Raw genomic sequence first — 144,179 nt, forward strand, 5'->3', positions numbered from 1 at the left:
ACACCAGGGAACTCCTTGGAGCTGGCTTTGGTGTGCTCAGTCCCTTGCTGAGGTGGGCAGTAGCAGGCGTACTGTCTAGGGAACGGCCGCTCCGCTTTTGCACCCTGCTCCCTCTTCTGCTGTGCTGGTGGCTCTGTGCGACCACCGCCTCTTCCTCCGAACTACATAGGTCACTCGCATGACCTTAATTCCATGTGGGGTCGAGGACCTCATCGTCCTCCACATAATCTTCCACACAGTCTTTAGCCCTCCTTGTCAGTCTGCACACTTTCGAAAGTCCCAGCAGTTGGTACCTGTGTTTCGTCATCATCCGAGACGTGCTGTGATGGTCCTCCCATGTACTCATCTTGAAACATAAGTGGTTGGGCATCGGTGCACTCAATCTTTTCCACTTCTTGGGCTGGGATAGGTGGATGGCCCTTAGGAAACCCTGCTAACAGAGTCATCAAAATGCAGAAGAGACTGCTGCATGACTTGGGGCTCAGACTGCTTGGCTGATTTGCAAGGGGGTGAGGTGAAAGACTGATGGACATCGGCTGCAGGTGCCAACTCTGATCTTTCAGCAGGAGACTGGGTGGGAGACAATGTGAAGGAACTGGAGGCACTGTCAGCAACCCAATCTACTATCGCCTTTACTTGTTCTGGCCTCACCATTCGTAGAGCCGCATTCGGCACGACCAAATACCGCTGCAGCTTCTGTCGCCTACTCGCACCTGAGGAAGGGGTTTCACTTGTGCGTGTAGCTGGCACAGATCGACCACGTACTCTCCCTGCAACAGGAGCTCCACCAGCAGCACCATGACCTGGGCCACATCCCTTATTTGACGCTCTCCTCATATTTCTCAAATTTAGGATCTTGCCCTAAATGGGTGTTTAATTAATAGCAGAATAGAACGACATATGTAAAGGTTGTATCTCACACGTACAGATGCAGACTAGGCTGAAATTAAAGTTTTTTGCCCAAAAAGGGTGTTTTATTAATAGAAGCATATAACCACAGTATCTAAAGTGTGTATCTCACACGTACAGATCCAGACTAGGCCGCAATTAACGTTTTTTGCCCAAAATGGTTGTTTTTCCAATATCTGAATAGAACCACAGTATCTAAGTGTGTATCTCACAATGACATATGCAGCAAAGGCTAAAAATTTTATTTTTTGCCCAAAATGGCTGTATTTCAAATAACAGAATAGAACCATAGTATGTAAAGGGTGTATCTCACACGTACAGATGTAGACTAGGCCGCAATGAAATTTTTTTGCCAAAAATTGGTGTTTGTGTAATAACAGAATATGACAGCAGTATATAACCCTTGAATTTCACACGTGCTGATGCAGCAAGGGCTGTAAAATTGTGTATTTTGCCCAAAAAGGGTGTTTTATTTAATAGAAGAATATAACCACAGTATCTAAAGTGTGTATCTCACACGTACAGATCCAGACTAGGCTGCAATTAAAGTTTTTTGCCCAAAATGGTTGTTTTTCAAATAACTGAATAGAACCACAGTGTCTAATAACAGAATATGACAGCAGTATATAAACCTTGAATTTCACACGTGCTGATGCAGCAAGGGATGTAAAATTGTGTATTTTGCCCAAAAAGGGTGTTTTTAAAAACCCAGAAAATTATAGCTGTATTTCTAGCTTAAATTGCCCACTGACTAATCCTGCAAAGGCACCAGATGTTGGATATTGCAAAAAATTGTTTTTTCAAAGCCAGAAAATTATTGAAGTTTGTTTTTAACAATCACAGATGCAGCAAGGGCTGCAATATTAAGTATTTTGCAAATAAATTGTGTTTTTTATAACAGAATATGAAAGCTGTATATAACGCTTGCATTTCACACGTGCAGATGCAGCAAGGGCTGTAAAATTGTGTATTTTGCCCAAAAAGGGTGTTTTCAAAAACCCTGAAAATTCTTTTTTTCTAGCTTAAATTGCACACTGACTAATCCTGCAAAGGGACCAGATGTTGGATATTGACAAAAATGGGTACTTTTTCAAAGCCAAATTATTATTGCAGCATTTCAAGCTTGGATTTGAATGTCACAAAAGCAAAGATGCAGTGCTGGTGAACTGAGCATGCATAAAATGGCCGCCACCGCCCCCCTAACTAACAGAAGGATAAAAGTAGTTTTTCTCTGGCACCGGGCTCAGGGCAGGGTACAAAGATTGTGCACTGCACCCACACAACTATATCTATGTAAAATCGCTGAGTTCAATTGGAGTTCTGATAACAGATTCTGTCCTATTCTCTCCCTCACAGCAGCAGCAGCATCCTCTCCCTACACTAAGCACAGCAGAGTGACATGCAGCGCTATGTGACTCCAGCTTATATAGAGGCTGGGTCACATGCTGCACTGGCCAATCACAGCCATGCCATTAGTAGGCATGGCTGTGATGGCTTCTAAGGTCACACAGTTAAACGCTTGTTGATTGGCTGCTCTGCAGCCTTTCAAAAAACGCTAAGAAATCGCCGAACACCGAACCCGAACTTTTACTGAAATGTTCAGGTTCAGGTCCGGGGTCCAAAAATCCTAAAATTCGGTACGGACAGTTCGCTCAGCCCTATTCATATTGAATTAGGTAATTTCAGGGACAGGATCAATCCCAAGACAAGACCATTTATGGCACTGTCGGTACCATGTATCGCATTTTTCATTATTGTTCTCCATATATTTACACCTTTTTACTAGCATTTACAGTTTTGATCATGTATGACTATTTTTCAGGATGCAACTTATGGATAGAGTTGAGCGAACCCGGACCTGAACCCGAACATTTATGTAAAAGTTCGGGTTCGGTGTTCGGTGCTTTCTTGGCGCTTTTTGAAAGGCTGCACAGCAGCCAATCAACAAGCGTCATACTACTTGCCCCAAAAGGCAATCACAGCCATGCCTACTATTGGCATGGCTGTGATTGGCCAACTGCAGCATGTGACCCAGCCTCTATTTAAGCTGGAGTCACGTAGCGCCGCCCGTCACTCTGCTCGGATTAGTATAGGGAGAGGCTGCAGCTGCTGTGAGGGAGAGATCAGGGAGAAATCTTATCAAGAACTGCTTTTTTTACTCAGCGATCTACAGCAAATGTGTTTTGTGGGTGCAGTGCACAATTTTTTTAAGCCTGCCCTGAGCCAACTACTGCTGAAAACAAACTTTTTTTACTTCAGTTTGTCAATATCAATACATAATCGGCAGCCATATTATGCAATGATAGTGCACTAGCACAGGCTATCTGCATGTCTGCAAGTCCAGAAATACAGCTTTTTGCTTACTGGGGTTAAAAAATAACTTTTTTTCATATAGTGCACATGTAGGATTAGACGTGCATAAGTGACTGTCACATTTAGGCCAGAAATACGGCTTTTTGGTTACTGGGGTGAAAAAAGCCTCTGATATATTGCACATCTGGGATTAGACGTGCATAAGTGACTGTCACATTTAGGCCAGAAATATATATTTCTGCTTACTGGGGTGAAAAAACCCTCTGATATACTGCACATCTGGGATTAGACGTGCATAAGTGACTGTCACATTTGGGCCAGAAATACATCTTTGTGCTTACTGGGGTGAAAAAACCCTCTGATATACTGCACATCTGGGATTAGACATGCATAAGTGACTGTCACATATAGGCCAGAAATACATCTTTTTGCTTACTGGGGTGAAAAAACCCTCTAATAAACTGCACATCTGAGATAAGACGTGCATAAGTGACTGTCAAATTTAGGCCAGAAATACGGCTTTTTGGTTACTGGGGTGAAAAAACCCTCTGATATACTGCACATCTGGGATTAGACGTGCATAAGTGACTGTCACATTTAGGCCAGAAATAAGGCTTTGTGCTTACTGGGGTGAAAAAACCCTCTGATATACTGCACATCTGGGATTAGACATGCATAAGTGACTGTCACATTTAGGCCAGAAATACGGCTTTTTGGTTACTGGGGTGAAAAAACCCTCTGATATATACTGCACATCTGGGATTAGACGTGCATAAGTGACTGTCACATTTAGACCAGAAATACGACTTTGTGCTTACTGGGGTGAAAAAACCCTCTGATATACTGCACATCTGGGATTAGACGTGCATAAGTTACTGTGCAATTTAGGCCACAAATACCGCTGTCATATAGAGTTAAAAAAAATAAAAAAGTGTAATACCCTACATCAGGGTTTTTATTGCCGGTTAATTATTTTTAACAGACTTAACCACTTTTTACTTTGCTTTGGGAACGCTAACTATGATGTAAACATCTAATAAGGGACGCGGTCGTGGTGTTGGTGGAGCCTCTGGTGCAGGGAGAGGACGTGGCCATTCTGCCACAGCTACACGTCCTAATGAAACTACTACCTCAGGTCCCAGTAGCGGCCAGAATCGACAGCGATATTTGATCGGGCCTAATACCGTTCTAAGGATGGTAAGGTCTGAGCAAGTACAGGTGCTAGTCAATTGTGTGTCCAACATTGGATCCAGCACGTTCCCATTATCTCCCACCCAGTCTTCTGCAGAAAGCGCACAGGGGGCACCTGAAACACATGCCAATCAGTCTGTCACATCACCCCCGTGCATATCGGGGAACCTGTCTGACTCTGCTGGCAGGGTTTCCCAAGGGCATACACCTAGCCCTTCCCCAGGGGTGGAAGATATAGAATGCACTGATGCACAACCACTTATGTTTCCTGATGAGAACATGGGAATACCACCTCAGCACGTCTCTGATGATGACGAAACACAGGTGCCAACTGCTGCGTCTTTCTGCAGTGTGCAGACCGAAAAGGAGGTCATGGAGGAAGACTGGGTGGAAGACGATGCAGGGGACGATGAGGTCCTAGACCCCACATGGAATGAAGGACGTGCTACTGAATTTCAGAGTTCGGAGGAAGAGGCAGTAGTGAGACCGAGCCAACAGCGTAGCAAAAGCGGGAGCAGGGTGCAAAAGCAGAGCAGCCGTCACCAAAACAGTTCGCCTGCTACTGGCCACCGTCACCAGGGACCGAGAACACCAAAGGCAGCTTCAAGGAGTTCCCTGGGATGGCATTTCTTCACACAATGTGCTGACGACTAGACCCGAGTGGTTTGCACGCTGTGCCATCAGAGCCTGAAGCGAGGCATTAACGTTCTGAACCTTAGCACAACCTGCATGACCAGGCATCTACATGCGAGACACGGGCTGCAGTGGAGGAATGTTGGCACCTGCCGCCCAGCAAACAGAGGATGTGCCACCAACAACACCACTTACGTCACCAAGCATCTCCACCATGTCACACGGAAGCGTTCAGCTCTCCATCTCACAAACCTTTGAGAGAAAGCGTAAATTCCCACCTAGCGACCCTTGATCCCTGGCCCTAAATGCCAGCATTTCTAAACTACTGGCCTTTTAAATGCTGTCATTCAGGCTGGTGGAGAAGAACAGCTTCAAACAGCTCATGTCGTTTTCTGTCCCACAGTACGTCATTTCCAGCCGTTAATACTTCTCCAGGAGAGCCGTGCCCTCCCTGCACAACCAAGTATCGGATAAAATCACCATCTGTGGCAAGGTCCACCTAACCACAGATACGTGGACCAGTAAGCAGGGCCAGGGACGCTAAATCTCCCTAACTGCACACTGGGTAATTGTAGTGGCGGCTGGGCCCCAGGCGGAGAGCGGTTTGGTGCACGTCCTTCCGCCGCCAAGGATCGCAGGGCATCATTCTTTGCCTCCTGTTGCCTCCTCATCCTACTCGGCTTTCTCCACCTCTTCTACCACCTCCACAACCGGTCAGCGACAGACCTTCACCACCAACTTCAGCACAGCCAGGGGTAAACGTCAGCAGGCCGTTCTGTAACTGATGTGTTTGGGGGACAGGCCCCACACCGCGCAGAAGTTGTGGCGGGGAATAGAACAACAGACCGACGAGTGGTTGCTGCCAGTAAGCCTCAAGCCCGGCCTGGTGGTGTGCGATAATGGGCGAAATCTTGGTGCAGCTCTGGGACTAGCCTTTTTCACGCACATCCCTTGCCTGGCGCATGTGCTGAATTTGTTGGTGTAGAAATTCATTCACAACTACCCCGACATGTCAGAGCTGCTGCATAAAGTATGGGCCGTCTGTGCGCGCTTCCGGCGTTCTCATCCTGCCGCCGCTCGGCTGTCTGCTCTACAGCGTAACTTCGGCCTTTCCGCTCACCGCCTCATATGTGACGCGCCCACCTGGTGGAACTCCACCTTGCACATTCTGTCCATACTGTGCGAGCAGCAGCAGGCCATAGTGGAGTTTCAGCTGCAGCATGCACGGGTGAGTCGCACTGTGGAACAGCACCACTTCACCACCAATGACTGGGCCTCCATGCGAGACCTGTGTGCCCTGTTGCGCTGTTTCGAGTACTCCACCAACATGGCCAGTGGCGATGACGCCGTTATCAGCGTTACAATACCACTTCTATGTCTCCTTGAGAAAACACTTAGGGTGATGATGAAAGAGAATGTGGCCCAAGACGAGGAGGAGGAAGAGGGGTCATCTCTAACACTTTCAGGCCAGTCTTTTAGATGTGGCTCAGAGGTAGGTTTTTTGCAACAGCAGAGGCCAGGTACAAATTTGGCCAGAAAGGGCCCACTACTGGAGGAGGAGGATGAGAAGGATGGGGATGAAGCATGTTCACAGCGGGGTGGCACCCAACGCAGCTCGGGCCCATTACTGGTGCGTGGCTGGGGGGATACGGAGGACGCAGACGATACGCCTCCCACAGAGGACAGCTTGTCCTTACCACTGGGCAGCCTGGCACACATGAGCGACTATATGCTGCAGTGCCTGCGCAAAGACAGCAGAGTTGCCCACATTTTAACGTGTGCTGACTAGTGGGTGGCCACCCTGCTGGATACCCTTTACAAAGACAATGTGCCGTTCTTACTTCCCTCACTGGAGCGTGATCGGAAGATGTGCGACTACAGGCGCACGCTGGTAGACGCGCTCCTGAGAGCATTCCCGACTGACGCTGGGGGACAAGTGGAAGCAGAAGGCGAAGGCAGGGGAGGAAGAAGAGGTCGCCAACGCAGCTGTGTCAGCGTCAGCACCTCAGAAGGCAGGGTTAGCATGGCCGACATGTGGAAAAGCTTTGTCACCTCGCCGCAACAACTGGCCCCAACTGCTGATATAGAGCGTGTTAGCAGGAGGCAGCATTTGAACAACATGGTGGAACAGTACCTGTGCACACGCCTACACGTACTGACTGATGGTTCTGCCCCATTCAACTTCTGGGTCTCCAAATTGTCCACATGGCCACATGTATGCCTTGGAGGTACTGGCCTGCCCTGCAACCAGTGTACTCTCTGAACGTGTATTTAGCACTGCAGGAGGCGTCATTAAAGACAGACGCAGCCGCCTGTCCACAGCCAACGTGGACAAGCTCACGTTCATTAAAATGAACCAGGCTTGGATCCCACAAGACTTGTCTGTACCTTGTCTGTAGACATTTATACGACCATCAAACATACATTCTTGTACTCAAGACAAGTGCAATGATTCTTTGATTTCTTTTTTTTTTATTGGTCCCAGTATTTTGGGGGCTACCTACCCCCCAAAAAAAATTAAAAAAACATTGTTGACTACCTCCTCATCCTCCATTGCTACCTCCACCTACAACACCACATTCACCGCCTCCTACACCTCCGACTCCATATCCACCTCCTTCTCTGAGTTGCAGGTTAATAATTAGTAATTTTTAGTTATTTTATTTTATTTTAAGTTATTTCCCTATTTGTTTGCAGAGCAGTTGCCATGCTCTTAAGCACATTTTACTGCCTTTTACATCCCTCTAGCCTTTTCAAGAACTATTTTAGAGCCATTTTAATGCAAAAAAAGTGCCAATTTTAGTGCCCTAAATTGAAAGAATTCTTATTTTCAATTGTCGGGTGACATTTTACCATTTTTGGCGTATACAAACTTCTGCTGTGCCTGGGTGACAGGGGCCTAAATCTCTCAAAATCCTCTGTTCTATTGCTGGGTGGCATGAACCCCCTTTTGCCGTGAATGAACCCCTGCTGTGCCTGGGTGACAGGGGTCTAAAGTTCTCAAAATCCTCTGTTCTATTGCTGGGTGACATGAACCCCCTTTTGCCGTGAATGAACCCCTGCTGTGCCTGGGTGACAGGGGCCTTAATCTCTCAAAATCCTCTGTTCTATTGCTGGGGGACATGAACCCCCTTTTGCCGTGAATGAACCCCTGCTGTGCCTGGGTGACAGGGGCCTAAATCTCTCAAAATCCTTTGTTCTTTTGCTGGGTGACATGAACCCCATTTTGCCGTGAATGAACCCCTGCTGTGCCTGGGTGACAGGGGCCTAAATCTTTTTAAATCCTCTGTTCTATTGCTGGGTGACATGAACCACCTTTTGCCGTGAATGAACCCCTGCTGTGCCTGGGTGACAGGGGGCTAAATCTCTCAAAATCCTCTGTTCTATTGCTGGGTGACAAGAACCCCCTTTTGCCGTGAATGAACCCCTGCTGTTCCTGGGTGACAGGGGCCTAAATCTCTCAAAATCCTCTGTTCTATTGCTGGATGACAAGAACCCCCTTTTGCCGTGAATGAACCCCTGCTCTGCATTGCTGACAGGGAACTTAATTTAGTGAAAACATCTGTTACTGATCGGAAGATGCGCGACTACAAGCGCAAGCTGATGATGGCATTCCCACCTGACAGCGGGGGCACAGTGGAAGCACAAGGCGAAGGCAGAGGAGGAGGAAGAGGTCGCCAACGCAGCTGGGGCACCGCCAGCACCTGAGAAGGTAGGGTTAGCATGGCCCAAATGTGGAAAAGCTTTGTCAGCCTTGGAGGTGCTGACCTGCCCTGCAGACAGTGTATAGTGTGAACGTGTGTTTAGCACGGCAGAGAGCATTATCACAGGCCGCAGCCAATGTGGACAAGCTTACGTTTATTAAAATGAACCAGGCATGGATCCCACAGGACTTGTCCGTACCTTGTGCAGAATAGACATTTATACCAGCCTCAACCATCCATTCTTGTACTCAAGTGCACTTATTCTTTGTTTTATTTTGTTATATGTTCCAATATTTTGGGGATACCCCAATTTAAAAATAAAAAATAACACAAATCAGTGTTGGCTACCTATTCCTCCTTCACCGCCGCTTCCACCTACACCGCCACGTCAACCTACACTGCCACATCCACCCATCCATCGCCTCCTCAACCTCCTACTCCTAGATCCAGATTGTTATTTTTAATTTTTCTGTATTTTATGTTATTTTAAGTCATTTCCCTATCCACATTTTGCAGAACAGTTGCCATGCTCTTAAGCACATTTTGATGCCATTTGCAGCCCTCTAGCCCTTTCCAGGACTATTTTAGAGCCATTTTAGTGCCCAAAAGTTTGGGTCCCCATTGACTTCAATGGGGTTTGGGTTCGGGGTCAAGTTCGGGTCAAGTTCGTGTCCCGAACCCGAACACGTTTACATCCAGGTGTCCGCTCAACTCTACTTATAGACTAACATTAATGTATATGTATGTTTATTGTATTATTTATGTATTCATTTATAAGTGTGTCCGTTTCACTATCTATCTACAAATTATGTTTTTATATATATATATATATATATATATCGCATCAAAGTCGGTTGAGAGACGCATCGATTTTACAAAACCTCTCCAGAGCAGAAACTATTATCTATCTATTGGAACTCGATCTATGTATTACGTATCTCCGAATTTTCTTTTCTACCTGTCTATTCACTATGTTAATATACATATCGCATAAAAGTCGCATGAGAGACCCAGCAACTTTTCAAAAACATTTAGGAGTATGAATGACTACCGATCCACTGGAACTAAATCCTTGTATTACACACCTCTGAATTTTCTCCCCCCCCCCCCCCGCCTAACGCTAGTTTCGCTATAAATAGGCACTAGCAACAGCATACTGTCTACCACTGAGGAAGGGACCGTAGTCCCGATCAGAGCGACGATCAGAGCGCATATCATTGTGAGATCTAAGAGATACATACAAGCCGGCATTATCCTACCAGGACCATCGGAGGGTAATTTACCCCCACTGAAGGGGATTCTTGTACTACAATTAGGAGGATTTTCTTGTTGCTTTCTGTTTTCATTTTTTCCACAATTTCCACATTACAGCAGGACCTGAATAGATAACCAATATTCATTCTGCAGCAATTTTGCTGCGATTCTGCAGCAATTTTTTGCATCACTGGGATTAATTTTATTTTTATTTTATTTTTCTCTATCTTTCCTTTTTTATCATTATTTACTATTGTACTTTTATAATTGTTGTGTCTGGGCACATTGTGCTGTAATTTTTTACTAGTACCAATATATTGCACTTGAATTATCCTTTGCGATTATTGCCAGGTGTGACGCTCCAGGTGGAAATAGTGCTCACCATAGCAACATCATCTTACCCCATATCAAAGGGGGAACAATAAGACCCACGTGGACCGTCCACACAGCAATTCACAGAAGGATTTACTTAACATAGGATTATAGGTACTTTTAGGGCAAAAAATCTGTTGTTGTGGAAACACCATATGGATTTTTTGCTTTATTTTATACTATTAGTGAATTTTAATAAATAATATTTTTTATACCAACAAATGCATCTGATCTCCTTTTGATCTCCCAATATTTTTGAGTGCCCTCCAAATTCCATTCAATTTGTTCTTCAATGAACAAGTTAGACTACAAAGAACAGTCCTCTTATTTGGAAGACAGGAATGGTTTATGCTGAATGTCAGATTGCACACTGTGTGAACGTGTATGAAGACATGGTAGCTTTTTTATTTGTTTGACTATCAAAATAATTTTAGCAATTTATTTTACTTGACAATTAGGACTTTTTATTAGAATGTTTTTTTAGAGATTTTTTTTTCATAATTCACGGGGAAGGGGAGGAGGTGTGTGAAAGTGTATAAAACTGCAACTTTTATTAGTATACACTAAAAACAGGGAAAACAGGAGTGAGAACCTAATGAAAAATTCCCCAAATGGAACAGTGCGACTAATTGACGCTCAGGAGACTTAAACACATAGGTCATGAGCGACAAGGGTTGGCTAGAGCTAGGTATTGGACAAATACTTTCGCCACCCACTACTGCCAATAGGGGAATGTATTTGTGCTCAACTGGTGAACAATAACCTCCACAACGCTCAGGTGGGTGTGATATTGTTAGCACACCACTTGACATTAACTGAGCTCAGGAGATAACAGCACCAGTAATGAACGTTTACATAATAATACTTCCTCTGTGAAAGGGGAGAGAAATTAAAGTGGATTGGCACAGTGAGATGTCGAGTCCACTAATGAAATCCACTAAAGTGTCCCACACAAATTATTGGTTTTTAGGAACTTAACATGTGGATAAACACTGGGGATGATTCTCTAAACAACTGCCTGGTAGCTGATATTAAGCACAAATGAAGGGATACAAACCCCAAAACTAATGGACTTGAGAGCTAATCAAGTGGCTCAGCTTCATCTAAAGCAGCGCTTGTCCGCACATTATAGCTCATCATCTCATGTCAGTTGGTAAGCTCAACGCGTTTCATCTACATTAGATTCATCAGGAGCAGGACTGACTGGCTGTAAAACATGTGACTATTGCTGAACATCAGCTGTCCCACCAGCGTGGTGACAGCCTCCGGCACTGATCGGTGCTGGGATTAAAGCACTGCTTGAACATTTATATACGTGCTATCTGCCCAAAGGGCAGTTGGGAAGGGGTTGACGCTTCATGCAATTCCCAAACTGAGGGATGTAGACTTTAGATCTAGAAGTGGTGTCAAAGTGTGGTGGTTGCTGGAGGCAGTGTACCCTTTCCACAGCAGTAAAGTCTTTTATGGCATAAACAAGTGAATATGTTATCTTGCATGGCCTTATTGGTTATGGACCTTCTAAGATGTCTGGTTTCTTTTTTCCAGGGTTTACTCAGATGATAAAGTATTTTCTTTCGCAGCTGTTGTCTCAGAAATAAAGGTTCTATAGACTTGGACTTACTTTGCAGGAGCTTGCACATGTAGGTCTTGTCTGTAGCTTCTCTGACTAGACACTCCCTAACCAGGGGGTGGGCGAAGCCCATCACCCTGGTAATCTAAACAAATCTGACAGTGTTAACTATATATTGTCCATACATTGCTATTAAGTGTACACAGAGCATAAAAATAAATAAATAAATAAGTACTTTGATTAACTGCTAAGTTATAGTAGACAAAATCTGTTATATACAACTGACAATTCACATTTTATAAGTGGATAGTTTTAGCAGTTCATTTATAGTTTGCTCATAATGCTGAAATGCAATAGCATTCTGCATTAATTAACTCCCAGCAGACATATGTTACAGTCCCATCATGGTCTTATATTTCATATTGGTGATATGAGAAATAAAAAAAAAATAACTCAAAAATAGCACCCAAGATTTCTCACAATGATTTCCTGCCCCTGCATGTGCTGTCTCATGTATCTACTGCTATCATGTGCAATACTGTCTGCTAAGCTGTTGCTCTAATTCTATCTGGTGTGATGATGTCTAATGAGCTGCTGCTGTATCTAATCTTATTATGTGTGATACTGCCTGCTGAGCAGATGTGTGGTGGAGGAGCTCCAGGCTTGTGAGAGGGAACGTGTCTTCCATCCCTGCCAAGGAACTAGAGAATCTAAGGATGGAGCCTCACACTCCTACCCCCGGAGCAATCCAGCAGGGGGTACAAGGTTGTTCCAACCAGCTAGGACTGTTCAACCAGCCTCAGGGGTGAGACTATTAATCCAGGGTCACAGTGATATGGCCTTGGCACCCTCTGAGGTTGTGGCTAGCAGTGAGACTGCAGCCACTGCTCGCTTCCATGGTTACACACCACCCTGCAATCCATCAGTGGTAGTCGTGCTTGCACAATATAGGAAAAAGCACTAGCCTATGTGCGCTCCCATGTTCCCGGCCACCAGAGAGGCTGACACTTTTTCCTATAGTGTGCAAGCACGACCACCACTGATGGATTGCAGGGTGGTCTGTAACCATGGAAACAAACAGTGTATAATGTGATGGAAAAATGAATCCAGCCAGTAAAGGAGGCAATATGGATAATAACAATACATTAGTAAGGAGCTTGTATTAACTTTTTCTATGTTATATGTATTAAGGCATTTGCCTGGATTTGTGGGAGGGGCTGAGGTCCGCCTCCAGCCTATTTAGGGCACCCCCCTTACCTGGCTCCTGCACCGTCTGAGGTCTGAGCTTTGAGAGAGGAAGTCGCTTGTGGAGTTTCTGAAGAGTTACCTGCGAGCCGCTGAATTTCTGAGAGTTTTTCGTCGCCGTCTGTTTCTGGATTTGGAGCATTTCTGTTCTATTTTTCCGGCTTCACTCGGTTCACTGTGGGTCGCGTTTGCCCGTTAAACTGTGAGTCATTCATACGGTACAGCCGGGGCCTCACGGTTGCCCCTGTACCGGTTCATTTCATCAAACGCTGCACCAATGTCACGGTTTTCTCGTACAAGTCACCAGTATTCATTTCTGTCACGCCTTGTTCATGCACAATTTGTCCACACCGTACCACTATTCCGGTCAACACCCCTGCAGCATGCGGGCATGGTTTCTGGGCTAATCCCCCATTTCTGTTCATTTCATTTCATAAACGCTGCACTAATGTCACGGCTTTCTCGCATAAGTCACCAGCATCTCATTTCTGTCATGTCTTGTTCAGGCAAATCTACCCACACAGTACCAACACTCCGGTCAGCACTCCTGTGGTTCCGGGCTCGTTCCCCATTTCTTGTTCAGTCCATATCACCCCACAATCATCCACATTCATGCCCCCCCCTCCTCATGTTCATGTGCACGGCTGCAGGAGCACAGATGCGGTGCACACGGTACACCCTCCCTTCATATCCGCCTTCACTGGGCACACCGCTGCTACAGGCATCCCCTCCCCACCGCCTCCGGCCTGTTCCGCCGCTCCTCCTGCCGCGCGGCCGATGGCACCCGGCCGCGTCCCGGTGCCTGGTCTGCGCACGCGCGGCCGGGGTACTGCGCATGCGCGGCGATACGTCGGCGCATGCGCGGTGTCCCGGCGGACGTTCGCGGCGCATCTGATGCGGGGGGCCGCCGTCGGGCAGTCCGGCTCGGCTGGCCGGCGGAACTCCAGGGCGCACCGGTCCCACAGCAGGCCCCCTCCTGCGCAGGCTGCAGCAAGGGGGGCATCCAGATAAAAATCACCCCAGCAGACCCACATTAAACGAAAAAAAAAAAAAGGGGCAAGGGAAGGGATGTCAATTGGTATTCTGCTGCATGGAAAAAAAAAAAAAAGTAAAAACAGAGAATGGAGGCTATTGGTATTCCGCCTCATGTCATACAAAAAAAAAAACAAAAAAAAAAACATTTGATTGCAAACCGCACGTTCCCACGTTGTGCATAGGCATACGGCCACGCCGCAGGTCTCTTTTCACACCATGCGCAAGCTGTCATTTCACAGGCAACCGTCATGATCCTCTGGGTCATGCTATATGTACCAAATGCATTTCACATTTCATCATACTATTTTATGTCTACCCTCCCCTTTTTCAGGCGGTCAACCTATAATATATTTTGCACTACCGTGTATCCGGAGAATATTTTCTTACTACCAGGTACGTTCACCTGCTCATTAACAAAGGTCTTCCTTACATTTCGGATGGTCCCGTTAGGGTCAGCGTGCTGGCTTTAGGGGCACCATCATCCCACTAGGTTACCCCCTTCTTGCCTTCGCCATCAGTTAGTGGTCCCGCGAGGCCAACACCCCGCCTCAAACGTTCAGAGGCAACCGCCCATCGCGCCACTCGTTAGTAAGCCGCCTCGCGTGTTGCATAGAGAGGGCCTCACCTGTCACTCCCTTCCCCTAGTCCTGTCTTACAGTCACCGAGAGGACAACGCTCCTGCCACTACGACAAGTGGCCTCATTAACCCCTCGCGCCAACTCATAGGTAGAGCCTCTCAAGCCGCTTGGCAAATTAGCAGGGCCTCATCTGTCACCATGCAAGTATAATTTTTCGCCGTCCGGCCTAGCTAGCTTGCCAGCACGGTCCTGTGTTTCCTCAAGCTAATCAACTGTTTTATTTTAGTATGTCTCTGGATTGGTTAGAAAACTTCTCCCTGCCTGGCCCCCCTGCTAGATCCGTCACTGCTACCGTGGGAGACGATCTAGCCAGTCCAGCATCCATCAGATCCTGGACAATTCCGGGCATTACGGCAGAGTTGAGGAAACGGCATGTTCCCTTCCCCACCACGGCAATGAAAGCGGAGCTGTTCCGGCTGCTGCGCGCATCAACCGATAATAGGGTTGCAGGGGAAGGACCCAGCCAGTCCGGCACCGGGGACATCCATGCCATGCTGGCCTCTCTGATGACATCCATGTCGACAGTCAACGCCAGGTTGGAGAGGCTAGAATCGGTCACCACGACCCTTTCCTTGGCAGGTCCGCCACCGGCGGCATCACCGGCACCGGCTGGATTACCGGTGATCACGCCGTCCGTTAGCCTGGAGGACCAGGAAGTCAACCCGGCGCATATGATACCAGAGCACTTAAAAAGGGATATCCTGGAAGGTAAGGATGTAAACCTGGCCTCCCTTCTGATTGCCTCCCAGGATGTGGTCGAGAACACGACTTATGCCTATGACGAGGTTTCAGTTGTGGTCAAGTCCAGGGATGCCCGGCTCAATAGGAAATTGACCATTCCCGAATTCGTTTTGGCTTTCGGAATCTATAGAGAGGTCATCTGTGTGGTCTACCCCAACAGAAGGGAGGAATTTGACCTCTATATGCACAAACTGGTGGACCTGGGCAACAAATACGGAGGGTCAGCGTTCTATGACTATCACAGGTCTTTTTCGGCGAAAGTGGCTGGGGCTTTCTCCCAGTACGGAGTCCGCTCCAACTGGGCGAGGATCGACACGGTCATATTCTGTCACCACTTCGCAGGCCTTAGGACCCCAGCCTGTGCGCACTGCTCCTCCACGGCCCACACCACCAATTTCTGCCCGAACACGTCGGACAGACAGGCCCTCTCACAAGCAGCCGGTCCCTCCGGGGTTCCGGAAAGGTCGGCCCGGGACAAGCTGGGTCGGCCGATCAAGTTTCTAGGCAAATCCCAGATTTGCAATAATTTCAATGAGGGGTCCTGTAATTACAGCTGGTGCAAGTTGTTACATATATGTACCAAATGTTTCCGGGCGCATGCCAAATCCATGTGCCCAAATAAAATGTTTGCAAAACCGTATCTAACAACCATCAACATGCCAGTTTTTACCGCGTTCATGTCACAACACCCATCCAGGCATCTCTCAGATTTCCTCTTTCAGGGTTGACAGAAGGCTTCCACACGGGCATCCTGTACATGCCAACTGGCACCCTGGAGTGTCCCAATCTTTTATCGGCTCTACACAACCCCACCGCCATTGACGCCCTCATAGCCCAAGAAGTAACGGAGGGCTTTGTGTTAGGACCTTTCAAAACCCCCCCATTCGCCACATAGCGTACCAACCCCATTGGCATCGTCACTGGGAAATCTTCCCAGAAAAAGAGGCTCATCATCGACCTATCGGCGCCACACGGTTCAGCCAACCCCAGTCTCAACTCCCTCATTCCCTCGGAGGAATTCTCTCTGCAATACACCACCATAGATCACGCCATCACCGCCATCATACAAGCAGGGGTGGGGGCGTGGCTCAGCAAAACCGACATCGCCAACGCCTTCAAATTGCTACCGATTCACCCTACACTGTGGCACCTTCACGGCATCAAGTGGTCCGGGGACTATTATTTTTTCTCCCGGTTGACTTTCGGTTCCAAGAGTAGCCCGGCCATCTTCGACATATTTGCAGAAGCATTATGCTGGTTGCTTTTGAATGTAGAAAGGTGCCCGTTGGTATTACATTACCTTGATGATTTCCTACTGGTGGAGGAAAACACTTCCCCCCCCTCCAGCCTCAGAGCCACCATCGAGCTGTTCAAGGAACTGGGGGTACCCCTCTCCACCAAGAAGACGGAGGGGCCAGACACGATCATCACCTTCCTGGGTATCCAGTTGGATTCAGCCTCAATGCAAGCCAGTTTGCCATCCGGGAAGATCCAGGATATTCTCACCCACATAGACGACTACCTTCAACTCGGCACCTACAACCGCAAAGAACTACAGTCCCTGCTGGGCTCCCTGAACTTTGCCATGCGCATCATACCCCAGGGTCGCTCATTCATATCACGGCTTCTGCACCTCTTCCCCTTGTTCCTACACGACTCGCACAGATTGTCCCTGGATGCCCACGCTGCGGCGGATCTTGGCATGTGGAGGAGATTTCTGTCCACCTGGAATGGCAGGAGCTTGTTTCTCCCTCAGCTGTCGGACTCTTCCCCCTCTGTCTGGTCAGATGCGGCATCCACCACAGGCTTTGCGGCCATATTTGGGAACGATTGGCTGTGGGGCAGCTGGCCTCCTGCGGTCCGGGGTCTAGAAGGATTCTCCACTACCTCAGCGCTTTTTGAGATCTATCCCATCGTAGCGGCTGCCGTGGCGTGGGGTCATTTATGGGCGAACATGTCGGTCCGGTGCTACTCAGACAACCAAGCAAGCTGCCAGATCATCAACAAAGGTCATTCTAAATTCCTCACAATCATGAGGTTTATGCGAAGACTCACTTGGCTGGCCGCCTGCAATAATTTCTTCTTGCATTGTTTCCATGTCCCGGGGGTGTGCAATTCGGCAGCTGACAATTTGTCTCGCTTCAAATTTCAGGCATTTCATCAGGCTCTCCCATCAGCATCACCCACGGCCTCCATCACTCCATCATTTCAGCAACTCATTCTGGACTAGAGGTCATCATGCGGCATAGCCAGTCTTTGTCCCGCTTAGCACTGTCAGACAATACACATAGAACATACAACAGAGCATTCACACTATTCAACAAGTTCCTGTTGGAACACAACATCACGCACCCTTTCGTCATGACGTCTCTTTTGGGCTTTGCTTCTTTCTGCCACCTCAAACTCAAAATGTCATACAACACCATCAAACTATATCTTACTGGCATTCAACATCATATGCTAATCATGCATCCCAACAACATCAGCTTCATGGCCTCACACCAGATCAAAACCATACTCAGAGGCATTCAGAAGATGGAACCCGCACGTCCAGCTCAGAGGCTACCCATCAACAGTCATATCTTCAAGGCATTATCCGACTTTCTGGACGCCACGCCTTTGAAACAGATACCAACTCCGTCATCAAAACTGCAATTTACTTAGCCTTCTACGGGTTCCTGAGACCCGGGCAATTCACTACAACCTCCACGACCCAAACCTCACCTTGTCTTCTTGTCTCCCACTTGATGAAACACCTGGACCATTACATCCTGACCATACCTCACTCCAAGAATAGTCAGCATTCACCCGTCTACATTTCATATTACCCCACGCACAACAAATGGTGTCCAGTAAGGGTTCTGGACACCTACAATCAGCTTCACAAGTTGCTACCCTCTCAACCACTACTTCAACTTCATGGGTCGGTACTCACCACCACCACCTTCATGACCCATGTCAGATCATTTCTCACCCAACTGGGCCTCAACGCAGCCAACTACTCAGGGAACTCCTTTCGCATCGGAGCGGCATCCACGGCCTCCAGTGCCAACATCCCTACTCATGTCATCAAGAAATTGGGGCGCTGGAAGTCATCCGCTTACGCATGATACATTCCCCAAGCAGCACAGGAGTTGAGGGTGGCTTTCCAAAACATGTCGGGTTGAGCTATTCATGTATTAATTGGTTACAATAAACTGGTTTATTCCCATTTTTGCCCTCTTTTTTCTCAGGCCTACCTCATCCTCGGTTTCGGCACACCACAACCGACTGCATTTCTTTCCCTGCATTCCAGGGCTCTTCACTGTACTACCGTAAGCGCCTAACACAAGTATTAAGGCATTTGCCTGGATTTGTGGGAGGGGCTGAGGTCGCGCCTCCAGCCTATTTAGGGCACCCCCCTTACCTGGCTCCTGCACCATCTGAGGTCTGAGCTTTGTCCCTCCCACCACTCCACTCATTTACAACTCATTTCTTCTATGTCTTTTCCTTGGGTGGGCCCTCTTCTTTCTCAGGCCTACCTCATCCTCGGTTTCGGCACACCACAACCGACTGCATTTCTTTCCCTGCATTCCAGGGCTCTTCACTGTACTACCGTAAGCGCCTAACACAAATATATATATAAATATATATATATATATATATATATATATATATATATATATATATATTTTGTCCAGAAAATGAACGGCACTCCAGTAGGTCATGAACAAATAACTCCTTTATTAACCCGTGCGGTACAACGTTTCGGCTCAATACTAGAGCCTTTTTCAAGCAAAGAACATATGCATATGGTGAGTATATATAGGTAAAAAGAATCCACATCAAAATTATGTGACCCAATCAGATCAGTGGGTGTTAACAAAAATAACATACAATACAATTGAAAAAAAGTGCATACAATGTATACAATATACGATACATAGTAAAGACATGGTCATGTATATCAATTGTTATATACACTGCTCAAAAAAATAAAGGGAACACAAAAATAACACATCCTAGATCTGAATTAATTAAATATTCTTCTGAAATACTTTGTTCTTTACATAGTTGAATGTGCTGACAACAAAATCACACAAAAAAAGAAAATGGAAATCAAATTTTTCAACCCATGGAGGTCTGGATTTGAAGTCACACTCAAAATTAAAGTGGAAAAACACACTACAGGCTGATCCAACTTTGATGTAATGTCCTTAAAACAAGTCAAAATGAGGCTCAGTAGTGTGTGTGGCCTCCACGTGCCTATATGACCTCCCTACAACGCCTGTGCATGCTCCTGATGAGGTGGCGGACGGTCTCCTGAGGGATCTCCTCCCAGATCTGGACTAAAGCATCTGCCAACTCCTGGACAGTCTGTGGTGCAACGTGACGTTGGTGGATAGAGCGAGACATGATGTCCCAGATGTGCTCAATTGGATTCAGGTCTGGGGAACGGGCGGGCCAGTCCATAGCATCAATGCCTTCGTCTTGCAGGAACTGCTGACACACTCCAGCCACATGAGGTCTAGCATTGTCTTGCATTAGGAGGAACCCAGGGCCAACCGCCCCAGCATATGGTCTCACAAGGGGTCTGAGGATCTCATCTCGGCACCTAATGGCATTCAGGCTACCTCTGGCGAGCACATGGAGGGCTGTGCGGCCCTCCAAAGAAATGCCACCCCACACCATTACTGACCCAATGCCAAACCGGTCATGCTGGAGGATGTTGCAGGCAGCAGAACGTTCTCCATGGCGTCTCCAGACTCTGTCACGTCTGTCACATGTGCTCAGTGTGAACCTACTTTCATCTGTGAAGAGCACAGGGCGCCAGTGGCGAATTTGCCAATCTTGGTGTTCTCTGGCAAATGCCAAACATCCTGCATGGTGTTGGGCTGTAAGCACAACCCCTACCTGTGGACGTCGGGCCCTCATATCACCCTCATGGAGTCTGTTTCTGACCGTTTGAGCAGACACATGCACATTTGTGGCCTGCTGGAGGTCATTTTGCAGGGCTCTGGCAGTGCTCCTCCTGTTCCTCCTTGCGCAAAGGCGGAGGTAGCGGTCCTGCTGCTGGGTTGTTGCCCTCCTACGGCCTCCGCCACGTCTCCTGATGTACTGGCCTGTCTCCTGTTAGCGCCTCCATGCTCTGGACACTACGCTGACAGACACAGCAAACCTTCTTGCCACAGCTCGCATTGATGTGCCATCCTGGATAAGCTGCACTACCTGAGCCACTTGTGTGGGTTGTAGACTCCGTCTCATGCTACCACTAGAGTGAAAGCACCGCCAGCATTCAAAAGTGACCAAAACATCAGCCAGGAAGCATAGGAACTGAGAAGTGGTCTGTGGTTACCACCTGCAGAACCACTCCTTTATTGGGGGTGTCTTGCTAATTGCCTATAATTTCCACCTGTTGTCTATCCCATTTGCACAACAGCATGTGAAATTGATTGTCACTCAGTGTTGCTTCCTAAGTGGACAGTTTGATTTCACAGAAGTGTGATTGACTTGGAGTTACATTGTGTTGTTTAAGTGTTCCCTTTATTTTTTTGAGCAGTGTATATTGTAATATTCTTGTGCTAAAAAAAGTATATAATATCCCCAAAATTATATTTAACGTTCAATCCATTGAGTTTAAGACTGCCCAACCTATGTATCCACTGTAGCTCCTTACGTTTTAGTAGCTTAGATCTATTGCCACCGCGTCTGGGTTGGGGTATATGGTCAAGGATCCAGCACTTCAGATCATTCTCCTTGTTCCCTGCCTCAGCAAAATGTTTAGATACCGGCAGGTCAAGACTTTTTTTCTAATACTATACCGGTGATTATTGAGGCTCAGTGGATGTCTCACCCACATAAAGTAGGTTACAGGGGCAAGACAACACGTATATAACAAAACTTGAGTCGCAAGTTAAATAAAACGTAATATCATAAGTCATGCCTGTGGTTGGGTGTGTGAATTTCTTCCCCTTGCAGATATATTTACAATTGACACAGCCTAGGCAGGGAAAACAACCCAGCCCAGGCTGTGACAGTGTGGTCTGTCTGATGGCCCCCTTGGAACCAATGTCAGCCTTCACCAGCTGATCTCGCAGGTTCCTGGAGCGTCGATATGATAACAACGGTGGATGTTTGAACTCAGGGATGTTCTTAAAACAAGTACCCATTATATCCCAATGTTTCCTGATGATTCTGTTAATGGAGGGACTTAATTCATTGTATACAGAGACAAACGGAATTCTGTCGGGTTTCTGAACAATTCTCTGTTTAGACAACATGTCATTCCTGTCAAGGCTGCGTACCCTATCCCTATGTTCCACCAACAACTGGTGGGGATAACCTCTGTCTGAGAATTTAGTTGCCATGGAGTCCAGGGCCAGGTTAAGTTTACTCTGGTCGGTCACTATGCGTTTTACCCTGAAAAATTGGGAGAAGGGAAGTGACTGAATCATCTTCTGAGGGTGGGAACTGTTGTAACACAAGAATGTGTTAGTGTCCGTGGGCTTCGTGTACAGTTCAGTGTGAAACGTGCCTCCACTGTATATAAAACTGGTATCCAAAAACTGGATCTCAGTGTTGGAATGTACAAGCGTGAATTGCAGGTTCTTGTCATGATTGTTCAGAAACACATGGAAGTCCATCAATTGAGTCTCATTGCCACTCCATATGAGGAAGATGTCGTCGATATATCTCCACCATCTCAGAACATGTCTGAAGTGGTGGGACAGATAGACGACATCCTCCTCAAAGCACCGCATAAATATATTAGCATACGTGGTGGCCACGTGAGACCCCATGGCCACACCACGTTTCTGCAAATAAAAAACATCCTGAAAGAGAATATAATTGTAATGTAAGATAATGTTCAGCAAGGTAATGATAAAGTCTGATGCATGAGAAGTGAAGGATGACAACTTAAGCATTTTTTCAACAGCCAAAATACCTCTCTCATGTACAATTGAAGTATATAATGAGGTTACATCAAAAGAGGCAAGTAACACAGTGGAGGAGTGTGCCAAATCAATTTCTCCAAGTTTGACCAAGAAGTCTGACGTGTCTTGTATATAAGAATTGCCCCCTACGGCGAAATGGCGCAGAACTTTGTAAAAAAAAAATGGCTATGTTACCGAAAATGGAGTCAGACCCCGAGACAATAGGACATCCCGGGGGGGTCAACCAGGGTCTTGTGAATTTTGGGTTACACATATATCACAGGAGTGACAGGATGTGCCACCTCAAGATAATCACGTAGATCCCTGTCGATGGTACCTGCCACCATTGCATCTGTTAAACATTTACGTATAATACCAGCAATCTTAAATTTGGGGTCAGAGTCCAACACCTTGTAGACCTCTTGGTCCCCCAATTGCCTCATTATTTCTTGGATATATTTGCTAGTGTACATAACAACGACCGCACCCCCCTTGTTGGCCGGCTTCAAGGTGAGGGTGGGGTCGGACCTAAGCGACTCAAGTGCATCTACCTCCATAGTGGTCAAGTTGGGGTGTCTGAAGTCAAGGTCCCCTGACAGGAGGACCTGAGTTCAGACATACCCTGCCTGACAGCACTAATATAGGCTTCAACTGCTGGTGATGGTTCATTAATAACCGGTGAAAAGTCTCTTTTTTGGAATGAATTGAGGGACCCCAGCGTGAAATCACTAGTCTGTGGTCTCACAATCCTCTCTTTATCACAAAACCAAACTTTTAGTTTAATACAGCGGAAAAAGGAATGCAAGTTAGACTCAAGTTCAAACCAATTCATGTGTGAACTGGGACAAAACGAAAACCCTTTAGACAAGACACTCACTTGTGAAGAAGTTAATTCTTTGGAAGACATGTTAACCACAGTCACTTTTTCTTCGCCGAGTGTCCCCTGCTCACTGCGGGTAGATTCCTGTTGCTGCATAGCGTGCCCATTCCTTCGGTGTCTGCGACCACCTCTCATGATGCGACGTCGTGTTTTTCTTGTGTCTGTGGAGTGTTGTCTAAAAAAACTTTATCCTCAGGTGAAGGTGTCTGTACGTTCTTCCTCCTTTTTTTGATATCTCTCTGCTGGGTATTGCTTAGTCTCTCTGTTTGCCAGATGTAAACGTTGCCCTACTTGTAATCCTCAGTGTCCCTGTGCCATTTAACTCGTTTATTTTCCTCAGATTCCGCCTGAAATTGCTTCAGCTGAACAGAGGAGTCCTCCATGTATTTAGCAAAATCATCGGTAGTCATGAGGGATTGAAGACTGACTTCCATGTCACGTAATTCGGAATTTAAGGCCGTTAATTCATGCTGCAGATACTCAATATTCAATAAAATAAAGTCCAAGGAATAGCGATTGGAAAGTGCCTCAAATTTCTTGCAAAAAACAGAATTGCTGTGAAATAAATTAGGTCGGAGATGTGACCGTATACCTCTAGGAATCTTCTGTGATATATAATACTCCCCCAACGTCATCACTTTGACCTTGCTTAACTCATAAACAGGTAAAGATAGGTCAAAATGGATGCTTCCAGTGTGTTTCTGAGCAGGGGCAGACTGGGAACTAAAAGTGGTCCTGTTTTGTAGTTGGTCCCAAATTTATGGAAGGCAGGGCCAGCAATACCATATTGTGGCACATTATACCACCCCAACAGAGCCAAATACCACAGTGCAACACAAAATACTGCCAGCAGCACAAAATAGATCCTAAAAACCTTTTACTGGCTGGTCATGAGGAGTGCCCATGCGACCCCCTGGGCATCTGTCCACCGGGAAATTTCCCTGTAAGGTCTATGGCTAATCCGCCCATGTTTCTGAGTAATTCTAGCCAAGATTGATATATCACATGCCCCCCTTCCCATTGGAAAAAGCTAAGCTGAATTTAATATAGCAAATTTTAAAATGGAGTCCGAAAATGTTTCCTCCACCTAATAATGCAGCCTCCCTCACCATTAATACTTTCATACATCAGAAGTCAATTTCTACAAATTATACCAGTTAAAATGGTGTGTCCAGATTTTTGCTTCACCATATAACTTTGTAATTTCATATTGTATATAAGGTAGGACTGAACAGATGCATTTATCTGATGTGATATGTAAGACGGTGTGTTGGGTCAATTTAAAAATAGAAAGCAAAGTATTCTGATGGACCATAAAGACATTACAAACTCATTGCTTCATCTATGAGAAACAAGGTCATGGACAGTCTCCAGACCAAAAAAACGTATATCTGGTCTGACCTTTCTGATGGTTGCATCACTGCAGTTCGACAACTCTAGTTGCCATTTTAGGAAAAATTATTAGTTACCACGAAGTGAGGAATGCGACAAATCAAATTTTTCCTAAACTTTGGATCAAATTATTTTTTGGATGCTTTGATTCACTCAACACTAATAGTAAGTCCTGCTGTGGTTTTGACTGAAAATATTGCTATATAGAACTAGCCTTGTGCACTCTGAACAGATCACTTCTAGCAATGTTTCCTGCCCTATGGTTTTCCTACTTTCCATCAAATGAATTCTGATCTTTGATAACATAAAGATTTTGATTTACTTAGGGTTTTCATTAAGAAAAAATATATATATTCATCCTTTTATGTCTACAAAGAGAGATTTATAGAAATAAAAATTCAACATACCAGTATGTTATTATCCATTAAAAATGTAGCCTTCAGTGCGGATTAGTTCAAGGCATTAGCAACGGAAACACACTTATATGTAGATCAGAGGGACAAATCACAGGAACAAAGAAAAACTTAATCTCATAATTTATTGAATTACCACTTATCAGGCAGAAGGTGACAAAGGTTAATGAATCTTTTTGTTGAATATAATTTGTTCTAAAATTAACATAATAAAAAGTTGGTATTCTTGATATAGCTAAATGTTAATGTCTTGATTTGAAGAATTATTAGGTTTCTAGTTAAATAATTCACTCAGGGAGAAATAAATAACAGTGTTGATCCTGAGCTTTGCACGTTTGGAATCTTTATATTCATCTCTAATGACTACATTGTTCCAGAAGCGGCAATGGTGATCCCTGTCTTCCATTTCTCATCTTCAAATGCATGATTTCTGTTCTACAATACATCATTTGCATGATAAAATTTGTTTCTGTTAATTCACAATAATGTGTGGTGACAAGGACAGCGAGATAAAAGATATATAACACACTTAGGACAAATATTATTTCCAGCATGTTGAGACAATGTTCATTAAACTGCTTGTTTCATTGCAGTCCATGTCTGCCGCCACGCCACTCTCTGGCGAGCATGGGCACAGCTCCACTCACCCTTCTGTTCCTCTGCCTTTGGCCCTGACCAGCCTGTCTTCATCAGCCTCCTTGTGGCGAGACCAACAATCTGTCTTGTTTTCCATGGCAGCCTGCTCTTGCCAGCAAAGCCTCTTCCTTCAGCCAGTAGGGTGCATGTTCTCACTCTGGCTCTTAAAGGGCCAGCACGCATGCACTCCATCTCTGGGTACTTAAGGCACCTTCTCCAATGGAAGAGTGCCTGAGAAATTGTTGTCTAGCTTGCTAGTTCCCCGCAAAGGTGTGCTGTATCTGTTTTTCTGCCTGTGTACCGACTTCTGCCCGATTCCTGGATTCTGACCTTCTGCTGTCTGACCTGACCTTTGCCTGACCTCTGTTTTGACATTTTGCTGCCTGTCCTCACCTCAGACTGTTTCCACATACTCCACCAGTCCTGACCTCACCTTGCCCCTGACTATAGTTTTGTCTGATTGCTTGGTGCTCTACATCAGTGTCATCTGTCAACTACACAGAGACTACTCAAGAAGGTAGCAACCTGGTGGTTTTCTTGCAATGAAGTCCAGATCCCTGTATAGGGATTAAAGGGTGAATAGCATAATACTGTTCTTCCATTTTTGTCCTAGAAATGAAAAGGACTACAATTCAAGTGCCATTAGCATGAAGAAACTTTGATAATGAGTAGACATCTTAATAGCTATGAAGGTTGGCACAAGGTAATTAACTATTTTAACATACACCAACATGCTACAAACCTTGCCAGACAACTAATACTCAGAGATCCTGGATACCCAGCCAATCAGAATGCTCAGCTGTCCAGCCAATTCAAAGGTCCAGATGATAAGCCAGTGAAAAGGTTTTCAAGTAAACTTAGTAGGGGGTAGGTGGGTAGGTTAGTGCAGCCAATCTGAAAGCTTGGGTATTTGCATCTGCTCTGCTGTTCACCAAGTGCCTGTTACTTACTTGTCTGGTGTGCTATACTTTAAAGCTTGATTATTTGACCCAGCTTGCTACTTCTCTGGATAAAGCCCTGTGGTTATACCCTGGATTTGACCTTTGTCTGTCTGATATCCCAATTTACTGCTTTCTAACACTTGTAGACCTTCCTGATTATTAGATCCGGTTCTGATACTGACTCTACCTTTGGCTCTAAAGTGCTTCCCTGATTATTTGACATTGACCCCTGGCCTGTCTGTTTCCTCTTATATCTGCTTGTTCCACCAGTCAGTCACTACTCTATGGAACTCCCATCAGTTGACCACTTCCCCATATAGAGGTAAAAAGTTTGTTTTATAACTTTTATGGTTTTATACTTTTATAACCACTACCCCAGTGGTACCTGTTAACACTTTTTTTGCTTACCTGCTCTTTGCTATTCCATTCTGGTTACATGGTTCCTGGGTTCTCTTCACTAGACTTCCATTCCCCATCTGTCAACTTCCACATGGACAAGGTCATGTGAACCTCTGCAGCGACTGACTGGCCTCAGTTGTTATGTGTACACAAGTTTGCATATGACCCAGCAGTGACATGGTACATTGGGAAACACCACTGATGAGTCCAGACATTGTCGGCAGCTGTGCACATGACCCTGTGTGGAAGTTAACAGACAGGGTCCAAAATTCCAGACTCTGGAAGCCACAGACACAGATGAAGTATTTATGCATCTTAACTCTTTCCTAACTCTATTAGTTTTATTATTACCTTGTAGGTGAACAGGGATGGGTGGTAAACAATTTATAATTATGTCATAACGGAATATTTACTTTAAAGGAATTGTTATTTCTATTGCTTTTCTCAGTTATAATGCCAGCACATGACACAAACAACATTGATGTACATTATCAACTGTAATGGGGTCTGTCATGGTTTCTGTCATGGTGTCCAGTAGTGATGAGCGAGAAAGTGTTCGGATGTTCGGTCTGAACACATCGCGATATTCGTGCGCTTGGCCGAGCACCCAAGTATAATGGAAGTCAATGGGAGACAACCAGGCACCCCCTGCTCGGATGAGAGGAGGGTGCCTGGACCATAGGAAAAGGTCTGAAAGTGATGGAAACACCTCTGAAATCGATCAGGAACAGCAGCGGGACCATGTCTGGATGCATCTTGGACATCAATGTCGCTGCTGGGAACCATGCTGTCCAAGTTGTACGCCACTTTAACAGACTGAAAAGAAAATGGACAAAACCCCCCCCCCCACAAAGAAAATTTTTTTTTAGAGGTAAATTTGTTAGGAAACATTCTTTCCTGTAGATTCAATTGTATATACAGTGTAAGTGCTGCCAAAAATTACAAGGAAAAAGAGATACAGACTGTATATCACATAAAGGAGGGCCTCATTAGCATTGTGGTACAATTGCTCAGGTAGTGGGACTCCTACACTCATAAAGCCTATGCACTAAGTGAAAGGGCTGCCAAAAATTACAAGGAACTGGCCCTACAATGCACCCTTTATTACACATAAAGGAGGGCATCATACACACCCTTTAAAAATTATCATTGATGGCCTGCTGGTGACCCGCAAAAACATTAGGAGCAAGTGCCTGCTGATCTAAACACCTAAGAAGTTTATTGATCCGGTCAGCACAGGCTACCAAGAAAGAATGACCAATTTCTAATCATAATGTTCCCTTGGGTTCCAGAGAACGTCACATAGCAGAGTTAGCGCAGGGAACGGCAGTCAGCACAGGCTAACAAAGAATGACCAATTTCTAATCGTAATGTTCCTTTGGGTTCCAGAGAACGTCACATAGCAGAGTTAGCACAGAGAATGGTGGTCAGCATTTGTTGCCTCTTTACATTATGGAACTGTACCACAATTACAAGCTGCTATCTGACTATCTTGGAATTCTATTGGCTACCCCAAAGAAAGATCTAGGGAAAGTGGCACATACAATGAAAAAAAGGAATACAATTGTAATTCCTCCAGGTCCCAAATGCGAAAGGGTCTAATATCTCCTGAAAAGGCAGCTGACCCCCCAAAAAATTGTAGGTGAGGGCCTGCAGGTGAGCTGACCCTCCCTGAAGAGGGACATGGGGATATCTTATGCTCTGATCCCCAAACTCTTAAGCCTCCAAAGTCAGGAGAAGATGAGGTGGGGGAAAGGCAATTAGTGTTTCACTTGGTGGATGATGGGGATGAGACACAGTTGTCAATAAGTAGGGTCTTGTTAGGTCAACGCAAGTCAGGAGGATGACCAGAATGAGGAAGCGGATTTGGAGATGGGGGACGATGACATCACTGACCCAACCTGGGAAGGTGGAAAGCCAAGAGAGGACAGCAGGACAGAGGGGGAGGGAAGCACAGCACCGCAACAGGATGGAAGAGTCTGTGTGGTGGCAAAAGGGAGAAGGCGAGCCACAAAAAACAGGCCCGCAACTGTTCCCCCTTGTGCAAATCTCCCTTGTTAAGGGGTAGGTGTTCCGCAGTCTGGGGCTTTATTGAGGAAGGTGGGGACAATAAAAGAATTGGAATTTGCTAACTGTAACTGTGCTATACCTAAATAAGAACTCAACATTTCATAAATAACAATAACCATAACATATTTTACATGCTATTAATAAACTAACTAAAAACATAACAATAAACATTCAAACATGGGAACATAATGGGGGAAGACTGTACACTGGAGGCTAAATGAGTAGGGATGGGAACAGTAGCAACCTCAACCCCACCAGCATGATCCGCCACATGGCATCACAGCACCCTAATCGGTGGGCCGAACCCCTGGGTCCACGATCAGTGTCTGTGGGTCGCACCACTGCCTCCTCTTCCTCCCCTGTGTTACGTGCTGGCCAATTCTCTGTCCTAGATGCAGGCCTGGATGACTCCCGCCCTGCAGCTGGGCCTTCGCAAGCACCATCTGCTAGCACACCCCTTTCTGTGTCCAAGCACAGCGTACAGATGTCCCCAGGCCTTTGATCGTAAGTGCCAATACCCCGCCACCCACCCACAGGCTATAGCACTAAGTGAGCACCTTTCAAAATTTGTAGGCATGGAAATGTTACCATCTAGGCCTGTGGACACTGAGTCTTTCCTCAGCCTCATGGCGGCGGCCGTCCTTCGTTACTCAGTCCCCAGCCACCGCTATTTTTCACAGTGTGCCATCCCCGCATTACACCAGAAATTGTGTGAGTGTCCCATAACATCACCCGTGCCCTGACCAACGCAGTTATTGGGAAGGTCCACTTAACGACGGACACATGGACAAGTGCTTTTGGCCAGGGACGCTACATTTCCATTACGGCACACTGGGTGAACCTTGTGTAGGGTGTTAGCGAGTCGGACCCTGGGATGGCACAGGTGCCACTGACGCCAAGGATTGAAAGGGCAGTACTTCAATCTTCAAATTTCTTCCACCACCTTCATTAGTGTCAGCAACCCCCGCCCCCTTCTTCTCCTCCGCCTCCACCTCCTCCTCCACTGCAAACTCTGAATGATCATGGGGAAGCGGCAACAGGCCTAGGTGAAATTAATTTGCTTGGGTGACAAAAAGAATACCGCCGCAGAGCTGGGGCAGAGGATAAGGGACCAGGTTGGCTGTGTCTCATAATGGCCATAAGTTGTTGGCAGCTTTGTAGCTCTGCAAGCTCACACACATCGCAATCATACAGCATTTATGTACCATGCACTACAAACATACCAAACTTATACACTAATATAACTAAAAACCTAACAAACAAGAGTGGAGTTAAACCAATGGCATGAACTTCTTAAAAATTCATAAATAACCAAATAACCATAACATATTTTATTTTACAGCCTAGTCTGAAAATCAAACTTAAACAATAACAATAAAAGCATGAAACCCTGGAACATAACAGGCCCAGCCCTCAGCGAATCAGGGCCATCACAGGGGCAGAAAACAACCTCTGCCCAGTTAAGAAGGTAAAATTGTACATTGGGCAAATGCTGATATGGCCATGTGGATCCCACCTTAATGTCCAGGATCCGGCCATACCATGCCTAGGCCACGTGTTCGCAATTTTCTCCCAACCTCCCCTGTTTTGCCTGAGCTACTGGTGAAGGTGTGCTATGTGTGTGCCCATTTCCAAAAGTCATCTACAGCTACCGTCGGTTTGGCAATGCTGCTGCAGCGCTTGCATTTGCCAGCTAACAGACTATTGTGCGACGTTAGCACGCGCTGGAACTCTACGTTCTACATGTGGTTCAGGCTTTGTGAGCAGCAGAGGGCAGTAGTGGAATACCAGCTGCAACATGCTCTTGTATGTCTGACCTCTGTGAGGTTTTACGCAACTTTGAGGGATAAACACCGATGGTGAGTGGCGATAGCCGCCATTATCAGCCGAACCATACCACTTCTGTGTCTAGTGAAACGCTGGCTGCTAACGATGAAGGCGGACGCCTCACATGTGGAAGAGGTGGAAATAGGGGGAAGACATTACACAGGGTGATATCCAGAACACCATCAGTTCAGCTTCTCAGTGTGAATTGGATGATGAGGAGGAGGAGGAGGAGGAGCAAGAGACAGTTGCCTACCCTACAGAGGGCAGTAGCAATAGCAGGTTTATTCCATCTGTTCTGCACAGATGGGCAGGAGAGGAGGAATAGGATAAGGAGAATGAGAGTCATCCTCCTGATGACGATGGCAAAGTCTTGCCTGTAGGGAATCTGGCACACATGGCTGACTTCATGTTAGGCTGCCTTTTCCGCAACCTGTGCGTTACACGCATGTTAGACAACACGGATTACTGGTTGTTCACCCTTATCTACCGTACCTACAAAGGGAACTTCTCATCTCTCATTCCTGTGGTGGAGAGGACGAGCAAAACAATGCGATAACAGAATGTCCTTGTTTAAAAATTGCTTAGAAAATTTCCAGATGACAACAGTGGAGGCAGAGAGTGGAGGTAAATCAATGGCAGGGCCTGTTAATTAACACATAAATAACCAAATAACCATATTATATTTTACAACCATAAACCATAATAACAATTATAATACCAACTATAATACAAACAAAAAACTATAATAATAACAGAACAGAATGTCATTGCAGAAATATTTACAGCTGACAATGCTGGTGGCAGAGTACGTAGTTCCTTGGCCAACCCAGGAGGGGAGATGAGGGGGACACACCGCAGTTCCAACAGAGGCAGGACAACACTCTACAAGGCCTGGGACAGTTTCATGACACCTCGCCAGCACCCTCACCCTGATGCACGGCCTAGTGTCACAAAGAGGGAAACATTGTGGAAGATTGTGAAGGAGTAAGTAGCAGACTGTGCCAGCGTCCTCGGTGATCCCTCTGTCCCTTAGAACTATTGAGCGTCCAAGCTGGACACGTGGCAAAAACTTGCACTCTATGCCTCAGAGGTGCTGGGATGCCCTGCCGCCAGCGTTTTGTCAGAGCGGGTATATATTGTTGCTGGGGGCATAATAACTGATAAGCGCATCCGCCTGTCAACTGAAAATGCTGACAGGTCGACTCTTAAAAAAATGAACAAGACCTGGATTGCCCCTGACTTCTCTACTCCACCAGAGGAAAGCGGCTGAACAACAAGGAACTTTAAATGTGTTGTTTGTAAAGTACTGAATACACTGTATTCACATGCACCTCTGCCACCACCAAAAAGGTTATATGGTTCAATCTTCCTTTTCTCGTCCTTCTCCTCCTCCTCCTCCTCCATCATATTAACATGCTTTTTAGGCTGCCTTCGCTCATAATGTTTTATAGGGTCAGCAAAACCCTTGCACAGGTGCCAAGGGCGACACTCAGAGCCGTCTCTGTGGGCACCCTTACTCTTGAAAAAGTCTATGGTGCACCAATATGCCTTACAGTTTTCCTGCCATTCATCAGCGTCGGGTACGCCATGAATGGCACAGGCAGCACATTGACTATAGGCAGGCCACTATAGCTAAATAATAAGGAACATGGAAGATATACTAGATTGGACTCTAGTATTCAGGGTAAATGATCGTGTGGGCACTTTGCGATAAATAAGTGTGTTTGTGGTTGCACTTTGGGAAATAAGTCTCTAAAAGGTTCGCCTTCGCCTTCACTGTTTTAGACGGTTAGCGCACCTGGAGGCCCTCATCTACATTATTTTTCTCTGTTTCATTGAGCCCAGGGCCACAGCCTCTGCGTGAACCATCAGCATCACGGCCACTTCCACGTCCCATACTGGCCGCCTTCTTAATATGAAATATTATATATGCTTAAAAGTATCTAACACCTACAGTATTGTAGGATATGTACGTGTACGCACCAATCAATTAAAACAGGTATTTTGGATGCGCCCACTTTACACAGGGGATGTAGCTCTGATAATGTCACAGACTACCATACACACAGTAGATGTGGCACAAATATTTTACTTCTCACAAAAATACACTGTTTTCACATGTGGTACTGTATTTGAAACAGAGAGCCACTAGATTTTGAACAGATTATTTATTTTGTCGCTATACACACAAATTTTATTTTTGACTCAGTATATGCCCCAGTAATGAACAGAATATGGACACTAGATTATGCACAGATTATTTAGATTGGCGCAACAGACACTCTTTTCAAATGTGATAGAGTATTTGTCATATGAATCCACAGTACATGGACAGTATATTTAACACAAAACAGTTAAATTTGTCCCAAATAGAAATAATTCTCTGCGGAATTACTGTATATATGGCTGTGGACTAAATTCACACACATGAGACCCAAAATAGTGAAATTTTTCCCAAATAGAAATAAATCTATGCTGGATTACTGTATATATGGTTGCGGCCTAAATGCAGACACAGATGTGCCCAAAAGTATTAAAATTTGTCCCAAATAGAAATAATTCTCTGCTGAACTACTGTATATATGGTTGCGGACTAAATTCACACACACATGAGACCCAAAATACAGAAATTTGTCCCAAATATAAATAATTATCTGCTGAACTACTGTATATATGGTTTCAGCCTAAACGCAGACACAGATGTTCCCAAAAGTATTGAAATTTGTCCCAAATAGAAATAATTCTCTGCTGAACTACTGTATATATGGTTGCGGCCTAAATTCACACACAGATATGACCAAAACCAGTAAACTTTGTCACAAATAGAAATAATTCTCTGGTGACTAACTGTATATATTGTTGCGGACTAAATTCACGCACAGAAGTCACCAAAACTAATGAAATTTGTCCCAAATATAAATAAATCTATGCTGAATTACTGTATATAATGGTTGCGGCCTAAATTCACACACAGATGAAACCCAAACTAGGGATTTTTGTCCCAAATATAAAGAATTCTCTGCTGAATTACTGTATATATGGTTGCAGTCTAAATTCATGCACAGTTGTGACCCAAAATAGGGATATTTGTCCCAAATAGAAAGAATTCTCTGCTGAATTACTGTATATATGTGTAGCGGTCAGAGGAGGGAGAGACCGCAAAGCAGGATTCAAGTACAGTACAGCGGACAAGGAGACTGAAGCAAAAACCGGCTTTATTAAGGAGCAAAATGAAACTGCCGGAAAACCTGAGTAACAATACGGTACCACCGCACCAGCGGCACAATGGGTCAATGACAGGAATGGTATGAACAGGTGAACCTAAAACAACAACAGTGGTAATGAGATTTTGCATAGACACAGAATAAGCTAAACAGCAAACAGTCAGCTTGCAGGCTACTCTCACTACCAATTTCCTATCTAGCCCTGCTACCCAGGGGACGCTTCTACAGCGCACTGAATAAGTCCCTGACTCTATAATCTATCACAGATAAGCACCGGTGCCACTCACAGTTCTGCAGATTCTCCTGGGTACAATAAGATGCAGGCTGGATCCAGGTCCGGTCGCTTGCTTGGCTGTCTTTCTTTCTCTGGTCACAACAGATGCAGATCTCCACCTAGTTCCAGCTCTGGCAGGAAGGATCCGGCTGGTACGGGTCTGGTCTGGTCTCTACACACGGTCCTACTTCTCTGGAACACACAGTGAAGTCCTCTGTGTGCAGCTCCACAGCTGTCAGGAAAATCTCAGCTATTATAGCCTCCTGCTGCTACAGTCTTTTACTGTTATCTCTCAGCAGTCCATCTCTCCCTGTTATCTCTAGCAACTTCTGGAACAGCCTGGGAAAAACATCTTAACTCTTTCTTAGCCTCTGTCCAGCACAACTCAGGTTCCTGTTTTGTCACAGTGGCCTCTGGTGGCCTGAGGAAAACATGACAGTCTGCATAGATATAAGTGCTGGAAATGCTGCTGGTTAATTCAGGGCTGCCTCTTACTTATGTGTGCCGACTAAATTCACGCACAGATGTGACCCAAACTATGGAAATTTGTCCCAAATAGAAAGAATTCTGTTCTGAAATATTGTATAAATTGTTTGCGGCCTAAATTCACACACAGATGAAACCCACACTAGGGATTTTTGTCCCAAATAGAAAGAATTATCTGCTGAATTACTTTATATATGGTTGTGGCCTAAATGCAGACATAGATGTGACCCAAACTAGTGAAATTTGTCCCAAATAGAAATGATTCTAGGCTGGAATACTGTATACAACGTTTGTGGATTTTCCCAAGAAAAATTAATTTCTATGATGGAGCGGTGTGTATCTCACTAGCAGGCACACTCTAGTGAATAAGCCCCTTTTTAGAATTTCTGCTAAACACACTGCTTTCTGATGGTGTACTGTAGATCTCTTTCTTTCCTTTTTCTTTTGAAAGCTTTTTGGTACTGAACACAGCGATTTTCCAGCCCTGCACTATCTGTCCCTTCCTGCAGACGCCAGTCCCTAATACTGCTGAATTTAACCCTTGTTTAAAAAATAGTAAATCTGCACTGCTGTCTTTCAAGAGCTTTTTGGGAGTTCAATCGTAATTTCAACAAACCGCTATATGTCCCTGCCTACTGTCGGCTCTCCCTGACGCTAAATGATCCAAGCGCGGGGCGTCGGCTCCTATATAAACTAGTACCACGTGTTCCGGCCAACCAGTGTAAGGCTTATAGCTAACATGGCTATGGCATTACACTGGAAGGGAATGAGTTACCTGAATGCTGATTGGATGTTTCAGGAGGCGCCAAACGTGCGGGGCGGAGATTCGAGCAATGCGACGAGCACACGTGGTATTCCGCCGAGTACCGCCACGTGCCAAACATAGCGATGCTCGAGCCGAATCGGTACTCGGCCGAGCATGTGCGCTCATCACTAGTGTCCAGTATTTGACTGGATAAAATAGCATGCTGCCATATTTTGTATGGCTTTTTTTAAAAGGTTTTCCACGATTTTATAACTGCTGACCTATCCTCTAGCCCAACACCCGGGACTCCCACCAATCAACTGTACGAGAAGGCACCTGTGAGTGCCGCAGCATTCTCCGTGCTCACCAATCACAGTGCCGTACATTTTACAGAAGCTGTGCTTGGTATCGCGCTCAGCCCCATTCACTTCAATGGTTTTAAGCTGCGCCTCTGGCTGACCAGAGCATTAAAAAAACATCTGACTCCTTGGTTCCTCAGCACATTGGCAATTGGTTGGTCTATAACTGCCCATTTACTAGTCTGCTGAAATTACATGTCTGTGGTAACACATGTAATTTCACCCGACAATAGCTGAAGTTTTCCAACCTATTCAATCACATTTTTTGCAAATAGAGGATTGACGTCTTCCATTGTGAATCATACTTTGCACTATTTTTTTCAAACAATCATCAGCAATCTCAGCTTAGTTGAATGTCATATATATGGCCAGCTTAAAAATGGCAATTTTTTTTTTTTTTTTTTTTTTTTTTACAACGTACCTCTTCTCTAATAAGTCTCTTTTAGCAGAGTCAGACTGAGATGCCTAGGGCCCATCAGGAAAATTCATTCAGAAGGCCCACTGCACAGATACATGAAAATATTATCTGTTCACACATCGGCACCTGCATCGACATCAGGAAGGCAGATAGACGAGGATACTGGCTGGCCTGTCTCTATACCTAGAAATCATCTCATTCCTCTTATGAATCTATAATAGTAAACTGGGTGGTTTGTTAAATAATCTACCCAGTTTTTTATATGAACATAGGCTAGTTGAGATGTTGTCCACTGCGTATCTGTATGCAGTGCAGTCACTCTGCTATGCCATGTGCCACTTGTGAAGGCGGTGTGTGGGAATAAAGGCCCACTTTGCTCAGGGACTCTCCGGGGAATTCACCTGTACCCCTGAGGGTAAGTCCGAGCCTGTCTTTTAGTAAGAAATATCCTCATCCTTTCATCTTCCTCTGGTGCTTGTGTTACTTCTGAAGCTCTACAGTCAATACCACCCACAAAACTGCCTTTTCTGAAAACATTTGACAAGTCATAGTGACATGTCAGATTTCATTGATGTTTTCCAATTACTGAGATACTCACTGATCACTGAATTGAAGGAGAATGTGAGGGTTCCAGCACCCAGACCTCCATGGATGAAAACTTGTCGCAGACATGTCGCTATGAGGACTGTTACTTCTTAAAGGACTTCTACAGACAAAAAAAGGACAAATCATCCATCACATGGTCGTTACATATGAGCTATCATTGTAACGTGATGTGATTGTGAGTATCAGTTGAATGGGACTGAGCAGCAGAAAACCAATGTGACTGATGAACAGAAAACTGGCCCAAAGGAAAGGCACAGATCTCACCCCAGCTCTGGGGGCTTTTCAAAATGGGGGGCAGGGATTAGATCTCTACTGATCTAATATTGATGACCTAGCCTTAGTCCCAGAAAACTCCTTAATTACAGCGATGATCTGTTGTAAGGGTCAGCACTGCCTTTAGTTGTAACCTAGTAAAGGACAGCAAATCATTTCTGTAATGGCCCAATTCAGATGAAAGAAACTTAAGTTGTATGTAAAGCTTATGCCTGCTACTAACTCCCCTTGATATACTTTTTTTTTTCATACAGTTTTATTGAACAGTTCTCTGCACTTCAATAAGTTGAGGCAGTGGTCAACGTAGAGTGGAGAAAACTTATGTCAAAATCTCTTTAGAACATGTCTTGCCAGGGCCACTGCCTTTAACCTTATGGAAAATAGTGCAACTGCACGAGGCACACCAAAAGCAGGTTGCTTGACTCATACTTCCCAGCTGTGCCAGATTTGGTGGGACATTCCTGAATTTCGGCCACTGTCCAGTGGTCCAAGGAAGGCTGCGGCATGTACCATTTTCAACTGTTTCTGCGTCCTGAGGATGCAGATACAGTTGCATAAAATAGTGAGGCAGGAACCATCAGCTCCTTGCTTTTAACTGGCTTGTACTCTCCCCACCAGGCAAGCATCATATAGTCAGTGACATCATTGGGCTTGCTGAGCACAACCCGTGGGGAGGATGCCCTCTGTGATGAATACCACTCCTCGTGCCCGCTTGAAGTCACCTATGTCGAGCTCATGAGACGTGGTATGGTCACAGGTTACCAAAGCATGGCCTTACGCCCTCCAGAGGAGCAGGTAAGGTCAGCTTGGTACAGTTTACACAAACACCTCTTGTCCACGTGGGTACAGAGAGACAAGCTGAGAAAGCCTTTTCACTGCCGCAGTGAAAACAGCGCTGTCTCAGCCCGGGTATCTCCCACCAGCTCCTCGTTTGATATAAGCCCGATCTGCTAACGGGATTATATAGGGTGAGAAACCAACCCGGGATAGCTTATAACTAGGCCGAAACACAGATGTGGGGATTCGTGATCGAGATACAAGATAGCACAAGATTAAATTATATATTTAATCGTTCGCAAGATGGGGTGGCTCTACTAATCAGTAGGAAGGAATGGTGCTCAATATCTATGTGTTAACTCCAAAACACCAGGGGGTTAATTAAAAATAGTAATAGAAGATATGGCACTCAAATATCTGAAGGACTGCTCAAACAAACTCCTTTATTTAAGTTCAACTGTTAATAATATATATGTCTCAATATTTAAAAAATCATGGTATTGAAAGGTCAAAAAATCACTTGAGGTATGGATTAACTAATTGTCCCATAGGTCAGACAGCATATAGGTGCTTGGCATATCCACCACAATCAAATCTGGTTGTCGATAATTCACCGAAGCAAAGTTCTCGATTAAATAGTCACCATATATTCGGTTAATATAATCGGTTAATATAATCGCCGATTCTTGGTAGTATAATGCACTTATATACTTTCTGATTCAATTATTAGTTTGAGCGACTGAAAGAGTCAATATTTCATAGTAATAATTCTATGCAACAGTTCGTAGGCTGATCGAAATTTAAGTTATTCGGGAGTTCAGCTCTAGGTGGCGTCCCAACTATTATCGAGCTGTACTATTCCCTTACCTCCAACATCAGAGTGCGGCTTATTCCTGTGATCTCTGCTCCTTCAGCGTCCCTTGTGCTCGAATCCTGGTTTGCTCCGATCAAGGTGGAAATGGAATGTATCACTCCAGGAAGTTAACGAGCACAGGTTTCTGTATGGGACGAATCAGTCTCTCAGAAGGTTATTGATGAGGAGGTGTAAGTAAAGATGTTCTTGCGTACGCCAGAATGGTGGTATTGTGGGGTCCAGATTCCTACCAGACGCGTTTTGAAGTCCCAAAAAGGTACTGACTTCTTCCTCAGTGGTAACCTGGCTCCCACTAAACCACCTTTTTATATCCTCTTTCCTAATTGGATCCAGATGGTTCAGAATCCAGTCTTGAATCAGGATTCAAGTCACATAGCAACGAAGATCCGGCCCAGATTGTGATGGCGAAATCCCAATATAATAGAATTGGTAATAAAGTAAGATTATTTAAAGATATAGCATCTCTCCATGCTTAGTAAGTCTCATACATATATATTATATCGAAATCTTACTTCCAATTGAAAAAACGCAGGTGTGGTAGTGATGCGGTTCTCATGCGTTTTTTATCTACCGATGCGTTTTTTTAGCAAATGCTGCTGAAAACTTACCCTTAATAACTTGGATAAAGGGTTTGGTGTTATATCCTGATTTTTACTTAACTCCCACTAATATAGATTATGCTAGTAGAATTAAGATACATATAATCTAAAATATATAAACGAGTATAAGAATTAATATATAAAAGGTCATTAAAATCCTATATCAATCCAACACATTTTTGATTTTTTTATCTATACATAATCGACAAAGGGTAGTAGAGGAGGACTTGTGTTAGGTATGATGGACATGAGATTGTGGTTGAATAAGAGTGGGTGCCCTCCACTAAGGCACGGTCGGATGTACGTAACTAATATACCATCCGACCACGCATCAGTGGAAGGCATCCACCCCAGAGCCTTCGTAATCTATAAAAAGCCAAAAATATCAAGTTCCGCGTTTAAACCATGTGGGATAAGGGTGTCCAGTTCAAAAATCCATCTTGATTCTATTCTAGACATTTTGTCCACATGGTTCCCACCTCTCCAATCCATTTCAACCTTCTCTATCGCTGCGAAGCTCAAATTTTTTGTTTGTTGGTCGTGATGTTCCTTAAAATGTTTTGAGAGTGGGTGATCCATATGGCCTTTTCTGATGTTATTAAGATGCTCCGCAATCCTTTTCTTTAGCATCCGTTTAGTCCTTCCCACATAAATTTTATTACACGGGCAGCTTATTATATAAATAATATAAGAAAGGATTCCCAGCAGTCGTGTCTTGATGCAAATCAGGTATCTTTTATTCCATAATTGGAAATAGTCCTTTAACCAGGACGCGTTTCGGCGATGTGCCTTCATCAACAGGTATATCCAAAAGTAATTCTAACAAGCTATATATACTATAGTCACCACCCACAGGAGCAGGAGGTCCATCCCATAAAGGGAGTGGCCACAAAAAGACAGGTGCAATCAATATAAAGTGAACAAACCAAAAAGCAAAAAACACTTGGATACATATTCTATCTTACATATTGTAGACAATTTTCTTATGCATGTTCAGATGTTCGACATCTGAAAAATAAATGATACATATATTGTAAACACGTAACAGAATAGTTTCTTTACAAATGCATGACCTCATATTCCCTATTGAGGCCTCTAGGGTGTAATGTGTCCAACGTTTGGATCCAAAAGGCTTCCCTCCGTAACAAAATTCTTTTGATGTCACCCCCCCTCCGTGGTCTAGTCACCTGTTCTAGAACCTGAAATTTCAGCTGGGTAATAGTGTCTACATTTTTCAAAATGGCTTGGTATGGGTAATAACAGATTTTTGGTTCTAATAGTTGATTTGTGTTTATTAATTCTGTCCCTCACTGCCTGCATTGTCTCACCAATGTACAGCAGACCACAAGGGCATTTGATAAGATAAATAACGTTTGAGGACTCGCATGTAAAAAAAAGTTTTACTTCAAACGGATGTCCAGTATGTGGATGGTAAAATGTAGGGCCCTTTATGATATGTGAACATTGGAGACAATGCAGGCAGGGGAACGTATGGATACGTAAGCCATATGGATCACCCACTCTCAAAACATTTTAAGGAACATCACGACCAACAAACAAAAAATCAGAGCTTCGCAGCGATAGAGAAGGTTGAAATGGATTGGAGAGGTGGGAACCATGTAGACAAAATGTCCAGAATCATCACGCCGATTTGCACATTTTTCTGTGCACTTGTTTCACAGGACCACTGCTTCTTCATTACGGCTGTTGCCGGAATTCACAATATTTCTCTTTCCTCTACCTGGAACAGCCTAGCATGAAACACAAGGAAGTCTCTGGATCGTCGTCCAAGGTCCCTCTACGTGGATGTTTGTTGATGGACTTACACTTAGCAATGTTTAGAATTGTATTATTTTGTATAACATCCGTAATAGCAATTCTTGATATGCATGGTGGGCCTCGGGTGGGTGCACTGTGGGCAATGTGACGGAGCGCCTCATGCCTCTTTCCTTTCCTTCTCTCCTTTTTTTTTTTTTGTTGAGTACAGTATAAGAAGTAATAAGAAAGTTGCACAGTAAACACTAAAAAATATAAAATAGGTATACGTAAAATATATACAACAAGTAACACAAAATAATATATAAATACAAAAATAATAAACAACAAAATAAATAAAAGCAAATGGATAATTAAATATAAAAATAAATAATAAAAAATAAAAAATAAAATAAAAAATAGAAAATAATATAAAAAATATAAAAAATAATAAGTAATAATAAATCATAAAAAATAAAAAATAAAAAACAATATTAAACACAAAGAATAATACAGATAAAAATAAAGAGAAATGAAAAGCACAAGGAAGTATAAGCACAAATAATTCACATAACCTAGAAGGAAAAAGGGAAGTTTATTCTTATAAATTCTAATGAAGGTTTCTTTTTGTTTTTGTAAGGGGTTATAGTTTTGTATTTTGACTACTGTGTAGATAGCTATTCATGCAGCATTGGACTGTGCGTATAAATCTGATGGTGTTGTCATAATATAGGGCTATTCTAATAATCATGGTGCCCTGCATATAGTAATTGGCTGTGGCCATCGGTTGTGGACAGTCCACTGCTGCATATTATGTATTGGACCTTAGAACTTTATTGATTATGCATAAGGGAACCGGAGAAGAATATTTTTAGAATGTATTCTTTATTTGGAATTTATTTGGTGCTTCTCATCTATTCCCTCTTTTTTCACATCTTGCTGTTCTATGCTTTTCTGGAGCACACTGGATTGTGCACCTTTTCGGCATACCTCATTTAGGATATCACTTTTAATATTCTTCCCTCTCTCTCCCCTTTTTTTCCCTTTTCTCTCTGAGGTTGTGCTCCGCTTTGTCCCTTTGGTCGCAGTGCCCTCCTTCCGGGTGCGTTCACGGCTTCAAAACCACACCGGAGGTACTTCCGATATTTGGCACGCATTGTGTGCCTTGTGAGCATGCGCGTTCTGCTGCTTCCGCTGTTTGGAACGCAGGACGCGCCGGCTCGGCGGCGCACATGGGTGCATGTCATTTCCAGCTGTTATTCATGCCGGCATCTAGTAGCGATAATAAGCGCCTATTCAATGCGCATATTTGGTATGCCTCACCCCCTTCCCTTTTCCCCGCCCATTGACCAGCTGCATGGGGGATTGCCGCCTCCACACTCTACTCTGCCGCCATGACACAGGGGATATTGATCATTATTAGTTGTCATTATGTGTATATATGAACCCATGTACCATTCAGAAACAGGCACCCCTGAGGAAGCCAGCAGAGCCTGGCGATATGCGTTGGGCTTGTTTCCTGACCACCACGCATACCCCCACTATGCTATTCTAAATGATAAGTATTATATATTTTTCCATTATTTCATTGTTGATGGATTACATGCACTTTGTACTTTGTGTCTATTTGTATTTGTGGGGGAATGTTCATGCTCTTGTGGTGAGTCGGCGGGCATGTGTAATTGATTAGTTCATATGACCTGGATCCATTGTATACAATGTTTTTAACTTATTTTTTGTTGTGTCTGTTCTAAATAAATTTGATACTTTTTTAGATATGCGGCTCCCATCTCGGTATTCTTTTCTTTTCCTTGTATTGCATAGTGCGTTCTATACCGAGTGCCGGCACTCTTGCCTTAATTTTGATGTGCCCCCGTTTCTTGTATTACATAGTTGTTCTTCAGCAGTGTGGTTACACACTGTTTTCTTCGGTGTGGCACTCTCATAATTTTTCTTTTAATATTTTTATGATCTGTTGTTGGTATGGCGGCATATGTGGAGGAGAGGGAGGCAGCGTGGAACTCCCAGGTGGCGGCAGTTTTCCAGGAGGGTGGGCATTTGGAGGATGGTGGGGATTTTAGAACATTAACTGGAGAGCTGACTGAGGCACATAAACTTTTCTCCAGAGTTTGGTGGAATGTGAAAAGTTTAGAAGAGTATATTAGATATGGTTTCATCCCTAGGGGTCTTAGGGTGCAGAAATTCCCAGCGTGGGAGGTCACCCCTGAATTTAGGAGCACCTGGGAGCAAGGCTTATCCCAATGCTCCAAAATTCTTATGGGAATGCTTATTACACACGACAAGGATTTGTTGCGGCAAACAAAGCAAAGATTGGTTGAGCTGGAGGCAAAACTGGCGTTACATGACAAACTAAAAGTTGACAATTATTACATCAAACTAAGGGAGACTGGACAAATATGACAAAGAAATAATGATGGGTAAGAAATCCAAATTCCAACGTGATAAAACTGACTTTGAAAATAAGCAGGCCTACAAGTGGAAGCATGCAGGGAATACACGGGGTCAGGGCAGAAACAAGGTCATGAATCCATCAACAAGAAATGCTGGGGGTAACTCTGAGCTTAGTGATCAGAGCCTGAGTGAGGGTGATTTTTTTTATCAGAAGCCAGCGACGACGGAGGTCAAGGAGGGGATTACGCAAATCCAAGAAAAAGAGGACCTCAACATCGCATGAGCAGCAATTACCCACTCTTCCAGAAGAGACGACTACAACAGTATTAAATGGTATGGATGTCAATACCCTCCAAGTCATAAACTTGTCTGGGTATAACTTGACCCCCCTTGAGAAGACAGTATTGGAGAAGGGACTTTCCTTTTCCCCAATGCGGATCCTGGACAAATTTGAATTTGTTAAAGACACTTATTTATTTTGCAGACAACTTTGTTTCAAGCTCCTGTACAACCAACCATCAATATTACAAAATTTGGCTGACGATGAACACGGTGTATTTATGGATCTCATGGACCTTTTGCGGGAGAGCGAATCAGATACAGGTAGGAGGTGTTTCACTCTAAATAAACCCTCTTCTCTTACTCCCTCCCTGAATCTATTTCCTAATATTCACCTCTTTTTCCAAGCGATTGTTCACGAAATACGTAAACTTAAACCTGATTCTATACATGGTAGAAACTTGAACAAGTTGGAATCAGACACAATACGCAAATTACAAGCAAACACCACCTTTGTTATCAAAGAAGCGGATAAGGGCGGTAACGTGGTCTTATGGGACATTGATCTGTACATACGGGAAGCGAATCGACAGCTCAAGAATCAAACTTTTTATACACCTTTGCCTTCCGACCCAACTATGGTCTTTAAGAAAAAATTGGACCAGTCATTAAGGGCAGCTCGGGAGATGTTTGTAATCACCAAGAAGGAGCACCAATTTTTGGAGGTGAGTCAACCCATCATTCCAACATTTTATATGCTCCCCAAGGTCCAAAAAGATCTTCAGGACCCCCCAGGGCGACCAATTTTGGCCGGTATTGGGGGTCTGTGCGAACAGGCCTGCACCTACATTGATTTCTTTTTGCAACCCCTAGTCTTGGAGCTACCTTCTCATGTACGCGATTCCCTTCACCTGATTGAGATGCTGGAGCATGTGTCCTTTACATCCGACGTACTATTGGTGACCTGTGACGTCGAGTCTTTATATACCAACATAGCGCATAAAGACGGGATTGGGGCTGTTTCCCATTTCTTGGAGAGATCTGTCTCTGCGGAGCCGGCCCACCGCGCATTCTTGGTGAGTCTCCTGCATTTTGTTTTACATCACAATTATTTTGTTTTTAATCAGAATTTTTATAGGCAGGAGTCTGGAACGGCGATGGGTGCACGTTGCGCGCCCTCGTACGCCAACCTTTTTCTGGGATGGTGGGAGGGGGTATGCGTGTACCCGTCGCCGTTTTACCATGATTGTGTGGTGGGCTGGTTCCGCTATATCGATGATATTCAGTTTTTTTGGCAGGGTTCCAGGGTAACGTGCATTCAATTTATTGATACACTAAATGAGAACAATTTGAACATCCATCTGACATACACCATCTCGGAGGTTGCAGTTGACTTCTTGGATCTAAAAATACGTAGGGAGGAAGGACGGATCATCACCTCCCTCTTCCGAAAAAGCACTGCCACTAATAGCTTGCTGCACTACGGGAGCTTCCACCCAGCGCATATGAGAAATGGAATACCGAAAGGTCAATTCCTCAGATTACGCCGTAATTGCACACATCTGACCGACTTCAGGACAGCCTCAGAGGCTCTCTCTTCACGTTTCAGGGATAGGGGTTACCCCAAGAAAATTGTATCCCGTGCGTATGAGGGTGCCAAGAGCTCTGACCGAACCAATTTGTTCACCCCAAAACCGAAGATCAGGGATGGTAAAATACATCTTATTACCCGTTACAACAATCAGTGGACGGCACTCTATAAGCGTATAGCAATCCCCAGTGTCGATCAGTTACCCAAACACCAGCCCCAACATGATGAAGGGTAAAACAGGAACTCTTTATTGAACACACAGCATTGACTTATATACACATGACATACTGAGGATATGACATAGCAGCCAATCCTGTACAGTTTAAACACAAAACTAACCCTATTCAACAAACACACTGGCATTGTCTTTGACGCAATCAACAATTAACATGCAAACAGATATCTTCACTCCCTCCATAATGAATGAATAGGGGACGAGGAGACACATGTGATGGGATTATCTCCTGAGTGTATCATAGGAGTCGGCTGCTATTATAATCAACTATCTTAATCCCATCCCTAACACAATCAGTGGGAGTCTCAGTGCCGAGTTAACCCTTTTTGTGTTGCTGAATCCACACCATGCCTTTTTAATGGGCCTTAGGAAATATGTGGCATATAAATTACACGCATAAATCAGGGTTCATAGTTCCTTGTAACCCCAAAAGGTCTGAGGGGGTCTCCATTGTTCTCGGTCCATAGTCTGTAGGAAGGAGGCTAGCCCTCAGGCTCCTCCAGCAGCCCCAGTGACAGTTCAGTCCGTCACACTGACAGGGAACTTAATTTAGTGAAAACATCTGTTACTAATCGGAAGATGTGCGACTACAAGCGCACGCTGCTGATGGCATTCCCACCTGACAGCAGGGGCACAGTGGAAGCACAAGGCAAAGGCAGAGGAGGAGGAAGAGGTCGCCAACGCAGCTGGGGCACCACCAGCACCTGAGAAGGCAGGGTTAGCATGGCCCAAATGTGGAAAAGCTTTGTCAGCCTTGGAGGTGCTGACCTGCCGTGCAGCCAGTGTATAGTGTGAACGTGTGTTTAGCACGGCAGAGAGCATTATCACAGGCCGCAGCCAATGTGGACAAGCTTACGTTTATTAAAATGAACCAGGCATGGATCCCACAGGACTTGTCCGTACCTTGTGCAGAATAGACATTTATACCAGCCTCAACCATCCATTCTTGCACTCAAGTGCACTTATTCTTTGTTTTATTTTGTTATATGTCCCAATATTTTGGGGGATACCCCAATTTAAAAATAAAAAATAACACAAATCAGTGTTGGCTACCTATTCCTCCTTCACCGCCGCTTCCACCTACACCGCCACGTCAACCTACACCGCCACATCCACCCATCCACCGCCTCCTCAACCTCCTACTCCTAGATCCAGATTGTTATTTTTAATTTTTCAGTTTTTTGTGTTATTTTAAGTGATTTCCCTATCCACATTTGTTTGCAGAACAGTTGCCATGCTCTTACACACATTTTGATGCCTTTTGCAGCCCTCTAGCCCTTTCCAGGACTATTTTAGAGCCATTTTAGTGGCCAAAAGTTCGGGTCTCCATTGACTTCAATTTTTCAAGTTCGGCCGAACTCGTCGAACCCGAACATCCATGTGTCCGCTCAACTCTATTCATAATTCCTTGAAATGTAATATGAAATGTAGGTGCCAACATGTTTGGGAGGTATCATTGATCCTGGCAAGGGCTGATACCTCCTGCTGGGGGTTTTCCTGCAGGATCCGTGCTGTCTGACTGGAGGTGTGAAATGTAACCAAATGTTGCCTGCTAGGAGTTTTCTGTTATCTCGCTGTGGCTTTGTAGCAGGGCCACCCTGTGGAGCTTTATTTACTCTGCCATCTTTCAGCAAATGGTGGGGGTGAGGACATGGCTGACAGTAAATATTAATCCATATTCCTCACACCCTCTGTATATTGCGAGAGCTGGGCTCCATGAGTAATGATGGACAAACATCTGCCGGGACGGTTTGCGAACGCGGGTCCCATTCATTTTAATGGCAGGTGAATCTGAAAAACCTTCATATTTGCAGCCAAGAAATAATTACTAGAATTGCACAAATAGTCCCACAACATGGACAGTGACATACCAGATGTATTATTCGAATTTGCGATCTCCATTCATTATTTTTTTCAATGCGAAATAAAGGCAATATCATTTTCGCGTACGCGCATGCACAAATGCACTATAAAGAAAGTATATTGGTATATAACACCCCGCTTCAATCAGTTTTTTGTTCCAATAACGCTTGTCCCTCTATATACCTGCAGTATCGCAGCAGAACAGCGCACAACTGCCGCACAATACAAATGCACTATACTATACTTTCTAACATAGAAAGTATATTATAACATTGTACACGGAAGGCAATCCATTAGAATATACATAAAGATAAAACTGAACCTTTAATAATTTTACTATGAGGGTCCATTCACACGTCCGTAAGTGTTTTGCGATCCGCAAAATACGGACACCGGCAATGTGCATTCCGCAATTTGTGGACTGCACATCGCCGGCACTATAATAGAAAATGCCTAATCTTTTTTTTGCGGAAACGGAAGCACAGATGCGGATGCGGATCCGCAAATGTGGATGCAGACAGCACATTCCGGCCCCATTAAAAATGAATGTCTCTGCACCCGTTCCGCAAAATTGCAGAACGGATGCGGACCCATTTTGCGGACGCGTGAATGGAAAAGATATCCCTCAAAATTAAAATAAATTAAATTATTAAAGTTAAAGGGGTTCTGCACTTTGTTTTCACTGATGATCTATCCTCTGGATAGATTATCAGCATCTGATCGGCGGGGGTCCGACACCCAGGACCCCCGCGAAAAGCTGTTTGAGAAGGCAGCGGCGCTCCAGCAGCGGCGCGGCCTTCTCACTGTTTACCGCCGCCCCAGTGACGTCACTACTAGTATCAACTAGCGTGGGAGGGGCTAAGCTCCATTCAAGTGAGCAGAGCTTAGCCCCGAGGATAGATCATCAGTTAAAAAACAAAGTGCAGAACCCCTTTAAGCAAAAAGCATAGATGTGGTAGGCAATAACAAGTGCCCGGCGGCACTAAATCAGGTGCTCGGCGCAACCAAATCAGAAACCATATGTCCTACCACAATCCGGGGGGTTCCAGTGCACATCCATGAATCCCGGAGGGAAAGCAAAAACTATCTATCCCTGGGCTAGATGATGATGTGGTATTGAAGGACAGGGTGGCAAAGAACTGTCCCTGATATTGCCCTACAGGGGGGTGCTATTCTGGCCCTGATAGCCTAACCACAGACCCCCCGCCCTGATAAGAGCGACCCCGTCTAGAACCTTACCCTATATAAAAATGGCCCTAGTAAGCCCCTAGCCCCTAGGCCCCTGACTTCCAGGTGATCACTATATAGATCTATGTGTTTTTGACTCATTATAAAAGTATATTATAAGTATATAACACCCCTCAGTATATCACACCTGTCAATAGCACACCTATACTAGTCCTTAAAAGGACTTTTGTGGCCCTATTAGCTAGCGTTTGGTGTCCCTAACAGCCTGTCCCTGCTCCACACGGCAACCTCTCCCTACACTGGCAAAACACTGAATGTAAAATGGCGGCCAGATCAGGTTTATTTATAAGGTAGGGGGTACGTCCATGTGCTGAAATGTCCCACCTGATGGATGTGTCATGGGTCAAAGTTCTTCATAATGTAAAAGAATATGGCGGGCGCAAATTTCTCCATATGTTCGCATGTTCCGCGAATCGCGAACACGCAAAGTTCGTCGCGAAACGACCGCCGGGCGAACTGCAAGGCCATCTCTATCCATGAGTATTGTAAGTATTGAATATTTTATTTAAACTACTGAGGCTTCACTATAAGGCTACTTTCACACTGGCGTTTTGGTTTCTGTTTGTGAGATCCGTCATGGGCTCTCACAAGCGGTTCAAAACAAATCAGTTTGGCCCTAATGCATTCTGAATGGATAAGAATCTATTCAGAATACATCAGTTTGGCTCTGTTCCGCCTCCATTCCGCTCTGGAGGCAGACACCAAAACGCTGATTGCAGCATTTTGGTGTCCGCCTGATGATGCAGAGGCAAATGGATCAGTCCTGGCACACAATGTAAGTGAATGGGGACGGATCCATTTTCACTGACCCAATATGGCACTATAGAAAACAGATCCGTCCCCCATTGACTTTCAATGGTGTTCAAGACAGACCCGTTTTGGCTATGTTACAGATAATACAAACGGATCCGTTCTGAACGGAGGGATGCGGTTGTATTATCTGAATATAAGCGTTTGTGCAGATCCATGACGGTTCCACACCAAACGCGAGTGTGAAAGTAGCCTTAAGTGGAAGCACTAACTGGGCAGCACTATTGTAAGGAAAATGCTAAGGGAGAGCAATATTTTAAAGGGACATTAACCACTTAAGGACCACAGGTTTATACCCCCCTAAAGACCAGGCCCTTTTTTACAAATCGGCACTCCACAAGTTTAGCGGTTAATTACTCGGTCATGCAACTTACCACCCAAATGAATTTTACCTCCTTTTCTTCTCACTAATAGAGCTTTCATTTGGTGGTATTTCATTGCTGCTGACATTTTTACTTTTTTTGTTATTAATCGAAATTTAACGATTTTTGTTGCAAAAAAAATGACATTTTTCACTTTCAGTTGTAAAATTTTGCAAAAAAAACGACATCCATATATAAATTTTGCTCTAAATTTATTGTTCTACATGTCTTTGATAAAAAAAATGTTTGGGTAAAAAAAAAATGGTTTGGGTAAAAGTTATAGCGTTTACAAACTATGGTACAAAAATGTGAATTTCCGCTTTTTGAAGCAGCTGACTTTCTGAGCACCTGTCATGTTTACTGAGGTTCTACAATGCCCAGACAGTAGAAACACCCCACAAATGACCCCATTTCGGAAAGTAGACACCCTAAGGTATTCGCTGATGGGCATAGTGAGTTCATAGAACTTTTTATTTTTTGTCACAAGTTAGTGGAAAATGATGATTTTTTTTTTTTTTTTTTTTTTTCTTACAATGTCTCATATTCCACTAACTTGTGACAAAAAAAAAAAACTTCTATGAACTCACTATGCCCATCAGCGAATACCTTGGGGTGTCTTCTTTCCAAAATGGGGTCACTTGTGGGGTAGTTATACTGCCCTGGCATTCTAGAGGCCCAAATGTGTGGTAAGTAGTTTGAAATCAAAATGTGTAAAAAATGACCTGTGAAATCCGAAAGGTGCTCTTTGGAATGTGGGCCCCTTTGCCCACCTAGGCTGCAAAAAAGTTCCACACATGTGGTATCACCGTACTCAGGAGAAGTTGGGGAATGTGTTTTGGGGTGTCATTTTACATATACCCATGCTGGGTGAGATAAATATCTTGGTCAAATGCCAACTTTGTATAAAAAAATGGGAAAAGTTGTCTTTTGCCAAGATATTTCTCTCACCCAGCATGGGTATATGTAAAATGACACCCCAAAACACATTTTCCAACTTCTCCTGAGTACGGAGATACCACATGTGTGACACTTTTTTGCAGCCTAGGTGGGCAAAGGGGCCCATATTCCAAAGAGCACCTTTCGGATTTCACCGGTCATTTTTTACACATTTTGATTTCAAACTTCTTACCACACATTTGGGCCCCTAGAATGCCAGGGCAGTATAACTACCCCACAAGTGACCCCATTTTGGAAAGAAGACACCCCCAGGTATTTCGTGATGGGCATTGTGAGTTCATGGAAGTTTTTATTTTTTGTCACAAGTTAGTGGAATATGAGACTTTGTAAGGAAAAAAAAATCATCATTTTCCGCTAACTTGTGACAAAAAATATAAAATTCTAGGAACTCGCCATACCCCTCACGGAATACCTTGGGGTGTCTTCTTTCCAAAATGGGGTCACTTGTGGGGTAGTTATACTGCCCTGGCATTTTCCAGGGGTCCTAATGTGTGGTAAGTAGGTAAATGACCTGTGAAATCCTAAAGGTGCTCTTTGGAATGTGGGCCCCTTTGCCCACCTAGGCTGCAAAAAAGTGTCACACATGTGGTATCGCCGTATTCAGGAGAAGTTGGGCAATGTGTTTTGGGGTGTCTTTTTACATATACTTATGCTGGGTGAGAGAAATATCTCGGCAAAAGACAACTTTTCCCATTTTTTTATACAAAGTTGGCATTTGACCAAGATATTTATCTCACCCAGCATGGGTATATGTAAAATTACATCCCAAAACACATTGCCCAACTTCTCCTGAGTACGGCAATACCAGATGTGTGACACTTTTTTGCAGCCTAGATGCGCAAAGGGGCCCACATTCCTTTTATGAGGGCATTTTTAGACATTTGGATCCCAGACTTCTTCTCACGCTTTAGTGCCCCTAAAATGCCAGCGCAGTATAAATACCCCACATGTGACCCCATTTTGGAAAGAAGACACCCCAAGGTATTCAATGAGGGGCATGGCGAGTTCATAGAATATTTTTTTTTTGGCACAAGTTAGCGGAAATTGATTTTATTTTAATTTTTTCTCACAAAGTCTCCCTTTCCGCTAACTTGGGACAAAAATTTCAATCTTTCATGGACTCAATATGCCCCTCACGGAATACCTGGGGGTGTCTTCTTTCCGAAATGGGGTCACATGTGGGGTATTTATACTGCCCTGGCATTCTAGGGGCCCTAAAGCGTGAGAAGAAGTCTGGAATATAAATGTCTAAAAAAATTTACGCATTTGGATTCCGTGAGGGGTAGGGTGACTTCATGTGAGATTTTATTTTTTGACACAAGTTAGTGGAATATGAGACTTTGTAAGAAAAAAATAATAATTTCCGCTAACTTGGGCCAAAAAAATGTCTGAATGGAGCCTTACAGAGGGGTGATCAATGACAGGGGGGTGATCAATGACAGGGGGGTGATCAATGACAGGGGGGTGATCAGGGAGTCTATATGGGGTGATCACCCCCCTGTCATTGATCACCCCCCTATAAGGCTCCATTCAGATGTTCGTATGTGTTTTGCGGATCCGATCCATGTATCCGTGGATCCGTAAAAATCATACGGACATCTGAATGCAGCCTGACAGGGGGGGTGATCAATGACAGGGGGGGGTGATCAATGACAGGGGGGTGATCAGGGAGTCTATATGGGGTGATCACCCCCCTGTCATTGATCACCCCCCTATAAGGCTCCATTCAGATGTTCGTATGTGTTTTGCGGATCCGATCCATGTATCCGTGGATCCGTAAAAATCATACGGACATCTGAATGCAGCCTGACAGGGGGGGTGATCAATGACAGGGGGGGGTGATCAATGACAGGGGGGTGATCAGGGAGTCTATATGGGGTGATCACCCCCCCTGGAAGGCTCCAGGGAGACGCCTGTATGTGTTTTGCGGATCCGATCCATCTATCAGTGGATCCGTAAAAATCATGCGGACATCTGAATGGAGCTTTACAGGGGGGTGATCAATGACAGGGGGGTAATCAATGACAGGGGGGTGATCAGGGAGTCTATATGGGGTGATCACCACAGTCATTGATCACGCCCCTGTAAGGCTCCATTCAGACGTCCGTATGCGTTTTGCGGATCCGATCCATCTATCAGTGGATCCGTAAAAATCATGCGGACATCTGAATGGAGCTTTACAGGGGGGTGATCAATGACGGGGGTAATCAATGACAAGGGGGTGATCAGGGAGTCTATATGGAGTGATCACCACAGTCATTGATCACGCCCCTGTAAGGCTCCATTCAGACGTCCGTATGCGTTTTGCGGATCCGATCCATCTATAAGTGGATCAGTAAAAATCATGCAGACATCTGAATGGAGCTTTACAGGGGGGTGATCAATGACGGGGGTAATCAATGACAGGGGGGTGATCAGGGAGTCTATATGGGGTGATCACCACAGTTATTGATCACGCCCCTGTAAGGCTCCATTCAGACGTCCGTATGCGTTTTGCGGGATCCGATCCATCTATCAGTGGATCCGTAAAAATCATCAGGACATCTGAATGGAGCTTTACAGGGGGGTGATCAATGACAGGGGGGTGATCAGGGAGTCTATATGGGGTGATCACCACAGTCATTGATCACGCCCCTGTAAGGCTCCATTCAGACGTCCGTATGCGTTTTGCGGATCCGATCCATCTATCAGTGGATCCGTAAAAATCATGCGGACATCTGAATGGAGCTTTACAGGGGGGTGATCAATGACAGGGGGTGATCAATGACAGGGGGGTGATCAGGGAGTCTATATGGGGTGATCACCACAGTTATTGATCACGCCCCTGTAAGGCTCCATTCAGACGTCCGTATGCGTTTTGCGGATCCGATCCATCTATCAGTGGATCCGTAAAAATCATGCGGACATCTGAATGGAGCTTTACAGGGGGGTGATCAATGACAGGGGGGTGATCAATGACAGGGGGGTGATCAGGGAGTCTATATGGGGTGATCAGGGGTGATCAAGGTTGAATAAGGGGTTAATAAGTGACAGGGGGGGGTGTAGTGTAGTGGTGCTTGGTGCAACATATTACTGAGCTACCTGTGTCCTCTGGTGGTCGATCCAAACAAAGGGGACCACCAGAGGACCAGGTAGCAGGTATATTAGACGTTGTTATCAAAACGGCGTCTAATATACCTGTTAGGGGTTAAAAAAATCACATCTCCAGCCTGCCAGCGAACGATCGCCGCTGGCAGGCTGGAGATCCACTCGCTTACCTTCCGCTCCTGTGAGCGCGCGCGCCTGTGTGCGCGCGTTCACAGGAAATCTCGGCTCACGCGAGATGACGCCAATCGGCGTTAGTGTGACCTGGGAGAGCCGCCGCGATGACGCCTTTCGGCGTTAGCGCGGCGGCAAGTGGTTAAAGGGACCACTGTAAGGGACCACTAAGGGAGAGATGTCAGTCCACTAACTGTGTCTCTAGTTGTTTCACTCAGAAGTAGGTCCAGGTGTCTACTAATTCCAGACGCCTAGTGAACTACTTATTTTTAATCTGTAGCCACCTTGGTTCCCTACCCCTTATGCTTTGTCCCCTGAGGAGTTTACCATCATATGTAACAGAAACACGGCATGTTGGGCAGGATTAGGGCTAATTAAAGCTTATACAGTAGTTCCACTATATGGGGCAAGGTTCCAGGTGGAGTTGCCCTTGTCAGGGCAGGTACTCTGTAGATAGGCTTTTAGGGTCTGATAGGCCCTTTCACCCGAATTGTAAGGGTGATATTAGGGACTAATTGGCCACTATCCCCAGGGACCCAGCCTGACAACTGAAGTAATAATTACCTTGACTGACTTCTGGCTATACCACTACTGGATGTCAACTTCCAACAACAAAAGTTCTAGAATAGAAGTGAAGAGAAACTATATTGGCGGTGGCGACACCAACTATCCTCTACTAACAAGGTAATACCATTCCTTTTAATATATTTGATCCAGTATATTACTGTTTAATAGGTAGTTAGCACAGACATTTTTAGGGTTTATTATGTATATCAAATTTAAAATGTGAATTAAAAGTTAAGTTTTATTCGATCCCTATTACTATTACTTACCAGTAAGGGCGCAGCACTATTTTAAGGGTGCACTCAGGAAGCAATCTGCTCTAAGAGAGCATTCTACTGTGAAGGAAACACTAAAGGAGCATAAGCATTGTGTTGGAGCACTAGGGAGGACAAAACTATTGTGTGAGGCCACTAATGCCAGACCATTCATGACATTTCTGCACTGGGCCCAATGTATTAAAAAGGCATTATATCCATGTATTAAGATTAATGTTTCAGACACCAGTCTCAATAAGGCCCTGCACTGGCGGTGGATCCGCCGAAGTTATGTAGTGACGCCGGTCTCTATATAACTTCGGCACATCAACCACTACTTCTAAATCTACTCCAGCTCCCTTGCTGGCGTAGATTTAGACCATTTTCTACTTCTAAAACAGGTGATGAGTGAGATGGGCCTGCCGGCCTGCTCCCTTCCCCGCCCAAGTCATGCCCACTTTTTTAGACCTGGCATGAGCGGGAAAAAGTTGCAGACTCCGGCGCAAAGAACTTTTGCACCGCAATCTGTGCGAAAAATACACCTAATATAGATCTATTTCTGTTAGTAAATAAACCCCATTGTGTCTAGCTAATGAAATTCTAAGGACTTATTAGACAAATGTCAGAAGAATTTCCCGGTATGTTTAAACTAAATATGGGTGCTCTATGTGATCTGAACCTAGCATTATATTTTTACTCTCACCAGAGTTCACATAAACTTTTTTTTTGTATGCATTAAACAATTCATGGAGGTCATATATCACACCACCTATATAGAGTGAAATATCATATAAAATATTTTATTTATTTAGAGACATAGAGACATGTTTCTGAGGTTACATAACTTAGTTTAACTTTTTTTTTTTTCATTTCTAGCTAACTTTTGCTGTCACTGAAATGTGATCTACACCTTCTTATATTACTTTACTAAGTGCGTTAATGTATTTCAAAGTTTTTACTGCATCAATCTTTACTTCAAAAATAGAATGATTAAGTCTTGAAATCATATCCTACAATCATCCGCCTCGTCTTAGGGAGTGATTTCTTAACTAATTCTTCCCCAGTCAATTATTTATCTGTAATTTAAGGTTATATGTTCTTTAGTTGTCCTTATAGTCAAATACAGGACTCTTAAACTGGCGAGGATCCCGGCAGCTTGCACCTGCTTCAGTTTTTAGATCCTAAATCCAACTTGTCACCCTATACCGGTTGATGCAAAAAAAAAAGGCAATTAATTTGTTTCATTAAGCGCTTACAGCCGACATCTGATCTTTTACTTTGCAGAAAGGACGCTCAATTGTCGACTTAAACTGATCTGAACTTTTAACCATAAAGTCATTGGTTATATTCAGATAGGTGATTGATAATTGTTATTCCCTGCATCGCCCAGCCAATAATCTTATAGGGAAGGACGCTTGTCTCCCCTCTCTGCGGGCGACAATGATAAATGTGCTTTATAAGCTGTTTTCTACCATATCACTTCCAAGTGCGGTATAATATTGTATGCAAGATACTACTCAGGACTATGGATAATATTTCTTCTTGGACAAAAAGCGTGTTTTCATATGCTGCTTAACTGGACTGAAACTCAATAGGACGATAAAAAATACGGACATATATTGTTCTTGAATATTCCTGAGGGGACGGCAGTATATAAAACATATTATATTATAGCAGAAACCTCTGACCATATTAAATATTTCGGGCAAAATGAACTGAAAAAATAAATATCTTTCGAACCTACGCATCAGCTGATATTGAAACTGTTTCTGCTTCCTTATAGTACAATGTACCTTGTCCACAATGCAAAAAGATTCCTTCTGGAAATTAAACCAGCTTAGAAGCTACATCCAACTTCAGTGAAATGATACCTGCTATTATGTGTGATAATTTGTGTTGATTCGGTCGGAAGTCAGTCGTGCCCTGAACGGCTCACAAACAAGCCGTACGGTTGTAGACTTAGACTAGCCATCTGACCATGTAGTTGCAGGACAACTGTAATAACTGTATTTCCTTGTTCTCTGTTGTACTGTGTGACCCACACTAAGAAGCAGCCAGCAAAAAAACTTGTCTGTGTGAATGTAGGAATGTTTTAAGGTATATCTGGTGGTAGGTCTGCTGGGTCACTTTTTTGAAGATCCTCCACTAAGGGTCACTGCAGGAACACAAGCATAAGGACAGACAGTACTATCAACTTAGTAGTCATTGCCCAGGTGCCTTTGGACATTTGCAGTTATCTGGCGCATGGCAAGGGGTCCCTTAACCACCTCAGCCCCCAGTGCTTAAACACCCTGAAAGACCAGGCCACTTTTTACACTTCTGACCTACACTACTTTCACCGTTTATTGCTCGGTCATGCAACTTACCACCCAAATGAATTTTACCTCCTTTTCTTCTCACTAATAGAGCTTTCATTTGGTGGTATTTCATTGCTGCTGACATTTTTACTTTTTTTGTTATTAATCGAAATTTAACGATTTTTTTGCAAAAAAATGACATTTTTCACTTTCAGTTGTAAAATTTTGCAAAAAAAATGACATCCATATATAAATTTTGCTCTAAATTTATTGTTCTACATGTCTTTGATAAAAAAAAAATGTTTGGGTAAAAAAAAAATGGTTTGGGTAAAAGTTATAGCGTTTACAAACTATGGTACAAAAATGTGAATTTCCGCTTTTTGAAGCAGCTCTGACTTTCTGAGCACCTGTCATGTTTCCTGAGGTTCTACAATGCCCAGACAGTACAAACACCCCACAAATGACCCCATTTCGGAAAGTACACACCCTAAGGTATTCGCTGATGGGCATAGTGAGTTCATAGAACTTTTTATTTTTTGTCACAAGTTAGCGGAAAATGATGATTTTTTTTTTTTTTTTTTTTTTTTTTTCTTACAAAGTCTCATATTCCACTAACTTGTGACAAAAAATAAAAACTTCCATGAACTCACTATGCCCATCACGAAATACCTTGGGGTCTCTTCTTTCCAAAATGGGGTCACTTGTGGGGTAGTTATACTGCCCTGGCATTCTAGGGGCCCAAATGTGTGGTAAGGAGTTTGAAATCAAATTCTGTAAAAACTGACCAGTGAAATCCGAAAGGTGCTCTTTGGAATGTGGGCCCCTTTGCCCACCTAGGCTGCAAAAAAGTGTCACACATCTGGTATCTCCGTATTCAGTAGAAGTTGGGGAATGTGTTTTGGGGTGTCATTTTACATATACCCATGCTGGGTGAGATAAATATCTTGGTCAAATGCCAACTTTGTATAAAAAAATGGGAAAAGTTGTCTTTTGCCAAGATATTTCTCTCACCCAGCATGGGTATATGTAAAAAGACACCCCAAAACACATTCCCCAACTTCTCCTGAATACGGAGATACCAGATGTGTGACACTTTTTTGCAGCCTAGGTGGGCAAAGGGGCCCATATTCCAAAGAGCACCTTTCGGATTTCACTCGTCATTTTTTACAGAATTTGATTTCAAACTCCTTACCACACATTTGGGCCCCTAGAATGCCAGGGCAGTATAACTACCCCACAAGTGACCCCATTTTGGAAAGAAGAGACCCCAAGGTATTCGCTGATGGGCATAGTGAGTTCATGGAAGTTTTTATTTTTTGTCACAAGTTAGTGGAATATGAGACTTTGTATGAAAAAAAAAAATATATAAAAAAAATCATCATTTTCCACTAACTTGTGACAAAAAATAAAAAATTCTAGGAACTCGCCATGCCCCTCACGGAATACCTTGGGGTGTCTTCTTTCCAAAATGGGGTCACTTGTGGGGTAGTTATACTGCCCTGGCATTTTCCAGGGGCCCTAATGTGTGGTAAGTAGGTAAATGACCAGTGAAATCCGAAAGGTGCTCTTTGGAATATGGGCCCCTTTGCCCACCTAGGCTGCAAAAAAGTGCCACACATTTGGTATCTCCGTACTCAGGAGAAGTTGGGGAATGTGTTTTGGGGTGTCTTTTTACATATACCCATGCTGGGTGAGAGAAATATCTTGGCAAAAGACAACTTTTCCCATTTTTTTATACAAAGTTGGCATTTGACCAAGATATTTATCTCACCCAGCATGGGTATATGTAAAAAGACACCCCAAAACACATTCCCCACCTTCTCCTGAGTACGGAGATACCAGATGTGTGACACTTTTTTGCAGCCTAGGTGGGCAAAGGGGCCCATATTCCAAAGAGCACCTTTCGGATTTCACTCGTCATTTTTTACAGAATTTGATTTCAAACTCCTTACCACACATTTGGGCCCCTAAAATACCAGGGCATTATACCTACCCCACAAGTGACCCCATTTTGGAAAGAATAGACCCCAAGGTATTCGCTGATGGGCATAGTGAGTTCATGGAAGTTTTTATTTTTTGTCACAAGTTAGTGGAATATGAGACTTTGTATGAAAAAAAAAAAAAAAAAAAAAATCATCATTTTCCACTAACTTGTGACAAAAAATAAAAAATTCTAGGAACTCGCCATGCCCCTCACGGAATGCCTTGGGGTGTCTTCATTCCAAAATGGGGTCACTTGTGGGGTAGTTATACTGCCCTGGCATTTTCCAGGGGCCCTAATGTGTGGTAAGTAGGTAAATGACCAGTGAAATCCGAAAGGTGCTCTTTGGAATATGGGCCCCTTTGCCCACCTAGGCTGCAAAAAAGTGTCACACATCTGGTATCTCCGTACTCGGGAGAAGTTGGGGAATGTGTTTTGGGGTGTCTTTTTACATATACCCATGCTGGGTGAGAGAAATATCTTGGCAAAAGACAACTTTTCCCATTTTTTTATACAAAGTTGGCATTTGACCAAGATATTTATCTCACCCAGCATGGGTATATGTAAAATGACACCCCAAAACACATTCCCCAACTTCTCCTGAGTACGGCGATACCAGATGTGTGACACTTTTTTGCAGCCTAGATGCGCAAAGGGGCCCAAATTCCTTTTAGGAGGGCATTTTTAGACATTTGGATACCAGACTTCTTCTCACGCTTTGGGGCCCCTAGAATGCCAGGGCAGTATAAATACCCCACATGTGACCCCATTTTGGAAAGAAGACACCCCAAGGTATTCAATGAGGGGCATGGCGAGTTCATAGAAATTTTTTTTTTTTGGCACAAGTTAGCGGAAATTGATATTTTTTATTTTTTTCTCACAAAGTCTCCCGTTCCGCTAACTTGGGACAAAAATTTCAATCTTTCATGGACTCAATATGCCCCTCACGGAATACCTGGGGGTGTCTTCTTTCCGAAATGGGGTCACATGTGGGGTATTTATACTGCCCTGGCATTCTAGGGGCCCTAAAGCGTGAGAAGAAGTCTGGAATATAAATGTCTAAAAAATTTTACGCATTTGGATTCCGTGAGGGGTATGGGGAGTTCATGTGAGATTTTATTTTTTGTCACAAGTTAGTGGAATATGAGACTTTGTAAGAAAAAAAAATAATAATTCCGCTAACTTGGGCCAAAAAAATGTCTGAATGGAGCCTTACAGGGGGGTGATCAATGACAGGGGGGTTGATCAATGACAGGGGGGTTGATCAATGACAGGGGGGTTGATCAATGACAGGGGGGGTGATCAATGACAGGGGGGGTGATCAATGACAGGGGGGGTGATCAATGACAGGGGGGGTGATCAGGGAGTCTATATGGGGTGATAACCACAGTCATTTATCACGCCCGTGTAAGGCTTCATTCAGACGTCCGGATGCGTTTTGCGGATCCGATCCATCTATCAGTGGATCCGTAAAAATCATGCGGACGTCTGAATGGAGCTTTACAGGGGGGTGATCAATGACAGGGGGGTAATCAATGACAGGGGGGTGATCTGGGAGTCTATATGCGGTGATCACCACAGTCATTGATCATGCCCCTGTAAGGCTTCATTCAGACGTCCGGATGCGTTTTGCGGATCCGATCCATCTATCAGTGGATCCGTAAAAATCATGCGGACATCTGAATGGAGCTTTACAGGGGGGTAATCAATGACAGGGGGGTGATCAGGGAGTCTATATGGGGTGATAACCACAGTCATTGATCATGCCCCTGTAAGGCTTCATTCAGACGTCCGGATGCGTTTTGCGGATCCGATCCATCTATCAGTGGATCCGTAAAAATCATGCGGACGTCTGAATGGAGCTTTACAGGGGGGTGATCAATGACAGGGGGGTAATCAATGACAGGGGGGTGATCAGGGAGTCTATATGGGGTGATCACCACAGTCATTGATCATGCCCCTGTAAGGCTTCATTCAGACGTCCGGATGCGTTTTGCGGATCCGATCCATCTATCAGTGGATCCGTAAAAATCATGCGGACGTCTGAATGGAGCTTTACAGGGGGGTAATCAATGACAGGGGGGTGATCAGGGAGTCTATATGGGGTGATAACCACAGTCATTGATCATGCCCCTGTAAGGCTTCATTCAGACATCCGGATGCGTTTTGCGGATCCGATCCATCTATCAGTGGATCCGTAAAAATCATGCGGACATCTGAATGGAGCTTTACAGGGGGGTGATCAGGGAGTCTATATGGGGTGATCACCACAGTCATTGATCATGCCCCTGGAAGGCTTCATTCAGACGTCCGGATGCGTTTTGCGGATCCGATCCATCTATCAGTGGATCCGTAAAAATCATGCGGACGTCTGAATGGAGCTTTACAGGGGGGTAATCAATGACAGGGGGGTGATCAATGACAGGGGGGTGATCAGGGAGTCTATATGGGGTGATAACCACAGTCATTGATCATGCCCCTGTAAGGCTTCATTCAGACGTCCGGATGCGTTTTGCGGATCCGATCCATCTATCAGTGGATCCGTAAAAATCATGCGGACGTCTGAATGGAGCTTTACAGGGGGGTGATCAATGACAGGGGGGTAATCAATGACAGGGGGGTGATCAGGGAGTCTATATGGGGTGATCAGGGGTGATTAGGGGTGATCAGGGGCTAATAAGGGGTTAATAAGTGACGGGGGGGGGGGTGTAGTGTAGTGTAGTGGTGCTTGGTGCTACTTTACTGAGCTACCTGTGTCCTCTGGTGGTCGATCCAAACAAATGGGACCACCAGAGGACCAGGTAGCAGGTATATTAGACGCTGTTATCAAAACAGCGTCTAATATACCTGTTAGGGGTTAAAAAAAACACATCTCCAGCCTGCCAGCGAACGATCGCCGCTGGCAGGCTGGAGATCAACTCTCTTACCTTCCGTTCCTGTGAGCGCGCGCGCCTGTGTGCGCGCGTTCACAGGAAATCTCGCGTCTCGCGAGAGGACGCGCCGGCGCGTCCAGGAGGAATGAATCAACCACCTCCAGGACGCGTCTGTGCGTACAGCGGTCCGGAGGTGGTTAAAGTACATGTTCATCTTAAAGCCAGTTGCAGTGAAGCAACAAGGTAGATGGTGATATGGTAGATGGTACCCAGGTATAGGAATGCCAGAGTGGTGTAGGGTAGCCTATAATGTCCCTTAATGTTGATAAACATGTCACGGTGCTCCTACCTCGATACGCTGGACCCCAGGCATTGCCTTCCGAAAGCAGAAAAAAGGGTAGTAGTAGTAGGGGATGAAGAAATAATTCGAGACCCAATTATTAGGGGTACAGATAGGGCGATCTGTCACAAAGACCGGGATCATCGAACGGTGTGCTGTCTTCCTGGTGCTCGAGTTCGACACATCGCGGATGGGGTTGACAGGTTACTGGAATGGGCTGGAGAAGACCCAGCGGTCATGTTCCATATTGGAACCAATGACAAAGTTAGAAGTAGGTGGAGTGTCCTTAAAAATTATTTTAGGGATTTAGGTCAAAAGCTTAGGGCAAGAACCTCAAAGGTAGTATTTTCCAAAATACTGCCTGTACCACAAGCCACACAATAAAGGCAGCGGGAGATTAGGGAGGTTAACAAGTGGCTCAAGAACTGGTGTAGGAAGGAGGGGTTTGGGTTCCTGGAGAACTATGCTGACTTCTCTCTTGGCTACAGGCTCTATGATAGGGATAAGCTGCACCTCAATGGGGAAGGGGCAGCTCTGTTGGGGGAGAAGATGGCTAGAAAGTTGGAGGAGTGTTTAAACTAGGGACTGGGGGGAGGGTAATTACGTTATAGGAGGGGAAGATAGTGCAGATAGAGACCTAGGGCAAGGTAATAGAACTGGGGGAGAAATGGAAGGAGGGACTAGAACAGTTCAGAAGGAAAGGTGTAGGGTAAAAAATATACGTAAACCTCTTAAATGTATGTATACTAATACCAGAAGCCTGACTAATAAAACTTGGGAACTGGAATTAGTGATGTTTGAGGAGGACTATGACATAGTGGGAATAAGTGAGACATGTCTGGATAATAGTTATGACTAGGCAGTTAATGTATAGGGTTACAGTTTGTTTAGAAAGGATCATCAAAACCGGAGAGGGGGAGGGGGTCTGCCTTTATATAAAGTCCTGTCTAAAGCCCACAGTCCAAGAAGATATAAGTGAGGGACATGAACTTGTGGAGTCACTGTGGGTACAAAAACATGGAGGCAAAAACAATAATAAATTATAAACCACCTAATATACAAGAGTCCACAGAAAATCTACTACTAAACAAGATAGACGAGGCGGCAGATCATAATGAGGTCGTTATTATGGGGGACTTCAACTACCCAAATATAGACTGGGAAACTGAAACCTGTACATCACATAAAAGACTAGAGGGACAGCCATACTAGACTTAATATTAACCAATAGACCTGACAGAACAATAGATGTGCAGGTTGGGGGGACACCTGGGAAATAGTGATCATAAAGTAATAACCTTCCAATTATCATTCAAAAGAGTGTTTCTTCAGGGAGGAACAAAAATACCAAACTTCAAAAAAGCTAAATTTAGCCAACTAAAAGAGGCTATAAGCCTAACTAACTGGGACAAAGTCCTCAAAAATAAAAATACAGCCATAAAATGTGAGCGGTACATACATAATTGTGAGAGGTACATACCTTATGGGAATAAAATGTTAAGGAACAAGAAGAGACCAATGTAGATAAATAGAACAGTAAAGAAAGCAATAAATGATCACTAAAACAGGAGGGTAGTGAGGAAGCACTGAAAAACTATAAAAGCGGCCAAACTAAAGACCGAGTGTCACACACAGGGGGGAAGGATAGTGTCCCTGCCTACTTTCCTCACAAGTCCTGATGACAGGGGACAACTGGACGGCAGTCCCTAGCTTATAATACGTGCTGGGAGGACAGACAAGACAAACAACGGATAGTGAATGGACCGAGTCAATACCAAGCGGGCGACGAAGTAAAAATGGAGAAAGCAGCGAATAGTCAGGAGAAGCAGTGGTCAAATACCAGGAGAGTAAATAAGTACCAGAGGGATGAACAAGAACAGGTCAGGTCACAAGCCGAAGGTCAAGCCAAGAGGTCACATCTGGAACTTAGGAGCAAACAGTAGCGGGTCAAAACGAGCACGGGTCAAAATCCAAATAGCACTAGGTACACAGTCACAACTAGCCTTGGACAATAAATCACAGGCAACCTGTGGCTAGCAGGTTGCCTGTTTATATAGTGAAGAGCAGAGGTCATGTGACGTGGCTAGCGCCACAGGACCTCCCCCCCTTTGTGTAGCCGAGCGCCGTGTAGCTCAGCCCCCTTGAGTGTAACTATGGGAATGGGGGACGCCGGCCGCACAGAGAGCAAGCGTGCAGTCGGGCGCACTCCGCCCCCCGTTACCCTGGCAACCAGGACCAGGCTGCAGAAGAACACAGCGGGCGTGACTGCCGCCGTATAATCCCAGAACGCCGGCGGTTCAGGAGGGGAGAAGCACGCCGCCGACGCCCTGTGACACAGAGAGATTAATTGCCAAAGAGAGCAAAACTAACCCTTTACAGAGTGATGAGGGGGGAGTTGCAGAGAGTGATAATTAGAAAGCAAAGCTATTAAATATTTTTTTTTCTCCACTGTATTCACTGAAGAAAATGAAATGCAGAATGTAAAAGTAAATTCCCCATTAAAAGTGCCCTGTCTGACCCAGGAAGAAGTACAGCGGCGTCTTAAAGGGTTTCTGTCACCCCGCAAAACTCTTTTTTTTTTTTTTGGATAGTTAGATTCCTCATAGTGCGATATAGGAGAATATAATAGTCTTACTTACTTTCATGCGGCCGATTCTTTATAAAACGAACTTTTATAATATGTAAATGAGGGCTCTACCAGCAAGTAGGGCGTCTACTTGCTGGTAGCTGCTGCAGAAATCCGCCCCCTCGCCGTGTTGATTGGCAGGGCCAGCCGTGATCTCCTCCTCCGGCCGGCCCTGTCAGTAATTCAAAAATCGCGCGCCTCTGGTCATTCGGCGCAGGCGCTCTGAGATGAGGAGGCTCGTCTTCTCAGCACTCCCTCAGTGCACCTGCGCCGATGACGTCTTCTCTTTCGGTGATGTCATCGGCGCAGGCGCACTGAGGGAGTGCTGAGGATACGAGCCTCCTCATCTCAGAGCGCCTGCGCCGAATGACCAGAGGCGCGCGATTTTTGAATTACTGACAGGGCCGGCCGGAGGAGGAGATCACGGCTGGCCCTGTCAATCAACACGGCGAGGGGGCGGATTTCTGCAGCAGCTACCAGCAAGTAGACGCCCTACTTGCTGGTAGAGCCCTCATTTACATATTATAAAAGTTCGTTTTATAAAGAATCGGCCGCATGAAAGTAAGTAGGACTATTATATTCTCCTATATCGCACTATGAGGAATCTAACTATCCAAAAAAAATAAAATGAGTTTTGCGGGATGACAGAAACCCTTTAAAAAGATTAAAATAGACAAATCACCCAGACCAGATGGCATACACCCCTGTATCCTAAGATAATTAAGCAATGTCATAGCCAGACCCATATTTCTGATATTTTAGGACTCTATACTGACAGGGAGTGTTCCACAGGATTGGCGCATAGCAGAAAATGTGGTGCTAATATTTAAAAATGGTCCAAAAAGAGCCCGGAAACTATAGTTCGGTAAGTTTAACATCCGTCGTGGGTAAACTGTTTGAAGGTTTTCTAAGAGATGCTATCTTGGAGCACATCAATGAAAATAAGCAAATAACCCCATATTAGCATGGCTTCATGAGGGATCGGTCATGTCAAACTAATTTAATCAGTTTCTATGAGGAGGTAAGTTCTAGACTTGACAGTGGTGAATCAATGGATGTCATATATCTGGACTTCTCCAAAGCATTTGACACTGTACCGCATAAAAGGTAAGTATAAAGTGAGAATGCTCGGACTGGGAGAAAATGTCTGTATGTGGGTAAGTAACTGGCTCAGTAATAGAAAACAGAGGGTGGTTATTAATGGTAAACACTCAGATTGGGTCACTGTCACTAGTGGAGTACCTCATGGGTTAGTATTGGGCCCTATCCTCTTCAATATACTGTATTTATTAATGATCTTGTAGAAGGCTTGCACAGTAAAATATCAATTTTTGCAGATGACACTAAACTGTGTAAATTAATTGACACAGAAGAGGACAGTATGCTGCTACAAATGGATCTGGATAGATTGGAGGCTTGGACAGAAAAGTGGCAGATGAGGTTTAACACTGACAAAGGTAAGGTTATGCACATGGGTAGGAATAATGCAAGTCACCCGTACATACTAAATGGTAAAACACTGGGTAACACTGACAAGGAAAAGGACCTAGGAATTTTAGTGAACAGCAAACTAAACTGTAAAAAACAGTGTCAGGCAGCTGTTGCCAAGGTCAATAAGATAATGGGTTGCATCAAAAGGGGCATAGATGCCCGTGATGCGAACATAGTCCTACCACTTTACAAATTACTGGTGGTCAGACCACACATGGAGTCCTGTGAACAAGGCAGACATAGCAGAGCTGGAGAGGGTTCAGAGAAGGGCAACTAAAGTAATAACTGGAATGAGGGAACTACAGTACCCTGAAAGATTATCAAAATTAGGGTTATTCACTTTAGAAAAAAGATGACTGAGGGGAGATTAATAGCACCATATCAATTTTTGCAGATGACACTAAAATGTGTAGAACTAGACAGTCTATGGAAGATGTCCACAAACTACAAGCTGACTTGAACACTGTGAGTGATTGGGCATCAACTTGGCAAATAAGGTTCAATGTGGACAAATGTAAAGTTATGCATCTTGGTAGTAATAATCTCTGTGCTTCATATGTCCTAGGTGATGTAGCACTGGGAGAGTCACTTATAGAGAAGGATTTGGGTGTCCTTGTGGATGGTAGATTAAATTATAGTATACAATGTCAATCAGCTGCTTCTAAGGCCACCAGGATATTGTCATGAATTAAACGAGGCATGGACTCGCGGGGAAGGGATGTAATACTACCACTTTACAAAGCTCTGGTGCGGCCTCATCTTGAATATGCAGTCCAGTTCTGGGCGCCAGTACATAGAAAAGATGCACTGCAGCTGGAAAAAGTACAGAGGAGAGCAACTAAAATGATAAGGGGCATGGAGGGTCTTAATTATGAAGAAAGATTAAAATAATTGAATTTATTTAGTCTTGAGAAGAGACGTCTAAGGGGGGACATGATTACCCTGTACAAGTATATAAATGGGCCATAAAAAAAATACGGCGAAAAGCTGTTCTATGTAAAATGTGCTCAAAAGACAAGGGGGCACTGCCTCCGACTGAAGAAGAAAAAGTTCAGTCTCTAGAAGCATCAAAGCTTCTTTACTGTAAGAACTGTGAATCTGTGGAATAGACTTCCTCAGGACGTGGTCACAGCAGGAACAGTGGACAGTTTCAAAAAGGGTTTAGACAAATTCTTAAAAGTAAAAACATAAATGCTTATGAAAACGTGTAGAAATCTGATCTCACTTCCTTCTGGGATTCGAGTCCCCACCTATCCCTTGGATGAACTTGATGGACGTTTGTCTTTTTTCAACCGTATTAACTATTTATGTAACTATGTAACTATGAGATTTAATTACTATGTTTAAATATATCAGGGATCAGTACAGAGATCTCTCCCATCATCTATTTATCCCCAGGACTGTGACAAGGGGACATCCTCTGCGCCTGGAGGAAAGAAGGTTTGTACACAAACATAGAAGAGGATTCTTTACAGTAAGAGCAGTGAGACTATAGAACTCTCTGCCTGAGGAGGTGGTGATGGGGAGTTCACTAAAAGAGTTCAAGAGGGGCCTGGATGTATTTCTGGAGTGTAATAATATTACAGGCTATAGCTACTAGAGAGGGGTCGTTGATCCAGTGAGTTATCTGATTGCCTGATTGGAGTCGGAAAGGAATTTTTTCCCCCTTAAGTGGGGAAAATTGGCTTTTACCTCACAGGGCTTTTTTGCTTTCCTCTGGATCATCTTGCAGGATAGCGGGCCGAACTGGATGGACAAATGTCTTTTTTCGGCCTTATATACTATGTTACTATGTTAAATACTATGTTACTATGAGTCCAGACCTTGTATATAGTTGAACAGCAGCTTTACTTGAATACAGAACAGTCTTCAAACTTTTTCTTGGTCCCCAGCAGGCTTTAGCATGTAACTCTGTGGCAGGCAAACTCCTCTCTGCTACATCTGTTGCTATCTGGCTCTGCTGTACTGACAAGGTAGCTGTATAACTTAGCTTTCTCTGGGTGCTGCAACTTTTCTTTGTAGTCTGACTCTAGCTTAATCCAGGGAACTTATTTCCTGGCTGCAGAGGCTTCAAGCATCTGCCTCTATATCCAGCTGAGCTTAGGGTGCTCTAGCTGGCCTAAACAAGGCATGTCCAACATGGACATGCTCCTGCTTCCTTCCCCTAGCAGGGGATACTCTCCACTGACCTCTAACTAGAACTCTACTCTCCCTGCAGCAAGTGGGACACGCCCACCACACCACATTGGGGGGTGTTAGAATGGAAGGAAAAGCTCTATTCTCTGTGAGATAGCTCTGCTGTGTTTGCTGCCACCTGCTGGTGAACCAGGCACATTACAATTGAGCAGTTACATAAATAGGAAATGCACATGGTGAAGGACCTGCAATAAATACATAGAATGACATTAGGTTAACCATAGGAGACAGTAGCAAGGTGCAGAAGTGGTAATGCACCTCTGGAGCGTTACACATGCAAGCTGTGACCAAACACCATCCTATTCCTCTACCCACAACCTCCACATTAATAAACAGCAATCATCCAGCATCCCCTGAGATGTTAATAATGATACACAACTGTGGGCGATGAGCCCTTGCTTTGAGCATAAATACATAATATCACTTGTGTATTGTTCATAGCTGCCTGCTTTCTGTTAGGCGTGACACCATTCTTAACTGTGACACAATGTAAGAATAACTAAACAAGCATTTTGGAAGGTTTATGGACATCTCCAGTCTGCTCTAAAGGCTAGATCTTAATAAAAAACCTTTACCACACGCTAAATCCGAAGCTGTTGACCAACACTGCATTCCAAAGCAAAAGACTTAAAGGGTAACTGTCATATTTTTTATTTTATTTGCTAGTTTATTTTAGCTAGGCATGTATACCGGATTTAGTCTGTCAATGATTGTCAAAAGATCTGTAATTACCTTATAATACCAGCGTGACTGTCTCTGGCGAAGAAGACAGGAAGACGGAGGGGTGGTCCTTCTTACTGCATGCCTGCATTAGGCTTCAGAGTGAGGAGGCGTGTCTCTCAGTAATCCAATCTGATTGACTGGCAGAGAGATGCTAGCTACAGCAAGTGTGTATAAGAAGTAAAGGAAAGCAGTTTTGGCCTCAGAGAACTGATAGAGGATCCATCTTGAGAAGGTCCTCATATCATAAACAACCATAACTAAGGGAAAAAACTCAAGGAAAACAGTGGTATGTGAAGAAACTAAAGATTGCTTTATGCATAATGCTGCTGCTAAAATTGATTTTAATTTTATGAAAACATGACAGTTACCCTTTAAGTTATGCTATTTTCTTATTGCACCAGTAAATAAAGGATAGTCCATTCTGGTCAACAGTCCACATAGAAGGGTTTACAATTTGTGAACTTGTATTGAAGCAGTCATGTAAAGAACAGTGTGTATTTCTGTGCTTGTTCAAATTTGTAGATAGGTCTTGGCCGTGACACCTCGTCATCATGAATCTATGCATAACTAAAGCATAAACACATAACAATTCTCATGCATATTTCAACCCCTGAACACATTCCAACAAGAAGCTATTCTTCATTGTCACAGAACCTTTTCACAGAGATCTTTTCACAAACTCTCTGCAATCTTTTCCAGTGAAATAATTGTTAGTGACTAAAAATTTAATCAAAGAAATATCTCCCCTTTTCTTGGTCAATGTTTTCTTTTATGAGAAGAAAAATTAAATTGAGAAGTTCCGGGTCAGAAAACATGGCAGGAAAGTCCAATTATACTGCAACTTCATTTACTGAATTAATTACCCTTTTTATTTTCAGAAAACATGTTTTCAGATTGAACTCATTGCTGTTTAATTTGGATTGTGACTATTGGCACAGGTTCTGAAAATACTGTGGTGTTTTTTCCCCCTATCCTCTTCATGTTTCTGTGTCAAGACTCAAGGATAATTAATATTCAATTTGTTGGATCTAATGTGTCAGGAAACGTCCGTTTCCTCTTCGGCGAGAGAGGAGCCCGGCCTATGACTAATTGCATCTTTTGTTATCAGACCTGATTAGCAGATTCTTTGTCATATACAAAGGATGTTTGTTTTTGGAGGAGTTTTTTATGTTAAAGTGCTCTGACACTTTTGTCATGTATCAGGATGGGAGTATAGGAAAATATTCTGTAAATAGTTACAGTCTGCACTGTCGTCAAAAAAAGATACAAGGTTAATGTTAATTCAGAATCTTAATGTCTGATATTATGAGTTTAATGCCCGCTCTAAGGCATAGTAACTTGGCCGAGCGCTCCCTGTTCAGGAGTGTCCGCCAATCAGGAGTTCCTGTCGTCACGTACTGGATTTTGACACCTGATTTGGACCTGGACCTTGACTATAGCCTGATGATATGGACCCTGACATTTCTCCCTAGTTTGAATTCTATCTGATTTGTCTACGTCTGGCTTTTACCCTGTCCGCTTTTCTAGTATTGACTTTGGCATGTTTCTGACTACGATTTATGGTTCCTGATTCGGTTTTATCTTGTCCACTATGGTCCGACCCAGCTTGCTTATTGCGTCTATCAATCTGCCACTAGTTTTTTTAAACTTTTTTTTTATCCTGCACTTCCCTCCTGTATAGTCCCCTTCAATTATTTAGGAAGGAACGAGCAGTACACCCCGTTTATTCATTAGGATAATTTCTGTTATACATTGTTTCACAGTATTTTGCATTGTTCCTGGTAATATGAATATTTAGCTTCATTATGCTAGGCCTCATTTCCATTTTTGGGCTGTTTTGTGATGATAGAAACAATTAGAGTTAAATGATAATGTTAAAAGGTGTGTGGGGTTTACAAAAGCTCCATTTCTTTCCTCTCACCCTTTTTACTGATTCTGTTGTATTTCCCAAAGCCTTCTCCTGTTGCTATAATTACTTAATAATTTAGAAGGTACCTAGATACTGTGCAGGGTAAGGTGCAAGCCAGCCTTAAATATTAAAACAGTAATGGATTGATGAGTCTTCTCAAAATCTTCCTTTGGGGGATTAAACTATTTCACTTTTTGCTGTACTTGAAGAGGGTAACCCTAATTTAGGCTTCCTGCCATGTTGACAACCAACAAGTTGCTCACAAGTGTTCATAGGATTAGTGGTTCTGTTTCACATTTTATGACAGAAATACATTTTTAACTGTGTTACATTGTGTGAAATTATGCTTAAGGGTCTTTCAGCAACAACAATGGTGTTTTATTAAATTGCAGCTTTTAAAGTACAACCCATGGCATGTAATTTAGGGTTAGGGTTGAGCGAAACCAAACTGTAAAGTTCGGGTTCGTACCGAACTTTATGGTTTTTGGACCCCGGATCCGAACCCTAACTTTTCAGTAAAAGTTCGGGTTCGGGTTCTGTGTTCAGTTATTTTATGGCACTTTTTGAAAAGCTGCAGAGCAGCCAATCAACTTAATTATGTGCCCTTAGAAGCCTACTAATGGCATGGCTGTAATTAACCAGTGCAGCATGTGACTCAGCCTCTATATAAGCTGGAGTCACATAGCGCTGCACGTCACTCTGCTGTTACTAGTGTAGGCAGAGGATGCTGCTGCTGTGAGGGAGAGAATAGGAAAGAATCTTTAATCAGAAGTGCTTGTTAACTCAGCGATCTACGTAGATTTCGTTTTGTGGGTGCAGTGCACAATCTTTTTACCCCAATGACACAGAAAAAGAACTTTGTTCTGTCTGTTAGTTAGGTGGGTGGCAGCGGCCATTTTATGCAAGCTCAGTGCACCAGAACAGCATATGTGCTTTTGTGACATTTAAATCCAAGCTTGAAATACTGCAATAATAATCTGGGTTTACAAAAACACCCATTTTTGGCAATATCCTACATCTGGTGCCTTTTCAGCATTTGTCAGTGTGCAATTTAATCTAGAAATACTTCAATAATTTTCTGGGTTTTAAAAACCACCCTTTTTGGGCAAAATACTTAATTTTACAGCCCTTGCTGCATCTGTACGTGTGAAATTCAAGCGTTATATACTGCTGTCATATTCTGTTATTCAAAAAACACCCATTTTGGGCAAAGTACTTAATATTGCAGCCTTTGCTGCATCTGTGATTGTTAAAAACAAGCTTGAAATACTTCAATAATTTTCTGGGTTTTAAAAAAACACCCATTTTTGGCAATACCCTCCATATTGGGCCTCTGCTGCATTAGTCAGTGTGCAATTTAAGCTAGAAAAACAGCTATAATTTTCTGGGTTTTAAAAAACACCCTTTTTGGGCAAAATACTAAATTTTACAGCCCTTGCTGCATCTGTATGTGTGAAATTCAAGCGTTATATACTGCTGTCATATTCTGTTAGTAAAAAACACCCATTTTGGGCAAAATACTTAATTTGCGGCCTTGTCTGCATCTGTCAGTGTGAAATTCAAGCTTTATATAATGTTGTCATATTCTGTTAGTAAAAAACACCCATTTTGGGCAAAATACTTAATATTGCAGCCTTTGCTGCATCTGTGATTGTTAAAAACAAGTTTGAAATACTTCAATACTTTTCTGGGTTTTAAAAAACACCCATTTTTGGCAATACCCTCCATCTGGGGCCTCTGCCACATTAGTCAGTGTGCAATTTCAAGGGATTCTGTCACCAGGTTTCACCCCTGTCAGCTAAACATATGCTGATGTTCAGGGCCTCATCAGGATTCCTAATGTGGGCTTCTAAAGGTGATCTGTAGCCTTATTTTGCTAAAAAACAGGTTTTACTAACCTGTCACTCAAAGAAATGGTGCCCAAAGGGATGTCAAGGGATGCAAGGAGCCGGCCGCACCCACCGCCGTTCGTGCCCAGCGCCGCCTTTCCCGACTTCTGCACCGCCTCCTAATCCTCTGTGCCGCCTCTCGCTCTCCCTCCCTCCCCCCTCCTCCTGCTGTAAGATATCGCACGTGCGCACAGGGCTCTGAGAGGCTGGCGCCAGAGTGCAGGTCATACCTGAGTTGCCGGCGCATGCGCACTTCGCTTTAAGAAGCCAAATCGAGAAGTCCGCAGGGGCGCATCAGGCAGAGCCCTGTGCGCACGCGCGAGATCTTACAGCAGGAGGAGGGAGGAGGGAAGAGGGTGGAGGGAGGAGGGGGGATGGAGAGAGAGAGCGAGAGGCGGCACAGAGGATTAGGAGGCGGTGCAGAAGTCTAGAAAGGTGGCGCTGGGCGCGAACGGTGGTGAGTGCGGCCGGCACCTTGCATCCCTTGACATCCCTTTGGGCACCATTTCTTTGAGAGACAGGTTAGTAAAACCTGTTTTTTTTAGCAAAATAAGGCTACGGATCACCTTTAGAAGCCCACATTAGGAATCCTGATGAGGCCCTGAACATCAGCATATGTTTAGCTGACAGGGGTGAAACCTGGTGACAGAATCCCTTTAAGCTAGAAATACAGCTATAATTGTGGGGGTTTTAAAAAGCACCCATTTTAATCACATTGGTCTGCATATAGTGGTCATTGACCTGTAGCTTCTGATAGTAATGGACATGTTGTGTTAGACAACTGTTCACATGGTGCAGTACTGCGTGGTGGCCTTTGTTTTTGTGGCGCTGTGCTGGTGGGTTGGTGGGATCCAGTGCCATGGGTGGCACAATCAGACAGCAGAGGTGCTGTTTGACCCCTGGGTCCCGCCACCTACTAGGGCAGTGCCGCCTCATCACCGCATGGTTGCTGTGCCTTTTTCAGAGTAGGTCCCACTCAAAGAGGTGACCTTGGCGTGGTGAGTGGGCTTATGCCTTTTGATCAAAATGTACACTAATGCCTCTTGTACAGCATGCAGTATGGGGGGCTGTACACTTTAATATAGCGCTGAGCAGCGAGTCAGATCAAAGCATAGCATTGTGGATGTGCGATCCAGTTCTGTTCTTTACCCCCAGACAATTATTTGAATCTTTCTTCTTTATTACTGGTATCAGCACTCCTCCCATTCGGCACAGGTGGTTTTAATCACATCGGTCTGCACATAGTGGTCATTGACCTGTAGCTTCTGATAGTAATGGACATGTTGTGTTAGACAACTGTTCACATGGTGCAGTACTGCGTGGTGGCCTTTGTTTTTGTGGCGCTGTGATGGTGGATTGGTGGGACCCAGTGCCATGGGTGGCACAATCAGACAGCAGAGGTGCTGTTTGACCCCTGGGTCCCGCCACCTACTAGGGCAGTGCCGCCTCGTCACCGCATGGTTGCTGCGCCTTTTTCAGAGTAGGTCCCACTAAAAGAGGCGACCTTGGCGTGGTGAGTAGGGATGAGCGAACCCGAACTGTATAGTTCGGGTTTGTACCGAATTTTGGGGTGTCTGTGACACGGACCCGAACCTGAACATTTTCGTAAAAGTCCGGGTTCGGGTTCGGTGTTCGGCGCTTTCTTGGCGCTTTTTGAAAGGCTGCAAAGCAGCCATTCAACAAGCGTCATACTACTTGCCCCAAGAGGCCATCACAGTCTTGCCTACTATTGGCATGGCTGTGATTGGCCAGTGCAGCATGTGACCCAGCCTCTATATAAGCTTGGGTCACGTAGCGCTGCACGTCACTCTGCTGATACAAGCGTAGGGAGAGGTTGCAGCTGCGACGTTAGGGCGAGATTAGGCATATTAACTCCTCCAAAAGACTTCATTCAGTGATCGATCTCCAGCTGTGGATCATTGAAGTGCTGATATTCAATTGCTCACTTTTTTTAGGCTGCCCAGAGCTTTTTTATATCACTTTTTTCTGGGGTGATCGGCGGCCATTTTGTGGCTTGTGGTGCACCAGCACAAGCTACCACCAAGTGCATTTAACCATCAATAGTGTGGTTATTTTTTGGTATATCCTACATCAGGTGCAGGCTGAGCCTGTGTCACCCAAGTGCATTTAACCATCAATAGTGTGGTTATTTTTTGGCCATATACTACATCAGGTGCAGGCTGAGCCTGTGTCACCCAAGTGCATTTAACCATCAATAGTGTGGTTATTTTTTGGTATATCCTACATCAGGTGCAGGCTGAGCCTGTGTCACCCAAGTGCATTTAACCATCAATAGTGTGGTTATTTTTTGGCCATATACTACATCAGGTGCAGGCTGAGCCTGTGTCACCCAAGTGCATTTAACCATCAATAGTGTGGTTATTTTTTGGCCATATACTACATCAGGGGCAAGTTGAGCCTGTCACCCAGCGACTAAAAAATAGGCCTGACATTTATATTCCTCCAAATCAGTACTGTTTTAGCTGGTCAAATTATTTTTAGTGACCGTAAAAGCACAGTTTTTGTTCTGGGTTGAAAAACAATTCCCAAATTTGCCATTCTCAAAATTAGTAGTTTCTGCTATATCAGGCCTACTCTAAATCTATCCCTAAAAGGGTATATTAGATTCAAGGTGCTGATAGGGTCATTCTGAAAAACTTAACACACACGCTACAGTGCAGATACAAGTCTAATTCTGTGATTAAACGTATACCTGTCACACTGCGCCTAAAAAATTGGCCTGACATTTATATTCCTCCAAATCAGTACTGTTTTAGCTGGTCAAGTTATTTTTAGTGACCGTAAAAGCACAGTTTTTGTTCTGGGTTGAAAAACAATTCCCAAATTTGCCATTCTCAAAATTAGTAGTTTCTGCTATATCAGGCCTACTCTAAATCTATCCCTAAAAGGGTATATTAGATTCAAGGTGCTGATAGGGTCATTCTGAAAAACTTAACACACACGGTACAGTGCAGATACAAGTCTAATTCTGTGATTAAACGTATACCTGTCACACAGCGCCTAAAAAATTGGCCTGACATTTATATTCCTCCAAATCAGTACTGTTTTAGCTGGTCAAGTTATTTTTAGTGACCGTAAAAGCACCGTTTTTGTTCTGGGTTGAAAAACAATTCCCAAATTTGCCATTCTAAAAAATAATTGTGGTTTCTGCTGTATCAGGCCTACTTTAAATCTATCCCTAAAAGGGTATATAAGATTCAAGGTGCTGATAGGGTCATTCTGAAAAACTTAACACACACGCTACAGTGCAGATACAAGTCTAATTCTGTGATTAAACCTGTCACACAGCGCCTAAAAAATAGGCCTCACATTTATATTCAGCTAAATCTGTCATTACTGGTGTGCCTGTATTAGTGTAATACGGTACCTAAATAGATAGCCAGACAGTGTTAGGTGTCTGTAAAAAAAAGGCCTGAATTTTAATTCAATACATTGGCCCGAATAATATTTTTCTTATTGTGGTGAACGGTAACAATGAGGAAAACATCTAGTAATGGACGCGGACGCGGACGTGGACATGGTCGTGGTGGTGTTAGTGGACCCTCTGGTGCTGGGAGAGGACGTGGCCGTTCTGCCACAGCCACACGTCCTAGTGTACCAACTACCTCAGGTCCCAGTAGCCGCCAGAATTTACAGGGATATTTGGTGGGGCCCAATGCCGTTCTAAGGATGGTAAGGCCTGAGCAGGTACAAGCATTAGTCAATTAGGTGGCCGACAGTGCATCCAGCACGTTCACATTATCTCCCACCCAGTCTTCTGCAGAAAGCGCACAGATGGCGCATGAAATCCAAGCCCATCAGTCTGTCACATCACCCCCATGCATATCAGGGAAACTGTCTGAGCCTCAAGTTATGCAGCAGTCTCTTATGCTGTTTGAAAACTCTGCTGCCAGGGTTTCCCAAGAGCATCCACCTAGCCCTTCCCCAGGGGTGGAAGAGATAGAATGCACTAACGCACAACCACTTATGTTTCCTGACGATGAGGACATGGGAATACCACCTCAGCACGTCTCTGATGATGACGAAACACAGGTGCCAACTGCTGCGTCTTTCTGCAGTGTGCAGACTGAACAGGAGGTCAGGGATCAAGACTGGGTGAAAGACGATGCAGGGGACGATGAGGTCCTAGACCCCACATGGAATGAAGGTCGTGCCACTGACTTTCACAGTTCGGAGGAAGAGGCAGTGGTGAGACCGAGCCAACAGAGTAGCAAAAGACAAAGAGGGAGCAGTGGGCAAAATCAGAACACCTGCCGCCAAGAGACTCCGCCTGCTACTGACCGCCGCCATCTGGGACCGAGCACCCCAAAGGCAGCTTCAAGGAGTTCCCTGGCATGGCACTTCTTCAAACAATGTGCTGACGACAAGACCCGAGTGGTTTGCACGCTGTGCCATCAGAGCCTGAAGTGAGGCATTAACGTTCTGAATAGAGTTGAGCGAACACCTGGATGTTCGGGTTCGACGAGTTCGGCCGAACTTTCGAAAAATGTTCGGGTTCGGGATCCGAACTCGACCCGAACTTCCTCCCGAACCCGAACCCCATAGAAGTCAATGGGGACCCGAACTTTTGGGCACTAAAAAGGCTGTAAAACACACCCGGAAAGGGCTAGAGGGCTGCAAAAGGCAGCAAAATGTAGTTAAATCCCCTGCAAACAAATGTAGATAGGGAAATGATGAGTTAACATAAAATAAATAAAAATTAAACAATATTAATTGGAGTGAGGTCCCATAGCACAGAATCAGGCTTCAAGTCACCCACCAATGGAGAAGGTCACTTACTATTATTTTGACCACAGCACCCAGACAAAGGAGAGAGGTCCCACAGCAGAGAACCAGGCATCATATCACCCACCACAGGAGTAGGCCACCATTTAGTTACTTTGACCCCTACACCCAGACGGAGGAGAGAGGTTACACAGCAGAGAATCAGGCATTTAGATCACCCACCACAGGAGTAGGCCACCATTGAATCAGACCCCGGCAACCATGTCAGATGGCACAAGCATAAGCTTTATATCAATCAGCACAGGAGAAGGCAACTTTGACAGACTTTGACCCCTACACCCGGACGGAGGAGAGAGGTTTCAAAGCAGAGAATCAGGCATTTAGATCACCCACCACAGGAGTAGGCCCCAATTTAATGGGACCCCGGCAACCATGTCAGATGGCACAACCATCAGCTTCATATCAATCAGCACAGGAGAAGGCGACTTTGAAAGACTTTGACCCCTACACCCAGACGGAGGAGAGAGGTTTCACAGCAGAGAATCAGGCATTTAGATCACCCACCACAGGAGTAGGCCCCCATTGAATCAGACCCTGGCAACCATGTCAGATGGCACAACCATCAGCTTTATATCAATCAGCACAGGAGAAGGCGACTTTGAAAGACTTTGACCCCTACACCCAGATGGAGGAGAGAGGTTTCACAGCAGAGAATCAGGCATCATATCAACCACCACAGGAGAAGCCACCATTTAGTTACTTTGACCCCTGCACCCAGGAAGAGGAGAGAGGCACCACAGCACATATTCTGGCATCATATCAGCCACCACAGGAGAAGCCACCATTGAGTTACTTTGACCCCCGCACCCAGGAAGAGGAGAGAGGCACCACAGCACATATTCTGGCATCATATCAGCCACCACAGGAGAAGCCACCATTGAGTTACTTTGACCCCCGCACCCAGGAAGAGGAGAGAGGCACCACAGCACATATTCTGGCATCATATCAGCCACCACAGGAGAAGCCACCATTGAGTTACTTTGACCCCTGCACCCAGGAAGAGGAGAGAGGCCCCACAGCACATATTCTGGCATCATATCAGCCACCACAGGAGAAGCCACCATTTAGTTACTTTGACCCCTTCACCCAAACAGAGGAGAGAGGTTCCACATCAGAGAATCAGGCATCATATAAACCACCACAGGAGTAGGCCACAATTTAATGGGACACCGGCAACCATGTCAGATGGCACAACCATCAGCTTTATATCAATCAGCACAGGAGAAGGCGACTTTGAAAGACTTTGACCCCTACACCCAGATGGAGGAGAGAGGTTTCACAGCAGAGAATCAGGCATCATATCAACCACCACAGGAGAAGCCACCATTTAGTTACTTTGACCCCTGCACCCAGGAAGAGGAGAGAGGCACCACAGCACATATTCTGGCATCATATCAGCCACCACAGGAGAAGCCACCATTGAGTTACTTTGACCCCCGCACCCAGGAAGAGGAGAGAGGCACCACAGCACATATTCTGGCATCATATCAGCCACCACAGGAGAAGCCACCATTGAGTTACTTTGACCCCCGCACCCAGGAAGAGGAGAGAGGCACCACAGCACATATTCTGGCATCATATCAGCCACCACAGGAGAAGCCACCATTGAGTTACTTTGACCCCTGCACCCAGGAAGAGGAGAGAGGCCCCACAGCACATATTCTGGCATCATATCAGCCACCACAGGAGAAGCCACCATTTAGTTACTTTGACCCCTTCACCCAAACAGAGGAGAGAGGTTCCACATCAGAGAATCAGGCATCATATAAACCACCACAGGAGTAGGCCACAATTTAATGGGACACCGGCAACCATGTCAGATGGCACAACCATCAGCTTCATATCAATCAGCACAGGAGAAGGCGACTTTGAAAGACTTTGACCCCTACACCCAGACGGAGGAGAGAGGTTTCACAGCAGAGAATCAGGCATTTAGATCACCCACCACAGGAGTAGTCCCCCATTGAATCAGACCCTGGCAACCATGTCAGATGGCACAACCATCAGCTTTATATCAATCAGCACAGGAGAAGCCACCATTGAGTTACTTTGACCCCTGCACCCAGGAAGAGGAGAGAGGCCCCACAGCACATATTCTGGCATCATATCAGCCACCACAGGAGAAGCCACCATTGAGTTACTTTGACCCCCGCACCCAGGAAGAGGAGAGAGGCACCACAGCACATATTCTGGCATCATATCAGCCACCACAGGAGAAGCCACCATTGAGTTACTTTGACCCCCGCACCCAGGAAGAGGAGAGAGGCACCACAGCACATATTCAGGCATCATATCACACACCACAGGAGAAGGCCTCTTTCAGTGATTTAGGCCTTTGGAACCAGACAGAGGAGAGAGGCACCACAGCACATATTCTGGCATCATATCAGCCACCACAGGAGAAGCCACCATTGAGTTACTTTGACCCCTGCACCCAGGAAGAGGAGAGAGGCCCCACAGCACATATTCTGGCATCATATCAGCCACCACAGGAGAAGCCACCATTTAGTTACTTTGACCCCTGCACCCAGGAAGAGGAGAGAGGCACCACAGCACATATTCTGGCATCATATCAGCCACCACAGGAGAAGCCACCATTTAGTTACTTTGACCCCTTCACCCAAACAGAGGAGAGAGGTTCCACATCAGAGAATCAGGCATCATATCAACCACCACAGGAGTAGGCCACAATTTAGTTTATTTGACCCCTGCACCCAGGAAGAGGAGAGAGGCCCACAGCACATATTCTGGCATCATATCACACACCACAGGAGAAGGCCTCTTTCAGTGATTTAGGCCTTTGGACCCAGACAGAGGAGAGAGGTCAGAGATTAGCTTCATATCCCCCAGCACAGCAGAAGACCGCTTTATTTGACTTAGGCCTCAGCACCCAGACAGAAGACAGAGGTAGCATGGCAGAGGTTATGGCTTCATGTCACCCGTTAGTTTAACCGGCCACTTTCATCTGGTTAGGCCCCGGCGCCCAGACAGAGAAGAGTTTCATTCAACTGTGGGTTTCATAAAATTTGTATTAAATAAAGAAGTGGCCCGTAGCACAACAAGACATGTTTTAGGCAGTTAATAAGGACTACTCTGCACAAGGGAGGGACAGGTCCTGTGGGATCCATGCCTGGTTCATCTTTATGAAGGTCAGCTTGTCCACGTTGGCTGTGGACAGGCGGCTGCGCTTGTCAGTAATGACGCCCCCTGCCGTGCTGAATACGCGTTCAGATAAAACGCTGGCCGCCGGGCAGGAAAGCACCTCCAAGGCATAACATGCTAACTCTGGCCACGTGGACAATTTCGAAACCCAGTAGTTGAATGGGGCCGAACCATCCGTCAGGATGTGGAGGGGTGTGCAGACATACTGTTCAACCATGTTAGTGAAATGCTGCCTCCTGCTAACACGTTCCGTATCAGGTGTCGGTGCAGATAGCTGTGGCGTGGAGACAAAACTTTTCCACATTTCTGCCATGCTAACCCTGCCCTCAGATGAGCTGGCCGTGACACAGCTGCGTTGGCGACCTCTTGCCACTCCTCTGCCTTCACCTTCCACCTGTTCCCCTGTGACATGTGGGAATGCTCTCAAGAGCGCCTCTATCAGCGTGCGCTTGTACTCGCGCATCTTACGGTCGCACTCCAGTTCAGGAATTAAAGTGGGCACATTGTCTTTATACCGGGGATCCAGCAGGGTGGCCACCCAGTAGTCTGCACACGTTAAAACGTGGGCAACTCTGCTGTCGTTGCGCAGGCATTAGAGCATATATTCGCTCATGTGGGCCAGGCTACCCATGGGTAAGGACAAGCTGTCCTCTGTGGGAGGCGTATCGTCATCGTCCACCGTATCCCCCCAGCCACGCACCAGTGATGGGCCTGGGCTGCCACCCCGCTGTGAACTTGCGTCATCCTCGTCCCCCTCCACCTCCTCCTCCTCATCCTCCTCGTCCTCCAGTACAGTGCCTTGGCTGGCGACTTGTGAACCTGTCCTCTGCTGCTTAAACAAACCTCCCTCTGAGCCACTTCGAACAGACTGGCCCGAAAGTGTTAGAAACGAGCCCTCATCCTCCTCCTCCTCCTCCACCTGGGCCACCTCCTCTAACATCATTGCCCTAAGTGTTTTCTCAAGGAGACATAGAAGTGGTATTGTAACGCTGATAACAGTGTCATCGCCACTGGCCATGTTGGTGGAGTACTCGAAACAGCGCAGCAGGGCACACAGGTCTCGCATGGAGGCCCAATCATTGGTGGTGAAGTGGTGCTGTTCGGCAGTACGACTGACACGAGCGTGCTGCAGCTGAAACTCCACTATGGCCTGCTGCTGCTCGCACAGTCTCTCCAGCATGTGCAAGGTGGAGTTCCACCGGGTGGGCACGTCGCATATGAGGCGGTGAGCGGGAAGGCCGAAGTTCCGCTGTAGCGCAGACAGGCGAGCAGCGGCAGGATGTGAACGGCGGAAGCGTGCACAGACGGCCCGCACTTTATGCAGCAGCTCTGACATGTTGGGGTAGTGGTGAATGAACCTCTGCACCACCAAGTTCAGCACATGCGCCAGGCAAGGGATGTGCGTCAAACCGGCTAGTCCCAGAGCTGCCACGAGATTTCGCCCATTATCGCATACCACCAGGCCTGGCTTGAGGCCCACCGGCAGAAACCACTCGTCGGTCTGTTGTTCAATACCCCGCCACAACTCCTTTGCGCTGTGGGGCCTGTCCCCCAAACATATGAGTTTCAGAATGGCCTGCTGACGTTTACCCCGGGCTGTGCTGAAGTTGGTGGGGAAGGTGTGTGGCTGACCGGATGAGCTGGTGGAAGCAGTGGAGGAGGAAGCCGAGTAGGAGGAGGAGGCTACAGGAGGCAGAGAATGATGCCCTGCGATCCTAGGGGGCGGAAGGACGTGCGCCAAGGAACTGTCCGCCGGGGGCCCAGCCGCCACTACATTCATCCAGTGTGCAGTTAGTGAGATATAGCGTCCCTGGCCGTGCTTACTGGTCCACGTATCTGTGGTTAGGTGGACCTTGCCACAAATGGCGTTGCGCAGTGCACACTTGATTTTATCGGACACTTGCATGTGCAGGGAAGGCACGGCTGTCTTGGAGAAGTAGTGGCGGCTGGGAACCACATACTGCGGGACAGCCATGGCCATCAGCTGTTTGAAGCTGTCTGTGTCCACCAGCCGGAATGACAGCATTTCAAAGGCCAGCAGTTTAGAAATGCTGGCGTTCAGGCCAAGGGCTCGAGGGTGACTCGGGGGGAATTTGCGCTTCCTCTCTAAGGTTTGAGATATTGAGAGCTGAACGCTGCTGTGTGATATAGTGGAGACGCTAGTTGACGGTGGCGGTGGTGGTGGTGTCGGTGGCACATCCTCTGTTTGCTGCTCGGCAGGTGGCAACATTCCTCTTGAGGCGGAAGCCGAGGCAGCAGCGGTAGAGGGAGCAGGGGGAGCCTCAGCGAGTGCCTGGTTTTTAAGGTGTGTACCCCACTGCAGTTCATGCTTTGCATGTAGATGCCTGGTCATGCAGGTTGTGCTGAGGTTCAGAACGTTAATGCCTCGCCTCAGGCTCTGATGGCAGAGCGTGCAAGTCACTCGGGTCTTGTCGGTAGGACATTGTTTAAAGAAGTGCCATGCCAGGGAACTCTTTGAAGCTGCCTTTGCTGGGTCCCTGTTGGCGATGTCCAGTAGCAGGCGAACTCTGGGGGCGGCGGCTCGTCTGCTTTGGCCCCCTGCTCCCTCTTTGGCTTCGCTGTTGTCTCGGTCTCACCACTACCTCTTCCTCTGAACTGTGAAAGTCATCGCCACGACCTTCAGTCCATGTGGGGTCTAAGACCTCATCGTCCTCTGCATCGTCTTCCACCCAGTCTCCCTCCCTGACCTCCTCCTGTTCAGTCTGCACACTGCAAAAAGACGCGGCAGTGGGCACCTGTGTTTCGTCATCATCAGAGAGTCGGTGACTCTGCTGTGGTGGTATTCCCATGTCCTCTTCATCTGGAGACATAAGTGGTTGTGCGTCAGTGCATGGTATGTCTTCCTCCACTGGGGAAGGGCTAGGTGGACGCCCCTGGGAAACCCTGGAAGCAGAGTCTTCAAACAGAAGAAGAGACTGCTGCATAACTTGTGGCTCAGACCGTTTCCCTGATATGCTTGGGGGTGATGTGACAGACTGATGGGCTTGGTTTTCAGGTGCCACCTGTGCGCTTTCCGCAGAAGACTGGGTGGAAGACCATGTGGTGAACGTGCTGGAAGCACTGTCGGCCACCCAATCGATTAATGCCTGTACCTGCTCAGGCCTTACCATCCTAAGAGCGGCATTGGGCCCCACGAGATATTGCGGTACATTCTGCCGGCTAGTTGAGGGAGTTCGTTCCCTACTGTGTGCGCCTGGGGCCGAACGGCCACGTCCTCTACCAGCAACAGAGGCTCCACGGACACCACCACGACCGCGTCCTCGTCCCTTAATAGTATTTTTCTTCATTGTTGCGATTCAACTCGCACCACAATGAAATATATTATTTTTTATAAGCAAAATCCCCTCACTGGAATACTTTCAGTCTTTTGACTGTATGGATTACAGATGGAATGACTGTTATATGTGAGTACCGCTTTCTTTGACAGATTCTAGTATGGGTACATATATGTTTTCCCAACCCCAGCACATTAGTTTGCTAATTCCAGATGTATGAAACGCAGGCCTAACTGTATCTAGTATATTGAACGCCAGATAAACTAACTTGGCCTTTTTTAAATAAAAAAAAAATTCCCTCACTGGAATACTTTCAGTCTTTTGACTGTATGGATTACAGATGGAATGACTGTTATATGTGAGTACCGCTTTCTTTGACAGATTCTAGTATGGGTACATATATGTTTTCCCAACCCCAGCACATTAGTTTGCTAATTCCAGATGTATGAAACGCAGGCCTAACTGTATCTAGTATATTGAACGCCAGATAAACTAACTTGGCCTTTTTTAAATAAAAAAAATTCCCTCACTGGAATACTTTCAGTCTTTTGACTGTATGGATTACAGATGGAATGACTGTTATATGTGAGTACCGCTTTCTTTGACAGATTCTAGTATGGGTACATATATGTTTTCCCAACCCCAGCACATTAGTTTGCTAATTCCAGATGTATGAAACGCAGGCCTAACTGTATCTAGTATATTGAACGCCAGATAAACTAACTTGGCCTTTTTTAAATAAAAAAAAAATTCCCTCACTGGAATACTTTATGGCTTTTCACTGTATGGATTACAGGTGGACTGGTATTAGTAGGGCTGACACAAGCACACCCAAGTCCCTGATGTAGGATTTCTATGGCACAGACCACTATTACAAGTGATTAATGGACGTTGGGAGAGATTGTGCTGCAGCACTAGTCCCAAGATGGCCGCCGCCTATCAGCCCAGTAACATGTGCCACAAAATGGTCTGCACAACCTTTAAAAAAAATAGCCTTGGACTGTGCTGCTAAATCGCTATTGGTCTGAATCCCAGGTGTAGATGTCTGACTTGTTTGGAGCTTTGGAATGCACACTGTGGCAGCTTCTGCTGCAGCACTACAAGTCGCAAAATGGCGGCCGGCGGTCAGCCCAGGTACATGTGGATGGAAAAATCACTCTGGCCACTCTAAAAATAGCCAATCCCTATCAAAAAAGCAGCTCAGCTGCAGTTGTTCAGATGAATCACAGGTGGAGGAGAGAAATTTGCTTCCAGTTATTCAATTATCCCTGCCTATTCTCGCCCTAGCATCAGCTGCGTCTATCCCTGTTCTATTTACATCGGGAGTGAGCACGTCCCGACGTGCGCACAAGCTTATAAAGAGGCTAAGTCACATGCTGCACTTGGCCAATCACAGCCTTGCCAATAGTAGGCATGGCTGCGATGGCATCTTAGGGCAAGTAGTATGATGCATGTTGATTGGCTGCTTTGCAGCCTTTCAAAATGCGCCAAAATACATGCCGAACGACGAATCCGAACCCGAACTTTTACGAAAAAGTTCGGGTTCGGGTCCGTGTCACGAACACCCCAAAATTCGGTACGGACCCGAACTATGCTCGAACTGTTCGCTCAACACTAGTTCTGAACCTTAGCACAACCTGCATGACCAGGCACCTGCATGCAAAGCATGAACTGCAGTGGAGTAAACACCTTAAAAACAAGGAAGTCACTCAGGCTCCCCCTGCTACCTCTTCTCCTGCTGCCGCCTCGGCCTCTTCTGCTGCTGCCGCCGCCTCGGCCTCTTCCTCCGCCTCTGGAGGGACGTTGGCACTTGCCGCCCAGCAAACATGGGATGTACCACCAACACCACCACCTGCGTCACCAAGCATCTCAACCATGTCACACGGCAGCGTTCAGCTCTCCATCTCACAAACATTTGAGAGAAAGCGTAAATTCCCACCTAGCCACCCTCGATCCCTGGCCCTCAATGCCAGCATTTCTAAACTACTGGCCTAAGAAATGCTGTCATTTAGGGCTGGTGGAGACAGACAGCTTCAAACAGCTCATGTCGCTTGCTGTCCCACAGTATGTTGTTCCCAGCCGGCACTACCTCTCCAAGAGAGCCGTGCCTTCCCTGCACAACCAAGTATCCGATAAAATCAAGTGTGCACTGCGCAACGCCATATGTGGCAAGGTCCACCTAACCACAGATACGTGGACCAGTAAGCACGGCCAGGGACGCTATATCTCCCTAACTGCACACTGGGTAAATGTAGTGGCGGCTGGGCCCCAGGCGGAGAGCTGTTTGGCGCACGTCCTTCCGCCGCCAAGGATCGCAGGGCAACATTCTTTGCCTCCTGTCTCCTCCTCCTCCTACTCAGCTTCCTCCTCCTCTTCTTCCACCTGCTCATCCAGTCAGCCACATACCTTCACCACCAACTTCAGCACAGCCCGGGTAAACGTCAGCAGGCCGTTCTGAAACTCATATGTTTGGGGGACAGGCCCCACACCGCACAGGAGTTGTGGCGGGGTATAGAACAACAGACCGACGAGTGGTTGCTGCCGGTGAGCCTCAAGCCCGGCTTGGTGGTGTGCGATAATGGGCGAAATCTCGTTGCAGCTCTGGGACTAGCCGGTTTGACGCACATCCCTTGCCTGGCGCATGTGCTGAATTTGGTGGTGCAGAAGTTCATTCGCAACTACCCCGACATGTCAGAGCTGCTGCATAAAGTGCGGGCCGTCTGTTCGCGCTTCCGGCGTTCACACCCTGCCGCTGCTCGCCTGTCTGCGCTACAGCGTAACTTCGCCCTTCCCGCTCACCGCCTCATATGCGACGTGCCCACCAGGTGGAACTCCACCTTGCACATGCTGGACAGACTGTGCGAGCAGCAGCAGGCCATAGTGGAGTTTCAGCTGCAGCACGCATGGGTCAGTCGCACTGCGGAACAGCACCACTTCACCACCAATGACTAGGCCTCCATTCGAGACCTGTGTGCCCTGTTGCGCTGTTTCGAGTATTCCACCAACATGGCCAGTGGCGATGACGCCGTTATCAGCGTTACAATACCACTTCTATGTCTCCTTGAGAAAACACTTAGGGCGATGATGGAAGAGGAGGTGGCCCATGAGGAGGAGGAAGAGGGGTCATTTTTAGCACTTTCAGGCCAGTCTCTTCGAAGTGACTCAGAGGGAGGTTTTTTGCAACAGCAGAGGCCAGGTACAAATGTGGCCAGACAGGGCCCACTACTGGAGGACGAGGAGGACGAGGATGAGGAGGATGAGGATGAAGCATGTTCACAGCAGGGTGGCACCCAAAGCAGCTCGGGCCCATCACTGGTGCGTGGCTGGGGGAAACACAGGACGATGACGATACGCCTCCCACAGAGGACAGCTTGTCCTTACCTCTGGGCAGCCTGGCACACATGAGCGACTACATGCTGCAGTGCCTGCGCAACGACAGCAGAGTTGCCCACATTTTAATGTGTGCGGACTACTGGGTTGCCACCTTGCTGGATCCCCGGTACAAAGACAATGTGCCCACCTTACTTCCTACACTGGAGCGTGATAGGAAGATGCGCGAGTACAAGCTCACGTTGGTAGACGCGCTACTGAGAGCATTCCCAAATGTCACAGGGGAACCAGTGGAAGCCCAAGGGCCTAAATATGTGACAGTGGCCTGTTCCAGTGGTGGGTGACGTGAAGCCTGATTCTCTGCTATGACATGAAGACTGATTCTCTGCTGACATGAAGCCGGATTCTCTGCTATGGCATGAAGAGACTGATTCTCTGCTGACGTGAAGCCAGATTCTCTGCTATGGGACCTCTGTCCAATTGATATTGGTTAATTTTTATTTTTTTTATTTTTATTTTAATTCATTTCCCTATCCACATTTGTTTGCAGGGGATTTACCTACATGTTGCTGCCTTTTGCAGCCCTCTAGCTCTTTACTGGGCTGTTTTACAGCCTTTTTAGTGCCGAAAAGTTCGGGTCCCCATTGACTTCAATGGGGTTCGGGTTCGGGACGAAGTTCGGGTCGGGTTCGGATCCCGAACCAGAACATTTCCGGGAAGTTCGGCCGAACTTCTCGAACCCGAACATCCAGGTGTTCGCTCAACTCTAGTCATCACCCTTTACATGTAATAAAGGCGATCCCTGTGGGTGAATACATACGATCTGCAAGGAATAGCAGCTCATCCATGTACCTGAAGGAGGAATTCAGTGCGGTGGACAATAGGTTGAAAGTTAGGAATTACCCTGATTGGATGTTGCAAAGAGGTAGAAATATAGCGACACAAAAAAGTAGATTCAATATACTTTTTGGGTCCAAAAAAGAAAAGATGAATGTCAGGAATCGTGTGCAGGATGTGTACGGGCACGGCGACGGGAGGCGGAGCAACTCTCCGATCTTATCCATAACATACAGTAAGGAATTTAACAAAATATGCTCTATTATTAAGGGATGCCTTCCGACTCTGTATGATGACGAGATTTTATACAATGCACTAAAATCTGGTTGCAAAATAGTGCCAAGGAGGGCTTCTACGTTGTCAAACTCACTGTCGCCGTCCCTGTTCACATCCAGCACACTAGCAAATAGTGGTGGTAAAGGATCAAATTTGCTCAGATACAAAGGGTTTACAAGATGTGGGGGCAATCCATGCAAATGTTGCAATTATGTGACCCCTTCAAAATCTTTTGACAGTTCGGACCACTCCTGCAGTTTTCCAATCAAAAATTACATCAATTGTAACACTGCAGGTGTGGTTTATATTGTCCGCTGCACGGAATGTGATTTAATATATACACTCACCTAAAGAATTATTAGGAACACCATACTAATACGGTGTTGGACCTCCTTTTGCCTTCAGAACTGCCTTAATTCTACGTGGCATTGATTCAACAAGGTGCTGATAGTATTCTTTAGAAATATTGGCCCATATTGATAGGATTGCATCTTGCAGTTGATGGAGATTTGAGGGATGCACATCCAGGGCACGAAGCTCCCATTCCACCACACCCCAAAGATGCTCTATTGGGTTGAGATCTGGTGACTGTGGGGGCCATTTTGGTACAGTGAACTCATTGTCATGTTCAAGAAACCAATTTGAAATGATTCGAGCTTTGTGACATGGTGCATTATCCTGCTGGAAGTAGCCATCAGAGGATGGATACATGTTCTCATTCTGTTTACGCCAAATTCGGACTCTACCATTTGAATGTCTCAACAGAAATCAAGACTCATCAGACCAGGCAACATTTTTCCAGTCTTCAACAGTCCAATTGTGGTGAGCTCGTGCAAATTGTAGCCTCTTTTTCCTATTTGTAGTGGAGATGAGTGGTACCCGGTGGGGTCTTCTGCTATTGTAGCCCATCCGCCTCAAGGTTGTGCGTGTTGTGGCTTCACAAATGCTTTGCTGCATACCTCGGTTGTAACGAGTGGTTATTTCAGTCAACGTTGCTCTTCTATCAGCTTGAATCAGTCGGCCCATTCTCCTCTGACCTCTAGCATCCACAAGGCATTTTTGCCCACAGGACTGCCGCATACTGGATGTTTTTCCCTTTTCACACCATTCTTTGTAAACCCTAGAAATGGTTGTGCGTGAAAATCCCAGTAACTGAGCAGATTGTGAAATACTCAGACCGGCCCGTCTGGCACCAACAACCATGCCACGCTCAAAATTGCTTAAATCACCTTTCTTTCCCATTCTGACATTCAGTTTGGAGTTCAGGAGATTGTCTTGACCAGGACCACCACCCTAAATGCATTGAAGCAACTGCCATGTGATTGGTTGACTAGATAATTGCATTAATGAGAAATAGAACAGGTGTTCCTAATAATTCTTTAGGTGAGTGTATAAGGAGTACCATGCGAAAATTCAAAAGTAGGCTCTTGGAACATTTGAATTATATTAGGAATCCCAATGCTTTGAATGTTTCAAATGCAGCGAAACATTTTGTACAGGTGCATGCCCGCAAGGTCAGAGGTTTTACTGCCTTTGCGATAGAGAGGGTTTTTGTCCCCCCCCCCACCAAGAGGAGGTTATCACCGCAAAAAAGTCCTCCTACGGGAGGCGTTTTGGATATTTAGATTGAACAGTAGGGTCCAAGCTGTTTTGAACTTAAAAAAGGAGCTTATGTATATTTATCAGTAATGAGTCCAATCTGGTAATTCAGTTATACCTTATATTTATAACTTATTTATTTATTTTTTGATTTTGATTTTTATTTTTTATTGTTTATTTCTGTTTATGGTCACATGGATCACTATATTATGGAATTAAAATGGTAACAAAAGGAGGTCATATTAGTAAATGTCACCGTATGTTTTTAATAAGGTATGCCATTCACACTGTGTGCGGTTCTTTTTCTCCCCGTGTATGGATTGAAGCAATTTGCTTGTACTGATCACTAGGGGTTAAGTGGTTCTAGCCCTTTGCACAATGTGAAAGGCATTTACTATTTGATTAGAGGAATGTGGGTGAAGGGTGTTAACTTAATGAAGCAACCAATGATGTTTGTCTTTTCCTCCCCTCAATCTGGAGGGGTGGGTTTGTGATACATATAAATTCTTGTGCTTCATTATGTAATGTTGTTACGACTAAGGACTAAGTTCCGAAACGCGTCAACAAATCTTGTATACCAGGTGGATGTGTCTGCTGTAAGCATTATATATGTGAATAAAGAAGAAGTTTTTAGAGGACCTCTATGCGAATCCGGAGCTATTCTTTTGTATTTTTAAGTAGGGCGGATACTTTGGATGAGAACACCAAAATCTTCTTCGCTCATAGTGTCAAAGACTTGCCATGGTCGTACGGCAATAGGCACATGCGAGGACCAAGGGTCATATGATGTTGCTGGTATAATGCTAGCCCGGATGGTAGACACTTTGTTTGTGAAGAAGGCAGAGAATTCTTTACATCTTTCCCTGGAGAATGTGGCTGGGGGATTTTTGCATGAAGGATTGCAAAGTGTTTCGACTGTGTGAAAGAGTTGAGCAGCTCTGTTCTTGGCCATAGATATTTTGTGCAAGATGAAGTCTGATTTTTTTCTTGATTATTGCTTCTTGATATTGTTTGAGGTGAAGGACTAGGCTAGATTTTAGCTCCTCGGACCCCGATTTACGCCACTGTCTTTCTCCTCTGCGCCCTTTCTTTTTTAGATCCCTGATGGTTTGATCAAACTAATTTGCTTTCTGGTTTTTGGTTGCTGATTTGATGCGCCATGAGGCGATATTGTCGCATGTTTCATAAACCATGTTGTTGTACAGGGTTACTAGGGTGTTGGGGTCCATTGGACTGTGAAGCAGATTTGTAAAATCCAGGTTGGCAGTTATCCTCTCCGGTGTTAATTTATTCAGGGGACGGTATCAGATTTTTTCCTTAGGGTGCTGCTTGATAAGGTGATGTTCAATGGCAAACTGTATTATGTGGTGGTCTGACCATACAACAGGAGTAACCGTTATGTTGCTAATGACCAATCCTAGGTGGAACAGTAAGTCTAGGCTGTGTCCTCCTCTGTGGGTAGCAGATTTTACAACTTTTTTGAAGCCTAGTCCGCTCATGAGGTTTATTAGTTCAATTGCATCTTGCGAAAGAGTGTCATCCGCCCAGACGTTGAAGTCACCAAGGATAATCCATCTTGGGTAAGACAGTGTCAATGTGGACAGCGGTTCTGAGAATTCCTGTAGGAATGGGTCAGCATCTCTGGGGGGACGTTAAACCACTAAAATTCTGATGCCTTTACCCGCTGGGATCTGGGCGCCTATACATTCAAATGACTTAGTTGGGTGAACATTCAGGGCTCTGAGCTGCAGGGCTGTTTTACCACAGATTGCTACACCGCCTCCTCTGCGGTCTTGTCTTCCCTCACTTAGGACCGAGTAATTGTTTGGGATGGTTGCTTCCAGAATGGGACCTGCATTTGCATCAATCCAAGTTTCGGTGATACACGACAAATCGCATGTTTGAGTTAGCTCTGCTATAATGGCGGTCTTATTGTTTACAGAGCGGGCATTGCAGAGCGATGCTGTGATTGAATAAGGCTTAGTAATGGTGACTGGGTTCACTGCAGGGGTGTTACTACATCTGAGACTAGGGACATGGCAACCATCACTATTTTTTATCTTTGATTGCTTGGTGGTCCCTGGGATGTTCTTCTTCTTGACTGGGTCTGGGTCCCTGAAGATAGACAGAGTCTGAGTGTGGCATTTCTTTTGGGCCCGGCCACCTTTTATCCCTCCATGCGTTTTATTTAGAATCCCTAGAGATTCCAGAAGACTGGCTTGTTTTTTCCCAATGTGAGAGGCAGCTCTTGGTGGCCTAAGAGACAGTAAGAAGCTGGACTTATATATTAGCATTGCACTTTGGGAAGGAGTGGGTTAATTAGGCTCTTTCTTGAGTGTTGCTGTTTATCAGTAGGGGGTAGTCAAATGTGAACCACTAGCTCTGTGAATCTGCTGGAGAGGTGTGAAAGATCCTTTGATGTGCAGAACATGGATGCCACTAAGGTTCACTAAGAAAAGCAGTGGAGAGACAGAACTATATGATTTCAGCATCTGAATCCATTCAAAATATTTGGACAGGCTGCAGAAAGATTGCTTGCCAGCTGCAATATGTTACTGTTGTTTGAAGGAGGGAGGATGTATTGTTCCCTTACCTTGGGATGAGAGGAGAAGGTAGGAGATCTGCTTACTGTGTTGCATGGACTTTACCATGTGTTGATATGCTTGAGACTGTGCTCCACTGAGTATCCTAGTAGAGAAATGTCCTTGAACGAGTAGAGAGGGCTTTTGGTTGATTGATTGAGTGGAATATCAGCTTCACATACAGGGCTCCAATCTCAGGTCAGCTAAACGGTGCTTTCCTGGGGAGTGCAATCCAGTGGGTGCAGTCCATCTTGTCATTTAGCCATCCCTGGGCTTCCATGATTTCAGTAATGGGTGAACCTAGTCTGGTGGTTCCAAAATAGCTAAATGGATCCAACCGGACGTGATAAAAAAAAAAAAAGAGAGAACACTATAGGAGGCGCCACTCCCAAGAGTATGGAGGAGATAGGTGTGGTAAGTAGTACCCCCTTGTACCGGAGGATGGTGGTAATACAGAATAATCTCCTAAAGAGAGTTTATAATTCTGAAAGTTAGAGTACTCACTTCACAGGGGGGGTAGTCCCAGGATAAAGCTCAAGACACCCATGACTAACTACCCGTGATCGCATGTCAGATGGTATCAATTGATGGCAGCCAACGACAAGGCTTCTGATCAATGCAGTTTATTGCAGTAGAAAATATAAATATCCCAACGCGTTTCGGAGGTCTTACAACCCTCCTTCTTCAGGGGTCTTTTAACACAGGTCTCCAGTACTTCAGGAGGAGATGTTCTGGGACTACCCCCCCTGTGAAGTGAGTACTCTAACTTTCAGAATTATAAACTCTCTTTAGGAGATTATTCTGTATTACCACTATCCTCCGGTACAAGGGGGTACCACTTACCACACCTATCTCCTCCATACTCTTGGGAGTGGCGCCTCCTATAGTGTTCTCTCTTTTTTTTTTTATCACGTCCGGTTGGATCCATTTAGCTATTTTGGAACCACCAGACTAGGCTCACCCATTACTGGTATTTGTCTATTGGGAATGAAAAATATTTTTTCATCTCCCCATAACACTTGTGCTGCCTTCTCTAAATAGTTACTGAACGGCACTTAGACTGTGGTGCTATTTTATTTTTCTCTATCTACACTAGCATCTTCTCCATCCCTCTGGTGCCTTTTCCCCAGGGCCTATAGCCCTGGTGGAATCACTCAACCTCTTTTTTCTTTTCTCCTATTGCCTTCCACGATTTCCACAGGGTTCCAATTGTAGCCAGTGATTTCATGGTGCTGAATCTCAAAGTATTTTTGTTCCCACTGTGCATAAATGTGATTAATGCTTCCCAGAGCCGAGACAGGGTGTGGAGCAGATAGAAGGTGAGGCAGCCATCTTGGGCACGCTCAATATTTCATATATGTGCCCAATCTATCCATGAGACAGATGAGAGTCAGCATACCTTACAATGGCAGCCTTGTGCACTATGAGATATTCCAAACCAGCTCCTCTGACTAAGAACCAGTAAACCTCAAAGTTATTTTGCATTTGTTGGATGGCTTGGGTGGACCTGCACACCTAGATCAATATCATTAGGGCGACAAAAAGTTTTAGGATTGTCCTAACATAATATTCAATAACCTTTCTATACAGTTTTGTCATGTAAAAACTCATTTGCCTAAACATGGGCTTATGAGAAAGACATGCAAATGAGCAGAATCTGCCTTGTTTTTCAGCTGTCATAAGACTATGAAAACCAATAGATGGCGCTATGCAGTTATGAACAGCGCTCTCTATTGGTTTTACAGTCTTATGATAAGTATAATATTCTTGTTAGAATACTATGAAACCAATAAAGGGCGCTGTTCATAACTCAATAGTGCCCTCTATTGGTTTTACAGTCTTATGACAAGTCTAATATTCTTGTCAGAAGACTATAAACCAATAGAGGGTGCTGTTCATAACTCACTAGCATCCTCTATTGGTTTCATAGTCTTCTGACAAGAATATTAGACTGATTCTTATGACAAGGTTATTAGTGTAGCCTTTTGCATGGAAAATTCACGATTCGAATATTCGCGATTAGAATATTTGCAATCTACACTAGGATGATATCTGACACTGGGAAAGCTGGGTAATAATTCAGTGATAAAATCTGACACTGGGAAAGCTGGGTAATAACTCACGATCTACATTGATTTATTGCCCAGCTTTTCCAGTGTCAGATATTATCACTGACTTACTACATAATTATTACAGAATATTTGCTATATTCATTTTTTAGAATCTTCGTAATATTCAAAAAAATGAATGTATAGCAATATAGCGAATATTCTGTAATAATTATGTAGTAAGTCAGTGATAATATCTGACACTGGAAAAGCTGTGTAATAACTCAGTGTACAGTCGTGGCCAAAAGTTTTGAGAATTACATAAATATTGGAAATTGGAAAAGTTGCTGCTTAAGATTTTATAATAGCAATTTGCATATACTCCAGAATGTTATGAAGAGTGATCAGATGAATTGCATAGTCCTTCTTTGCCATGAAAATTTACTTAATCCCAAAAAAAACTTTCAACTGCATTTCATTGCTGTCATTAAAGGACCTGCTGAGATCATTTCAGTAATCGTCTTGTTAACTCAGGTGAGAATGTTGACGAGCACAAGGCTGGAGATCATTATGTCAGGCTGATTGGGTTAAAATGGCCGACTTGACAAGTTAAAAGGAGGGTGATGCTTGAAATCATTGTTCTTCCATTGTTAACCATGGTGACCTGCAAAGAAACGCGTGCAGCCATCATTGCGTTGCATAAAAATGGCTTCACAGGCAAGGATATTGTGGCTACTAAGATTGCACCTCAATCAACAATTTATAGGATCATCAAGAACTTCAAGGAAAGAGGTTCAATTCTTGTTAAGAAGGCTTCAGGGCGTCCAAGAAAGTCCAGCAAGCGCCAGGATCGTCTCCTAAAGAGGATTTAGCTGCGGGATCGGAGTGCCACCAGTGCAGAGCTTGCTCAGGAATGGCAGCAGGCAGGTGTGAGCGCATCTGCACGCACAGTGAGGCGAAGACTTTTGGAAGATGGCCTGGTGTCAAGAAGGGCAGCAGAGAAGCCACTTCTCTCCAAAAAAAACATCAGGGACAGATTGATCTTCTGCAGAAAGTATGGTGAATGGACTGCTGAGGACTGGGGCAAAGTCATATTCTCTGATGAAGCCTCTTTCCGATTGTTTGGGGCATCTGGATAAAGGCTTGTCCGGAGAAGAAAAGGTGAGCGCTACCATCAGTCCTGTGTCATGCCAACAGTAAAGCATCCCGAGACCATTCATGTGTGGGGTTGCTTCTCATCCAAGGGAGTGGGCTCACTCACAATTTTGCCCAAAAACAGAGCCATGAATAAAAAATGATACCAAAACACCCTCCAACAGCAACTTCTTCCAACAATCCAACAACAGTTTGGTGAAGAACAATGCATTTTCCAGCACGATGGAGCACCGTGCCATAAGGCAAAAGTGACAACTAAGTGGCTCGGGGACCAAAACATTGACATTTTGGGTCCATGGCCTGGAAACTCCCCAGATCTTAATCCCATTGAGAACTTGTGGTCAATCCTCAAGAGGCGGGTGGATAAACAAAAACCCACTAATTCTGACAAACTCCAAGAAGTGATTATGAAAGAATGGGTTGCTATCAGTCAGGAATTGGCCCAGAAGTTGATTGAGAGCATGCCCAGTCGAATTGCAGAGGTCCTGCAAAAGAAGGGCCAACACTGCAAATACTGACTCTTTGCATAAATGTCATGTAATTGTCGATAAAAGCCTTTGAAACGTATGAAGTGCATGTAATTATATTTCACTACATCACAGAAACAACTGAAACAAAGATCTAAAAGCAGTTTAGCAGCAAACTTTGTGAAAACTAATATTCGTGTCATTCTCAAAACTTTTGGCCACGACTGTAGATCGCAAGTTATTACCCAGCTTTCCCAGTGTCAGATTTTATCACTGATTTATTACCCAGCTTTCCCAGTTTCAGATATGATCCTAGTGTAGATCGCAAATATTCCAATCGCGAATATTCTAATTGCGAATTTTCCATGTAAAAGGCTAAACTAATAATGTTGTCATAAGAATCAGTCTAATATTCTTGTCAGAAGACTATGAAAGCAATAGGGGGCGCTATTGAGTTATGAACATAGGGGGCGCTATTGGTTTCATAGTCTTCTGACAAGAATATTAGACTTGTCATAAGACTGTTAAACCAATAGAGGGCGCTGTTCATAACTCCATAGCGCCATCTATTTGTTTTCATAGTCTTATGACAGCTGAAAAACAAGGCAGATTCTGCTCATTTGCATGTCTTTCCCATAAGTCCATGTTTATGCAAATTAGATTTTGCATGACAAAACTGTATAGAAATGTTATTGAATATTATGTTAGGACAATCGGAAAGCTTTTTGTCACCCTAATGATATTGATCTAGGTGTGCAGGTCCACCCAAGCCATCCAAATAACTTTGAGGTTTACTGGTTCTCAGTCAGATGAGAGCAGGTTTGGAATAGCTCATAGTGCACAAGGCTGCTATTGTAAGGTATGCTGGCTGTTATCTGTCTCATGGATGGATGGATAGCTTGTACATAGCTGGCTTTTGGCATATAGCCTTTGTGTGGTTGTCTATTGTATGTCGTACATAATAGGAGTCTAAGGCGCATCGAGCTATCCTCTTAATACTTTTGATGGGGTTTCCATCAATTTCTAACCTTTTTTTTATGAACCAGACACCCTCTTGTCTGCTGAGCAGGGGGTGCCTGGTTGTCTCCCATTGACTTCCATTGCATTAAATTGTATTTGAGCACTGAAATAGCGATGCTTGAGCTGAACAGGTATTTAGCTGAGCATGCTCGCTCATCACTACATTTTAGTAGTCAGCCTCTATTGGAGGTAAGCAACTGATGCATTGGTATTTTGCACAATATTTGTGCTGGAATCTGTGGTGTAGTTTGGATGTGAACTCAGCCTAATTAATTATATCAACTGGATTCTGTAAAAAACTTGTAATTTCTGAAGTTCTTATTTAAACTCTCTTCACACTCTGATGTGTTATATATGACAATTTCTCCCGAGATGTGTTTGCTTCTCTCCATCTTCAGTCTCTCACTATCTTACAGGCCTGACCTGCATACCCCAAAGCAAAATTAAAGCCAATAAAAACATTATGGACATGAGAATTTATGGCGGGGCTATGGAAAGCTCCAGTGTCTGAAAGAAAGCCAGCAGAGATTTATTCAACATTATTAAGTGTTTGTGCCTTGTGCAAGATAAGCAACAAAGAGGGATTTATCAAAGGCTGACACCAGCTCTTCAGAGAGGAAAAACAGACGGCAGGATTTATCATATCACAGCCCATGCACATGCGTGGAATGGAACACAAGTACATTGTAAGAGATACAGGTTCTGGACTGTCTACAGATTGCAGCATATAAAATGGATTAGGTACCTGTTTAAAAATAAACTGGAAGCTTTTATATGAGGATAGTCTTGAAAGATGATAATGGAATGCATGCATGCCAGGTGGACCAGCTTACCAAGAAGGATGGACTTTTGATGTTCTTCAAACCCTGTTCTTTTCACGTTCCACAAATATAAACATATGGCTTAAAATGAAATGTCTTTTACATGTAAGATAAGCCAAACCAAACTATAAAATGTTATACATCGCAAATACCTGATAAGTTTCGGTCCATAACAACTATAAACTACAAAGTCATATACAGGCACAGCCACCTCTCCACTGAACTCACCTTATAGATGAGTATCCCAGAGGTGGTGATAAAAAGAAAAAGAAAACAAAACGAGCGGCACTCACCGTTGATAGGCAGGTTACTTTATTCCATGGCAGGAGGGGGGTGCAAGGGTTGCAGATACAGCAGCAAATAAGCAACAGCCGTTTCGCGCGTGTATGCGCTTCTTCTGGCTTTCCAACACTGAAGAGGTCACGGCACCTTCTTATAGTGCACAGGAAGCCGCATCATCACAGTAATATGCTTAATTACTAAGTAATCAACACCTGGCCTCTCAAGAGGGAGGGCAGGGATTACAGTCAGGCGGGACCTCTTCAATGATGTAAGGTGCATATGTGAACATACATAAACCAATAAGAACAAATCAAAATACGAAAATACAATAAGCAAGAGTGGTTCATTACAAAAATACGCTCATATCTATTTTTTTTTTTTTCATTTAGTCCCAGCGGACCCAATGCATCCGTGCGTAGGATCCATATAGTTTCTCTTCTCAGAAGCTCCCTTTCTCTGTCACCACCTCTTTCAGTGCGGTTAACTACTTCAAGGCCAGCAAAAGTCAGCACATTGGGATTTCCACTATGTGCCTTATTCACATGATCTATTAACCGCGGAACACCCTTTCCTGTTTTTAAGGAGTTTAGGTGTTCGCGGAATCTTTCAAATAAGCAGCGGATAGTTTTTCCGATGTAGAAGCGTCCGCATCTACATAAAATTATATAAACCACAAATTTGCTGCGGCAGGTAATAAGTGGAAAAACCCTATGTTCTATCCCTGCAAAAGAGATCACTTGTAGTTGGGAATTGAAGCTGCAGAAGGAACAGTTTCTGCAACTCCTATTCCCAGGAGGTGGATCCCAGAGGTGGTATTCTGTGGCTAAAGACTTTAAGAAAAATGCAGAGTTCCTTATGAACAGGCTCGGACTGGCCCACAGGGGGATAGGTGAATCAACCGGTGGACCCCAGAGGAAAGTAAGCCCCTAGTCCCCCACATCGGCACAAGTGGCACATACAGTAGCACAGTAGACTGACATCTAGATAGGCTGTCTGAGATGCTATACAGTACATTGCCTATGTTCATATAAAAACTGGGTAGTGTGGGCAGGTAGTATATGCATGCACTGTAGTTTTACAGTGGGCTTCTATAATGAAATTTACTGGTGGGCTCTAGGCACCCCAGTCCAACACTGCTTATGAAGCTTAGGTGTTACAGTGGCCCTTAACAAAAACAGTTCACAAAAAGTTCACAATGCATGATAACTTACAAAACCTGGTGCCCTACTTTTTCTTTTTTTGGACATGGTTCCCTCAATTACCAGTCCTCTCTTAATTTCTAGTCCTTGGCCAACAGCTTCTAGGAATATTCTATACATATTGTCCTTTGGTAGTCACTGCTTCACCCATGAGCAGGGAGGAGTGTCTCAGGCTATCAAAACACAGTACACCGAGAAGACTGAGAAGCTGGAGACCATTTTACTGAAATAAAGCAAAGACTGATGTCAGAAAGATTAAAAAAGGGTCTTGGGTTTTAACTATACATTTGTTGTGAAAGTTTTATTGTGAATCAGAGGGTCCCTTTAAATGAAGCCTGCTACCATGAAAATGCTGTTCAATCTGGAGGCAGCAGATTGATATTCCATATAGGAGCATGCAGATAAAGCAAGCACAGGGATGTCAATCACAGATAGGACTGCCTACATGACCCCTAATAAAAAGCAGAATTTTAGGTTAGTGCGTTCAAGGACATACAAGTTTGTGACAAACATGGCAACTTTAAAAAGGCCAATACAGATAGTGGCATCATATGTATGTACATATGATACGTATGTAGTGACATCATGACTAGAACTCAAGGATAGAATGCAATATGCACACATGATCGCAGATCGTAGTCACATGAACTGCCCGATGTTTGGCAGCAACTCTTAGGTATTCAATACATGCAAAAACTCATTATAGTCACTATAACGGGAATCTTGGAAACTGGCAACTATTCCACTTCACAAGATATGTCAAATCTATATGGTTAAAGTAAAATAATACAAGAAAATACAGGTGCATAAGGCAGTACAGGTTCATATTTGAAAAAGTGCAATCATCAAATGGATCCATCGGTTCGGCAAGTCAGAACATACTCAATACTCACTCCACTCACTGTTCAATACAATCCACCTCTGTGACCATCTCTGAGGCTACCCAGAGTAGGCAGAGAGGTGGACACTGGCCCCATAATAGTATGAATAATGCACATATTAATGTAAAGAAAGAACCAACCCTAAACTCCCCAGGAGAAAAAAGGCAAAACAATTCATTCTTTCATGTGCTTCCCACTTCCTGTGCTCCTGGAAAAACATTATAAAAAAAATACAGTGGATATAAAAAGTCTACACACCCCTGTTAAAATGTCAGGTTTCTGTGATGTAAAAAAAATGAGACAAAGATAAATAATTTCAAAACTTTTTCCACCTTTAATGTGACCTATAAACTGTACCACTCAATTTAAAAACAAACTGAAATATTTTAGGTAGAGGGAAGAAAAAAATAATAAAATTAAATAATATGGTTGCATAAGTGTGCACACCCTTACACTAATACTTTGTTAAAGCACCTTTTGATTTTATTGCAGCACTCAGTCTTTTTGGGTATGAGTCTATCAGCATGGCACATTTTGACTTGGCAAAATTTGCCCACTCTTCTTTGCAAAAACACTCCAAATCTGTTAGATTGCGAGGGCATCTCCTGTGCACAGCCCTCTTCAGATCACCCCACAGATTTTCAATCGGATACAGGTCTGGGCTCCATTCCAAAACTTTAATCTTCTTCTGGTGAAGCCATTCCTTTGTTGATTTGGATGTATGCTTTGGGTCGTTGTCATGCTGAAAGATGAAGTTCCTCTTCATGTTCAGCTTTCTAGTAGAAGCCTGAAGGTTTTGTGCTAATATTGACTGGTATTTGGAACTGTTCATAACTCCCTCTATGATGACCTTACACTGATTTAAGGCATTTGTGATTACTTTTATTTAATATGTATATTGAAATTATGTATGATGTGTTCACATTGTATTCACAATATACACCTGGATTTTATGTATTTTGAGATGTATACTATGAAATTTCTTCAACAACTTTAATTAACACTTGATTGATTAAATATACTAAGCTGTATAAATATGCACTCTGCACTAGTATGTTTGTCACTGCTTGAGAAAGATCCCAGGAGGTGGATCGAAACGTCGCTGTCTGGTGAATAAAGCCAAATTTTTATGCCTTGGATGTGCTGTGGAATTTTTCCTGATCCCTCTAGCTTAACCAAGAAAAACAGCCCCAAAGCATGATGCTGCCACCACCATGCTTCACTGTGGGTATGGTGTTCTTTTGGTGATGTGCAGTGTTGTTTTTGCACCAAACATATCTTTTGGACATATGGCCAAAAAGTTCAACCTTGGTTTCATCAGACCATAACACCTTTTCCCACATGCTTTGGGAGACTTCAGATGTGTTTTTGCAAAATGTAGCCTGGCTTGGATGTTTTTTTTCGTAAGAAAAGGCTTTCGTCTTGCCACTGTACCCCATAGCCCAGACATATGGGGAATACGGGAGATTATTGTCACATGTACCACACAGCCAGTACTTGCCAGATATTCCTGCAGCAACTTTAATGTTACTGTAGGCCTCTTGGTAGCCTCCCAGACCAGTTTTCTTCTAGTCTTTTCTTAAATTTTGGAGGGACGTCCAGTTCTTGGTAATGTCACTGTTGTGCCATGTTCTCTCCACTTGATGATGACTGTCTTCACTGTGTTCCATGGTATATCTAATGCCTTGGAAATTCTTTTGTACCCTTCTCCTGACTGATACCTTTTAACAATGAGATCCCTCTGATGCTTTGGAAGCTCTCTGTGGACCATGGCTTTTGCTGTGGGATGCGACTAAGAAAATTTCAGGAAAGACCAACTAGAGCAGCTGAACTTTATTTTGGGTTAATCAGAGGCACTTTAAATGATGGAAGGTGTATGCTGACTCCTAGTTAACATGATTTTGAATGTGATTGCTTAATTCTGAACACAGGTAGATCCCCAGTTATAAGAGGGTGTGCACACTTATGCAACCACATAATTTTAGGTTTTTTTTTTTGTTTTCTTCCCTCCACCTACAAGATTTCAGTTTGTTTTTCAATTGAGTGGTACAGTTTACAGTTCACATTAAAAGTGGAAAAAGTTCTGAAATGATTTATCTTTTCTCATTTTTTTACATCACAGAAACCTGACATTTTAACAGGGGTGTGTAGACTTTTTATATCCACTGTACATAAAATAATAAAATAAGCAAATATCTATATCACAATCCTACCAATGCTAGGAAAAAGGTGCCAGAGGGTACAGGCAAGCCAACTATCTAAACATTTTCTATATGAGTTTAAACTTGACGTTAAAGAGGACCTTTCACTAGATAAAAAAATCTAAACTAACTATACAGACATCTAGAGCGGCGCCCAGGGATCCCCCTGCACTTACCATTATCCCTGGGCGCCGCTCCGTTCGCCCGGTATAGGCTCCGGTATCTTCACATGTTAGGCTCCACCCAGTGGAACCTGCCGGCGTCTCTTTCTCCCATGCTGTAGCGCTGACCAATTGCAGCGCTCAGCTCATAGCCTGAGAGGTTTTTTGTTCTCTCAGGCTATGAGCTGAGCGCTGCGATTGGCTAGCGCTACAGCATGGGAGAAAGAGACGCCGGCAGGTTCCACTGGGTGGAGCCTAACATGTGAAGATACCGGAGGCTATACCAGGCGAACGGATCGGCGCCCAGGGATAATAGTAAGTGCAGGGAGATCCCTGGGCGCCGCTCTACATGTCTGTATAGTTAGTTTAGATTTTTTAATCTAGTGAAAGGTCCTCTTTAAGTCCATTTGGTCTCAATGTATTTAGATCATAAATACTCAGACTCAAATGTCAATAAATACCTAATTCCAAAGAGTTTTCCTGTGTTCGGATGTGTAAACTTAGTACTCTTACAAATGAAGGAGCAATTAACGCATCCCAAACAGGGAAACAACCTCATTTTTTGAGGTTTAAGAAAAGTTTGTTTAATCTTGGATACATTCATGTCAGCTTTTACCAGACAGTCATGTAAATTGCAAATATGCCTATAGGACATAAGTGGGTTTAATGAAAAGGCATCTATATGACTAATGTTGAGCGTGAATATTTGAAAAGCAAATTTTTATCGCGAATATTGGCACTTCGAGAATTTGCAAATATTTAGAATATAGTGCTATATATTCGTAATGACAAATACTTATCTTTTTTTGTTTGTTTTCTAACACAGTACACATCAGGTGATCATCTCTCCATTCTTCTAGCTTGTGGGCCAATGAGAAGGCTTTGTCACAGCTTAGCAACATCCCTAGCAACCAAAAGGAAAGTTGCCTACCCCTTACTATATAAGAACCTCCCCAGCAGCTATTTTCTAAAGTTTATTGCAGTTATGATAGAGACAGCAGTGTCATTGCTGTGCTCTGTGCTTTGTTCTATTACATTGGACAATTAACGTATATATATATAATTCAGTTAGTGGGAGATAGTCAGTGTAGGTTAGATTGATGTATGGTGTAGCTGATAGGTTCTGCTGTCCATACATACATGCTACAGACATAGTGCTGTGATGTCATAAGTTGCAACTAATATGCGCATCATTAATTGCCGAAAATTCGCAAGCACAAATATATTGGGGCACTCTATCTGCATATAAAGCTATTCTAATGTTCTGCCGTGTCAACCATTTTCTCCAGTCTCAGGAAACTTATACCAGCTTGAAAAATGTAGCAACAGTGAACCACGCCGGTATTTCATGCACAATACGCAAATAATACATTGCCGATTTTCGCAATCAAGAATATAATCTCGAATTCGCGATTATATGCCGGATATTCTACAAAATATTCGTGAAATATCGCAAATTCGAATATTGCCCCTGCCGCTCATTACTATATATGACAAAGACCTGCCCAAACAACATGTCAATGTTAAAGGGGTTCCGCAGTTTGTTTAAACTGTTGATCTATCCTCTGGATAGATCATCAGCGCCGCTGCCTTCTCACTGTTTACCGCTGGCCCAGTGACGTCACGACTAGTATCAACTGGCCTGGGCGGGGCTAAGCTCGATTTAAGTGAACGGAGCTTAGCCCTGCCCAGGTCAGTTGATAATAGTCGTGACGTCACTGGGCCAGTGGTAAACAGTGAGAAGGCCGCGGCGCTGCTATAGCGCAGCTGCCTTCTCAAACAGCTGATCTGACCGGCGGGGGTCCGACACCCAGGACCCCCGCCGGTCAGATGCTGATGATCTATTCAGAGGATAGATCATCAGTTTAAACAAACTGCAGAACCCCTTCAATTGTGAATTTTTGAAACCTCACTACTTGAATCCAAAAAAGTTGAAATAAATGAGATCCTTTCTGCTAATTTCAACGCCATCTCACACCTTTGTTCATCATCCATAATCCTCCTAACCTTCAACATCTGGCTTTATGGTAGGGAGGGATTTCAACATATTCTTTGGATGCGAACTGTCAAATCAAAGTAGAGTATTTTTATCATAAAACATATGTGTATGCCCTCATTGTTGGTAATCTGGGTATCCAAAAACTGCAGCTTGCCTACTGAATAGGAAAGTGTAAGTGTTATATGATCATCAACCATGTTTAGGTATTCATGGAACTGTAATAGTTACACCTCAGCACCAGCCCATGAAGTGGTGGGACAAATAGACAAGACTCTCCTCCTTCACATGCATAGACACCGCATTGGCATCCATGGCAGATCCATGTAATTGAAGATAAAAATCATTGTTAAATAAAAAATTATTGCATGTGAGATTCCAATTCAACAAAGAAAGAATAAATTCCTGTGCATGTAAACACAACTCAAAATTATTCAAAGCTCGGGTCACTGGCTGAATCCCTCTTGAGTGGTAAATAGAGATATTTAAATTTACCAAATTGAACAAGGCTAGCACAGCACCAAGAGAATCACCGTTTCTTGCAACTTCAGCAAAAAAAATTCGAAGTATCCCTGATATAGGCTCTCGCAGCAGTAGCCAGGGCCGGAGCTTCCATAGAGGCAAGGGGGGCAATTGCCCCCGGGCCCCCGAGTCCTTAGGGGCCCCCCGCGCCAGTCCGAAACTAACTATAAGCAGGACAGTCAGTCAGTGTCAAACGGAGATGAGCGCTTCCATTGTGGAAGCGCTCATCTCCAGTCATCTGTATCGCCGTCCTCAGGACAGCGATACAGATGGCTGTGCGGCAGGGGAGGGAGAGGTGTGTCCCTTCCCCTTCCTCTGATAGGCTGCAGGCACTAGGCCGACAGCCTATCAGAGGCCGGTGAAGGCGGTGCGATGACGTCATCACGCCACCTGAGCCCTGAGCCATACAGCGCAGGACACAGGCCGGAAGAGGCCTGCATCGCATCAATGCCAAGGAGGTAAGTATAAGTGTTTTTTTTTGTCAATACTGGTGGCTACTAGCACATGATATGGGGGGGCTCTGGCTACTAGGACATGATAGGGGGGCCTGGCTACTGGGACATGATAGGGGGGCCCTATGGCTACTGGCACATGATGGGGGGCCCTATGGCTACTGGGACATGATAGGGGGGCCCTGGCTACTGGGACATGATAGGGGGGGCCCTATGGCTACTGGCACATGATGGGGGGGCCCTATGACTACTGGCACACGATAGGGGGGCCCTATGGCTACTGGCACATGATAGGGGGGCCCTATGGCTACTGGCACATGATATGGGGGGTTCTGGCTACTGGGACATGATAGGGGGGCCCTATGGCTACTGGGACATGATGGGGGGGGGCCCTATGGCTACTAGCACATGATGGGGGGGCTCTGGCTACTGGGACATGATAGGGGGGCCCTATGGCTTCTGGCACATGATATGGGGGGCTCTGGCTACTGGGACATGATAGGGGGGCCCTTGCTACTGGGACATGATAGGGGGGGCCCTATGGCTACTGGCACATGATGGGCGGGGCTCTGGCTACTGGGACATGATAGGGGGGCCCTGGCTACTGGGACATGATAGGGGGGGCCCTATGGCTACTGGGACATGATAGGGGGGGGCCCTATGGCTACTGGCACATGATGGGGGGGCCCTATGGCTACTGGCACATGATGGGGGGGGGGCTCTGGCTACTGGGACATGATAGGGGGGGGCCCTGGCTACTGGCACATGATAGGGGGGGGCCCTATGGCTACTGGCACATGATGGGGGGCCCTATGGCTACTGGCACATGATGGGGGGGCTCTGGCTACTATGACATGATAGGGGGGGCCCTATGGCTACTGGGACATGATAGGGTGGCCCTATGGCTACTGGCACATGATGGAGGGGGCCCTATGGCTACTGGCACATGATGGGGTGGGCTATGGCTACTGGCGCATGTTGATGGGGGGCTCAGGCTACTGGCACATGATAGGGGGGCCTATGGCTACTGGCACATGATGGGGGGGCCTATGGCTACTGGCACATGATATAGGGGGGCTCTGGCTACTGGCACATGATATAGGGGGGCTATGGCTACTGGCACATGATATAGGGGGGCTCTGGCTACTGGCACATGATATGGGGGGCTCTTATTACTGGAACATGATTGGGGGGCACTTATTACCGGCACATTGGGTGCACTTCTTACTGGCACATTATTGGGTGGCACTGTAGGGGCACTTCTTACTGGCACATGATTGGGGGCACTTCTTACTGGCACATTATTGGTGGGCACTATAGGGGCATTTACTGAGGCCACAAAGAATGGTTATTTTATATGGGGGCTCTGTATAGGGGCATTTTATACTGGGATACATTATGGTGGGTACTTTGGGGAAGGTGGGAGAGGAGTACTATGGGGTCATCTACGGGGGCACTGAGAAGGGGTATTTTATACTTACAAATTATGGGGGACACTGGGGGCATCTACTGGGGCACTATATATGGGGCATTTTATACTGGTACATTATGGGGGGGCACTAGGAGGGAAGGGGGAGAGGATCACTATGGGGGCATTTACTGGGGGCACTATATAGGGGTATTTTATACTGGCACATTATGGGAGCACTATGGGGACATTAGCTCAACTGGGGGCATTACAAGGGGGTATTTTTTGCACTGTCACATTATAAGGAGAATTATTTCTACTGGGGGGGGGATTATGGTGGGCTTTATTACTCCCCCATGGTATGAACCCCCTAGTAGCAGCACCAGCCTCTCCCTGCTCTGCTATCCCTCTGCCCCTTTTCCAAATCCTTATGAAATCTTTCTCATTAGGATAAAACACATCAGCTCCGCCGAGCCCCCGGCCAAGTGTTGAAGTGGTGTCCGAGATCCCCAAGGGTCAAGCCAAGTAACTGTAAGTTTTCATATGAAATATGTTTGTTATACACATATAGCATACACCGTGCCCCGCAATATACAGTTTCTTCTGTAAAAGTCATCAAGTGTCATGGGGGGGGCCCTTATTGTTTTTCTCCCCAGGGCCCCATTTCACCTAGAACCGGCCCTGGCAGTAGCTTACTGTCGCAGGATCCTATCCAGGAAAATAGAGACATAAGAAAATAAAGAACCCCCTGCTCAACACAATTGGTTGACAAGGGGGATCCACCAGAGATAGGTCATCATCAGTATTAAAATCTTGGAAAACCCCATTAAATGATGATTTGAAATGTTATGTGTTAATTGTAGACTGTAGACTCATTTTAGTAAATCCACTGCATCTATATTACAATAAGTGTTCTCCTAAATCTATTATTTATAGTTTATGGGGGACGTTTATCATTTGCGATTGTTTTGGTGTCAGATTTAAGTCTACATCAAATATATGAAATGGTGCACCTTAATAATACAGTATATTTGGCATGAGTGAAATATGTTTTACACCTAGAAGTGTTAAAGAACACCAGGAGGTTGCCTGCCATTGTGACTTTCTCAGCAACTTTTGCAAAAGTCGCAAATAGTAAATGAGCCATAATCCAGGTCTAATCTCTTTTTTATCCTTTAAACATAGACCATGTTGAGAAGTGGAGAGGAACAGGAAATGTTGCAAAAATTTACAAAAAGTTAAAGAAAACAGTACAATCGACTTCTAACTTTTTGTCCCCTATGCCTTAAAATGATGAAACATTTTTCACAGTTTTCTATAAACCAACAGTTTTGCTCTCTGCTTCAATATAAGACAGTCAGTCTATAAGTGTCAGAATTCAGAGAAAACCGCACTTATCATTATTTATTTCACAAGTCCCCTTATCTCTCCCTTGCTTTATCTTGCCGAGACTTCTGGCACAAGATTCTGGCTGCTCCGCACTCCAAGCTTAGCGCACATCCAGCTTTCCGCAGCATGTGTTACAGATATAATTGCATTAAGCTGGACTGTGGCCCAGCCTCTCCTCGTACTCATCCCCGTTCTGCAGAAAGAGAGAGAGAGAGGGTGAAAGAACCAGCCTTGAAAGCCTGCAAATTACCGAGATGTAAATTAGCTGCTATGCAAATGTGAATAATATGCAAATAGGCCATGCATAAAAATGATTGCTCTAACGAGAAGTACACCCCGTTTATTCATTAGGATAATTTCTGTTATACATTGTTTCACAGTATTTTGCATTGTTCCTGGTAATATGAATATTTAGCTTCATTATGCTAGACCTGATTTCCATTTTTGGGCTGTTTTGTGATGATAGAAACAATTAGAGTTAAATGATAATGTTAAAAGGTGTGTGGGGTTTACAAAAGCTCCATTTCTTTCCTCTCACCCTTTTTACTGATTCTGTTGTATTTCCCAAAGCCTTCTCCTGTTGCTATAATTACTTAATAATTTAGAAGGTACCTAGCTACTGTGCAGGGTAAGGTGCAAGCCAGCCTTAAATATTAATACAGTAATGGATTGATGACTAGAGATGGCCTTGCGGTTCGCCCGGCGGTCGTTTCGCGGCGAACTTTGCGATCGCCGAACATGTGAACATGTGGAGAAATTCGCGCCCGCCATATTATTTTACATTGTGAAGAACTTTGACCCATGACACATCCGTCAGGTGGTACAGGACAGCACATGGACATACCCCCTACCTTATAAATAAACCTGATCTGGCCGCCATTTTACATTCAGTGTTTAAAGTCATTTTAAGGACTAGTATAGGTGTGCTATCTATATGTGTGATACACAGAGGGGTGCGATATACTTATAATATACTTTTATAATGAGTCAAAAACACATAGATCTATATAATGATCACCTGGAAGTCAGGGGCCTAGGGGGTAGGGGCTTACTAGGGCCATTTTTATATAGGGTAAGGTTCCGGACAGGGTCGCTCTTATCAGGGCGGGTGGTCTGTGGTTAGGCTATCAGGGCCAGAATAGCACCTACCTGTAGGGCAATATCAGGGACAGTTCTTTGCCCAAAGAAAAAATATAAGGGGGTTGAGTCCGCACAACCTGCTGCAGGTGCACATCACTATGGCGAACTACATACACAAACGGAAAATGCAAATGTGATCGCACACTGCATCCAGCACTCTGCCTCCTTGCTGGATGAGACATTGGTTTATATTTTGGCCAAAGCATAGTAAGCCACTCACCGCGTCAAGGTCGTCTCAATTGAGTGGTCCCTACTCTTGTTCCTACCTGTTCATGGGCCATGACAGCCACATAAAATCCAGGGAATGCAGGTCAGCATGCAAGCCAAGTACACTTTGCTTGTAACCCCGTCCGGTGCCATTACAGCTTTCATCGGATCCAGGATGCAAGTACCTCCAATATATGCTACAAAGAAAAAAATATAAGGGGTTGAGTCCGCACAACCTGCCTGCAGGTGCACATCACTATATTTTTTTCTTTGCAGTATATATTGGAGGCGTGGCGATCTCCTTGGAGTCAAGCACACCTGACCAGTTAATCTGTCCTGGAGGCTGGTTTTAAAGTCAGTATAAAACTGAGTCTGCTTATATAGAACCTACCAGTGGCCATTTGGCTCCAGGAGAAGTATATGGTGGGGCTCAGCGTGCATGTTGGTACTTGCATCCCTGGATCCGATGAAAGCTGTAATGGCACCGGACGGGGGTTACAAGCAAAGTGTACTTGGCTTGCATGCTGACCTGCATTCCCTGGATTTTATGTGGCTGTCATGGCCCATGAACAGGTAGGAACAAGAGTTAGGGACCACGCAATTGAGACGACCTTGACGCGGTGAGTGGCTTACTATGCTTTGGGCCAAAATATAAACCAATGTCTCATCCAGCATGGAGGCAGAGTGCTGGATGCAGTGTGCGATCACATTTGCATTTACAGTTCTTTGCCCACCTGTCTTTAAATACCACATCATCATCTAGCCCAGGGATAGATGTTTTTTGCTTTCCACCGGATTCATGGATGTGCACTGGAACCCCCCGGATTGTGGTAGGACATATGGTTTCTCATTTGGTGCCGCCGAGCACTTGTTATTGCCTACCACATCTATGCTTTTTGCTTAACTTTAATAATTAAATTTATTTTCATTTTGAGGGATATCTTTTCCATTCACACGTCTGCAAAATGGGTCCGTATCCGTTCCGCAATTTTGCGGAACAGGTGCAGACCCATTCATTTTCAATTGGGCTGGAATGTACTGTCCGCATCCGCATTTGCAGATCCACATCCGCATTTGCGGATCTGCACTTCCGCACCTGTGCCTCAGTTTCCGCCAAAAATTAGAACATGTCCTATTCTTGTCCGCAATTGCAGACAAGATTAGGCATTTTCTATTACAGTACCGGTGATGTGCGGTCCATAAATTGCGGAATGCACATTGCTGATGTCCGTGTTTTGCGGATCCGCAAAACACATAAGAACGTGTGAATGGACCCTCATAGTAACATTATTAAAGGTTACGTTTTATCTTTATGTATATTCTAATGGATTGCCTTCCTTGTACAATGTTATAATATACTTTCTATGTAAGAAAGTATATTATAGTGCATTTGTATTGTGCGGCAGTTGTGTGCGGTTCTGCTGCGATACTGCAGGTATATAGAGGGACAAGCGTTATTGGAACAAATAATTTCTACTGGTGTGATATACCAGTCGTCCCCCAAAAAAACAGATTGAAGCAGGGTGTTATATACCAATATACTTTCTTTATAGTGCATTTGGGTACTGTATAGTGCATTTGCGCATACGTGAAAATGATATTGCCGATATTTTGCATTGAAAAAAATAATGAATGGAGATCGCAAATTCGAATAATACATCTGTTATGTCACTGTCCATGTTGAGAGACTATTTGTGCACTTCTAGTAATTATTTCTTGGCTGCAAATACAGTCCTGATCAAAAGTTTAAGACCACTTGAAAAATGGCGAAAAATCATATTTTACATTGTTGGATCTTAACAAGGGTCCAAGTAGAGCTTCAACATGCAACAAGAAGAAATGAGAGTGAGACACAACATTTTTTGAGCATTCAATTAATTGAAAATAACGATTAAATTGAAACAGGCTGTTTTTCAGCTGATCCAAATTTTAGGACCACATGCCTTTAAAAGGCCAAATCTGTGCAAAGATAGTCACACGTTGTGATGGCAAAGGCAAAAAAACTCTTTTTGAACGTGGTCGAGTTGTTGAACTGCATAAGCAGGGTCTCTCACAGAGCGCCATCGCTGCTGAGGTGGGACGCAGTAAGACAGTCATTTGGAATTTCTTAAATGATCCTGAGGGTTATGGAACAAAAAAGTCAAGTGGAAGACCCAAAAAAATTTCACCAGCACTGAGCCGGAGGATCCAATTGGCTGTCCGTCAAGACACTGGACGATCCTCGACCCAAATTAAGGCCCTTACTGGTGCTGACTGCAGCCCCATAACCATCAGAACGGCATCTGAGACTGAAGGGCTTCAAAACACAAAAAACGTCTTCTAAGACCTTGTCTCCTTGAACGCCACAGAACTGCCCTTTTGGACTTTGCAAGAGAGCACCAAACATGGGACATTCAAAGGTGGAAGAAAGTTTTATTCTCTGATGAGAAAAAATTTAACCTTGATGGTCCTGATGGTTTCCAACGTTACTGGCATGACAAGCAGATCCCACATGAGATGTTTTCTAAGCGCCACAGTGGAGGGGCGCCATAATGGTCTGGGGTGCTTTTTCCTTCAGTGGAACAATGGAGCTTCAGGAAGTGCAGGGCCGTCAAACGGCCGCTGACTATGTCCAGATGTTGCAGAGAGCATTCCTCATGACTGAGGGCCCTCGTCTGTGTGGTAACGACTGGGTTTTTAAACAGGACAACGCTACAGTACACAAAGGGACTTCTTCCAGGAGAATAACATCACTCTTTTGACCCATCCTGCGTGTTCCCCTGATCTAAATCCAATTGAGAACCTTTGGGGATGGATGTCAAGGGAAGTTTACAAAAATGGACAACAGTTCCAGACAGTAGATGGCCTTGGTGCGGCCGTCTTCACCACTTCGAGAAATGTTCCCACTCACCTCATGGAAACACTTGCATCAAGCATGCTGAAACGAATTTTTGAAGTGATCAATAATAACAGCGGAGCTACTCATTACTGAGTTCATGTTTGGAAGTTGATTTCTGTTTTGGGGTTTTTTTTTTTTTTTTTTTTTTTTGGAGTGTGGTCCTAAACTTTTGATCAGCTGAAAAACAGCCTATTTCAGTTTATTCGTTGTTTTTATTAAATTGAATGCTCAAAAAATGTTTTGTCTCACTCCCATTACTTCTTGTTGCATGTTGAAGCTCTACTTGGAACATTGTTAAGATCCAGCCATGCTAAATATGATTTTTTGCCATTTTTCAAGTGGTCTTAAACTTTTGATCAGGACTGTATGAGCTGAAGGTTTTTCAGGTACGCCTGCCATTAAAATGAATGGGACCCGCCACAAACTTGCGGTTCGCGAACATTTGATCGTGTTCGCGCAATCGCGTTCGCGAACCATCCCGCCAGATGTTCGTCCATCACTATTGATGAGTCTTCTCATAAACTTCATTTGGGGGATTAAACTATTTCACTTTTTGCTGTACTTGAAGAGGGTAACCCCACTTTAGGCTTTTTGCCATGTTGACAACCCACAAGTTGCTCACAAGTGTTCATAGGATTAGTGGTTCTGTTTCACATTTTATGACAAAAATACATTTTTAACTGTTGTTACATTGTGTGAAATTATGCTTAAGGGTCTTTGAGCAACAACAATGTTGTTTTATTAAATTGCAGCTTTTAAAGTACAACCCATGGCATGTAATTTAGGGGGCCATTTACTATGCTAAATATACGTCTAAAATAGGCGTATTTCAGACCCTGCTCATGCCAGGTCTGAGATTGTGGGCGTGGCATGGGCGGGGAAGGGGACGGGTGGGCAGTCCTGTCTCATTCAGTATTACAGTACAGACCAAAAGTTTGGACACACCTTCTCATTCAAAGAGTTTTCTTTATTTTCATGACTATGAAGGCATCAAAACTATGAATTAACACATGTGGAATTATATACATAACAAACAAGTGTGAAACAACTGAAAATATGTCATATTCTAGGTTCTTCAAAGTAGCCACCTTTTGCTTTGATTACTGCTTTGCACACTCTTGGCATTATCTTGATGAGCATCAAGAGGTAGTCACCTGAAATGGTCTTCCAACAGTCTTGAAGGAGTTCCCAGAGATGCTTAGCACTTGTTGGCCCTTTTGCCTTCTCTCTCCGGTCCAGCTCACCCCAAACGATCTCGATTGGGTTCAGGTGTGGAGGCCAGGTCATCTGGCGCAGCACCCCATCACTCTCCTTCATGGTCAAATAGCCCTTACTTTCAAAGTTTTCCCAATTTTTCGGCTGACTGACTGACCTTCATTTCTTAAAGTAATGATGGCCACTCGTTTTTCTTTACTTTGCTTTTTTCTTGCCATAATACAAATTCTAACAGTCTATTCAGTAGGACTATCAGCTGTGTATCCACCTGACTTCTCCTCAACGCAACTGATGGTCCCAACCCCATTTATAAGGCAAGAAATCCCACTTATTAAACCGACAGGGCACACCTGTGAAGTGAAAACCATTTCAGGGGACTACCTCTTGAAGTTCATCAAGAGAATGCCAAGAGTGTGCAAAGCAGTAATCAAAGCAAAAGGTGGCTACTTTGAAGAACCTAGAATATGACATATTTTCAGTTGTTTCACACTTGTTTGTTATGTATATAATTCCACATGTGTTAATTCATAGTTTTGATGCCTTCAGTGTGAATCTACAATTTTCATAGTCATTAAAATAAAGAAAACTCTTTGAATGAGAAGGTGTGTCCAAACTTTTGGTCTGTACTGTACCTATGCCTGTTTTAGGCGTAGAAAATGTTTTAAGTAGAGTTGAGCGGACACCTGGATGTTCGGGTTCGGCCGAACTTCGGAAAAAAGTTTGAGTTCGGGACCCGAACTTGACCTCCACCCCGAACCCCATTGAAGTCAATGGGGACCCGAACTTTTGAGCACTAAAATGGCTGTAAAAATGTCATGGAAAGGGCTAGAGGGCTGCAAATTGCGTCATAATGTGGTTAAGAGCATGGTAAGTGTTCTGCAAACAAATGTGGAAAGGGAAATGACTTAAAATAACATAAAATACGTAAAAATAAAAAATATAGGAGGACCAGGTCCATATGGAGTAGGAGGTTGAGTAGGAGGTTGAGGAGGCGGTGGATGTGGCGGTGTAGGTGGAAGCGGCGGTGGAGGAGGACGTGGTAGCCTTACACTGCTTTTTGGTCTTAAATTTAATTTTTTAAATTAGAGTACACCCCAAAACATTGGGAAATATGACCTGTGATAACCCCCTCCAGTCATGCTAAACACACGTTCAGACAATACACTGGCTGCAGGGCATGCCAGCACCTCCAACGGGTAAAGGGCAAGCTCAGGCCATGTCCCCAATTTGGAGACCCAGAAGTTGCAGGGGCTGACCCCTGTCAGTCAGTTCGTGTAAGCGTGTGCACACTTACTACCCGACCATGTCGCACATTTCCGTGATGTTCACGATTCAATTTGATATCTGCTCTATCAATTTTCGATGTTCTTTTATGCATCTACCATGGTGATCACGGGTGGCGGGGAATCAGGGTTCCAGGCCAGAGAGGGAGCGTGAGAAAGAGAGACAACATCCAAGATAGGATTCATTTTTTCAAATTTAAAATTATAGAGTTGAAATATGGGAGAAATTATTAAAGCGTAAAAGTGTGATAACTTTTTAAAGTTTAAGCATTGAATGAAAGGATGTGGCGCGCATTAATTACTGAATAATATATTACATTTTATTCCCTGTCACCTATGCATAGCAGGTGTTTATTCACGTCTAAAATTGTATAACGTCAACCCAAGAATGTAACAGAAAGATTATTGAAATTTATTAAGCTGTCAACTAGGTAGAGGAGGGGTATATTACACCCAAAAATTGGTGAATTTCACCAAAAAATGTAACTGACAATTATTATTATTTTTTCGGTCTACTAGGTATAGGAGTGGTACATCACACCCAAAAATTGCTGAATTTCACCAGAATATATAACTGACAATTTTTTTTTTTTAACCGGCCTACTAGGTATAGCAGTGGTACTATACACCCAAAAATTGGTGAATTTCACCCGAAAATGTTCATGACAATACTTTTTTTTTTAAACGGCCTACTTATTTATAGCAGTGGTACTATACACCAAAAAATTGGTTAATTTCACCAGAAAATGTTAATGCCAATTTATTGAATTTTTTTAACTGGCCTACTAGGTATAGCAGTGGTACTATACACCCAAAAATTGGTTAATTTCACTAGAAAATGTTAATAACAATTATTTTATTTTTTTTAACCGGCCTACTAGGTATAGCAGTGGTACTATACACCCAAAAATTGGTTAATTTCACCAGAAAATGTTAATAACAATTATTTTTTTTTTTTTAACCGGCCTACTAGGTATAGCAGTGGTACTATACACCCAAAAATTGGTTAATTTCACCAGAAAATGTTAATGACAATTTTTTTTTTAACCAGCCTACTAGGTATAGCAGTGGTACTATACACCCAAAAATTGGTTAATTTCACTAGAAAATGTTAATAACAATTATTTTATTTTTTTTAACCGGCCCTACTAGGTATAGCAGTGGTACTATACACCCAAAAATTGGTTAATTTCACCAGAAAATGTTAATAACAATTATTTTATTTTTTTTAACCGGCCTACTAGGTATAGCAGTGGTACTATACACCCAAAAATTGGTTAATTTCACCATAAAATGTTAATGACAATTTTTTTTTTAACCAGCCTACTAGGTATAGCAGTGGTACTATACACCCAAAAATTGGTTAATTTCACTAGAAAATGTTAATAACAATTATTTTATTTTTTTTAACCGGCCTACTAGGTATAGCAGTGGTACTATACACCCAAAATTTGTTAATTTCACCAGAAAATGTTAATAACAATTTATTTATTTATTTTTAACCGGCCTACTAGGTATAGCAGTGGTACTATACACCCAAAAATTGGTTAATTTCACCAGAAAATGTTAATGACAATTTTTTTTTTAACCAGCCTACTAGGTATAGCAGTGGTACTATACACCCAAAAATTGGTTAATTTCACCAGAAAATGTAAATGACAATGTAGTGAAATGATATAAAATAAAACACGTATAAAAAAAAAAATGGATTTATGAGGTGGAGTTCCATATAAGGTAGGAGTTTGAGGAGGCGGTGGACGTAGCAGAATAGGTGGAAGCGGCGGTGGAGGTGGATGAGATAGCCAACACTGGTTTTTGGTTTTAATTTAATTTTGTGAAATTAAGGTACACTCCAAAAGAGTGTGAAATATACAAAATACAAACATGAGCAATTGCGCTGCAGTATAACAATGGCTGCTTAGTGCCGGTATACATATCTATTCTGCACAAGGTACGGACAAGTCCTGTGGGATCCATGCCTGGTTCATTTTAGTCAACGTGAGCTTGTCCACATTGGCTGTTTACAGGCGGCTGCGCTTGTCTGTGATGACGCCCCCTGCCGTGCTAAACACACGTTCAGATAATACACCGGCTGCAGGGCAGGCCAGCACCTCTAAGGCGTAAAGGGCAAGCTCAGGCCATGTGCCCAATTTGGAGACCCAAAAGTTAAAGGGGGCAGACCCGTCATTCAGTACGTGTAGGCGTGTGCACACATACTGCTCCACCATGTTGGTGAAATGCTGCCTCCTGCTTAGACGTTCCATATCAGCTGGTAGTGCTGGTTGTTGTGGCGTGCTGACAAAGCTTTTCCACATTTCGGCCATGCTAACCCTGCCTTCTGAGGTGCTGGCGGTGCCCCAGCTGCATTGGCGACCTCTTCCTTGTCCTCTGCCTTCGCCTTGTGCTTCCACTGTGCCCCCGCTGTCAGGTGGGAATGCCACCAACAGCGCGTCTACCAGCGTGCGCTTGTACTCACGCATCTTACGATCACGCTCCAGTGAGGGAATTAAGGCTGGTATGTTGTCCTTGTAACAGGGATCCAGCAGCGTGGCCACCCAGTAATCAGCACAAGTTAGAATGTGGGCAACTCGGCGGTCGTTGCAGAGACACTGCAGCATGTAATCGCTCATGTGTGTCAGGCTGCCCAGAGGCAACGAAAAGCTGTCCTCTGTATCCCCCCATCCACGCACCAGTGATGGCCATGAGCTGGTCTGGGTGCCACCCTGCTGTGAACATGGTTCCTCCTCCTCCGTCTCCTCCTCCTCATCCTCCAGAACTGTGGCCTGGCTGGACAATTGTGTACCTTGGATTTGTGGGTGCAGGAACCCACCCTCGGATCCACTTGGGAATGACTGGCCGGAAACCCTACGAAATGATCCCTCTTCCTCCTCCTCCTCCTGTGCCACATCCTCTTCCATCATCGCCAGGAGCTTTTTTTCAAGGAGGCATAGAAGTGGGATAGTAACGCTGAGAACGGCGTTATCGGCACTGGCCATGTTGGTGGAGTACTCGAAACAGCGCAACAAGGAACACAGGTCTCAAATAGAGGCCCAGTCATTGGGGGTGAAGTGGTGCTGTTCCGCCGAGCAACTGACCCGTGCGTGCTGCAGCTTAAACTCCACTATCGCCTGCTGCTGCTCGCACAGTCTGGCCAGCATGTGCAAGGTGGAGTTCCACCTTGTGGGCATGTCGCATATGAGGCGGTGAGCGGGAAGGCCAAAGTTACGCTGAAGCGCTGACAGGCGAGCAGCAGCAGGGTGAGAACGCCGAAATCACGCACAGACGGCCCTCACTTTATGCAGCAGCTCTGACATATCGGGGTAAGTTTTTAGGAACCTCTGCACCACCAAATTCAGCACATGCGCCAGGCAAGGGATGTGCGTCAAACCGGCTAGTCTCAGAGCTGCTACGAGATTTCGCCCATTATCGCACACCACCAGGCCGGGCTTGAGGCTGACTGGAACAAACCACTCATCGGTCTGTTGTTCAAGGCCCGTCCACAGCTCCTGCGCGGTGTGGGGTTTGTCCCCCAAACAGATAAGTTTTAAAACTGCCTGCTGTCGTTTACCCCTGGCTGTGCTGAAGTTGGTGGTGAAGGTGTTACGCTGACCTGATGAGGAGCTGGTGGAGGATAAGGAAGCAGAGTAGGAGGAGGAAGCAACAGGAAGCAAACTGAAGCACCCTGCAATCCTCGGTGGTGGAAGGACATGCGCCAAACTGCTATCCACCTCAGGCCCAGCCGCCACTGCATTTACCCAGTGTGCTGTTATGGAGATATAACGGACCTGACCGTGCTTACTGGTCCACGTATCCGTAGTCAGGTGGACCTTGCCACAGATGGCGTTGCGCAGTGCACACCTGATTTTGTCCCCTACTTGGTTGTGAAGGGAAGTGATGGCTCGCCTTGAAAAGTAGTGGCGGCTGGGCACGACGTACTGTGGAACAGTCACCGCCATAAGGCCTTTAAAACTGTCCGTCTCCACCAGACGGAATGACAGCATTTCAAAGGCCAGTAATTTAGAAATGCTAGCATTCAGCGCTAGGGATCGCGGGCGGGTAGGGGGGTACTTCCTCTCTCCCTCCAGCGTTTGGAATATGGAGAGCTGAACGCTTCCGTGGGACATTGTGGAGATGTTTGGTGACCTAGGTGTTGGTGTTGCTGGCAGATCCTCTGTTTGCGGGGTGCCAGGTGGCACTGTCACTCCAGAGGTGGATGAAGAGGCCGCGACTGCAGCAGAAGAGGAAGCAGAAGGAGCCTAAGACCTTTCTTGGTTTTTGAGGTGTCTACTGCACTGCAGCTCGTGCTTACACTTAAATGCCTGGTCATGCAGGTTGTGCTCAGGTTGAGAACGTTTATGCCTCGCTTCAGGCTCTGATTGCACAGAGTGCAAACCACTCGTGTCTTGTCGTCAGCACATTGTCTGAAGAACTGCCACGCCAGGGAACTCCTTGGTGCTGGCTTTGGTGTGCTCGGTCCCTTGCTGCGGTGGGCAGTAGGAGGCGTAGCGTCTAGAGGATGGCCGCTCCGCTTTTGCACCCTGCTCCCTCTTCTGCTGTGCTGGTGGCTCTGTGCGACCACCGCCTCTTCCTCCGAACTACATAGGTCACTCGCATGACCTTGATTCCATGTGGGGTCGAGGACCTCATCGTCCTCCAAATAATCTTCCACCCAGTCTTCACCCCTGAATTCCTTGTCGGTCTGCACACTTTCTAAAGCCCCAGCAGTTGGCACCTGTGTTTCGTCATCATCCGAGACGTGCTGCGATGGTCCTCTCATGTACTCATCTTCAAAGATAAGTGGTTGGGCATCGGTGCACTCAATGTCTTCCACTTCTGGGGCAGGGCTAGGTGGATGGCCCTGGGAAACCCTGCTAACAGAGTCATCAAAAAGCAGAAGAGACTGCTGCATGACTTGGGGCTCAGACTGCTTGGCTGATTTGCAAGGGGGTGATGTGAAAGACTGATGGACATCGACTGCAGGTGCCAACTGTGGTCTTTCAGCAGGAGACTGGGTGGGACACAATGTGAAGGAACTGGATCCACTGTCAGCAACCCAATTTATTAACACCTGTACTTGTTCAGGCCTCATTATTCGTAGAGCAGCATTAGGCCCGACCAAATACCGGTGCAAGTTTTGTCGCCTACTCTCACCTGAAGAAGGGGTTTCACTTGTGTGTGTAGCTGGCACAGATCGACCACGTCCTCTCCCTGCAGCAGGAGCTCCACCAGCAGCATTACGACCTGGGCCAAGTCCCTTATTTGATGCTCTCCTCGTATTTTTCGAATTTATGATCTTTCCCTAAATGGGTGTTTAATTAATAGTAGAATAGAACGACAGTAAGTAAAGGGTGTATCTCACACGGCCTGAACCAGACTAGGCATCAATAAAAAAAAAATTTGGACCAAAATGGCTGTATTTCAAATGCCTGATTCAAACCCTTGTATGTAGAGGGGTTATATCACACGGTCTGAAACAGTGTAGGCCTGAAGTAAATATTTCCTTGCACAAAATGGCTGTATTTCAAATGGCTGTATTTCAAATCCCTGAATCAAACCCCTGTATGTAGAGGGAGTATCTCACAGGGCCTGAACCAGTGTAGGCCTGAAGTAAATATTTCTTTGCCCTAAATGGCTGTATTTCAAATGCCTGATTCAAACCCCTGTATGTAGAGGGAGTATCTCACACGGTCTGAACCAGTGTAGGCCTGAACTAAATATTTATTTTCCCTAAATGAATGGCTGTATTTCAAATGACTATATTTCAAATCCCTGAATCAAACCCCCTGTATGTAGAGGGAGTATCTCACAGGGCATGAACCAGTGTAGGCCTGAAGTAAATATTTCTTTGCCCTAAATGCATGTATTTCAAATGGCTGTATTTCAAATCCCTGAATCAAACCCCAGTATGTAGAGAGAGTATCTCACAGGGCCTGAACCAATTATAGGCCTGAAGTAAATATTTATTTGCACAAAATGGCTGTATTTCAAATGGCGTATTTCAAATACCTGATTCAAACCCCTGTATGTAGAGGGAGTATCTCACACGGTCTGAACCAGTGTAGGCCTGAACTAAATATTTATTTGCCCTAAATGAATGGCTGTATTTCAAATGGCTGTATTTCAAATCTCTGAATCAAACCCCTGTATGTAGAGGGAGTATCTTACAGGGCCTGAACCAGTGTAGGCCTGAAGTAAATATTTCTTTGCACAAAATGGCTGTATTTCAAATCCCTGAATCAAACCCCTGTATGTAGGGGGAGTATCTCACAGGGCCTGAACCAGTGTAGGCCTGAAGTAAATATTTCTTTGCACAAAATGGCTGTATTTTAAATGGCTGTATTTCAAATCCCTGAATCAAACCCCTGTATGTACAGGGAGTATCTCACAGGGCCTGAACCAGTGTAAGCCTGAAGTAAATATTTCTTTGCACAAAATGACTGTATTTCAAATGGCTGTATTTCAAATCCCTGAATCAAACCCCTGTATGTAGAGGGGGTATCTCACACGGTCTGAACCAGTGTAGGCCTGAAGTAAATATTTCTTTGCACAAAATGGCTGTATTTCAAATGGCTGTATTTCATATCCCTAAATCAAACCCCTGTATGTATAGAGAGTATCTCACAGGGCCTGAACCAGTTTAGGCCTGAACTAAATATTTCTTTGCCCTAAATGGCTGTATTTCAAATCCCTGAATCAAATCCCTGTATGTAGAGGGAGTATCTCACAGGGCCTGAACCAGTGTAGGCATGAAAGCTGTATATATAAACTTGAATTTAACACTTGCAGATCTGTAAAATACTGTTTTTTGAAAAAAAAAAGTGTGTTTTTCAAACCACAGAAAATGATGGGTGTATTTCTACCTTAAACTGCACACTGACTAATCCAGATGTTGTAGTTTGCCAAAAAAATTGGTGATTTGCAAAATCCCAAAAGCTCAGATGCAGTGCTGGTGCACTGAGCTTGCATAAAATGGCCACCGCCACCCACCTAACTAACAGAATTATAAAAGGTTTTTTTTTTTGGTCAATAGCCTCAGGGCAGGGTAAAACGATTGTGTCCTGCCCTGCACCCACACAACTATTTCTCAGTAGATAGCTGAGTTAGATTCTCTCCTATTCTCTCCCTGAAATCACAAGTCCAGCAGCATCCTCTCCCTACACTTGTAACAGCAGAGTGACGTGCAGCGCTACGTGACTAAAGCTTATATAGAGCCTGGGTCACATGCTGCTCTGGCCAATCACTGCCATGTCATTAGTAGGCATGGCTGTGATGGCTTCTAAGGTCAGACAGTTAACCGCTTGTTGATTGGCTGCTGTGCAGCCTTTCAAAAAGCGCCAAGAAAGCGCCGAACACCGAACCCGAACTTTTACGGAAAAGTTCGGGTTCGGGTCCGGGGTCCAAAAATCCTAAAGTTCGGTACGAACCCGAACTTTACAGTTCGGGTTCGCTCAACCCTAGTTTTAAGTGTAAGACAGAAAGGAAGCTGTCTTACATTTAGAACTGGCGCTGGAACCACCGACAGTTTAGGGCTTTATTAAGACTAGCGTCTAAAACGCTGGTCTTAATAAATGTACCCCTTAATCTGTATTTAGTTATTTTTCCATATTTGTATTGATTCCACATGAAAATCAGAAATGATGCCCTCTAGAAGATTAGGCTAGATTTTATGACTGGCCAACTGAAGGAACAGTTCTGAAGTCTTGCATTACTAGGAGATCGACCTCCAGCTTTTAATATTTGTTCTAAGATGTGATCTAAAATTCAGGAAAAATAGAGTTATCATGACTTAGATGAGTAAAAAGTAGAGTTGTTCGGGTTCGATGGGTTTGGCCGAACTTCACAAAAAAGTTAGAGTTTGGGACCTGAACTTGACCCCGAACCACATTGAAGTCAATGGGGACCCAAACTTTGGAGCACTAAAATGGCTCTAAAAAAGTCATGGAAAGGGCTAGAGGGTTGTAAATGGCAGCAAAATGTGGTTAAAAGCATGGCAAGTGCTCTGCAAACAATTGTGGATAGGGAAATTACTTCAAATAACCTAAAATACGTAAAAATAAAAAATAATAATCTTGATCTAGGAGGAGGAGGTCCAAATGGAGTAGGAGGTTGAGGAGGCAGTGTATGTGGCAGTGTAGGTGGAAGCAGTGGTGGAGGAGGATGAGGTAGCCAACACTGGTTTTTGGTTTTGTTTTTTTATTTTATTTTTATTTTTTTGTTTAAATTTGGGTAGACCCCAAAACATAAATATAAAAAAATAAAACAAAGAGAAAGTGCGATTGAGTACATGAATGGCTGGGTGAGGCCAGTATACATGTCTATTCTGCACAAGGTACGGACAAATCCTGTGGGATCCCTGCCTGGTTCATTTTAATGAACGTGAGCTTGTCCACATTGGCTGTGGACAGGCGGCTGCGCTTTTCTTTGATAACCCCCTCCTACGGTGTTAAACAAACGTTCAGACAATGCACTGGCTGCAGGGGAGGTCAGCACCTCCAAGGCATAAAGGGCAAGCCCAGGCCATGTGCCCAATTTGGAAACCCAGAAGTTGAAGGGGGCAGACCCATCAGTCAGTACGTGTAGGTGTGTGCACACTGCTCTAACATGTCGCGTGTCCCCGAGATGTCCATGATCCAATTGGACATCTTCTCTATCAACTTTCAATGTTCTTTTCTGCACCTACCATGGTGATCACGGGTAGCGGGGAATCAGGGTTCCAGGCCGGAGAGGAAGCCTGAGAAAGGGATACCACATCCAAGGTGTAACGGTCACGTCCACACACAGGAGGAAGGATAGTGACCACTGCGCTCCACCCTCACCCCTGGCCCTGCCTACTTGCCTCACGAGTCCTGATGACAGGGGACAACTGGACGACAGTCCCTAACTTAGGATACGTGCAGGGAAGACAGACAAGACAAAATACGGAACATGAACGGACCGGGTCAGAACCAAGAGAGCTACGCAGTACAAAGGGTTAAGCAAAGAATGGTCAGGAGAAGCCGGGGTCAAATACCAGGAGAGTAGAGAAGTACAAGAGGAGTCCTAAGAGAGTAGTCAGGTGGGAGCTGAGGTCACAATACCAGGACGGATGCGCAGTACAGGAGGAGCAGGCAAAAGGATCGTCAGGGAAGGAAATCAGGAGAGTATTCAGTAGTCCAACAAATAGCCAGGAACCTAGAAATTAACAGGCAACCTGTGGCTAGCAGGCTGCCTGTATTTATAGCGGGGAGTGAGGGTCATGTGATGTGGCCAGCGTCACATGACCGACAGACCAACCAGTTGAGCACCGAGTGATCAGCTCGGCGCTCAAGGCAGACTTAGGAGCAGGGAGCCAACCAGCAGTAAAGCCGCCCTGGGAATGAGGTCAAACACAGATCCTCATTCCCAAAGCTAAGCAACAGTTCTGCGGGCAATGGGGGACCGAGTGCACCTTCGGAACCCCGTTACACAAGGGAGGTCAATAGAGGAAATTAAATGTGATTGAGCGGAAATGTGGGACAAATTATTGAAGCAGAAGCTTCCAAGTAAAGGAGGGGGCGCGCGGCAATTACCCACTTCCGACTCGGGGAGGTAGTGATGATAAATTACAATACAGGACTCTTAAGATGCCCTGCTATTGTAATGATTAATAAAAAATTACAGGGAATGTCCCTAGGGTACTTTGGATTTGGAAACGTTATACAGGAGAGGCCCTGATGCTGCTTTGTTGATTATAGATAACTTCTGCCTGATCGCACGTCCCCGAGATGTCCACAATCCAATTGGATATCTTCTCTATCAACTTTGAATGTTCTTTTCTGTGCCTACCATGGTGATCATGGGTAGTGGGGAATCAGGGTTCCACACCGGAGATGTAGCGTGAGAAAGGGATACCACATCCAAGGACTGTCAATGGCTGAAATGTGATCGAGCGGAAATGTGGGACAAGTTATTAAAGCGGAAGGATCGAATGAAAGGAGGGGGCGTGTCAATTAAAGATGAATTTTATAAATTTAAGTCTCTGTCACCTATACAGAGCAGGGGTTTTTCAACGGCAAAAATGGGTTAATGTCACCCACCAATGGAACAGACAATTTTAAAAAATTTGGTTCCCTGTCAACTATGCAGAGCAGGGGTTTATTCACGGCAAAACTGTGTTTATGTCACCCACCAATTGAACAGACGATTTTATAAAAATTAGGTCCCTATCACCTATGCAGAGCAGGTAAAATGTCACCTGACAATCTAATAGACGATTTTTTTTAATTTAGGTCCCTGTCACCTATGCAGAGCAGTGGTTTATTCACGGCAAAAATGGTAAAATGTCACCCAAGAATGTAATTCTGCACCCTGCTCCCTCTTTTGCTGTGCTGGTGCCTCTGTGCGACCACCGCCTCTTCCTCCGAACTAGACAGGTCACTCGCATGACCTTGATTCCATGTGGGGTCTAGTACTTCATCATCCTCCACATCATCTTCCACATCATCTTCCACCCACTCTTTACCCCTGCCCTCCTTGTCAGTCTGCACAGTGCAGAAAGCCGCAGCAGTTGACACCTGTGTTTTGTCATCATCAGAGACGTGCTGCGGTGGTCTTCCCATGTCCTCATCCTGAAACATAAGTGGTTGGGCATCAGTGCACTCAATCTCTTCCACTTCTGTTGCAGGGCTATGTGGATGGCAAACGGAAACCCTTCCAGCAGAGTCATCAAAAAGCTGACTCCTGCATGATTTGGGGCTCAGACTGCTTGGCTGATTTGCAAGGGGGTGAGGTGAAAGACTGATGGCCATGGGCTGCAGGTGCCAACTCTGATCTTTCAGCAGGAGACAGGGTGGGAGACAATGTGAAGGAACTGGAGGCACTGTCAGCCACCCAATCTACTATCGCCTGTACTTGTTCTGGCCTCACCATTCGTAGAGCCGCATTCTACCCTACCAAATACCGCTGCAGGTTTTGTCGCCTACTCGCACCTGAGGAAGGGGTTTCACTTGTGCGTGTAGCTGGCACAGATCGACTATGTCCTCTCCCTGCAACAGGAGCTCCACCATCAGCACCACGACCGGGGCCACGTCCCTTATTTGACGCTCTCCTTATTCTTTGCTTTCACCCACCAAACTAACAGATGGTTTATGTCAGGCGACAATGTAACCGCCAATAGTCAACAATTAAGTTCACTGACAGTAAGGCAGTGCCGGTGTCATAAAGAGGAAAAATTTGTTGAGGTTACACCACAGTATGACAGGCGACTTTTATAAAATTAATTCACTGTAACAAAAAAATGTTAATTTGTCAACCAACAATGTAACAGAAGTATTGACTGGTTGTATTGGACTGTCAGAAATGCAGCAAAGGCTGCAAATATATTATCCTGCCACAAAATGGTGTTTTTTTGATACCAGAATATAACAGCAGTATCTAATGCTTGCATTGGACTGTCAGAAATGCAGCAAAGACCCAAAATGTATTATCTTGCACAAAATGGGTGTTTCTTTAAACCCAGAATATAACTGCAGTATTTAAAGCTTGTATTTGACTGTCACAAATTCAGCAAAGGACCCAAAATGTATTATCTTGCAAAAAATGGGTGTTTTTTTAAACCCTGAATATAACTGCAGTATTTACAGCTTGTATTTGACTGTCACAGATTCAGCAAAGGACCCTAAATGTATTATCTTGCAAAAAATTGTGTTTTTTTAATAGCAGAATATAACAGCAGTATCTAACGCTTGTATTGGACTGTCACAAATGCAGCAAAGGCCCCAAATGTAGGGTCTTGCAAAAAATGGGTGTTTTTTTAAACCCAGAATATAACTGCAGCATTTAAAGCTTGTATTTGACTGTCACAAATGCAGCAAAGGCCCCAAATGTAGGGTCTTGCAAAAAATGGGTGTTTTTTTTTTAAACCCAGAATATAACTGCAGGATTTACAGCTTGTATTTGACTTTCAAAAATGCAGCAAAGGCCCCTAATGTAGGGTCTTGCAAAAAAATGGGTGTTTTTTTAAACCCAGAATATAACTGCAGTATTTACAGCTTGTATTTGACTGTCACAAATTCAGCAAAGGACCCAAAATGTATTATCTTGCAAAAAATTTGTGTTTTTTTAAACCCTGAATATAACTGCAGTATTTAAAGCTTGTATTTGACTGTCACAAATGCAGCAAAGGCCCCAAATGTAGATTCTTGCAAAAAAAGTTTTTTTTAAAAAACCCAGGATATAACTGCAGTATTTACAGCTTGTATTTGACTGTCACAAATTCAGCAAAGGACCCAACATTTATTATCTTGCAAAAAATGGGTGTTTTTTTTAAACCCAGAATACAACAGCAGTATCTAACGCTTGTATTGGACTGTCAGAAATGCAGCAAAGGCCGCAAATGTATTATCTTGCCTCAAAATGGGTGTTTTTTTTAATAGCAGAATATAACAGCAGGATCTAACGCTTGTATTGGACTTTCACAAATGCAGCAAAGGCCCCAAATGTAGGGTCTTGCAAAAAATGGGTGTTTTTTTAAACCCAGAATATAACTGCAGCATTTAAAGCTTGTATTTGACTGTCACAAATGCAGCAAAGGCCCCAAATGTAGGGTCTTGCAAAAAATGGGTGTTTTTTTTTTAAACCCAGAATATAACAGCAGTATTTACAGCTTGTATTTGACTGTCACAAATGCACATATGCAGTGCTGGTGCACTCAACTTGCACATAATGGCTGCCGACGCCCACCTAACTAACAGACTGATAAAACTTATTTTTCTTTGTCACTGGGCTCAGGGCAGGGTACAAAAATGCTGCACTGCACCCACAAAACAAAATCGCTGTAGATCGCAGAGTTAACAAGCACTTCCGATAACAGATTCTTTCTTATTCTCTTCCTCACAGCAGCAGCATCCTATCCCTACACTAGTAAGAGCAGAGTGACATGCAGCTCTACGTGACTCCAGCTTATATAGAGGCTGGGTCACATGCTGCACTGGCCAATCACACCCATGCCATTAGTAGGCATGGCTGTGATGGCTTCTAAGGGCACAAGAGTTAAACGTTTGTTGATTGGCTGCTCTGCAGCCTTTCAAAAGCGCCATTAAATTGCTGAACACCGAACTCGAACCCAAACTTTTACTGAAAAGTTCGGGTTCGGGTCCGGGGTCCAAAAATCCTAAAGGTCGGCACGATCCTGAACTTTACAGTTCGGGTTCGCTCAACCCTAATAAAGAGTTTAGTAAACTATGATAAAAGAAAATACACATATACACAAGATAACTTACATAAAGTGAGTAACAGTCACCAAAGCCGTGAACAAATGAGTGAGCTCCCCATTGGCCAGTTCCCATTATGGGACCTGGTTGACACCCAAATAATACAAAAAGAGGCGATGGCAGTAAGGCACATCTTACCCTAATGATGTTTGCAATAGAGCTAAGCTTTTTGTTACAAGGCTAGATGTTTTCTAGCCTCCTGGCCCCTCCTAAAGGTCTTCAGTACACATGTACAATTACACTGAACAAAAATATAAACGCAACACTTTCGGTCTTGCTCCCATTTTGCATGAGCTGAACTCAAAGATCTGAAACATTTTCTACATACACAAAAGACCCATTACTCTCAAATATTGTTCACAAATCTGTCTAAATCTGTGTTATTGAGCACTTCTCCTTTGCCGAGATAATCCATCCCACCTCAGAGGTGTGGTATATTAAGGTGCTGATTAGACAGCATGAATATTGCACAGGTGCATTTTATTGATGGCATTTTGAATGCACAGAGATACCGTGATGGATTCCTGAGGCCCATTGTTGTGCCATTCATCCACGACCATCACCTCATGTTGCAGCATGATAACGCACGGCCCCATATTACAAGGATCTGTACACAATTCCTGGAAGCTGAAAACATCCCAGTTCTTGCATGGCCAGCATGCTCACCGGACATGTCACCCATTGGGCATGTTTGAGATGCTCTGGATCGGTGTATACGACAGCGTGTTCCAGTTCCTGCCAATATTCTGCAATTTTGCACAGCTGTTGAAGAGGAGTGGACCAACATTCCACAGGCCACAATCAACAACCTGATCAACTCTATGCGACGGAGATGTGTTGCATAGTGTTGAGCATGAATATTCGAATCACAAATATATTGCCACTTCAAGAATTTGCGAATATTTAGAATATAGTGCTATATATTCGTATTCGCGAATAGTGTTGAATATTCTAATCGCGAATTTATCGGGAAAATATTACATTACCGATTTTTGCAATCAAGTAAACAATGACTGGAGATCACGAATTCTCAAATTTGCAAATTTATGGCGAATATTCGGCCAAAAATTCCCAAAATATTGCGAATTTGAATATTGCCTATGCTGCTTATCACTAATATTGCTGTTGCACTGCGTGAGGCAAATGGTGGCCACACCAGATACTGACTGGTTTTCTAACCAACCCCCCAATTAAGCAAAACATTTCAGAGTGGCCTTTTATTGTGGGCAGTCTAAGGCACACCTGTGCAATATTCATGCTGTCTAATCAGCACCTTGATATGCCACACCTGTGAGGTGGGATGGATTATCTCGGCAAAGGAGAAGTACTTACTAACACAGATTTAGACAGATTTGTGAATAAAATTTGGAGTAATGGGTCTTTTGTGTATGTAGAAAATGTTTCAGATCTTTGAGTTCAGCTCATGCAAAATGTGAGCAAAACCGAAAGTGTTGCTTTTATATTTTTGTTCAGTGTAGATTAGACTTCAGGAATATGGTTAGATATCAACAAGTACCACTAACCAACTACAAGGAATTAAAGGGTAAAGAACCACTAAAATACCTTGATATACAGTATTTTATGATGATTTTATTCCAGCTTCAAAAGAGGGGGCAACAGTTCTACTGCAGAGAATGATCAGACATTGTTTAAAGTGTAGAAGTGTAGTGCCCGATCACCGGCCAGTGTTGATTTATGCTCCCATTCATAGGGCAGGCTCCAGTTGAGCATATCCAGTTCTGAAATTAGAAAAATATTTGTTCAATAGTGCAAAAAAATTGTTCCATATTTATTATTAAATAGAGTGAGCTCTGAGCATGTCATGATTAAGAGAGCAGATAGCACCTTAAATGCTTATGAGGAAAATCTGTATACTGTAGACAGCAAGTTTTTTATTTACAAGAAGAAACTTCTGATCTTGGATATGGCCAGCTTGTTTATCTTGGAACTTTAAATCCAAGTGAGGCCTTACAGTACCTTAAAAACTAGAAATATATGGAGCCTGAAGATATTGATCAGCCATTATGACTGGCAGCATTGTTATCAAGTGTAATGCCGGCTCACTGGTCAGCATTATTTTCTGTTCCCTTGCATGAATCCATGCTCCAGTTTAGCATTCCCACTTCAAAAATTAGAAAAAAATATTTGACCAACAGTGGAAAAATAATAGTTTTTTTTATTTATTGCCAAATTTTAAAACCCACCATTGAAGTTAGTTATGTGCAAAAATTGCCTATGCTTTTCAAAAACTGACTTGTTTTCATAGCAGTCCTATATCTGAGGAAGGGGATTGGCCCCGAAATTCATCATTATTGGAATATAAACTTCAATTGGCATGATGAATGTAGGCATCCACTGTTTTTGTTGATTTTACTTCTAAATAAAGTTTGTGTTTTTGGTGAAGGGCTGGATTCCAGATCTTTTTAATTTCATTTACTGATAGTATCTATCACTTCATATGGTTTCTCTATTAACATGGACCATCAGTTCCAGCTGTGCAAGCCCCGACTAGAAATTAAATGATAGGCTTTACAGCTGTTGTGACTGTCACAATTAGAGATGAGCGAATTTTTCAAAAGTTAGATTCGCCGGTTCGCCAATTTTTTTTTTAAAACATTCGGTTTGATCCAATTATATTTGCAGCAAATTTTGTTAAAAAACAGCCATTTCCTGGCTGCAGAGAGCCTTTATAGTGGTGTAGAACACTGTGCCTTGCAGTAACACGCATAAGGAGTCTGCTTTGGTAGTGAAATAATACAGTGAGTCTGTATGACATGCAGATGACAGGCGTCGCTCTTAGAATTTACTGCGCACTTCACTTATTTGGGCAGTCACGGGGCCAAAACTGACCAAATAACTCAAGTATGAACTCAACCTTACAGGTCGATGTTAGCGCCAAGAAGAAGCGCACTCCTTTTACGCTGTCGTCAGCTGACTCCACATAGATGTCTACAGAAGATGTTCTATTAAATGCTTATACAAGTAGAGTCCCACGACAGAGTGGAGTGGGTGTCAGCAGTAAGTTTGGGTTGACGTCATTGATTAATTTGCCCTTTCTCTGATCCGTCAGAACAATAACCCACAAAAAACGGATCCTGTCTGTTGAGCCTTCACTCGTCAGCATTTATTCAGTAATCCATCAGTATTGCTAATAAAAAAAACAGGAGTGGATCCAAAACAGAGATGACCGAGTCAACCATTCAAGAACCTCTGGGTTGCTGGTCAAGACACGACCGCTAGGCCTCTCGCTCAGGCCTCTCGCTGCGACCCCTGCTGCCACAGACCCTTACTCTGCTGCGACCTCTGACTGCACCAGAAACATTTAGGCCTTTGCCACTCCCCTGTGCAGGGCCTGGCACTTCTCTGTCTGACATACTGTTAGATCAAATAAATAAATAAAAAGAAAATTAAAACACCTCAAAAAACGGTAATTTTCTCACTTCACCACACAACAGCTAATAAGCCCTTTTTTACCAACTAAGGCCTCCTGCACACGACCGTTTTTTTCCCCCGTTTACTGGCCGTTCTTTGCGTTCCGTATACGGTCTGTATACGGAACCATTCATTTCAATGGTTCCGCAAAAAAAACGAAATGTACTCCGTATGCATTCCATTTCCGTATTTCCGTTTTTCCGTTCCGTTTAAAGATAGAACATGTCCTATTATTGCCCACAAATCACGGTGCTTGGCTCCATTCAAGTCAATGGGTCCGCAAAAAAACGGAACACATACGGAAATGCATCCGTATGTCTTCCGTTTCCGTTCTGTTTTTTGCGGAACCATCTATTGAAAATGTTATGCCCAGCCCAATATTATCTATGTAATTACTGTATAATGTATATGGCATACGTAAAAACGGAACAGAAACGGAAACACAACGGAAACAAAAAATGGAACAACGGATCCGTGAAAAACAGACCGCAAAACACTGAAAGCCATACGGTCGTGTGCAGGAGGCCTAATACACACAAAAAAGGGCTTTAGAATATAACTGCACCGCTGAATGGCAAATATATATATTTTTTGCACTAATACACGCCACAAAAGGCTTTAGAACATATAACTGCACCACTGAACGGCAATTCGGCCCTACATTTTTGCCACCTTTACACTACACAAAAAGCTTTTCAACATATAAGTGCAACGCTGAACGGCGAATATATTTTTCTTTTGCCACTAATACACGGCAAACAGGGCTTCAGAATATATAACTGAACCGCTGAACGGCAATTAGGCCCTAATTTTTTTCCACTTTAAGGCTACGTCTACACGACGACATTTGTCGAGCGACATTTTGTTGCACTAATGTCGCTCGACAATTTTTATAATGACAGTCTATGGTGTCGCACTGCAACATGCAACATGCTGCGACTGCGACGCAACAGTCGCAGAAGATCCATTCGAGATGGATTTTTCTGTGACACTGTTCCATCGCAGCATGTTGCATGTTGCAGTGCGACACCATGGACTTCCATTATAAAAATTTTTGATGGAATTACAGAGCTGTATAATGGCAATTTGGATCCCCAGTCAGTGCTGCAAGGTGTAATAGGATTGTTACTATTTCTTAAACCCTGTTTAAGGCTACATGCACACGACCGTATGTGTTTTGCGGTCCGCAAATTGCAGATCCGCAAAAAAAATGGATGACGTTCCGTATGACATCCGTTTTTTTTTTTTTTGCGGATCCGTTTTTTTTGCGGATCCATTGTAATAATGCCTATCCTTGTCTGCAAACTAGAAAAAAATAGGACATTTTTTTGCGGAGCAATGGAACGGACATACTGATGAGGACAGCACACAGTGTGCTGTCCGCGTTTTTTGCGGACCCATTGAAATGAATGGGTCCGCATCCTATCCGCCAAAAAAATGGATCGGACACGGAAACAAAATACGGTCGTGTGCATGAGGCCTAACATAAATGCTGTGGAATGATTCCTTTATATCCTTTCCCTACACCTTGAATAATCTTTCCCTGCACATATAAATAGTTTTTTAGCACAATGAAGTTTTTTTTAACACTGTCCCCAGTTCCTGCTGACGTCTTTCCCTGCATTAAGTACACTGGTAAATGGCAGAATCTAAGATGGCAGAATCTGTGATGTCACTGCTATTTTTAGGGCAGTGACATCACAGGGCTGGCTGGGTGCTGATTGGCTTCATGCATGGCATTATGGGTGATCCCGCCTTCCCAGAGTTCCTTTCTTCATGTCCTCACACATGTAGCAGCCATTTTAGGAAAAAAAAATCATTTGTTACTACGAAGCACAAGGAAATTTGGCTTCGGTGTGAATCGAATTTTTCCTGAAATACGGAACTAATTCCACTTAGTCAGCTTCGATTCGCTCATCTCTAGTCACAATATTTCCAAGTGAGCAACCAATCATCTTTCACAATATTCTTTATTGTCCGGTTTCACCATATGTTTGCTCTGTGGACTCTTTTTAGATGTGTCCTCACACATATAGCAGCCATTTTAGGAAAAAAAATTGATTTGTTACTACGAAGCACGAGGAAATTTGGCTTCGGTGCGAATCAAATTTTTCCTGAAATACGAAACTAAATCCACTTTGTCAGTATTGATTCGCTCATCTTTAGTCACAATATTTCCAAGTGAGCAACCAATCATCTTTCACAATATCCTTTATTGTCCGGTTTCACCATATGTATGCTCTGTGGACTCTTTTTAGATTATCCTGCAATAATTTTCCAATTCCAGCAAAAATTGTCTTAAACCTTCACCCTTAGTTGCCAGTAAAATCTCAAAATGATATTTCACTTATTTGTTAAAGTTGTGATGCTTGTTGGGTCTTATGCAGGCTCACATCATTCATTGAGAATGAGAATTAAGCCCATAAACCATATTTAAGACACAAGGATCCAAAGTGAAAGGAAAATCCTAGAAGAACAATCAAGAATGGACATGGTTGTTGGGTCTCATCATCTCAATTAAATGAGATTGAGAAGTTTGCAAGATGGTGCCTTTTGCTATTGCGCAAACATCATTTATTGTGTCTGGGGACAGCCCATGGTGGGAATTTTCTCAGGGTTCTCAATCATATATCTGGAGAAAGGCTGCCTTACAAATCAACTTTAAAGTGCAACTGTCATTTCAGATTATTTTTAATAGACAGTGATGTTAAACATTTTGTATTATACTTCATTAGGGAAGGATGTTACTTTGTTCTAGAAAACAGAGCATAAAGAGTTAGGTTACTTTCACACTTGTGTTTCGCTTTTCTTGTATTGAGATCTGGCAGAGGATCTCAATATTTGAGAAAAACGCTTCCATTTTGTCCCCCATAGGGACAAAACTGAACTGAATAGAACGGAATGCTCCTAAATGCATTCCATTCCGTTTGGTTGCATTTCCATATCAGAGAGCAAACCGCAGCAAGCTGCGTTTTTTTTCCTATCACAGGATGCGGAGAAAAATGGATACATCATGACACACAATGCAAGTCAATGGTGCTGGATTTGTTTTCTCGGACACAATAAAAAATGGATGCGTCCCCCATTGAGTTTCAATGGTGTTCGAGCTGGATCCGTCATTGCTGTTTTAAAGAAAATACAACTGGATCTGTTCATAACGGATGCAGATGGTTGTATTATCAGACACAGAAGCGTTTTTGGTGAACCCTGCCGGATCCAGTAAAAACGCTAGTGTGAAAGAAGCATTAGCAAAGCTTGAACTGTGTTGCTGAGAGTTTTACTTAGCGCTGAAGACACCTGTGAGCCTGCCTCTTGTCACAACCCAAGTCCTTGACTAAGTACATGTGCCCTAAATATCACTGCCCATTACCCTGCCTATCTGATGTGTTAGACTAAAGACAGACTCTGCCTAGCAACTTTCAGTTACAGCTTTAAAGACTCTTTAAAATGAAAATACAGTTACACTTTAAATGAAGTTTATGATCAACTTGGTCAATGCTCAAAAAAGAAAAAAAGTAGCAGCACTTACAAATCTATAGCAAAAAGTCTCTATGGTGGTGGTGCCCGCAGTGTCTGCAGTATCCCCAAATCATCCAGAATAAATCAAAAATAAAACTGCAGTATTCGCCGGTAGAGTTGAGCCGACACCTGGATGTTCAAGTTCGCCGGGTTTGGCCGAACTTCGCAAAAAAGTTTGAGTTCGGGACCCGAACTTGACCAGAACTTGACCCCGAACCCGAACCTCATTGAAGTAAATGGGGACCCGAATTTTGGAGCACTAAAATGGCTCTAAAAAAGTCATGGAAAGGGCTAGAGGGGTGCAAAAGGCAGCAAAATGTGGTTAAGAGCATGGCAAGTGCTCTGCAAACAAATGTGGATAGGGAAATGACTTCAAATAACATAAAATACATTTAAAAAAAATATATATCTTGATCTAGGAGGAGGAGGTCCATATGGAGTAGGAGGTTGAGGAGGCGGTGGAAGCGGCGGTGGAGGAGGAGGAAGTAGCCAACACAGTTTTTTTGTTTTGTTTTTTATTTTATTTTATTTTTGCTTAAATTTGGGTACACCCCAAAACATTGTGAAATGGCCTGCACTTCCAAGGCGTAAAGGGCAAGCTCAGGCCATGTGCCCAATTTGGAGACCCAGAAGTTGTAGGGGGCAGACCTGTCAGTCAGTACGTGTAGGCGTGTGCACACATACTGCTCCACCATGTTGGTGAAATGCTGCCTCCTGCTAAGACGTTCCATATCAGCTGGTGGTGCTGGTTGTTGTGGCATGCTGACAAAACTTTTCCACATTTTGGCCATGCTAACCCTGCCTTCTGAGGTGCTGGCGGTGCCCCAGCTGCATTGGCGACCTCTTCCTCCTCCTCAGCCTTCGCCTTGTGCTTACACTGAGCCCCCGCTGTCAGATGGGAATGCCATCTGCAGCTCATCGACCAGCATGCACTTGTAGTCGCGCATCTTCCAATCAGTAACAGACGTTTTTACTAAATTTAGTTCCCTGTCAGCATCAATGAAACAGACTAATTTTAGAAATTTAGGTCCCTGTCACCTATGCAGAGCAGGGGTTTGTATACGGCAAAAATGGTAAAATGTCACCCAAGAATGTAACAGACAATTTCTTTAAATTTAGGTCCCTGTCACCAATGCAAAGCAGGGGTTTATTCATGGCAAAACTGGGTTCATGTCACCCACCAATGGAACAGACGATTTTACAAAAATTAGGTCCTTGTCACCTATGCAGAGCAGGGGTTTGTATACGGCAAAAATAGTAAAATGTCACCTGAGAATGTAACAGATGATTTTTAGAAATTTAGGTCCCTGTCACCTATGCAGAGCAGGGGTTTATTCACGGCAAAAATGGTAAAATGTCACCCAAGAATGTAACAGACGCTTTTGCACTCTGCTCCCTCTTTTGCTGTGCTGGTGCCTCTGTCCGACCACGTCCTCTTCGTCTGAACTGCACACGTCACTCGCATGACCTTGATTCCATGTGGGGTCTAGTAACTCATCATCCCCCACATCATCTTCCACCCACTCTTTACCCCAGCCCTCCTTGTCGGTCTGCAGACTGCAGAAAGCCGCAGCAGTTGGCACCTGCGTTTCGTCATCATCCGAGACATGCTGCGGTGGTCTTCCCATGTCCTCATCCTGAAACATAAGTAGTTGGGCATCAGTGCACTCAATCTCTTCCACATCTGGGGCAGGGCTATGTGGATGGCCCTGGGAAACCCTGCTAACAGAGTCATCAAAAAGCAGAAGAGACTGCTGCATGACTTGGGGCTCAGACTGCTTGGCTGATTTGCAAGGGGGTGAGTTAAAAGACAGGTGGCGATGGGCTGTAGGTGCTAACTCTGAGCTTATAGCAGGGGACTGGGTGGGAGACAATGTGAAGGAACTGGAGGCACTATCAGCCACCCAATCTACTATCGCCTGTACTTGTTCTGGCCTCACCATTTGGACTGTCATAAATACAGTGTAGGCCGCTAATGTACTATCTTGCACAAAAAGTGTGTTTTTTTCTACCAACAATGTAACAGCAGTATTTAACGGTTTTAATGGACTGTCAGAAATGCAGTCCCAGTTGTATTCACTGATTATATTTCACTATCAGATTTGCAGTGCAGGCCGCAAAGGTACTTTATGGGGGGAAAAAAGAAGATTTCTTTTTCACCCACAGTGGAAAAGATGGATTTAACTGATTTTCTTTCACTATCACAAATGCAGAGCAGGGCGCAAATGTACTTTTTAGCAAAAAAATTATAATTTGTCCCCCCAGAATCTAACAGATGGATTTACTGAATTGATAACACTCACATACTATATGCAGCACAGGGGTACTTTACAGAAAAAAATGTGAATAAAGGGAATCAATAAGGTAAAAGAGGAGTGACTATTTAAAAGAAGAAAAACTGCTACAAGAGGACATAGTTTTAAATTAGAGGGGCAAAGGTTTAAAAGTAATATAAGGAAGTATTACTTTACTGAGAGAGTAGTGGATGCATGGAATAGCCTTCCTGCAGAAGTGGTAGCTGCAAATACAGTGGAGGAGTTTAAGCATGCATGGGATAGGCATAAGGCCATCCTTCATATAAGATAGGGCCAGGGGCTATCCATAGTACTCAGTATATTGGGCAGACTAGATGGGCCAAATGGTTCTTATCTGCCGACACATTCTATGTTTCTATGTCACCCCCTGGGTCCCTGAACTCACAGACGGATTACTTATATTATTTTTCCTTCCCCTGGCACAAATGCAGTGCAGGTGCACTTAAAAAATGGGTATACGTTGCCCACTGAACTAAAAGAACAGGCTTAAATTATTGTCCCTGGCAGATATGCAGTGCTAAGCTTGCACAAAATGGCGCCCACCTAGCTAACAGACGGATAAAACTTATTTTTTTGTGTCACTGGGCTCAGGGCAGGGTACAAAATGCTGCATTGCACCCACAAAAAAAAAAAATCGCTGTAGATCACAGAGTTAACAAGCACTTCCGATAACAGATTCTTTCTTATTCTCTCCCTCACAGCAGCAGCATCCTATCCCTACACTAGTAAGAGCAGAGTGACGTGCAGCGCTACGTGACTCCAGCTTATATAGAGGCTGGGTCACATGCTGCACTGGCCAATCACAGCAATGCCATTAGTAGGCATGGCTGTGATGGCTTCTAAGGGCACACAAGTTAAATGCTTGTTGATTGGCTGCCCTGCAGCCTTTCAAAAAGCGGCATTAAATCGCCAAACACCGAACTCGAACCCAAACTTTTACTGAAATGTTCGGGTTCGGGTCCGGGGTCAAAAAATCACTTGAATTGACCCATCCTTTTTGCTGAAATCTGAAATGAACTGCTTTAGTTCTGGAATTGTTCAATACACAGTCAGATAAGTCCTTAATTTCTTCAGCTCTTTGAGTTTCTGGGCAGTGGACCAAATGTATAAAAAACAAGACAGACAGTCTTTCTTTATTGTAAGAATTTGAGATTATGTGGCAAAGACTATCATAAGAATTCAGGTTTTCAGTTATTTAATCACAAAATAAACAATTAAATGATAAATTTATTCTGTGTAATCTTTACAATGTTCTTCTGATGATAAATTAAACTAATGTCTTATTTTGGCTTTGGATGTGCAGCTTCTGCATGCTATCTTTTATCTTCCTAGCTACATTCTGTGCTCAGTGATGCGACTTCTGCTTTCAAAGTTGTGTATTTTTTGTTGCCTGGGATACAGCACAAATTTGATTTCTTTTTAGAACTAGGTTAAATGTAAAGTTCAGTTCAAAACTACATTGTAACGGTGAGCAACAGAACTAAAAAACATTTACCTGAATAGTCATATCTTTGAATTAAACATATGAATACTATAGTATATATTCATAAGCAAGACAGAAAGACAAGATTGTACGAATTTAGAAACAGTGCCACTCTTATCATTGGATCATTACCACGGCAAGATAGGACTAAGCTCTGACCACCAAGTGGCCAGGAAATAGAGGAGACGCCGGTGCTCTACTGGTTCAGTAGCTTCTATTGTAGCTTATGGGAACTACGGAAACAGCGATTAACCCAGCTCCCCGTACTTGTGATTCTGTCCCCGCATGCAGGTACGGGCGCCAGGCTTCTTCATTCCTTCCCGCTGCTGCACGCCATGCTGACAGGCTTGGGCAGTGGGGTTCTTAGCTGTGGTCTGGACTAGAGATAAGCGAATTGAAGCTGACAAAGTGGAATTTGTTAAGAATTTAAGGAAAAATTCTATTTGCACCGAATGCGAATTTCCTCGTGCTTCATGGTAACAAATCGCATTTTTTCCTAAAATGGCTGCTGCACATGTAAGGACATGAAGAAAAGAACTCTGGGAAGGTGGGATCACCCATAATGCCATGCATTCAGCCAATCAGCAGCCAGCCAGCCCTGTGATGTTACAGCTGTATAAATACAGACAGCCATCTTAGATTCTGCCATTTACCAGTGTACTTAGTGCAGGGAGAGACGTCTGTATGGCGCTAGAAAGGTGAAAGAAAAAACGTCATTGTGCTAAAAAAAAAAAAAAGATTTACAAGTGCAGGGAAAGATTATTCAAGGTGTAGGGAAAGGATAGGGAGGAATCATTCCACTGCATTTCTGTTGAATAGTGTTGATCCCGAATATTCGAATTGCAAATTTTTATCGCGAATATTGGCACTTCGAGAATTTGCAAATATTTAGAATATAGTGATATACAGTCCTGATCAAAAGTTTAAGACCACTTGAAAAATAGCAAAAAAATCATATTTTACATTGTTGGATCTTAACAAGGTTCCAAGTAGAGCTTCAACATGCAACAAGAAAAAATGAGAGTGAGACAAAACATTTTTTGAGCATTTAATTAATTGAAAATAACGATTAAACTGAAACAGGCTGTTTTTCAGCTGATCCAAATTTTAGGACCACATGCCTTTAAAAGGCCAAATCTGTGCACATGCCTTTAAAAGGCCAAATCTGTGCAAAGATGTGGATTCATTGTCATTTTCTGTCAGGTAGTCCCACGTTCTGATGGCAAAGGCAAAAAAACTCTCCCTTTTTGAACGTGGTCGGGTTGTTGAACTGCATAAGCAGGGTCTCTCACATCGCACCATCGCTGCTGAGGTGGGACGCAGTAAGACAGTCATTCGGAATTTCTTAAATGATCCTGAGGGTTATGGAACAAAAAAGTCAAGTAGGAGACCCCAAAAAATGTCATCAGCACTGAGCCGGAGGATCCAATTGGCTGTCCGTCAAGACACTGGACGATCCTCGACCCAAATTAAGGCCCTTACTGGTGCTGACTGCAGCCCCATAACCATCAGACGGCATCTGAGACTGAAGGGCTTCAAAAACGTCTTCAAAGACCTCATCTCCTTGAACGCCACAGAACTGCTCGTTTGGACTTTGCAAGAGAGCACCAAACATGGGACATTCAAAGGTGGAAGAAAGTTTTATTCTCTGAAAAAATTTAACCTTGATGGTCCTGATGGTTTCCAACGTTACTGGCATGACAAGCAGATCCCACATGAGATGTTTTCTACGCGCCACAGTGGAGGGGGTGCCATAATGGTCTGGGGTGCTTTTTCCTTCAGTGGAACAATGGAGCTTCAGGAAGTGCAGGGGCGTCAAATGGCCGATGGCTATGTCCAGATGTTGCAGAGAGCATTCCTCATGACTGAGGGACCTCGTCTGTGTGGCAACGACAGTTTTTTTCAACAGGCCAACGCTACAGTACACAATGCCCGCAGGACAAGGGACTTCTTCCAGGAGAATAACATCACTCTTTTGGCCCATCCTACGTGTTCCACTCATCTAAATCCAATTGAGAACCTTTGGGGATGGATGGCAAGGGAAGTTTACAAAAATGGACAACAGTTCCAGACAGTAGATGGCCTTCGTGCGGCCGTCTTCACCACTTCGAGAAATGTTCCCACTCACCTCATGGAAACGCTTGCAGCAAGCATGCAGAAACTAATTTTTGAAGTGATAAACAATAACGGTGGAGCTACTCATTACTGAGTTCATGTTTGGAAGTTGGATTTCTGCTTTGGGGAGGTTTAGTTTTTTTTTTGGAGGTGTGGTCCTAAACTTATGATCAGCTGAAAAACAGCCTGTTTCAGGTTAATAGTTGTTAGAGCTTAGCGAACTCGAGCTGTAAAGTTCAGGTTGGTACCCAACTTTAGGGTTTTCGGCACCGGGACCCGAACATTTACATAAAAGTTCGGGTTCGGGTTCGGTGTTCGGTGATTTTTATGGTGCTTTTTGAAAGGCTGCAAAGCAGCCAATCAACAAGCATCATACTACTTGCCCCAAAAGGCCATCACAGCCATGCCTACTATTGGCATGGCTGCGATTGGCCAACTGCAGCATGTGACCCAGCCTCTATTTAAGCTGGAGTCACGAAGTGCCGCCCGTCACTCTGCTCGGATTAGTGTAGGGAGAGGCTGCAGCTGCTGTGAGGAAGAGATCAGGGAGAAATCTTATCAAGAACTGGTTTATGTACTCAGCGTTCTACAGAAAAAGTGTTTTGTGGATGCAATGCACAATTTTTTTAAGCCTGCCCTGAGCCAACTACTGCTGAAAACGAACTCTTTTTTTCTTCAGTTAATTAATATCATTACATGATCGGCAGCCATTTTATGCAACGATAGTGCACCAGCATAGGCTATCTGCAAGTCCAGAAATACAGCTTTGGCATACTGGGGTGAAAAAACCCTCTAATATACTGCACATCTGGGATTAGACAAGCATAAGTCACTGTCACATTTAGGACAGAAATACAGCTTTTTGGTTAGGGTGAAAAACCCCTCTAATATACTGCACATCTGGGATTAGACAAGCATACGTCACTTTTACATTTAGGACAGAAATACAGCTTTTTGGTTACTGGGGTGAAAAAACCCTCTAATATACTGCACATCTGGGATTACACGTTCATAAGTCACTGTCACATTTAGGCCATAAATACGGCTTTGGCATACTGGGGTGAAAAAAGCCTCTAATATACTGCACATCTGTGATTACACATGCATAAGTCACTGTCACATTTAGGACAGAAATACAGCTTTGGCATACTGGGTGTGAAAAAAGCCTCTAATATACTGCACATCTGAGATTACACGTGCATAAGTCACTGTCACATTAAGACCATAATAATGGCTTTGGCATACTGGGGTGAAAAAAGCCTCTAATATACTGCACATCTGTGATTACACGTGCATAAGTCACTGTCACATTTAGGACAGAAATACAGCTTTTTGGTTACTGGGGTGAAAAAACCCTCTAATATACTGCACATCTGTGATTACACATGCATAAGTCACTGTCACATTTAGGTCATAAATACGGCTTTGGCATACTGGGGTGAAAAAAGCTTCTAATATACTGCACATCTGTGATTACACGTGCATAAGTCACTGTCACATTTAGGACAGAAATACAGCTTTATGGTTACTGGGGTGAAAAAACCCTCTAATATACTGCACATCTGTGATTACACATTAATAAGACACGGTCACATTTAGGCCATAAATACGGCTTTGGCATACTGGGGTGAAAAAAGCCTTTAATATACTGCATATCTGTGATTACACGTGCATAAGTCACTGTCACTTTTAGGACAGAAATACAGCTTTTTGGTTACTGGGGTGAAAAAACCCTCTAATATACTGCACATCTGTGATTACACGTGCATAAGTCACTGTCACATTTAGGCCATAAATACAGCTTTGGCATACTGGGGTGAAAAAAGCCTCTAATATACTGCACATCTG

The sequence above is a fragment of the Bufo bufo genome, chromosome 4 (genome assembly GCF_905171765.1).
Source record: "Bufo bufo chromosome 4, aBufBuf1.1, whole genome shotgun sequence".
NCBI classification, from domain to species: domain Eukaryota; kingdom Metazoa; phylum Chordata; class Amphibia; order Anura; family Bufonidae; genus Bufo; species Bufo bufo.